The sequence below is a fragment of the Peromyscus leucopus genome, chromosome 1 (genome assembly GCF_004664715.2).
Source record: "Peromyscus leucopus breed LL Stock chromosome 1, UCI_PerLeu_2.1, whole genome shotgun sequence".
NCBI classification, from domain to species: domain Eukaryota; kingdom Metazoa; phylum Chordata; class Mammalia; order Rodentia; family Cricetidae; genus Peromyscus; species Peromyscus leucopus.
In genome coordinates this window covers 47,394,121-47,511,214 of record NC_051063.1, presented here as the reverse complement: position 1 = coordinate 47,511,214, position 117,094 = coordinate 47,394,121, and the positions used below count along the sequence as shown (strand labels likewise).

Below are 117,094 nucleotides of genomic sequence, written 5' to 3'. Positions count from 1 at the left end.
TGAGACCGCACCCCTTACTTTGAATATTTTGTTTAGAAAGAGGAAGGGTGATAAAGGGCTACTACAGAATGACCAGTGCACATTTCGGGATCCGGGCTTATCGCAGCGACTGGCATTTGCATACATCCTGGAAGAACCGCTGCGGACCTGTGTGTGACAGTGCTAATGTAGGGATTCAGGAACTGATAGCAAGAGAAGAGAAGCATCCAAATGAAAGTTGGCAGGGCCCAGCCTAGCCCAGTGCAGTTCAGGAAGAGTCTGCCAGCAGAGGAGAAGGGGACATCAGGCTTTAACATTTCCATGTCATTTATGGTATTTAAATAGTACCCAGGTCCGTCCATTTCCAGTTTATGACTACTAAGCAGGTTTATGGCGATAATTTGGCTTCCAAATGATTAAGAGTCCAGGCCTTTCTTAACCTTTTCAGAAAAGTGGGCCACACGCTCTGATCGTCTGTGTGATCCTGTAATAAGCAAGTTGTCCTATAGTCTCTACTTTGAAGACCTTGTTTACAGGGAGATATTTGTTCAGAAATCATGTATTATTTTCTAGACTTAGATGGCTCATTATAAGATGGCAGTATTCATTCTTGTTAATGCCTGTGTATGTCTCTGGTGGTCTTAGATTATACATTCCTAAGAGGCAAGTTTCAGTTTTACTGTTTCTTTATTCCTTTAGAGTGAGCTGGGCACAAAGCAGTTACTTATCTGAACTCGTTTTCTCACAGTTTACGTTCTACTGGAAAGAGAGGATCATAATAAATGAAAGATAAATCCATACCACATGGTAACAAGTGGTGTGAGGGAAACAAGGTAAGAGGGTGGAGAGGTGGACATTGATCTATGGCATGGGGAGCCATGCAAAGACCTGAGGGGAAGTAAGTGGCCGGTATCTGGCTGGTAGACGGGTGTGCCAGACAGAGGCGGACAGCAAAGGTGGACGGGCTCTCAGGAGAAAACACATCTGGAAGGAAAATGGAGGACGATTTATGTCTAGGGTAAAGATACTCCAAACCTAGCAAGTGACCAGCAAAGGTGGAAAAGTGAACTGGCAAGGTACCCACCCCACAGAGAATGGGAACTAGAGTTGGGTTGTGGCCTGAGGCGCAAGAGGTTTGGCAAGAGATGAGGATGAGACCAGGTTCTCTGCAAAGCTTTTTAACTTTGGGAACTTCGGGCAGTAGGAAGCCGCCATGCTCTGGCAGTATAGACACTAACGTCAGAACACACAGAGGAGATTATTCATGAAGCTTTCTATACTTGATGTGTGTTCATCAAATGCTGTATGCTGAGTACTAGGGGAGAGAGTCAGCAAAACAGTGCTTGCCCAGCATACCTGAGGCCTTGGGTGGCTTTGTGCAGTACCACACAAACAAACCATTGTAAACCAAATACATAAAATGCATTCAAATGTTAAAAAATAAATTTAATTGAAAAAAATTAAGTTGCTTTTAATTAAAATGAAACACTTTTAAGTAAATACATGCAAAAGACAAAACATTCAACCAATATAAAATAAACCATAATAACCAGCAGATTCCTTTCTCCACTGACCCCACTTCCTCCAGAGGCACCACGACTACTGTGTCTTTTGTTGTACCTTCCCAGAATCATACAGATCTTCATGTCAACACAAGAATGTAACCCCTTGTCTCATTTGGGTGTAAAATGGTACCTTATTCCATAGTATATTGTGCACCTTGTTGGTGTCCTACAGTCTACTATAGTGAACATTCAGGCTTCTTCTCGGGCTCCATCAAATTCTTGTGGATACAAAACACTAGGAGCCAGAAGCCCTGGGCCCTGTTCCTGATTTGTTTCCTTGGTACAGATTTACACCTGTGTGCTATTTAAGTCCCACCCAGTACCCACCTACAGTACTATCATCTCCCACTTAGATTTGGTAAGCTCATTTACTGGTCTTAATGTATTGACACCTGTCAATCTTCTCGAAAATATTTGACACTTGGCACTTGGAGAGGCTGAGGGAAGGTAGGTCACACCTGTAATTGAACTCGATATGGAAGATCCTAATGATGTTTCCAAGCCACTATGATACAGAATGTTAAGGACAGTCTTTATGCTAGTCTCAAAAATAGGGGCCAACATTTGCATGTAGTTAGAATATGTAATTTACCAGTGAGTACTCCAAAATTAAAAATTTACATACATTTTTACTTCTGGTTAAAATGGACATAGACTGTTATTATCTACCTGACTGGGCCACAGGATACCCACTGAGCAAGCATCCTGGATACACATGTGAAGGCAGTGGATTGGTGAATACATGACTTGGTAAGCTGAGTAAAGCAGATTGCTCTTCTGAATGTGGGTAGTCCTCATCCAGTCAGATGGAGGTTTGAGTAGACTTAAAAGACTGCCCTTCCTCAATCGAGTAAGTGGGATTTTCTCTTGCTTAATTTCTTTAAGCTGGGACATAGGTCTTTTCTGGCCTTTGACTCAAACTGAAACAGGCTTTTCTTACATCTGGAGCTTGCTGGCTTTCAGACTAGAACATGACCTCAGGGTTCCCTCCGAGGAATTCTTACCTGGAATTGTACTAGAAGGAGCATCAAATGTACCCATGTCTCATTAGTGCTGACAACATCCTGCAAGGCCAGGCTCTCACTCAACAGGGGATCACAGTTGCCTGGGAGCTTGTTGAAAACAAGGCTGCTCTCCTTCCAGGATAGCTCTGATGGAGGTGGCATGACCTCCATGATTGACCTTAGGGAGCAGGCCAGAATTGATTCTTTTCCAGGATGAGCTCTAATGTGGAATCAAAGCAGCCAGACTATCTGAGGGTCTCCCAGAAGAGGTGTGTTGGTAAGGAGATATCCAGACTCATCCTCAAAGCCTGAGAAAAGGGTGCTGATGTGGTCTCCATAGTTCCCAACTCTATTCAGGATTCCAAATTATGCCTAGCATTGGTGAACTCAAAAATAAGCAGTAAAAATCTCCAGGTGACAGGCAAGCATGGATCTAGGAGACCACAGTAATACTCTTTGCCTTTTCCCTTCTCCCCTTTCACTGATATCGGGCTAAGGAAGCCAAATAGACCCACACAGACAGTATGTTGTTTGGGTATGGATGAATGTATACAGCTAAAGCAAATTCCATCTGCGGAAATTCAGAAGAGTGAATTCCAGTCTGGTACACGGCATCAATGACTGATTGGACATCTGTGTAGGGCATCTGGATGGGAAATCCCGTGACCTGGATAAGGTTAGAACAACACAATGGCACATTACAGTCTAGAAGAAGTTTGGAATTACCATATGCAGAAAGATCACAGAAGTCTTCGTGATGTGGCAGTATTAACAATAACTGGCTATTGTGAGGGACTATGATATTCCAGATAGTATGACATAAGCCACCGAAAACCATATGAGGTAAGTTCTGTCATCACCCCCACTTTACAGACCGGCTAGAGAACAGCCAGGGCTGTTTGATGCAAAAATCTGTACAGTTGACAGATAACAAACTTGGACCCTTGCTGTGGGATGCCTTCCTATATGCTGTGAATATGTGTTGCTCTCACTGGTTGATAAATAAAGCTGTTTGGCCAATGGCGAGGCAGAATAAGGTTAGGAGGTACATTCAAATGAAAGATGGAGATGAAGAAGAGTTTAGTCAGGAGAGATACCAGCCAGCTGCCCAAGGAACAAGATGCCAGCAGACCGGTAACACCACGGCCACGTGGCAACATATCGATTAATAGAAATGGATTAATTTAAGATGAAAGAGCTAGTGGCAAGAAGCCTGAGCCATAGGCCATACAGTTTGTAATTAATATAAGCCTCTGTGTGTTTACTTGGGACCAAGTGGCTGTGAGACCAGGCAGGACTCAGGAAAACTGACTACAGACACTCTAGATAGCAAACTGCCAACAAGGAAATGTTGTGGGTTCCTACATAGGAGGACTGTAAATAGAATTTTTGAGGTGTTTATTCAGCAATAATTATGTTTATATTAAGTCAGTACTGTGTGATAGTATTGAAGGAATGTGGGTCTAAGAAGTGTTACATCATAGTACACAGACGACAACCATGAACCCTTTATATAGCCTTCTACTGCTTCCCTTGGGAAGATTTTTCTCATCCTTAAATCTGCTAACATGTTTTTTCTGTGTGCACTGCCCTCTCTCTAGCTCACCTAACAAGATTTCATCATTAGTGTTTTCTGAACTGCCTCTAGTCCGTGACCTCTGTGAATACACTCGATTGTGTCTCTGTTGTTTACTGCCATAATTCCAGTGTTTAGCCTAGGTCCTGGCACAGAACGGAAGCAATGTTTAGCATTTACTAAGCACGAGATGTTGAGTGTAGTACTAAGTATAAAACTCACTTAATTCCCACCACAATCACAAAACAGACAACTATTTTTACCCCCCGTTATCCAATGGGACAAAAGGTATAGATGGGTTAGATGACTTCACCTAGGCTGAAACCAGTGAATGGTCAAAATAGGAGCTGACTACAGGCTGCAGGGCTCAATCTTGACCCAGTTATTGTCTACTATGCATTATTAGTTTGATACTTTTACAGCTTTAAATCTTGGCTTGTATTTAACTATAGTTTGTGTATCTCTTTAATCCCAAATTCTATTAAAAAACAAAGAAAAATAAGAACGGCTTCCTTCTTATTCTTGAATGGATGGTACCTGCAGACCCCTCTCTGACTGCTGAGGTACTCAGCTCCTAGCAGACCTTTCTCTTAGGGAGTCCTCCTGGGAGACATCTAACTTCCTGGGTGGTAGAGGGGGGAGATTCTCATTCTTGGAAAACTGGGGTCTCTAAGAATCTGATGGACCAGTTACTAGAGAACAGGTGTGTGTGTGTGAAGGAATGCTGGTGTTAGACTGTAAGAAAAGAGAAGACGGACAGATGTCCACCTCATGTGTTTATGGACTTGAGGTGCCTTTTTACTACCCAGGGAGACGTCAATGCATTGATGATGGTGAAAGGTGAGGTTGGGTGTCAAGGTCCAGGCTGGACATGAAGTTGGCAGTAATTTGCATGCAGAGATAACTGAAGTTTCCTGGACTTCTCCTGCCCAGAAGCAATGATACAATCCAATAGGTTACTAGAAATCATTTCTCAATTTCCTAGTTTCAGAGTGGATGTCTCTTTTCAAAGTTCACCATTTATATGTCAGAAAACATACAGTTGGTTCTAAAAAAAAATGCCATGCATGTAATGTTGATTACATCACAACTTTTTCATGTATATGTAAATAGAATCCAGGCTGAAGGGCTCCATCTTGACTTAATTATTGTCTACTATGCATTACTAGTCTGATATTTTTACATAGAAACTCCAAGCTTTAAACCTTGGCTTATATTTAACTATATTTTATTTATCTCTTTAATCCCAAATTTTATTAAAACAAAGAAAAATAAGAAAAAACTTTCTCCTTATTCCTGAACAGATGGTACCTGCAGACCCCTCCCTGACTGCTGAGGTTCCCAGGTCCTAACAGATCTCTTTTTTTTGAGAGATCTCCTGCGAGACATCTAGCCCCCTGGATGGTGGAGCAAGAGATTCTCACTCTTGGGATTTCCAACTCATCTGTCTGGTGACCAAGAAAAGAGGCATTTCAGAGATAGTTCAGATTTGCTGTTATTTTAACAACAGGTTAAAACCAGATGTCATTTGTACATTAAGTCATATACAAACCCAGTAAAACTGTAGCAGCCTTTCTAACTCACTGTCTTCAAATGAAGCAAAACTTCCCGTGTAAAACTCCAGCTTAGGAAGGATTTGCCGCAGGACAGAAGTGCACTGTCGATTCCAGCGTGTTGGGTGCTTAGGTCGCCATTCCATCATCTTACATTTCAGTGTCCTCTCCAGCCTACCGTGAGGATGCAGAGAGACTCCGTGACAAATTGTGACTCACTTAGTGAATGTCACAAGGACTGTGTCACTAAGACTGTGTCAGGAATGAGAAAGAAACTTAGGAGATTTAGGAGGGAAGCAGGCATTGACAGTGAGGGCGGGTCTCACTGGGAGCTGACATCAAAATGCTCCACCTTCTGATAATGATGCAAGTGGAGTCTGGGCCCCTAGAGCCTGTCGTCTAAGTAGTTCTGGAAGCAATTCTAATGCAAACTAGTTGGGGACCCTTTCCCTACTGCATTTATTCCTTGTTAAGAACAGGGAAATGGGGGCTGGAGAGAGAAGGCTCAACAGTTAAGAGCACTGGCTGCTCTTCTAGAGGATCCAGGTTCAATTCCTAACTTCTGTGTGGTGGCTCACAACCATCTGTAACTGCAGTTTCAGGGGAGCTGAAGTCCTCTTTTGGCCTTTGTGGGCACCAGACATGCATGTGGTAAACACCCACACACATATATGCAGGTAAATACCCATCCATTCATATATATATATATTTAGTTATATATATTATATTTGTATATATATATATATATGACTTCTGCAGGAAGTCAGATTCAGAAGCTGCTGACACACGTGGAGTACAAGTGAAGCCTACTATATAGTCTATGGCCCATTTGGGGCTTGATTGAGGCTCTCCATAAGGCAGTGAATGTATGTTTGGGAGACATCCAGGATTGACAGTGAGGTTTGGATAGTTTGTACTATCCAACTGAGATGTTTTCACCACAACCAGGGTCATGGCCATTAACCTTCATATCCTTCTAGAAGGATTATTACCATAGGCTTACCAACTATCTACACTGAATGTTTCAACCATGGCCCATGATGTCCGGAGTTAACTTACACTATCCTTTCAAGGGATTCTTTAGTTGGTGGAGAGACCATTTATCAATGCTAACACCAAGAGAGTGTAGTTCAATAGGACTAGCCGTTGTAATCTCCCCTTTTATGCTTGTGTTGCTAAGTCTAAGGAGCACTTTGAGAGGCTGGGTAAAGACTAGAGGGTGGGACAAGAGCGGGGCGCGAGGACACAGTACCTGCTCTTCAGATCTTCTACCATGCTTTTGTTAGTATCGGAATAAACTATTTCTTCAGGCTGAAATGCAGACAGCTGAAAGTTAGGAACATTCTAGAGACCACCTTTAGATCTCAGTCACCCCTTAAATCCTGGGGCTGGGAAGGCTGGACCCAAAATAGTCTCTCATGGTAAAAGCAATCTCAAATTCAAACGAAGACCACACATTTACTTTGATTTCCACACTACTTAACTCAGCATGGGGGCAGGGTTATAACAGAGATACTTTTCATGGCTAAGACACATTTGCTATTCTCATTTCTTTTTTAGGCAAGTATCTGGCATGCTTATTGGTATCACCAAATGGTCTCACAACACTGGTCTCTTATACCTATGGTGACTTTGGCCAAGTTACATAAAATAATTTCTGATTCTCAGTTACTTTGGTCATAAGAACAGGAACAATAGGTGTGCCTTACTGCTTTGTAGTCTTAGAACTATTTTAAAATAAAGCAATACATGTAAAGCCTGGCACTTATGGAGTGCTCCATAAACATCAGATAATACTGTTACTCTTCTGACATGGTTTATAACCATCCTTTTCTGGGTCTATATTTCTTGTAGCTGGCAGGAACCAATTCCTTGTGTCTGTATGTACCTGCATATGTGTGTGTACTTAAATACACAGAGAATCCATTTCACACTCTCATCTCCAAACCTTTGCTCAACTTCACACCTCTAGCTAGCAGTGTTCTTCATATTGCTCACTTTCTGTCCTGGGTGGGGTTTACCTCTGAAGTTCCTGCCTAACCCAGCTCTCCCTTCCTTGTGAGAGTCACAAGGGCTGTTCTGAGGGGTTGGGTTCCAACAGATGCTACTTGGGGTATTCTGAACTGGGAAATAGAGGCAGCTGGAGGGGTAGGGACAAGTGATCTCCAGAGTGGAATGAGAGCTGTGCAAAAAGGAAACAATACTTGATAAGCCTTTAATTCCCGAACTGTGGCCCCAGAACCAACCCCGGACATACGAACTTGTGAAAAATGCCAATCCTCAGCTCTGCTTTCATGCCCACCAAATCAGAAACTAGTTTGCTTTAACAAGTCTCCAAGATGGTTCTGATCCCTGCTGTGGCTAGACAGCTACTATTGTAAAGAGCAGGCTCAGGCCCACTGAACACAGCAGGGCAAGTTCGAGTCTGAACTCCAGAGACACCCTGAGGGGCTGCAGCTACTCCAGACAGGGCACTGAGACTGATTCCCTGACCTGGCAGCCATTCTGTACCCATGAGGAAACTCCTGTGGATTAGTGAGCCCCTTCTGGCCTGAGTCTGTTGACTTGGCAAATCCTTTGAGAGGGGTTTTATGAGCCTTCCAGTTTTGCCGGTGGTACCTTTCTTTGCAAGAACTTGCAAAACTTCCTCGAAACTACAAAAAGGTTACCTGTCAATCTTGGCTCTGGGTGTCTGGATGTGCTTGTATTACACAATGAAAGGTGTGTTCTTGATCATGTAAAATAGTGGTCAGCGAGTGGCTTATTCTGGGATGGGTGTGGTAAGGCAGGAGACTGACTGGAGAGAGATCCAGCTCAATGGTTGCTTGCCTTGTGTGCACAAAGCCCTGGGTTCAGCTCCAGGTACCATAAAAAGTCAACAGATAGTCAAGGCCAACAGCACAGAAGCTTTTGAAAAATTACATTTGATTATGGCCTCCTGCAGTGACTGACGTTGGCTTCTGACTTCCCTGTCGACTAAAGCTTAAGTCTCTACCAGCATTTGCTCATCCCTCAACCCATCTCTGCTCATGCAGCAACCAAGATGTTCTGGAAGCTCCTGGAAAGACATTTCCTGGCCACTGCAGGTCCTGCTGCTGCTGCTAGCTGTCCCTTGGAGGTCATTCTTTTCCCTGAATTCCAAGGAGACAAGTTCCACTCACTTAGCTTGTCACTCACTTTCCTGAGGCCCCGGAACTCTCCTCCCTCCTCCTCCTAGAGCTCCCCCCAAACAACAAACAAGCAAACAAAACCACCCCACATATTCATGACTTCTGCAGCAGCACTCATCATCCCCCCCACCCCCACCCCCAGGGCTAGTGCTTGGGGTTCAGTTGTTTGTTTTTCCTCCTTGAAAACATACGTCAAAAATTAGGAATGTGTATTTTACCTTGTGGCAGCTATATCCAACTCAACACCACCTGACTAGACAAGAAATGACTAAACAGGCAAAACCCAAACAAACAAAACACAAACCTCAGAATAGATTATTCTCTCTAGGAGGCAGCCGTGCTGCGGCCCAGGCTAGAGAGTGGCAGAGGAAGCATGGACGCAGACTGTACTTGTGGTTTGCTCAAGAAAGATAAGCACATTTCCCCTTTTTAAAAATGGCACTTCAAACAGGAAATACAAAAATACATACATATGCTTGATCTGTGTGGAGAATGTTTAGAAGAATGCACAAGGAACTGGCGGACAGTAGTTATTTCTTAGGAGATGGGGAAAAAGACTTTGAAGGTGGGGAAAATTCTATATTCCTTGGTATTTTTAACTTTGCCCCCTGGGGTTATGTGTTCCTTTTAGTACTATGAGTTGTCTTGAATTCACAGACAATCATGGAGAAAGATTCACATAATGAATACATACCCAACATATGGCCACTTGGCTATATATAATCATTGCCTTATTCTATATTTGTTTAGATTTTTATTCATTAGTTTTTATTTTATCTATCTATTTATTTTTGCAGTACTGAGAATCGAACCAAGGGCCTCATGCATGATAGGAAAATGCTCTACCACTGAGCTACATCCCTGGTCCTTACTTTAGATTTTTTTAAAAAAGAACAAAAACAAGATAGTTCTTTATATATATGTAGTTCTCAGCTATTGCTCCAGTGTCTGCTTGAATGCTGTAATACTCCATCATGATGATAATGAACTAAACCTCTGAAACTGTAAGCAAGCCTCCAATTAAATGCATTATCGTATAATAGTTGCCTTGGTCATGGTGTCTCTTCAAAGCAATAGAACAGTGACTAAGACAGAAACTGGTACCAGGATAGTGCACTATTGCTGGGAAGAACTGTGAAAGGACTTTGGAACTTTGGGCTAGGAAAGCCACTGAGTGTTGAGAGCTCAGTGGGCTGTTCTGTAGGAGCTTAGAAGAGAAGAATGTTGAAAACAATGCAGATGATAAAGCCTTGGCTTGCGAAGCTTCAGAGGGAAGCAAAGACTGCCAGGCCATTTGTGGGAAGAAGCTATGGTGTCTGATCAGCTGGAGCTGAAGAATCAGCTGTGATTAACAAGAGACCAGAACCACTAAAGCAAAACCTTTGCTTTGCTGGGACAATGGACGCTGGTCAGCTGGGGCTGAAGAACCAGCTGTGATTAAGAAGAGGCCAGCATCATTGAGGTGAAATATTTGGGAAGTGTTTCCTCAGAGTCAGCACATACATATACTAAGCTCTCTCTATATCCTTCTGTGTATACTGTTCTCTGATACTGTTCTAAACCCCTCCAGTCAACAGGTAACCTCTGACCTGAAGTTGGTACTTAGCATTTCTATAAATGCCTTTCCAACTCTATTGTATATAAAAGTGTGTATATATGTGTATACACAATGTGTTTTCAAACTTAAATGGTTTTATGCTTTGTGTATTATTTACATTACACTTTTTATACCCATTCTTGTTAATATGCATAGCTCTAGGCCAGCACTTCTTAACCTTGGCTAGAAATTGAAATTGGAATTGGGGAGCTTGAAAAACTAGTGATAGGCAGATTCACCCATATATTCTATGATAATTCATGCACAGATTGAGAACTTCTGCAAACTGGTTCAAACATTTTCCAGGGCTGTGGAAGAATTCATTGTATGAGTATTTCACAGCTCACAAACCATTTTTCTACTTGTGAACTGTTTCTAATTCCTCGCTATTTCATTCTGTTCATCCATGCCATTTGGTTCTCTGCTGACCACTGTGGTCTTCTCCCGGTGCATGTTCTCTAGGGCACACAGCTAGAGGGTGTAATTGGTGGATCACAAGTTGAGCGTGTTCAGCTTTATCACATTATCAGGCAGTTTACACCTCCCCCATTTCTCTGCTTTTTGCTAACACTTGGTTGATCACACATCTTTTTCTTCAAGTTATATTTCCCCCATTATAAGTGAGGCTGTGCATCTGAATGTCTGCTTCTATGAATTGTCTTTTGCCTGTAGTCTATTCTTTTCCTCCTTGTTCCTCCTCACTGTCCCCCTCCCTTTCTCTTGGCCCACAGCTCCTCATTTGTGGACTTTGTGATTGTCTTCCCTCTGCCTCTCCAGCCCTCCATCCAGAAAGTACTACTGATCACAGCACAGATCTGCTGGCCACAACATTTAGATCCTGGGTCAGTTCTGGTTTCCTGCCTCCTGAACACCAGGGCTTTTTCTTCCCATCTTATTTCAAAATAGGAGGAGAGCTCCATCATAGTCCCTGGCTTCAGAAGGACTGCCTGCTCTACTCCCTCTCTTGCTGAAGTGATTATAGACCTTGTTGCCATCCTTGCTTCAGCCTCACTCACTGTACTATTTCTGTCCTGTTTTCATTCTGCAAGACAACTACTATGGTTTGTGATTCAGAGACCACTCTTATTTATCATTTTTTATACTTGATCATCACTGATGTAAAAACCTACTATGCCATGTTGAACATTACATGCTATATTTCTGATGGGGAAAAGGTTATAAAATCTAAATAACACTCAACATTATATTTTTTCCCTCAAATTCTTTTTTTCCCCGCAGATACAGGAATGGGGTCAAATTAGCCCAAATGTAATTTGGATGGCAGAGAAGATTCATTTTGGGTGAACAATGCCAAGCAATTCAACAACCAAGGGGCTGCCACAACTAACAAAGATTAGAAGCAACACTAACACTTACGCAGACACACTTGAAAGAGTATTTATTTACCTGTACACTTTGGGCTTTTGTCCCCTGAAAGTCTTTTGGCAGCAACTGTTTCCAGAAGCTTTCTTTTGAATAGTCAAAATGCACAGCCATTGGTGTATTATTTTGTTGAATATTAAACCAGACCTATAAAAACATTAACAAAAAGTCAGTGCAAGCCCATGGAAACACAAGACATGGTGGGTAAGAATGGTGCAAAATATTACAGCCTGGTACTCAACAAAGTGGCCAAAGCCAAGGGAGGCCTGAGGGAGGAGCCGATTCTAGGGTGCTGCAAGGGCAGCATTAGCTTGGTAGTGCCACTGTTGGAAGTTCTACCGACTGGCTTTAAGGGTAAAAGTTGGCCTGATCCCTGGCCCCACAGACTTCTGAGTACCACCACTTCAAATTTCCTGGGTGATTCTAATATGTGCTCAGGATGACGTGAAGAAATAACTAAAAGTAAACTAAAAGTATTTCCTTCATATACTTACATTTCTATCGTTGAACAAACAGTCCACACTTTGCAAGGGGCAAAATGGGTCAAACTGCTTATGACACTGCCCTGTTGATGGATTCCAAAGCAAAGACTCACCAGTTTCTTGGGTTAACACATAAGCCACGTGCCCCTGCATAGGGAATAGGATTCAGTCATATTTGCTGTATTTGTTGACTACCTTCTCTATAATTATTCTGAGCTTTGAAAGTTTTCTTTGGGGGTTTAAAAAATTTGGCTCCTTTTTTTAAAAAACAAAACAAAACAAAAACAACCTAGCAGCAAAACAAAACAAAACTCTGAAAAACAACAACAACAGCAAAAACCCCAAAATCTAGAAAGTTCCAGAAATCCTGAGACCCAGGTAGTATGAGGATTTAAAACAAGAGACCCTGTGACCCAGTGCCACCATTGGAGGTTCTGTAGGGTACATTAGTGGCAATAAAATATGTTACTCGACAAAATCAATATGCTCTGATGACTCTCTAACAGTTCTAAAGCATTTTGTGACAGGATCACTTTTGTCTAATTCACACAAAAGAACTGTGGGGACTCACTTGGTTAGAATATACTTGGAGACTGAACACCCAGCAGAGTAGGGGAGAGAGACTGGCCTAAGGCTAAGAGGGAATCATTAAAGTAGTTTAAAATCCACTAAATTAAAATCGAGAGCAGGACTTGGAATTAGAAGCTGAAGGATACAGGAAGGCAATCTGATGACTAGGAAGCCGGGACTGGGGAGCTGGCTCCGTGGGTAGACACTTGCCATGCAAGGCTAGCCACCTGATCCTGGGGACTCATGTAAAAGTGCAAGGACAGCCCCACAGAGTTCTCCTCTAACCTCCACATGTGCACCTTGGCATGCTGCCCCCCTGCCCACGCTAATAATAAATACTTATTTAGAAAAGATACTAAGAATTGGTTATGGGGCCAGTGAGGTGGCTGAGCAGGTAAAAGCCTGTTGGCCTGACCCCAGGACCCTGTGTGAAGGCGGGAGAGAAGGCACTCTAAAGTTTTCCTATGACCATCACAAGTGTGCTGTGGCATGTGCCTCCTCAATAATAAATACACTTGTAAAGTTTTTCAAAAATAATTATTTTACTCTACATGTTTCTTTTTAGTGGTGATACTTTCTTAGTGAAAAATAAATAGTTCAAGTAAAGATAAATTTAACATTTATTGTTTAGGCTAAGACTCACACTGATTTTTTAGTTCACTCTCAATTCTGTGAGTTGGGAACATTTATTTTGCCCCTCTTTCATGAGAAATCAGAATTTAAGGGACTAAAGTGATCATGAGAGGTAGGATTGTACTTCTGGGCAGAGGTTAGGATCTGAGAGGTAAACAAAGCTGAGCTCAGACCCAAATACAGCTGCTGGGTATTAACCCTTGTCCCCAACCCAGCCATTCTCAACCCTGCTCTGTGTACCCTGACATCCCTAGCCTCTAGCCCAGAGCTCTTACTCTTCACTATGCTTCTCCATAGTAAAGAAGGGGCTTCACCCCAACCACAGAATTGAGGTGAAACCGGCCTCCTATGGCATTCCTTCGTGGATTCAAATTAATGTATTTGAGACCTAGTTGTGTGTTTACTGCCACCTAGTGGCATTCACAACTACAGCAGAGGATCAAATGGGGCATTAACAAATTTGACAAGTATTAAGCAATGGCAAAGGATACTGGGAAATAAGACCTAGTAACAAAACAACAACAGAAGACCTAAGACTGGAAATGCTGACATGTGGACAGATATCCATGCAGGGCTAGAAACAGCTACAAAGAACAGCTTCGGGCAGGATATATTCACAAGTATATAAATCGAGCTGTAAAATGTTTCCTATTAGTAAGGATGTATTTCTCATCCATTCTTGTAAGGGTAAATCCTGGAAGACACCATTGTTGTGTTTGTTCAAGGACTTCCGATGTATCTGAAACCCAGAATGATGGTGGTGGATGAGGACAGCTCCATGCACTGATGCTGCTGCATAACCTCGATCCCATTCCTTGCACACGTGCCATGAACAGCTGCTGCTGAGTGATGTAATTTAATAGCCCCAGTGGCCTTTAAAGCAGCACTGTTTTACCAGGATTAAAAAAAGCTATTCTTCACACTGCAAAAATTTTGGTGGACTACCATTATCCTCAAGTCACAAATGTTTGCCCCTGAGACTCTCTAGGTCGCTGAAAGTCTATCAGATATACAGCTTAAATCTGGTTTAGTTTTGTTCACACTTTCCCAGCACTTACCTCTAGGACTGAGGTCCCCAGGAGCACCAATGCCTTCTTTCCGAAATACAGGAAGAAATTACAGAGAAGTATGGCGTGCTCTTCCTTATTTCCAATAGCCAAACTAATGCAGCACTGGGCAAAAGAGGAGCAACAAGAATACTACAATATAGTTAAAAGGTGGAGAAGAAGGAAGAAGAGGAGGAGAAAGGAAAGAGAAAGTCAAGTAGAGTAAGCAACACGTTTAGAGCCCTACACTTCCCTTCAGTCTTAGTGTCCTGACTTTACCAGCTGCTACTATGAAAACACAACCTAACACTCTGGCTTCAGTGAGGCAGAAGAAGAGGAGAACAATAACTTGGAGCACCAGGCCACTCTGACGATGGGACAGTTAATATGAATATTACGTAGAGTGGCCAGACAATTTATACCCAAAGCGAGGCACTTTTGTTCAGGACAAGTAGTATACTGCCCTGAGCTTCCAAGGAAGTGTATCTGATAAGGAATCACACAGATCTGGAGAAAAGCAATATTTGGGGCCCCAAAGCTACAGTCTGTCCTTTACCAATATAGTATTTGACTCAAAGAAAGAAAGAAATATGAGTTAGATGATGCCCAATCAGGAAGTGTAATAGAAACTTCTGTACCCTATAGAGCTGAACGCTGAGCTACAGGTAAGAGATCAAATACTGGTTGCCAAGTAAGACTGTAGAGCAAGAAGGAGCTGGGACAGCAGGGAAATCAGCCAGTGACCAAAGACTCATCATCATAAGGGGGTTTGGTCCCTACAGTTTGTTTTATTTTTTGAGACAGGGTTTCTCTGGGTAGCCCTGGCCATCCTGGAACTTGCTATGTGGACCAGGATGGCCTTGAACTCACAGAGATCTGCCTCTCTCTGCCTCCAGAGTGCTGGGATTAAACGCATTTGCCACCATGCCTGGGCTTAGTCCCTATAATGCTTTTAAAAGCAAAATTTTGTGTAAAACTTTGAATTTCTGGCTTTTGTTGAAAAAAATATAAAGATGTGGCTTAAATGTTCAAATGATAGCTAGCTGTTAGGTCTCTCAGGATGTCCAAATATCCAGAAATGAGTTCAAACTGGACTAGAGGAGGATTCTTGGTGCGTAGATGAAAGCCCACATTCTTTGGGCACTTGTGAAATCTGTTCCCACTTGCCAAAAAAGCCATTTCTCTAACCTCTGGCAAAAGGGACACATGGCTACCTGTGGCACCTACCACACGTCATCAGAGCACATGCTGGCCCCCAGGTTCCCTCAGTATCACAAGTACCTGTCACACATTACAAAGTCCACACTAACATCCTAGCCCTTCTCACCTCCTCCTCACCCTCAACTCCCTCCAGCTCTCAGGCTTCCCTGCCCTTGGCTATTCATCCTTCTTCTACCCTGCTATTCCCACTATTCTCTCTCTTATGTACCTATTCTCTCTCTATCTCTTGCTGTCTTCTTTCTCTCTCTTACTCTCACCAACTCTCTCTTATTTTCACTGTTCTCTCTCTTACTCTCTATGTCCTGCTATTCTCCCCTCTCTTGCAGACAGCCCTGACCATGTCCAGTCTGCTGGCAATGTTCAGTTTACTTCCTTTTCTCTTTGTCCTCACTGCTTCAGATGGCTTTGGCTGTTCTCTCTCTCATATCTACAATAAAAACCTGAACCATATCATGGGGTGGTCATGTAGGCAGTTTCTTTACTGTGCACCCTCAGACCCAGTAGCAGCAATCTTTTGTTGAGTAGCAGTGATAACATGCAGACGACACACATACTCTCCAGATCATTACAGCCCCAGAGAGGGCCAGGCAGATGGGGTGGGATGAGGATGCTGGCAGGCTTCTGGCATCAACTGTTTATTCAACAGCATGGAAACATCTTACAGAAGCATAACAAGAGATACAACCACACCAATGTGTACTGGCTGCATCTGACACTAGATGACAGGGTTAGGAGAGACAGTAAGGAGAAACATTAGCTAAGGGGAATCTCAAGCATGTAGTAACACCTTATATTCATGGGTGGGGCCAGGGAGGTGGTGCTCAGGGTATGACTGAACGCTTGTTTTCAGCTCAGCTTCTTTAATGCTCAACAGGACCATAATACCCTTGAACATGTTTTGATTAGATAGTCTCAAAAGAATCTAGACTAAATACCAGCATTCTGATTTCTGCCAGGTTCCAGTTGTTTGACTGGAACCTCCAGCTCACTTCTGCTTGACCTGGAAAGCCCCATTCCTCTCTCTCCAAGCCCCACCCTCTCAGAGGCTGAAAAGGCTCCAAAAGCCCAGTTCTGCCTTCTTGGTGGCCACCCATAACTCCTCCCTTGAAGTTGTCAGTGGCCCAAGACCCCACCTAAAAGCATACCATACTTGGGCACAAGCCCAGCTTACGGAGGATACATCATCACCCCTTGCCTACAGGGTATTTAAGCTCCCTCCTTTAGTTTGGGCATGTGATTTCTCCTGCCCCTTCTCCCACCTCGATCTCTGGGGGCTGGAGGACTCACCTAGGAGTTGCTTTGCTCAAAATAAACCTGTTCTTTTACTTTTTCAACTGAGTTTGATCAGGCTCACTGCATCAGTGGAGAAACCTGCCATTGAGGTACAGAAAACCTACTACCAATTGTTGGATCCTGGAGCAAAGCCATCTGCATATGTCCACTTTAGTCCCATTTAGTGGAAGGCAGAGAAGCCAAGTATTAAGTTAGTTCTGTACGTCCTAGTTTGTTTTAGCCCAAATCCAGCCCCTTCAAGAAATCTAGGTAAGTGCCAGTAGAACTGTCAGCTTCAGATCAAAGTGTCCCTCTCTCCCTTTTTAAAAAAAATTATTTATTATTATTATTATTATTATCATTATCTATCTATCTATCTATCTATCTATCTATCTATCTATCTATCTATCTATCTATCTATCTATCTATCTTGTTAGAGTCTTACTACATTTCCATGGCTGTCTTGGAACTCACTATGTAGACCAGGCTGGCCTCTGCCTCCTCAGTGCTGGGATTAAAGCAAATAACACCATACCCAGCTCTCTCTTATGATCTTTTTTACATTTGTATTATCCAATTGAAAATATGTGTTGGGCCGGGCGGTGGTGGCGCACGCCTTTAATCCCAGCACTTGGGAGGCAGAGCCAGGCGGATCTCTGTGAGTTCGAGGCCAGCCTGGACTACCAAGTGAGCTCCAGGAAAGGCGCAAAGCTACACAGAGAAACCCTGTCTTGAAAAACCAAAAAAAAAAAAAAAAAAAAAAAAAAAAGAAAAGAAAATATGTGTTGGATGTTTGCTAAATTTAAATATGAGAAGAAATAGAAACCAGGTGTCCCTCTGCTTCAAAGAGATCATCACTGAGGTAGATGTTTATACAGTTTGAGTGTGGGGTCAATTTAAAAGCAACTCAATAAAAGCTAAGGTAGGATGGAAGAAATACTAAAATTAGGGTTTGGAAAAAAATTATCGAATCCCAGTTAAATGTAAATTCCAGATAATATTAAGTACGTGACAAATACTGCATGGGTCCTGTACTCCACTTGGCAATCCGTCTGCAAAGAACCAGAAATGGATGCTAAAGAAGAGCACAGTTACAGGAGTTCTCCATCCAGAGAAGGGGACTGGGAACACTTTTGAGAAATGACATGCTTACTGTAGATATCAGTCTGGCCATTTCCACAGAGACAATCCACTGCTCTCTGGAGGATGTCATAATACTGCACTGCTAAAATTCCCATGGAATAAAAATATTCATGAGGAATTACTTTGAATTTTGAAAACAAATCATCTTAGTGAATTATTTTCATAAATTATTAGGGAGCTGGAAAGTATACACAAGTTATCAAATACTTTCACAGCTCACAAGACAGAACACTGGATAAGAAGTGCTACTTTAAGAGGAAAGACAAGTGAGAAATATTACACATTTAAAATGACTATAAAGTGTCATTTGTTACCTCTGATGTCATCCATATGTCAAAACCATCATTTTCATCCAATGTTTCTGTCGTAAAAGGAATCAAAGATACAAATCGAGCAATACGGTCCTGGAATAACAGTAACTGACAGTCACTGAGTATGTCCGTTGTCCAGCACAGTGCTTTACGAGCATTCTCTCAGAGCACACTACAGGCCTCTCAGGGGACCGAGGAACAAGCTCAGAGTGATGAAATAACTTGTTCAGGCTCACCAAGATATGCTACATGAGTCTCTGGTGATTGGGCCCAAATGGCCTGACCTAGAGAGCACTTGCTAGGTGCTATGTTTTATTGTAATAAATTATTAGAATTTAAAATACTAGAACACTGCATCAACAGGTCGACATTTTTAAAAAGGCATGAAGCAGTGGAGGCTTGAGTTGCTTTTGCTTCAAACTCTTTCCGAATTCCTTTTCTTATAAACTTGCATTAAGCTGCTGTGGCAGGAGACAGCTGTGACCTGCTTCCTCCACAACAGAAGTCACACTGGGGATCCCCCTCCCCACTAGAATGTGGCAGACTAAGACTCAAAGGCAAGAAAGGAGGAAGGATGACAACACAGACGGTTCTTTAACATTCAAAGTGATGTGTGACAGGTGCCATTTACGCCCGGTTGTGACTTGTTACACTGATGACTTCATGTGGTTAAGTTACGTGCCCCACAATGCTCCACAAGCACACAAGAATACTGCTCTCTCCAGGGCAGTGGTGTTACACCAAGCAGCATGAAGAAACAACAGAAAAGCAGAGTACAGCTGTAGGTGGACTTTTCTTTCCCACCTGCCAGTTCCCAAATAACCGACACAGAGACTTAATATTAGTTATAAATGCTCAGCCAATAGCTCAGGCTTGTTACTAGCTAACTCTTACATTCTCAATTAACTCATGTTTTAATTTGTGCTTTGCCACCTGGCTTGGTACCTTTTCTCAGTACGGCATGTCCATCTTGCTTCTCTCTGTGTCTGCTTGTGACTCGAGACTCCGCCCTCCTTCTTCCCAGCATCCTTAGTCGGGTTCTCCCTCCTAACCTTCTCCTGTCTAGCTGTCAGCCACTCAGCTTCTTTATTAAACCAATCACAGCGACATATATTCACACAGTGAAAAGGAATATTCTGCATACAGTAAAAAGCAACCTAAATCCAGACTTTGATTTTTAGCTCCTGTTAAGAGAGCTTTGTAACTCATAAATAACATAAACTGTCTGAAGAGAACAAATCACCTAGATTGATCCTCACATAAAAGATATACCTGATTCTTCACACATGCTCCATGATCTTGATGAAGCTGCTAAAAACAATAACTGAAAGAAAAAAAAATGTCACTCACAAGGGTTGCATTTGAGTCATGAAGAAATATATCCAGAAGTTGCTGTGGTGGATTCAATGCCTTGATGTATCTTGTAACAAAGACCTGCATCCCTTCACCATTAAAAACAGTGGTCACGACTCTTCGGTTGGGAAACATGGCCTTACAGTTCTTGGTAAAAGTCTGTGCTCTTTGCAAAATGTCTGTTTGATCTGAAAACTAGAATCAGATTTAAAATAGTTCAAACTGTGCTGCTCCCTTCCTCCTTAGGAGATAAGAGAAAAACCAGTGTTTTACTTCTGATAACTTTGAAATTACTACTGGTTTTTAAAAGACAGTTTATACTTTTTTGATGATTTGTCTCAGAATAATTCAGTGTGAAACCTACCTCATCTAGTTTCGGATTGAACGTGATATATGATAGCTGAGGTTCAATTGTAGCAAAAATATTCAGGAAGGTGCATTCTTTTGGGTTCTGCCCACTGCAGTCTTCTCTAGGAGGGACATAAGTGTTACTCCAGGTGTACCCAAGCAAAGTAGGTGGAATGTTCACTTGAAATGTCCCGCTAATCTGAAAGAACACGTGATTAGAATCAACATCAGCCAAACCTATATCCCAGATCAGTCTTCTCCCCAGGAGAGACTTGGCTTACAGCGACATGGGTTCCTGCTGGGGAATAATCAGGCTCTCTGGGGTGATCAATGGGCACTCTTGACACCTTGGATCCCTGACCAATATGTATTATGCAAAGAGAGAAAAAGTAAGAAAAGGATGAACCAAAGAAGCAGGTTACCACACCACAGTGATAAAAACTCTTAGAAAATCTAATTTAAGGGGCTGGAGGGATGGCTCAGCAGTTAAGAGCATATGCTGCTCTTCCAAAGGACTCTAGTGGGGTTCCCAGTGCCTATGTCAGGGGCTCACAACAGCCTGCAACTCCAGCTCCAGGGGGTTTTATGCCCTCATCTGGACTCACGAGCACATACCCACACACATATACAGAATCAAACCTTAAAACAAGAAAATCTAATTTAGGCTCAAAGAAGATGCTGAAAGATCATGCTACATTCTGCATTTGAGTCTGGAGTGGGAGTGTGTGTGTGTGTGTGTGTGTGTGTGTGTGTGTGTGTGTGTAGAGGGGGAGTAACTGCAGGAAGAACAGCCCCGAGGAAGGCTAATGGAAACAGGGATCAGGAATGTAAGTGAGGAGGTTGGAGGAGGGAGCCATGAATCATGGTGGCGATGGCAGCTGATGCTTACCGAGCCCTCACATGTGCAAGGCCCTGTACCACGTGCTGGTGAAGGCTGTTCTATTCAGTGAGGCAGCTCCCACCCCTACCTTGACTTGAAGTATTAAATTTGAGGTTTGGAGAGTTGTTGCAACTTGTGAAAGATCACAGAACTAACGAATAGTGGAGCCAGGATTATAATCCAAATGTGTTCATCTTTGAAACCCACACTTCTTAACTACCGGTCCATCACACAGCCTGGTCTGAGGCTGAGAGATATCTAAAGAAACTCACAGCTATAGGAAGTCCTGTGCCTCTGACCTCTGGGATCTCTATCAGTACTATGTTCCATCATGGCTTCGTGTGATTGCCCATAACATCTTTCTATCTTTCAGCTATTATCTGTGATCTCTTTCTTAAAAAAAAAAAAAAAAAAAAGTCAACAGTTTCTGTTGGTACCATAACAGAAGGGCTGTGGTCACATAAATAAAATGCAAGCACAAGTCTGGATGGCTGGGGACCTCCTTCCCTGACACCGGGAGTGCTGTCTCTTTCTCCCTGCCTCGGGTCCTAACACAGCTACGAAGCTGGAGTTGTAGCGAACAGTTTGCCACTCTGAGGATAAAGAACACCTAATGAGGTCAGTGGAGCAGAAGAATAAAGATAGCTTGGGTTCTTGACAATATCCCTGAGCAGCTGCCCCTGGCGTCTGGACTTCTTTACTGGGGAGGGGAGTAGACCCCTGACTTACATCAGCCATGGTTGGTTTTCTGTTGTACCTGGCCTAATCAAGTCCTAAGTAATGTACACGTGATTCATTTTCACTCAAATGCCCTAAAGTGCTTGTGAAATTCATTGAAATATTTACTTCAGCAAGTCAAACAAGAAAGAAAAAATGTAATCAGATCTTCCTTTGGGCCGCCAGCTCACAAATAATGACATAGAGACTTATTATTTTTTATGAAAGCTCGGCCTTAGCTTAGGCTTGTTCCATTAGCTCTTATAACAAATTAACCTGCTTTTATTAATCTACGTTTTACCATGTAGCTTTTCACCTTTCTTTCATCCTGTGTTTCCAACTCCCTCCATGACTCATGGGTTGTCTCCTCTGCACCTCGATTATCTCCTTCTACTTCCTCTCTCTGCCCAGAAGTCCTGCCTATACCTCCTGCCTAGCTAGTGGCCATTCAGCTTTTTATTAAACCAATCACAGCAATATATCTTCACACAGTGTACATATATCCCACAACAAAACCGAACAAATTACTGAAACATTCTTCTCCTCTGATCCTACACCTCCATTGCCCCAGCGGCCCAGGCAGAGGGAGGTCCTGTTATTCTACACTCACAAGACCCATCCCATATACCACTGAAGCACTACAGCATACAACTGCACCAAAATGTTGATCCTCCCTCCCACACCACCACAGAAACACTACAGCACACCACACTGCACCACATGTTAATCCCCTCCCACCCCAGACAATGAACTTAAGGCAGGAAATTCACTTCTGACTCTTCAAATCCTTGGTGTCCGGCATAGCTTCCGGGATATCAGTTACCAGGCTTAAGATCTTTCAGTAAGGAAGGAACTGAGCCTAAAGGGGAGCCTAGACTCGAGTTTCACACTAGCTGCTCATGCAGGCTCACTGCTGCTACTGAACCGAAACAGCGGAGGGAGCCTCCGAGGGTCTTGCAGAGGCCAGAGCTCATCATCATGGTATAACTGATAAACAAGACTGGGAGACAGAATTCTTGGCACCTGGGTCTGGCCTTAGAAAGGCCTTTATGCAAATACAAATTTTGCTTTATGTCATTGGACTAGCTTTTTTTTTTTTTTCTGTCTTAGTAAACACTTTAAAAAAGAAGTAAGTTTACAGGTGTCTCCTAGAGACAGTCACACTCTGTAAGTACTCTAAACCCCACAACTTGGTAATATAGGGTCATTTTAATAACCCTGTAACCTGTCAGTCACAGACTCTGACTAAAAAATGTCAGAAAGTGCTTTTACTAGGCAGAAACAAATCTTGGAATAATTAGCGAAGAACTTCTCTGTTACCTCGGACTGCTGCAGAAGCGCTGAGAAAGGGAAGCTGAGGGAGCCCAGCCAGTTCTTCTGTATGTAAGAGTGAGCACTGCAGCTCTTGAGACAATGGTCCTGTTAAAGCACATTTAAGGTAAACTCACAAAGACGGTTCCGATAAGATGGATATTCTTACAAACTCATAGGTAGCTTTAACAAACTATTCTCCCCCCACACCCCCGCCGCCCCTGTATATGTGCGCGCGCGCGCCGTGTGTGTGTGTGTGTGTGTGTGTGTGTGTGTGTGTGTGTATTTGGGTGCAGTTTGCATGCCATATTTCATTGGGTGTTCTTCTGTTTCATTTTGTCTTATTCCTTTGAGGCAAGATCTCTCCATGAACCCAGGTATGTAGTTGAGACTGACCTTGAACTTCACATCTTTCTTTACCTCCCATGTGCTGGGAGTACAGCCCTGAACCACCACACCCGGCTAAGATTTGATTTTAAGATGACTGTTTGGGAGTCTGTTGTGTCTGGTAGGGTGGGTAGAGAGCAGATTCTCTCTTCTCTCTGTCTCCTCTCTCCTCTCTCCCCCTCCCCTCCCCCCTCTCTCCTCCCTCTCTCTCTCTCTCCCTCTCCCTCCTCCTCTCTCTCCTCTCTCCTCTTCCCCTCTCCTCCCTCCCCCTCCCTCCTTTTCTCTCCCTCTCTCCTCTCTCTGGTTTCGAGACAGGTTTCTCTGTGTAGCTTTGTGCCTTTCCTGGAACTTGCTTTGGAGACCAGGCTGGCCTCAAACTCACAGAGATCCGCCTGCCTCTGCCTCCCGAGTGCTGGGATTAAAGGCATATGCCACCACCGCCCAGCAAGGAGGCAGATTCTCAAAGAGGCAGTTGAACACTTTGAAATGCTAACATTTCAGCACACAATCCTTGCAAATCAAAATAACCCTTTTCTTTTTGTTTTAGGATGTGGTTTCTTTGTATCCTAGCTTGCCCAGTGGGGCCTTCTCTTTTTATTAGGGTGTGTTAAAGGGCCACCATAGATCGAGACCAGTGGCTCCACAAAACTGGAAACAAGGAAATAAATGATATGATTGCTCACACAACTAAATGATGCAATTAAAATTTAAAACTGAAAGTTTACACTGAAACCTCTCAAACATTTGAAAATGTAAAAACATATACAAAAATTGCAGACTAAGGAAGAATACATAATAAAAAATATACAGAAAAGAATGCAAATTAAAAATAGTGGGTAAATCAGGGTAGAATTGCTAAAAAGCCTGATACAAAAAAAAAAAAAAAAAAAAAATAGTGGTAAATCAGGTAGAAAATATGCAGTCCAAGATAGTTTGAAAATGAGGGCATAGTTTTTGAATGGCTCTATTACTTAGGATTGAGTCAGAGATCAAACAAACAAATAAACAGATATTGAACACATTTGCCCAAATAAATCCAGAAGTCACGGTCACAAGGACATTAGAAGAATGTAATAAAATTTCAAGCAGAAATAAATGAAACAGAAAATACAGAATAAGTATAAAACTTCAAATAATTTTTTCAAAAAGATTGAGAAATCTGGTAGAAGTTCCATGAAGTTCTAAATTTTAGCCCAAGGGTCAGAGGAGGAGGGATGTTACAGAAGAAACAGAGTGGTGGCGCACGTATAGCATTAGCAGAGCGGATCTTGTGATCAGCTGCTACCAGTATAGAAAGCGAAAGACACAGAGTCTCAAAAAGAGACACTGAGTTATCACTACATCCCATCAATACCACATCCTGCTGACAAGTGCCACCCAAGCAGAAGCAAGTCTCTCTCATTAGGGACTATCCTCCGGTCTCGCTTTTCCCCACCCTTGTCTACAGCCAGTGTTAATTCACTGTGACTGACTTACACTCTCCTAGCCCACATTTTCATATAAAAATGTCCTGGCTTTTAGGTCCTTTTGACTTATTTGCAACTGCTGTCAGGCTTTGCTGCAGGACGTCGCCCAGGACCCCTTGTGACTAGAAGCTGCTATAGCCAAATAAGCCCCACCCTTTTATTTCATAGCTCCTTGATCTCAAAGAATTTGAGTGTGCTGGCGCATACCTGTTCTTCCTCCCTTTGGGGAACTAAGGCAGAAGAATCGTGAGTTTTAGGACAGTCTGAACAACATTTTAAGATCTTGTCTTAAAAAACAGATATAGGGGCGTGGTGGCACGCCTTAATCAGATCGGAGCAGAGCAGGGATCTCGTGAGTAAGCAGCTGGCTACAATGATCAAAAAGGCCAAAAGCTACACAAGAAACTGTCGAAAAAAAAAAAAAAAAAAAAAAAAAAAAAAAAAAAAAAAAAAAAAAAAAAAAAAAAAAAAAAAAAAAAAAAAAAAAACAGATATAAGGGCTAGTGAGATGAGAAGGATCAGTAGTCAAAAGTACTTCTAGGGGACCTGAGTTCAATTCCCAGCACCCACATCAGGCTGCTTACAACCACCAGTAACTAACTCCAGCTCCAGGGGATCTGACATCTCTCTGGCCTCTGCATACACATGCACATAAATGCACATGGACACATAAATAAATAGTAACATAAATCTTTTTTAAAAACAGATACAAAGGGCGTGTGGGACGTTTAATCAGACTCAGCAGAGCAGGCGATCTCTGTGAGTTCGAGCAGCTGGCTACAAGTGACTCAGGAAAGCAAAGCTAACAGAGAAAAAAAAAAAAAAAAAAATAAAAATAAAAATAAAAACAGATACAAACAATAAAATCAGAAGAAAAAATAGAAGCTCTTGGATAAAGTCAGGAATGATAAGTGGCTAACAGTATAATATTAAAGATGAGAAGACTACTGATAATCATATACTAATGATGTGAACTCTTACAAAAGAATCCTTTCTCCCCATCCTTCAATCCTTCTCCTCTCCCCTGTACTCTCTCCACACCCCACCCCACCCCAATTTCCTTTCCTAAGTATTTAAACCATCATCTGAACACTGGATTCATTGAAGTTCTCTCTGTGGCCATCCTGTTTATGTTACAGTTTTAGTTAAACCCAAGCTTCCAAATGCAGTTCACGACAGCTCTGCCATCTCTAGGGTTGAAAATCTGGAATGTGTCTGTGAGACGTATAACAAAAGGGAGAGCCATGGGGAGTAGGAAAGATTTGATAATAGGAAGAAAAAACATAGGAGAAAAGAGACGAGGCATTTGTGAACAGAATAGTGATCAATAATAAACCCAAACTGTCTTTCAAATAGATGCTTGTCGCTCATTCTAATCTTTCATGGGAAAATGGAATGTTTCCTCTACAGTTACCTACAATGCAGTCCATGAGGAAAGGCCAATATGGACACAGTTTCCTCTTCTAACTAGAGTGCCAACATTGTCCCAAGCACATCTTAACACACGACACATGTAGACTGAACCCATAACAAAGCAAAGCACTTACAAGAGTTCAATGCCAATCAACTCATTCCCATTTGTTAAACCAGTCCCTGAGATGGAATCAGAAAAGTACTCAGTGTAAATCCTTGGATGTAAGCCATCAACAAATGGCCATTTAAGACCTTACCCTCAGCCTTTATTAAGAAATCATTTAAAGTTGGTTTTGTTTTTTTGTTTTTGTTTTTTTTATTCGAGACAGGGTTTCTCTGTGTAGCTTTGTGCCTTTCCTGGATCTCGCTCTGTAGACCAGGCTGGCCTCGAAGATCCACCTGCCTCTGCCTCCCGAGTGCTGGGATTAAAGGCGTGCGCCACCACCACTCGGCTAAAGTTTTAATACGAATGTTTGTTCACTCTTGGAAAGCTGGCTTAAAGACATTGTTGCTAAGATTGTTTTCTGGTGATCCAATCCTGAGCTCTACACCGCAAGGTCTCATCCATCCTCTCTGACCTAGAGCTTCCTTCCCCCAGACAAAATCATCTGTCCTTTCAACAAACTGTGGTAACAGGGCCAGTTCTTCAGGGTGTTGTCCTCAGCAGAGTGCTTCTGTGTATCCTTTCCTTCCTGATAAAGCCCTCTGCATACCTGAGTGCCTCAAGAATGAACTCTGAGGTGAGGAAGGCTCTTGAGTGATCCTGATTCCTTTCTACCATCTCCCATCTACCGAATACTGACTCTCAGGCAGTGAGCAAGGTGGACCTTACCCCTAGTAACTGTTGCAATGATTTTTAAAGCCATTTATATGAAAGCACTTAACTTGCCTACCCAGAGACAGCAGCTAGGGTGGTCACACATCTTTATATTTTTCTTGCCAAGCTAACAGGAAGGAAACTAACACTTCCTACAGAGCTTGTTGTGGTGCTAGGCTTTGGGTTAAGACTTTTCACTAATGTACAGGGAAGGCAGTCATTAATTTAAAAAATTATAGCAAACATAACAAAATTCTGGTCCTAAAACAACTTGGTATCTTGTGTGGAGTGGTTTTCTTTGATCAGAAAATAAAAAATATCTGAGGTTTTCTGCCAGTCTTTCTGTATTTACTACTAAAAAGCTCATATTTGAGTGTGTAATGTTGAGTCATAAGCATCTGTTCTTTCAAGTCCTGGCCTGGTCACCATCCTTCGCCTTATAGGTTGCTATGATTTGTTATATTTAGAGTGGTTTGTCATTGTCTAACTTTATTGCACACTGACTCAAACCCTTTTAAGAAAATATTACATATATCACATTAAAAGCAAATTACACGTGCTGGCATATACTCATAATAGCACTGCTACAAGTTCAAGACCAGCCAGGGACACACAGTGACTTCAGGCCAGCCTAGGCTGCACAATGAGCCCCTGTCTCAGAAACAGACAACAAAATAAGTTCACAAACATGTTCCAAGATCTCATTCAGTTTGACCTCATAATTATTTCAACATTAACCCGACATTTTCTATATTACCTCATGTTTTTCAATTACCACTTCATCAAAAACATTGATATGAATATTATCTTTTATTTTTGATAAACTAGAGAAGCTGTAATCATGTCCTGGTGATCTGAAAACAAGAGAAGCACATTTGAATGTTTAAGGCTTTTTTTTTCAAAATCCACTTATTTTGTAAGCATGTAATTGATAAAGTATAATAAATTGACTATGATCTTTTCCTTTGTAAAGTTTAAACTTGGAAAAAGCTATATGCCTTCAAGTCTGGCTTCTACTATTCATTAGAACTAAAGTAAGTATCATAATCTACCTTACATTTCTCTTAAGATGAAAATAAAAATAGACAACAGAATGGGTCCAGCTGGAGATCATGTTAAGGGAAATGAGCCAAGCAGAGAAAGATAATGCTTTGCACTGTGAATCCTAAAGAGAAGACTCATTGAAATGACCAAAACTCCAGACAGTCCATCTTTGGAGTTAACAATTCCCAGATCAGCTAGTGATCACCACATTACACCAGAGTGTGTACCACCCTTCTTTAGTCTAGTTCTGTGCAACAACTAATACAAAACATGGGCATTGCTGTGGGATTTTAACTTGTAGAAAGGTAGTATGCCTTACTGAAGAAATTCAGGAATTAGTTCCAGGAGGTCCAGGTCAACTAAGATGTCTGGCAGCAGATGAAAAGGAAATGTTGATGATGGCTCTGCCCAGCATGTAGCCTTCCTGTTCCTGGTCTCACTCTACTCCTTTCCCCACCTTTAAGAGCCCTTTGTACCTCTGTCCCCAAGATAGAGCTTTGAGGATGACAGCTCCCCATCCCAGGATGCCCACAACCCTGAGCTTCCAACTATTGGTTTCTGAGTGGCAAGCAGTCCAGCCCTTGCCTGGTAATATTTTTACTTTTTAACCATACACTTGCCACTGCTACTGACATTGTTAAAGCTTTCTTTAAAAAAAAAAATGAAGGAAGTACTACTTCAACGAATCTCCAATAATACCCATACTTTTCTGATAATAGGTGCAGCAGTGACCACTGAAAAACATTGGCTGAGTTCCTTGACAATTTTAAATTGAATACTCCTTATATTTCCAAGAAATAAAATAAGCTAATTCTTCTACTTTGTTCCTCTAAGGTTTTGTTTCATGGTAAGAATGCCTAGGCCAAGGCAGGGGAGGCTATGTATCTTTACAGCACTCTACTAGCACAATTAAGGACAAGACTATCTTCAAAACACTTTTCAGTTTGTCCATTTGGTACACCTTAAATTACCAAGTCCTTTGTGCTACCTTACGTTACATAGTATATTCAAATTCACCTCAAATTTTGCTGCGATTCCTTCTCCAAAGTAGAGCTCACTAATTATTCTTTATGTGCTGGCACTGTATGTTACACTTGCATGTAGGTTTTTTTTCCTTTTCAAATACTAGGAATTGAACCCAGAGCCTTATGTAGACTGCAAATACTGAAGCACTCTACAGTCCTGCATATAGTTTTTAATCACTAGAATGTCACAGGGAACAAGTAGTTGGGACAGAATTTTCTATTACAGAAATATTACAAAATATTACAAAAAGTAATAGTTGGATCCTTAGCTGACTGTCTGGTTCCCACTGCATTTTTGGCTTATCTCACCATCAGAACCAGCATCTATGGTCTCCCCTTTAGTTTACTGACAAATGTATCTTTCTTACTGATCCTTTTATGTTCTCCTAATCAAATTACTTTAATGTAGTGTATCTGTCTAGGCATACTGGCACATGGCTATAATCCAAGCACTCGGAATGCTCAGGCAGAAGGAACAGGAGTTCAAGGCCAGCTTCATCTAAATAGTGAAATCTAGGCCATTCTGGGCTACATGTCAAGAAACTGTCTTAACAAACAAACAAACAAATTAATAATCCAAGTATTTTCAAGCACACATGATCATCTACCTTCCTTTAAAACTTTTCCAGCAAATACAATTTCTTTTCATTGTTTCCCACTCATCCTGCTCCTTCTCCCTCCTTCTCCCCCTTTCTCTCACACATCCTGGTCTTGTCTGGTAGCTTTCACTTTGAGAGAGGAATCTTGGGTAAGAAAGCCCACATAGCATGCACAATGTTACCATAGAGAGCATGTAGATGGTTACATCAGTTCTTCTGCGTTTCCTTAGCATTTGTTGGAAGAGGCTATATGTTAACATGGGAACCAGATAAAACATATAAATAATATCAAATCATATAAATAATCACATAAAATGATTGTCATATAGACTATGAAATTATATAAAAGATTCATAGAAAATGATCTTACATTTAGGAATAGAAATTCAATTTTCTAAAAATTGAATAAAATATTATTATTTGAAATAAAATCATGTTATTTGAAAAATGTTTTGGTGTTTAGCAGCTATGGACACTTGATCATGAAGTAAACAGTAAACATGTGCCCAGCAGTAAAACACAGAGATATCAGAGAAAGTAGACATGGAGTTTGACCTATTTTTATTGGGTCCTGTGTGGGCTGCTTCTAAAAACACTTAGTTATGAGATTATTTGAGCCCAAATTCATTTTTTCTTCTTTGAAGCAAGCAGAAACATGGGGACATATTTCTTCTGGGAGTTGAAATCTGATTTATTAAATTTCATTAAAATGCCTTTTACATGCATGAGTCTTTTGAGTAATGTGGTTTTACTCATTCTTGACAAAATGTAAGTAGTCTAAAACATTAATATAAATCACTACAAGTTTTAAAGGAAGGAAATCCACTACTGATTAAGCACGTACATGTGGTACAATCTTGATAGATGCCAGATTACTGGGCCCTGCCCTAAACCTACAAACTTAGAAACTGAGAAGGTGGGCCCAGACATCTATGTTTAAGAAGCTATCTAGGGGACTATAATGCACAAAAATTGAGAGTCACTAACTCAAAACCGTATGCTTCAGAAGACAAGTTCAGGAATGTACAGAACAGTGCTGTTTGCAAAGGCAAAAAAAAATAAGTGGTGGTGGTGGGGGGTAAAGACAAGAAAGGGTTAAGTAATCATAGTGTTTTCACTCAGCAGAAGATTATATAGAAGTTCAAATAAAGGGATGAAACTGTCAGTCTATTATGCAATTGTAGAACACCTGAGACAAGGTAACTTGTAAAGAACAGACTGTTCTCTCACAGTTATGGAAGCTGGGAATATAGAACCTATGCAGTATCTGGTGTGGGTCTTGATGTCTCTTCACGTAGCTCAAGAGAGAAACCCACTTCTACAAGCCCAGCCTGCTCCACCTTTCTATAACAGGATCAATTCACTGATAAGGGCTGGTGAGTACTAGGACAATGAGATACCCTGTGTTCTATAGTGATATCCTTGAAACTGAAACATTTCTATCCCAGAGAGAGGCTGCTTAAGACTCATGAAGTAAACAACTCACAAATTTCAGGAAGTCCCTGAAACATATTAGATTTACAAGTCCCATTTCTGAAGTTATATAAGCAGTAATGACTGCTGAGAAGAGCATACCCTGACCCATCAAGCTACCTTCAGGTTCGGCAGAGCTCTCTAGGACTGCTGTTTTCTTGATTTGGCATCCAGGCTGGGGGGTGTTTCCTAGTGATGCAGCTGCCTTTGAGTCATCCATGCTTCTGTAAATAAGCCCTCATCTGTACTCATGTTGGTAGCTACAGTACACTCATTGGTTTGCCAAGGTGGATTTTTGTAGAATTATTTCTTTGGTCCCTATCTGTCATTGGTTCCCTATCTGGGATGATCAGACATTTGTTTGTGCCTCCCTAAAAAAAGCCTCACACAACACCCCCTCCCAAGAATAAGGTGGATGGTACCTACCTCTACATATACACTCACTCAAGCATACATGAACATGCTTCCACACCACAGAATTACTCTGACTAGGAACTGCAGGAAAATGGATTCCAACTTACATAAAATCTACTTTGATTTCTTCATTCCAACATGGATGAAATCCACTCGCAGTATTGGTTTGATAAATGGTGTGTTGAAAAGAAACTTCTATGAAAGGGTGCACAGTATCCTGAAATGCAGAGTAAACGCTGACTGGATTTTTGTAATATCTTACATGATGGAGAAAAGCAAAAAGTTAAGAGATTATTTGGTAACTAGTTTCCTTGTTTAGTCATTAATTCAATGAACATCTATTGGTCTTATGTTAGGCACTCTTCAAAGATCCAAAGGCAAATAGAATTTTTCCTTAAAGATTTGAAGTTTGCCAGGGAAAAATAAACAGACAAGTAAGTACCATGAAATGTAAGCAATCCAGCAAGAGAACCAGCTTGCAGCTGTGGGGTTCAGGAAAGGGCATGGGTGTGTTTCTGGGGTGAGGACCAGATGAACATCACAAAGAAAATCCTGCTTGAGCTCAGGCTTTGAAACACTGCTATGCTTATCTGGCTGAGCCCACGGAGATGGGTGGAGGCCATTCTCAGCCAAGGGAACAACTACTGGAAGCCAAGACAACATGGCTGGCAGAAAAAGAGCTAGACTATCAAAGATTCTGTGTGTGAGTCAGGAGCTTATACCTTGTTCTGCAGGGCCTGAGAGCAGAGAACGAGATAATATGAATACCATTAATAAATAATACCTTTATTTAGTTAATGCAAAATAACTGAAATCTGAGTAATGTAGATATGAAGAGACTAGTTGAGACCCAGGTGCAACTGAGAGCAATCAGCCAATACTGAACTTTATAAGATGTTAAGTACCTCATTTAAGAAGTCATTCGAGGCTACGCACTTGATAGCTTCTTGATGTCTGCGGTAAGACATGGATGACCTCGAGTAAGTAGGCGTATCCAAAGTTCTTCAGGAAAAACAACATCGAGACACGGTTTTAACATTAGTGTTGGTAAAGCAGAGGCAGGCTGATCTCTGTGAGTTGGAGGTCAGCCTGGTCTACAGGGAGTTCCAGGTTAGCCAGGGCTACACAGAGAAACCCTGTCTCAAAAAAACAAAACAAAACAAAAAATATTAGTGTTGGTAGGCATGAGGATTACTCTGGATCTTAGAGAGGGGTGTGTGTGTGTGTGTGTGTGTGTGTGTGTGTGTGTGTGTGTTTTCTTTTCTTTTTGGTCTTATCACATTGGCGATCATCACTGCTCTGGTGGAGTAGATCCTAACCACTTAAGTACAAGCTTGATCTAGTCTGTGGTAACATGATCTCTGATTTTCAGCACCAAGGGAACAGTGAGCTAAGTGATATTTGGGGAATATAGTCTTCCTACTCTCTTTTGGTGTTAGAATATTTTCTTCTACAGGATGATGGCTCTAGAAAATGACAGAAATTTTATGTCCTTTCTTCACAAATAGACACTAAGATGTGCACTGGTTGTGAAAATAATTAGCTGTGTCAAGGAATAAGGTTGTAGTTTGTAAAACAAAGTAAAAGCCTCCAAGGTTTTAAATATAAATTAACAGCCAGTAAGAAAAATGTCTGTTTTTCACAGATAGAATTCATGAGTTATACTAAACTGGAAAAAAAAAAAAAGCAGAGAACATATATGGTAAACATGGAAGAGGAAATACCTGCCATTACTAGGACATTTGGGTAGTAATATATTTATCAATCATCCCTGACCCTAAATATCCAGGATACATGTAATGAAATTGGTACTCAATATTCACAAGGCCAACATTTGGCCAGCCTTTGGTAGGTAATGTCTATTTTGGTGCCCAAAAATATAAATAAAATGTACTTGGTGCATATAGGAAAGAGAGGTGAAATCCCACTTTGGTAGAGTTACCTACAGACTCTAAGCAGAATAGGCTGTGGCTGTACTGACTCTGACCACACGAACCTTTCCACGTTTGAAACAAAATGCGTGTCCCGTCTGCTTTTCCCATCTTTCTGATTCCGACACTGAGGGCACACTGCTGTGACAGTGAATGGAATGGCTGGCAGCAGAAACTTCTAAAACCCACAGTAGGGGACAGGGACGAGAAGAACTCCCTGTTGACACAGAAGATGCTCAGGTGGCAAGTGCCTCCAAGGCATGCACCGAGGCTACTCTCGGAGTCTCACACCCCTGAAATGTATTTGTTTGGTTTGGGCCAGGGCTTTGAGCATGTTATGCAAACACTCTACCTCTGAGCTATGACAGAAACTTTTACTACGTGACATCAAGAATAGGTTTGACTATCTAAATGAGGGGTTGAAAGCTTATTCATTTTATGCATGTGATTTGTATGTATGGGTGTGTGTGTGTGTGTGTGTGTGTGTGTGTGTGTGTGTGTGTGTGTGTGTGGTAGACATTACACCCACAGCATTGCATGTACCAGGCAGGTGCTCCATCACTGTGCTACACATCTCCAGGCATTATGCCCTGAAACATTAATGAAATACAAAGTTTCACAGATGAAGTAATGAGGATGTTTAGCATATGAAGAGAGATCTTTGGCAGCTGCAGACATTGGAGCCTGTCACTTTACCTATGAGATATTTTTTTTCTGGTAGGAATGTTGTAGGCCCTCAGGATCCTGACCAGAATCTTGATATCTCCATCTGAGACAGTCTGTGCTGTGACCTTTCTTCTTTCTTTCCGCTGAGGCTTTAACTTCCTTCGTGGTTCAATGAACTTACAAATCGCATCTGTCAACTGGCTAAAGAGTAAAAAGAGATCAGCTCCATATGCACAGAATAACACCATTTTAAATACACTAGTGTTTACAATAATTGCTAATAAGTCCACTATTCTGAACCACATTGTGTCCATTATGGAAGGGGACAGAGCTCTTTTCAACCCAAAGTAGAAATCATTTCCTGAGCTTAGAAAGGAAGTGGTGCTAGGTCCCGAGGCTGGGTGCGCATATAATTGCTCCATTTCTTTGGTTATACACGCCAAAGTTTTATAGCAGCAAGATGAAGCTATAAAACATCTTTCACCATGATTATTATTACTTTTAAAAGCAAGCACTTTCTCAAAAATGACTGAATACCCCATATTCTCCATTGCTCTCAATCAGTTATTTGCCCATGCTAACAACCTAAATCCACAGATTACAGGTTGATAGTCACAGCAGTTTCTGTTCAAGGTCTGAAAATACAAGACAGTGGATTTCAGTATCGCACAGCAGTCAGACCATTACTGGTGATGCTGAGAATTTGCATGTACCCTCTGGAGGGGATCAGACCCACTCCGACTCTTCCCTTGGCCTTCACAGTGGGTGCTGAAGAATGTGGATAACCCAGCAAAGGCTCTACCACTTGCCCCTGTGCAGCTCAGGGCCCTGGCACCACTGAGGTGTTGAGATATTTGATTGCACTGTGAAACCCTGAGAATGTGTTAATAAAATCAACCTTGGACCAAAGGGTGGAACCAGCAACTAGTTGACAGGAATTAGCCTTCCAGAGTACAGAAGAGCCAGGAAGATGGATAAAGAGACACACAGGAGGGAGTAGGTAGGAACTTGGAGTTTCTTGGTCTTTTTTGGTTTGGGACAGCTGGAGAGATCCTCTGTTGCTGGTTCTCCAGCCAAAAAGGAGGATGGTCTGGTTGCTTCTCAGCCTTTCTGAGCTAGCAGGTTTTAAAAATGGATTATGGATGTTTGTCTTTGTTTAGAATGTTGGTTACAAATTGTTATGGATAATGGTCAGAAAAAAAGCTAAACAAAGGAGATTAGATTCAGGGTTTTTGTTTTGAAAAGAAGAAAAGGGGAAATGCTGTGGAATAATGCTCTTGTACGCTGTAAAGATTTGTCATTCCTGTTGGTTTAATAAAATGCTGATTGGCCAGTAGCCAGGCAGGAAGTGCAGGCGGGGTGACCAGACTAGGAGAATTCTGGAAAGAGGAAAGGAGAGACAGGGTCGCCAGCCAGATGCATAAGAAGTGAGATGAGAATGCTGGACTGAGAAAAGGTACCAAGCCACATGGTACATAGACAAGAATTATGGGTTAATTTTAAGAGCTAGTTAGTTATAAGCCTGAGTGATAGGCCATAGCAGCTTCTTTATTAACCAATGGTAGCAACACATATTCACAGTGTACAGAAAGACGTCCACCCCACAGCCGCTTCCACCACAACACCTGACTCCCGAGTCCTTATTGGTCAACAGAATGATAGAGACTCGGTGGAAATATCACAATGCAGGGAGGTAGGACTCTGTATATGCCACAACGGATGACGTGAAAATGAAAAAATTAAACGAAGGGATAACTGACTTAGCTGGGATTGACATAATGTCAATTATAATTACTATCAGTTTGGTAATTCATGTTTTATCCTTTAAAAAGTGATTTGATAACTGTGCCAATATGAAAAATTGACTGATAAGATACAAGCCTTAGAAAGACCTACTAATGAAAATAAGAAAAAATATTCAGACACAGGCAGAGGAATTTAAATGAGGACCTACCATACCACTGCATAATGAAACTGAAGAGGAGCAACCCAAGGTTAGTAGAAATCCAACCTCAGTTTATCCAGTTACTATACAAGAATGACCAGGAGACAATAGATAACCCCAAGGTTGTGCAGAAGTTAAATGGAATCCTATAGAAATGTTGGATTTGAGGAGATTTAAGGAAGCAGTCATCATAGGGTATACATTCACCCTATGTGAAGCAGATGTTAAATTCATGAGCAACTCACAACAGAATTATCCCCCAAGACTGGAAAGATTTAGCTACAGCAGTATTGGAAGCTGGTCCTCAGTTACAATAGTGAAAATGGTGGAAAGAGGAAGCTAGGGCCATAGAGCAATGAAATAGGGTTAGAAGTATGGATATTCCCAAGATCAGTTTCTTGGTGAAGGCCAGTATGCTGATTTGCAAAAACAGTTTGGATTTGATAATCATGCCTTAGCCCTATGCCATTTAGCAGCTTTGAATGCTTAGGACAAGGCTGAAGAATCAAGAAAGAGGACTGAGTCATTTACTAAAATTATACAAGGCTGAAAAGAAACATTTACTGATTTTTTTTTTTAACAAAGATTGACTTGAGCTAGAAATAGAATAGTATCAGATCCAGAAGTTAGAAAAATATTAATTGAATCTTTGGCTTTTAAAAATGCTAATTCTTAATGCACAAGGGTGATGAGGCCTCTAAAGGTAAGATTAGCACCAATAGATGAAATACAGCTGATGGACTGGAGAGATGGCTCAGTGGTTAAGAGCACAGACTGTTCTTCCAAAGGTCCTGAGTTCAATTCCCAGCAACCACATGGTGGCTCACAACCACCTGTAATGATATCTGGTGCCCTCTTCTGGCCTGCAGGGACACATGCAGACAGAACATAAATAAATATTTTAAAAAAGAAAAAAAGAAATACAGCTGATGTTGGATTTCATACTTATGATGTTACTTTGATAGGAGACATGACTTCCCAGCTGGATCAAGAACAGAGAGGGAGAACAAGGAATAGGAGACCATGGTAAATGAAGACCACATGAGAATAGGAAGAAGCAAAATGCTAGAGAGGCCCACAGAAATCCACAAAGATACCCCCACAATAGACTGCTGGCAATGGTTGAGAGACAGCCCTAACTGACCTACTCTGGTGATGGGATGGCCAAACACCCTAATTGCTGTGCTAGAAACCTCATCCAATGACTGAGGGATCTGGATGCAGAGATCCACGGCTAGGCCCCAGGTGGAGCTCTGGGAGTCCAATTAGCGAGAAAGAGGAGGGTTTATATGAGTGGGAATTGTTGAGACCAAGGTTGGATAAAGCACAGGGACAAATAGCCAAACGAATGGAAACACATGAACTATGAACCAATGGATGAGGGGCCCCCAACTGGATCAGGTTCTCTGAATGGGTGAGACAGTTGACTGGCTTGATCTGTTTGGGAGGCCCCCAGGCAGAGGGACCGGGTCCTGTGCTCATTGCATGAGTTGGCTGTTTGAAACCTGGGGCTTATGCAGGGTCACTTGGCTCAGCCTGGGAGGAGGGGACTGGACCTGCCTGGACTGAGTCTACCAGGTTGATCTCAGTCCTCGGGGAGGCTTTGCCCTGGAGGAGGTGGGAATGGGGGGTAGGCTGGGGGAAGGGGAAGGGGGCGGGAAGGGGGAGAACAAGGTAATTCGTGACTGATATGTAGAACTGAATTGTATTGTAAAATTAAATTAAATTTAAAAAAATTTTCAAGAAAAATCAAAATGTCAGATGTTTTAATTGTAAACATGGTTATCTGAAAAAAAATTGTAGGCAGGCATTCATAGAAACAAAGTTTTGTGGGTTTTTGTTTTTGTTTTTGTTTTTTTTTTTTTTTTTTTTTTTTTTAGAGATAATCCAAATAGAAAGCCCTAGCCTTCTGGAGTGTGCAGAAGGTGTGGCAAAGGCCGGCATTAGACTAACGAATGATGATCAACAAGGGGCAAGAAGGTAACCCTTTGCCATTGGGAAATGCACTGAGGTGCCTCTTGTTGGCCCCAATATCAAATTTGGTTTAATTGTTCCCTGTCAGCATTGGAGAAACTCATCCACAGAGCAATTAGAAGACTTAATTCTTGTTGTTTCAAAACCATACTGCTCTGGATTACAGACAACTACATTAGATAAAACAAAAATTCAGGGGAGACCATAAAAGAAGTATTTTGTCAAACTTCTATAAATTATCAAAGACTGAGCTAAAAATACAAATAGACGCATTGTAATTGAAGGTTTGGTAAACACAAGTGCTGAGGTAACAGTAATTCCACCAAAATCTTGGCATCCTGATTGGCCTCTTCAGGAAGTAAATACTCAGCATCTAGGGATTGGAACTTCATCTCAGGTAAAATAAAGTACAAAGTGGGTGGAGTGTATAGGTCCAGAAAGACAAATAGGAAAATTAAAGCCATATGTGGCTAACATAGCAATGAATTTATGGGGATTTGATTTGTCACAGCAATGGAAAACACAGATTAACATTCTTCCAATCTCAGAAACAAACTATAAAATAAAGAATGATTCTGAGAGAAATATTAAAAGTTATTATCAAGAATAGTAACTGACAATTCAGGTTGTACATAAGCAGGGCACAACAGCTGTTGGTCTCTCAAAGATACCAACAGCTCTACCTTTAAAGGTTAACTGACAAACCTGTCTGGGTGGAACAATGGCTTTTGACATCAGAAATATTACAGGCACTAGAACATCTGGTCCAGGAGCAGCTAAATGGTCTAAATATTGAAGATTCTACCAGTCCTTTGAATTCTCCTATATTCGTCATTAAAAAGAATCTGGAAAATGAAGAATAATGGTAACAGATCTGAGAGCTATAAATAAGGCAATCTAGCCAATGGGCTCTTTACAGTTTGGAATTCCATTGCCTTCTTTATTACCTAAGGGATGGTCTATTATAGTGATTGATTTAAAAGACTGCTTTTTCTTTTTTAACTATACCTTTACAAGAACAGGATAGAGAAAAATTTGCCTTCATGGAGCCCACTTATAATAATGGTCAGTCTGTTAGAAGATACCAATGGAGGGTCTTGGCACTTTGTGTCAATGTCTTATACAACAGCTGTTAGAAATAATTCATAAAGTTTCCTCAAACTGTAATTAATCATTATATGGATGATATCTGAGACACGGATACCTTAGGAAAAATGTGTGATGAAGTAAAGAGAAGTTTGCCTTATTGGGGATTACAAATTGCTCCTGAAAAAATACAGAGATGATTCTATTAATTACCTAGGGTATAACATAGAAAACTCAGTGACAGAAAGTACAAATCAGTAGAGATCAATTACAAACTCTATGATTTTCAAAAATTGCTGGGAGATATTAACTGGCTATGGCCCACAATTAGATTAACAACTCAAGAACTAAGTCATTGATTTCAAAACTTACAATATGATAAGGACTTAAATAGTCCAAGAAAATTATCAACTGAGAGAGAATTGGCTCTAGTAGAAAAGAAATTACAGGATGCACGTGTGGATCACTTGGATCCAGAGCTTGATTGTAATCTGGTGATTTTACCTTCTACACATTCTCCCACAGGAATTCTTATGCAGAGAGAAGATAATATCTTATAATGTATATTCTTGCCACACAGAGTAAAAAATTAAAGACCTATATAGAAAAGATTTCTGAATTGATTCTGAAAGGAAAATTGAGACTTCATCAATTAGCAGGAACAGACCCAGCTGAAATTGTGGTACCTTTTAATAATGCTGAAATTTCCTCATTATGGGCATAAAATGAACATTGGCAAAGAACTTGTAGTAATTTTTTGGGAGACATTAATAACAAATATCCCCAAAAGTAAGAGACTTCAGTTTATAAAAAGAACTAATTGGATTCTCCCTCATATAATAAAGGGGGCACCAATTTCTGGAACCCCTACATTCTATATTGATGCAAATAAATTAGGAAAGGTGGGTTATAAGTCAGGAAAAATAAGTAAAATGGTTCAAAGCCCTTATGACTCAGTTCAGAAACCAGAATTATGTACTATTCTCATTGTATTACTATATTTTTCAGAACCTTTTAATATAGTTACTGACTCTCAATATGCAGAGAGTTGTTTTATGTATGGAAACCACTGAACTTATTCCAGATGATTCAGAAATAATTTTGTTATTTATTCAGTTACAACAAATAATCAGAAATAGGTCCGGCCCCAGCTCTCATCCTGCCCCTGACTTCCCTTCTGGACCAGAGGTGAGTATCCGGGCCCATCCCGGACCCCATCCCTGGGCTCCAGCCACTCCTGGGAACACCTGCCCAACTTGGCCCCAGGTTCGGGCCACCGGTCAGGTCCCCTTATTGGAGAAATTATTTTGGCCACTCCACGTAGTTAAAAGGATATTTATTTAATGGCGTAACTCACAAATTAAGTAATGGGTAGGTTGCAGGGTCTGGGGAAGGTGTAACGCAGTCCAGCGGTGTTCTCCGGAGCTCTGCACAGTCAACCTCCACCATTTAGCGTCCCAGCACCGAGAGAGTGCACAGAGAGAGCGCTGGCCCATCCAGCTCTCGGGTCCCCAGGCGCCTCCCCTCGCCCCGCCTCGTAGGCGTGACAGTTGCCAGAGTCTCAATGGGGGTTGGAACTTCCAGATCCAAGCTGGAATGGCTACCCACTACATCTCCCCTTTTGTCTAAATAAGAAGGTTCTAAACTAATACAAGACTATATACAAAGGAATGGTTATCAAATATTGTCCAGAAATAATGAGGGATAATGACCTAGATAAGATGTAACTACAACCAATGCAAACAATATCAAGCAAGAAACACATGCTAAAATCCAGAGGAGTATAGAGCATAGGTAAATGGCATGTTATAAAGATCATTCAAAGGTGTCCTGTCCTAAAGAACCTGAATCTAATACTTGATATGCTCTATCTAAGATATTATATATACTAAATTGTAACTATAACTGCTAGTCTTCAATCCCATCAAAGACCTGAGAAGGAACATAATGGTACCTGAGAAATGGTAGATGGATGCAAGCAACTTTCGGGAATCTTGCAAGAGTAGACCAAGACAGCTGCAGCCTGGACAGTCACCTAATGTTTCTCAGCATTGTTGGTGCATTCAAATTGGCTACAGGCCTAGAGTATCTGACAGACCATTTCAGAAGCAGGATTTCTGAAAGACCATCTTACCCTGTCTTGGCAGAGTACAGTGGTCGCTTTCCTTGTGTTCCACTTGTCCAGAAAGGACAGCATTGCATTTGTGCCAAAAAGACAAACTTTCAAATGGAAATGTCTTAGAAGCCCAACATTCTCTCGGGATCAATTGGTGCAGCCAGGAGCAATTGTGTCTCACGTCAACAGAATTCTAAGTTATTTAAATGCCATATTCTCTAGGTCTATGAAATGTTTGAAGATTACCTGCCCATCTGACCTATGTATCTGTAAATCTGGATAACCTAACTAACGTAACTATAGAGATGACAGGCATAGGGGACTATAAATCCATAAATCTTATCTACCAAAATAACCTAAGGACTAAGGCTTCACATAAATAAGGTAAACAGTCTATAAGCAAATGTATGGTGAAGAACGATGACTTCAAAATTGTGACAATACACAAGATATTTATAACAGAGGTAGGAATATATAGTGCGATATGCAATATGACAATAATCTTAAATATATATCAATATACCGAATATCCTAAACAGAAGTAGAACATATATAAAGTATGACAGATATAAATTTACATTTGTATCAATATAAAAATGTTTCAGCCGGGCGGTGGTGGCGCACGCCTTTAATCCCAGCACTCGGGAGGCAGAGCCAGGTGGATCTCTGTGAGTTCGAGGCCAGCCTGGGCTACCAAGTGAGTTCCAGGAAAGGCGCAAAGCTACGCAGAGAAAACCCTGTCTCGAAAAAGAAAAAAAAAAAAAAAAAAAAAAAAATAAAAAAATAAATAAAAATGTTTCAAATAAGAATAGAAATATATGTACATTATAACAAATATAGTTCTGTATTTGTATCAATATACAAATATACAAATTATCTTAAACAGGAGTATATAAATAGTTTACATTTGTATCAACATATAAGAATCTATAACAGTACAAATTACAATGGAAATTGTCTAAGGTTGCTACAATAACCCTGATTCCCAAACCAAACAAGAATACAACAAAGAAAGAGAACTACAGACCGATCTCCCTCATGAACATTGATGCAAAAATACTCAATAAAATACTGGCAAACAGACTCCAAGAACACATCAGAACAATTATCCACCATGATCAAGTAGGCTTCATCCCAGGGATGCAAGGGTGGTTCAACATATGAAAGTCCGTCAATGTAATACACCATATAAACAAACTCAAAGAAAAAAACCACATGATCATCTCACTAGATGCAGAAAAGGCATTTGACAAAATCCAACACCCCTTCATGATAAAAGTCTTGGAGCAATCAGGAATACAGGGAACATACCTAAACATAATAAAGGCAATTTAAAGCCGGGTGGTGGTGGCGCACACCTTTAATCCCAGCACTTGGGAGGCAGAACCAGGTGGATCTCTATGAGTTCGAGGCCAGCCTGGGCTACCAAGTGAGTCCCAGGAAAGGCACAAAGCTACACAGAGAAACCCTGTCTCGAAAAATCAAAAATAAATAAATAAATAAATAAATAAAGGCAATTTACAGCAAGCCAACAGCCAACATCAAATTAAGTGGAGAGAAACTCAAAGAAGTTCCACTAAAATCAGGAACGAGGCAAGGCTGTCCACTCTCCCCATACTTATTCAATATAGTACTTGAAGTTCTAGCCAGAGTAATAAGACAACATAAGGAGATTAAGGGGATACAAACTGGAAAGGAAGAAATCAAGCTTTCCCTATTTGTAGATGACATGATAGTATACTTGAGTGACCCCAAAGATTCCACCCAGGAACTGATAAAGCTTATAAACACCTTCAGCAACATAGCAGGATACAAGATCGACTAAAAAAAAAAAAAAATCAGTAGCCCTCCTATATACAATGGACAAAGAAGCTGAGAAGGAAATCAGAGATACATCACCCTTTACAATAGCCACAAATGACATAAAATACCTTGGGGTAACACTAACCAAGCAAGTGAAGGACCGTATGACAAGAACTTTAAGTCCTGAAAAAAGAAATTGAAGAAGATGTCAGAAAATGGAAAGATCTCCCATGCTCATGGATAGGCAGGACCAACATAGTAAAAATGGCAATTTTACCAAAAGCAATCTACAGATTCAATGCAATCCTCATCAAAATACCAACACAATTCTTCACAGACCTGGAAAGAATAATACTCAACTTCATATGGAAAAACAAAAAACCCAGGATAGCCAAAAGAATCCTGTACAATAAAACAACCTCTGGAGGCATCACAATCCCTGACTTCAAGCTCTACTCTAGAGCTACAGTAATAAAAACAGCTTGGTATTGGCATAAAAACCGACATGTGGACCAATGGAATCGAATTGAAGACCCTGACATTAACCCACACACCTATGAACATATAATTTTTGACAAAGAAGCCAAAAGTGTACAATGGAAAAAAGAATGCATCTTTAACAAATGGTGCTGGCATAACTGGATATCAACATGTAAAAGGCTGCAAACAGATCCATATCTGTCACCGTGCACAAAACTTAAGTCCAAGTGGATCAAGGACCTCAACATAAATCCAGCTACTCTGAACCTGCTAGAAGAGAAAGTAGGAAGTAGTCTTGAACGCACTGGCATAGGAGATCACTTCCTAAATATAACACCAGTAGCACAGGCACTGAGAGAAACAATCAATCAATGGGCCTCTTGAAACTGAGAAGCTTTTGTAGAGCAAAGGATACGGTCAACAAGGCAAAGCGACAGCCTACAGAATGGGAAAAGATCTTCACCAACCCCACATCTGACAGAGGACTGATATCCAGAATATATAAGGAACTCAAGAAATTAGACATCAAAACGACCAACAGTCCAATTAAGAAATGGGCTATAGAACTAAACAGAGAATTCTCAACAGAGGAAACTCAAATGGCTGAAAGACATTTAAGGAATTGCTCAACATCCCTAGTCATCAGGGAAATGCAAATCAAAACAACTCTGAGATACCACCTTATGCCTGTCAGAATGGCTAAGATCAAAAACACTGAAGACACCTTATGCTGGAGAGGATGTGGAACTCGGGGAACTCTCCTCCACTGCTGGTGGGAATGAATGCAAGCTTGTACAACCACTTTGGAAATCAATATGGTGCTTTCTTAGAAAATTGGGAATCAATCTCCCCCAAGATCCAGCTATACCACTCTTGGGCATATACCCAAGAAATGCTTAATCATACCACAAGAGCACTTGCTCAGCTATGTTTATATCAGCATTGTTTGTAATAGCCAAAACCTGGAAACAATCTAGATGCCCTTCAACTGAAGAATGGATAAATAAATTGTGGCACATATACACAATGGAATACTACTCAGCAGAGAAAAACAATGACATCATGAGGTTTGCAGGCAAATGGATGGATCTAGAAAAAAATCATCCTGAGTGAGGTAACCCAGACTCAGAAAGACATATATGGTATGTACTCACTCATAGGAGGATACTAGATGTGGAACAAGGATGACTGGACTGCTACTCACATCACCAGTGAGGCTACCTGGAAAACAGGACCCCAAGAAAGACACGGGATCACCCAATGACGGAGAAATGGATGAGATCTACATGAACAGCCTGGACATGAGTGGGAGCAATGAATGGTGAGGGTCGAGGGAAAGAGAGCAGGAGATCCCAGTTGGATCAAGAACAGAGAGGGAAAACAAGGAATAGGAGACCATGGTAAATGAAAACCACATGAGAAAAGGAAGAAACAAAGTGCTAAAGAGGCCCACAGAAATCCACAAAGATAGCCCCACAAAAGACTGCTGGCAATGGCCGAGAGACAGCCGGGACTGACCTACTCTGGTGATGGGATGGCCAAACACCCTAATAGTTGTGCCAGAAACCCCATCCAAGTACTGAGGAATCTGGATGCAGACATCCACGGAATAGTTGTGCCAGAAACCCCATCCAAGTACTGAGGAATCTGGATGCAGACATCCACGGCTAGGCCCCGGGTGGAGCGCTGGGAGCCTAATTAGTGAGAAAGAGGAGGGTTTATATGAGCGAGAATTGTTGAAACCGGGGTTGGATAAAGCACGGGGACAAATAGCCAAACGAATGGAAACACATGAACTATGAACCAAAGACTGAGGGGCCCCCAACTGGATCAGGCCCTCTGAATGGGTGAGACGGTTGATTGGCTTGATCTGTTTGGGAGGCATCTGGGCAGTAGTGCCAGGTCTTGGGCTCGCTGCATGAGATAGCTGTTTGAAACCTGGGACTTGTGCAGGGACACTTGGCTCAATCTGGGAGGAGGGGACTGGACCTGCCTGGACTGAGTCTATCAGGTCGATCTCAGTCCTTGGGGTGGCCTTGATCTGGAGGTAGTGGTAATGGGGGGGTGGGCTGGGGGGAAAGGGAGGGGGCAGGAAGGGGAAGAACAAGGGAATCTGTGGCTGTTATGTAGAACTGAATAGTATTGTAAAATAAAAAATAATAATAATAATAAAAAATAAAATAAAATACAAAAAAATCAGAAATAGAAATTGTTTTTTGTATATAACACATATCAGATCCCAATCGGGTCTACCAGGCCATTCAACACAAGGTAATAATGAAATTAATCAGTTAATGGTAGGAAATATGCTAGAAGCCCTAGAATTTCATAAGAAACACCATGTTAATAGTAACGGTTTGAAGAAAGATTCTCCTATCACTTGGCAACAAGCCAAAGAAATTATAAGAAAATATCCTACTTGTCTTTTGTATAACCAAACTCTAGTTAGCTGACCTTACTAAGATAGAATAAGGTGTTTAGATGGCATGGAAAATTTTGAATTCTCAGGTATAGGTTCAATTCCTATTATCCTAGAAATAAGAGGATTTAAACCTCCACTACCTACAGGAAGCAGCCCAAAGGATACTCAAAGAAATGACATTTGGCAAATGGATGTGTTTCATTTTGCAAACTTTGGAAAAATTAAAGTATGTGTACCATACCATACAATACATACATATTCAGGATTTTTTTTTTTTTTTGGTTTTTGAGACAGGGTTTCTCTGTGTAGCTTTGCGCCTTTCCTGGAACTCACTTGGTAGCCCAGGCTGGCCTCGAACTCAGAGATCCGCCTGGCTCTGCCTCCCGAGTGCTGGGATTAAAGGCATGCGCCACCACTGCCCGGCCATATTCAGGATTTTAATGGGCAACTGTTTTAAGTTCTGAAAAGGCTGATTCTATAACTATACATTTACTGGAATTTATGGCCATTGTGAGAATATCTGTACAAGAGTAACAATGCTCTAGCATGTCTCTAGAAAAATGAATTTTTTTGCATAGTACAACATAAATCATATTACAAGTATACCACACAATCCTACAGGAAATGCAGTTATAGAAAGATCTAGTCCCACCTTAAAAGATATGCTTAATAAACAGAAACAGACAATGAAGACCGCCCCCCAGGGATAGACACATTGTGCTTTAATAACTTTAATTTTTTAAACACTAATGAAAAAGGATCGACAGCTGCAGAGAGACACTGGATACTAGAAAAAACTACTGAATTAAATCAGTCTGTATATTTTAAAGATGTGTTGACCTCAGAACAGAAACCAAAATGTGTTACATTGGGAGAGAAATATTGCTTTTGTTTCCATAGGAAATGAAAAGCTATGGATTTTTTTCATAATTAATAAAGACCTTGAAAATCTTGGCTTCGAACATAAAGGAAGAAACCAAGAAAACCTACAAGACAGGTGATGTATATGCTGATCCATTGACATGGGAACAGCTCTGAGACTGAAAGAGGCATGATAAATATTGTTGGCTACAGAGTCCTCATGACTTATTATTACATGCCATCCTTTCATATGGCATGGATGGAGATTTATATCACAGTTTGTTTATGCAGTCCAAAGGGACTTATAAAGTTGACAGATGCTTTTTTAATCTCAAACATAGCCCAGGTGATCCAGCCTTTCAGAATGCCTCTGTTGCAGTTTCCTCAAAAATCTGCATCCAAGCCGGGCAGTGGTGGCACACACCTTTAATCCCAGCACTCGGGAGACAGAGCCAGGCAGATCTCTGCGAGTTCGAGGCCAGCCTGGTCTACAGAGTGAGCTCCAAGACAGGAACCAAAACTACACAAAAAAACAAAAAACCAAAAACCAAAAATCTGTATCCAAAACAACTTCAAAGTAGCTAGCTGAGATGGTTCAGCTCACAGACTACTCCAGCCAGGACTTTAGTAAGCCCTGCACTGACCCATCACACAGACTGGACAACAAATGATACAGCTAGCTCTCCCAGGACTTGACCATTATCCCAGTTTTCTCACAGTCTCCTAAAGATGCTGTCGCTCCCAGACAACAGGAAGTAATTTTAAGAACATGATACCCACATTCCCGAGAGGTAGGGTAGGTGGTTTTTGGTCATTTAGTGGGTTATGTATGTTTGACATTTTTAGGGGCGTCAGTTGCAAGTTGTTATTGGTTATGGTCATGGAGGAAACTAAACAAAAAAGGCTGGATTAAGGGATTTCTTTCTTCTTTTTCTTTTCTCTATCCTTCTTTCTCTCCTATCTAGTGGGGAAAAAGGGAGGATATAGGAATGATAGGATAAAAGGGTAATTTATTGAATCTACTAAAAAGAAACTACTAGTCACAAAGAAGTTGCATTGGTATGGATTTCTGTATACTGATACAAATTTAAGATTATTTTTGTTACAACATACTATATGTATGTTCCTACTCTTGTTTAAGGCATTGTATTTATGCAGCTCATTTAAAAATGTGATGTAAAGTTCTAGTCCTTGAAAGCTATTATTATAAACTGTTTAGGATAATTAAGAAATGCAGATTAATAGTTAATCATCTATAACAATCAAATTTGTAGTCATGTTAGACATGTTTTCAAGGTTAAACATATATTTTAGATAGATAGGTTGTCTTCAAACACTTCAGAGATCTTCAGAATATGGCATTTAAGATGTTTTAATAACATAAGACTTTTCATGACAGTGAGATATGTCTGCTCCTGGCAGCACTAAGGATAATGGACATCAAAGAACCTCCATATGGAGTTTGCTTTCATTGTGGCAAAGTTAGCCACTGGGCAAGAAATGCCCTTGCCTTAACTGTTGACAGTATTCTGCAATTCCAAATTGGACAAGCAGGATACAAAAGAAGGCAACTGATGAACTTTGCTGAGACAGGGTAGGACAGCCCTTCAAAATTCCTACTTCACAGAAAAGTCTGTCAGATATTCTAGGCCTGTAGACTGAAGATGGATGCCTGTCTGTGTCATTTCTATAGTTTTAGAAGTTGTTTGCTCTGCACTTCCTATTTATTTAGGTATATTTTATCATTCTCGGGTCTCTGATGGGGATTGAAGATGATAGCTACATTTTTCTCTGTTGCCAAATTCAGAAAAAAAAGTTACAAAAGAGATCTAAAGTTGATAAGTTTGAGAGACATACAAGCGTAAGTTGTTTAAGAAAATGTCTGAAGATCTAAAAGGATATTTTTGGCTGGTAATATAAGTTATGATAGAAAGTGATTTAGGTATAAAACTTTGGGTTCATCAAGACTAGATAATAAGTAATTTCTCCATATTTGCCAAATACAAATGGACTGGACATTGTGAATGTAATTCTTATTTGACAATTGTTCATATTGCATATAGCTTTACTATGTAGAGTTGAAGCCTTTCCTTTTTATTTAGATTAAAAGGGGAAAATGTTGTGGGATATTTGATTGCACTGTGATACCCTGAGACTGTGCTAATAAAGTTAACCTTGTGGGTGGAGCCAGTGACTAGCTGACTGGAATTAGCCATAGAGAAGCCAGGAATACAGATAGAGAAGATTCCAGGAAGGAGTAGGGCAAGACTTAGATATTTCACAGTCTCTTTGATCTGAGAAATGTGGAGAGAAGGTCAGCTGGTCATTCCTCCTCTGCTGCTTCTTTGATCCATCAGGTTTTCACCCCAATATTTGACTTCCAAGGCTTGATTGGCAATAGAACAACTTAAACACATCACTGCATTTTGACATGTGACATAATATTTATAAAATATAGAGAACCCAGAATGTGGTTATATATTGTACCCTATTAAAATTTGCCTGAAGATCACAGAGACAAAGGAACAAACCAATGCCACATCTTAACTCTAGGATTCCTCAGCCTAAAAAGCTTTAGTTTCTGTCTCCTCAACCTTATATGCCTTTCTCCATCCAGCCTTCTTAGTGCTGGGATTAAAGGCATGTGCTACCACTGCTCTGTTCCTCTCCTAGACTGAGTCAATCTCATGTAGTCCAGGGTGGCTTTGAACTCACAGAGATCCATCTGGATTAAAGTGTGTGCCATCACTGCTTGGCATCTATGTTTAATCTAGTGGCTTGTTCTGTTTTCTGATCTTCAGGCAAATTTTATTAGGGTACACAATATATCACCACACCAGAGGATCCTGAAGATAGTAGCTTAAGGCTTTAATTTCACATTTAATAATTTTAAAGTACCTTGTAGATACAATTTCTTCATAGTCAGCCACGATATCGGACAAAGTTAAATTTGCTGACTTTGATGATTCTTTTCATTATCAACCGTCTCACCTAAAGAAAAATCCAGAAGTTAAAAGAAATGGAGTGTTTCTGTTTTAAGGCTATGTATTTACAATTTGCACTGTGTATTTTGCCCCTCGATTTTTCAAACAGTGGGTAGGAAGGGAGTCAGGTAAGTGGAAATATGGCTATTTCTACTATTATTAAAACCATCCTCAAAACACAGGTGTTTTGTTCTCTATATTTTATGCCAAAGCAAATTCCTTCTATACCTCTCCCTTTCTTGTTCCTTTCATCTTATCCAAATCCCTTGCTCAGTTTTCCCACCCAACTCATGGTCTGTGGTGCCAGAATGAGTCTTTGCTAAGAAAAAAGACAGTCCTGGGTGCTCATCTCTACAACAGCCCTAGGGACCAACACAAATCACCCTGACCTGCAGACTGGGAGAACCCTGCCCCTGTGTTTCCCTCAAGCCCATTCCAGGCTAACTGTAAGTCCCTGTTCCCCAGCATGGCAAGAGTCAGTCAGAGCCAAAAGCTTCAATGATGCTGCTATAAACCTTGATTTTTTTCTTCTTTTTATAATTTGAGTCAGGGTCTCAGTATACAGCACAGGCTGGCATGATCTCAAGTGATCCAGGTTGTCCTTGAACTTGCAATCCTCACTCAGCCTCCGGAGTGCTAGGATTACAGTTATGTACCACTATACCTGGCCCAGGTCTCTGTTCTTCTAAAGACTACAGTAGCCTCAGGAAACTCTTTCCCCCTCCTTGAACTCTAGTCTTCATAATAGATTTAGGCTTTCAGACATGAAACCAGAAAGTAGGATTGGCAATGCTCAGCTTTCTGTCCTGCCGCACGTCATCCTGGAGACAGTGCAACCTGAAGCTTGGTTGGTTACCTGCTTGAATTGTTGAGGGAACAGAGTGGTGGCAGAGAATGGATAAAACAAACTGTTCCCTTGAAATTGAACCAGACCTCTCTTTTATCTCCCTTGGCACCCTGTGAGACTGGGCTCCTTGCTGCTTCTCCCATAAGACAGATGGGATTCACTTGAGTTTTCAAACACGTAGATTTCTGTTACCTGGAATGTTACCTGTCTCCCCCACCCAGTTCAGGTTTAAATGAACAAGTAGTGAGTTCCCGTGGGCTTCCTTTCTTGGCTACCTTATTTACATGTGCACCCCCAACACACACACACACACACACACACACACACACACACACACACACACACACGAGAGAAAGACAGAGAGAGAGAACCTCATATCCTCATTTTCTACTCTTTTCCCTAACATGTTTAATTCTTTCAAATATGATTTATTTTTATTATATGGCTTCTTCTAGAATATAAACTTCGGGAGGTCAAGACTCATAGCAGATACTCAGTGATAAACAAACTGAAGGACCACTCTGAAGAATGCACTAGCCTTTTAGATGCTATCATTTCAGCAAAACATGACCTAGTGATGCTTGAGCTAGCTGGGACTGTACTCCTTACAGCTGTAGCCCCAGCCTGGGGGGCTACACTGATGCCAATCCAATGGTAAAAATCTAGTGCACATAACTCATGTCCCATGGAACTCAGATAATCCTCGATAGCACACAGCAAACCCTGTCAGACACTCCGGTGAGGCTAAGGGTTAAGAATCTATAGACCTAATAGGTCTCCAGGGTAAACATTTTCCATTATCTGTAACTCTAGTACTGTGAACCTGCCAAACTTGTAGGTTTACACTAACCTCGGATGACAGTCTTGGCACAGGTTTACATCTAACTACACAGCCACACAGCTTTTTTAAGGCTCCTTCCTAGGATTGGCTTATGCTTTTCAGGCATCCTCAGAAATTACTCCCTTGGCCCTGGATAGAACCAGCTCACCTCCCTCTTGGATGTCCCAGAAGGAGTAGAATGATAAGAGTTCTCTTTCCTCGGGAGCAAGCACATTTCTCTATTTTCCAATATGGCAAACTCGCTATGAGGGCACATCCTAAGCCTTGTTTTTAAAGTGCAGAGTTAATTAGGATGCGGGAGGAGGATGACGCTGTAACTTTCTTGCTTAAACAGGAGCTGGGTCTGCGCTCTCACAGTTTGTTCTTGGTGATGAAGTAAACTGAAAAGGAGATCTGAAGAGAGCTGTCCCTCCAGCTCTCTGCGAACAGTATCTGTCGCGTGCCCAGCAGATGGGTTCTTACACAAGTAAATCACATTGATAATATCCAGCTGTCATTACCTTTCTCAGAAAACTGACAGAATTAATCCTTTGTGCAGTGATCGAGTTCACATCTGAAATGGATGTATCCTTCTGTGCCTGACTTTCATACTCCTAAACAGAGAACTAGGTTAGTTTCGCCTGAGTGTAATATGGGGATCAAATCTGATGTGCTCCAACAAAATCACAGTCGTTTGTTTCTGTCCACGCACAAGGATGGTGGCAAACACTCCTCAGAAGGAACCACCCTCTTCTGATTCTCTCACTGAGAAATGGCTCAAACCAGTTTATGACTGTATCCATTTTCTTCCGCATAAAGTCCATCGGTTTTTACTTGTATTAATTTGTGTAGTTTATGCACCTGCAGGTGGAGGGCAATTTGCAGGAGTGGGTTCTCTCCCCCTACTATGTAGGTCTCGGGGATCAAACTCAGATTGTCAGGCTTGGTAGCAGGTACCTTTATCCTCTGAATCATTTGAAAGGCCCACTTGTGGTGGTATTGTGTTCCCCAAAATATTGTGTACCCTAATAAACTTATCTGGGGTCAGAGACAGAACAGCCACTAGATACAGAGGCTAGAAAATGGTGGCACACATGCCTTTAATCCTAGCACTCCAGAGGCAGAAATCCCTCTGGATCTCTGTGAGTTCAAGGCCACTTTGGAAACAGCCAGGCATGGAGACACATGCCTTTAATCCCAGGGAGTGATGGTAGAAGGCAGAAAGATATATAAGGCATGAAAACCAGGAACTAGCAGCATTTGGCTGGTTAAGCTTTTCAGTCTTTAAAGCAGCACACTTCAGCTGAGAGCCATTCGGATATGAGGACACAGAGGCTTCCAGTCTGAGGAAACAAAATCAGCTGAGAAGTTGGCCAGGTGAGGTTAGCTGTGGCTTGTTCTGTCTCTCTGATCTTCCAGTGTTTACCCCAATACCTGGCTTCAAGTTTGTTCTTTATTAATAAGAACTTTTAAGATTCATGCTACACCTACTGATTTTTTTTTTTTTTTTGGTTTTTCGGGACAAGGTTTCTCTGTGTAGCTTTGAGCCTTTCCTGGAACTCACTTGGTAGTCCAAGCTGGCCTCGAACTCACAGAGATCCGCCTGCCTCTGCCTCCCGAGTGCTGGGATTAAAGGCGTGTGCCACCACCGCCCGGCTCTGATCTTTTAACTTACAGTGATGGCCAAGAAAAATTGTCATTTTGAAAATGGGGAGAAAAGTCATCGCTTTGCATTTCTTCTTTCCCCTCTGAGCCACGCCTAAGGAACTTCCAGGACACTCCTGACTGGGTTGTGAGCATGTTCCCACTACAACTTGAGTTCTAAATATGATGAGATGAGTCCTGTGTAATTTTGTTTGTGTAGCTTTTAAATGACTGAGAGGACATCAGAATATGGCTTTTTTGTAGTTGTTGTTGTTTTTCTGTTTGGTTTTTTGAGACAGGGTTTCTCTGTGTAGCTTTGTGTCTTTCCTGGAACCCACTCTGTAGACCAGGCTGGCCTCAAACTCACAGAGATCTGCCTCTGCCTCCTGAGTGCTGAGATTTAAAGGTGTGCGCCACCACCAATTCTGGCATTTTTATCCAAGCTGGCTGTCATCACCCTACAGCAGTAATTCCACTGGACAGGGATTTTCCTCAGAGATCGGAAACAGTCGTTTTTAAACTATCTCTTAAAGCTCCAGTGTAGGGTTCTGACAGTTGGCTGCTTTCATGGCCCTCCTCTCTTACAGTCCCTTACCACAAAACTGGTGAGGTGCTGGTAAAGTGTTTAAAAGCGGGTCCTTTTGAAGTAGGGAGAGAAGAAGCTCCTAGCTGGAACATTTACTATTTCATGGCACATATACTCCCCCAGCTGGTGTGGCTTGGAAGGGACATGTGTAACAGACTGTCACTGGTTGAACTGAGCTGGCTGCAGCATATAACCCAACAGGACCAGCACTCCTCTTGTCCCTTTTCCAGATTCTAAAGATCTGAATTGAGATATGTTACAGCTAATATCTACATTCACCATGGTAGTGTTCCTTTCCTGACTCCTCCCTGGAACCAATGTTAAAATTGGTGACATATTTTATGAAAACAAAAATATGCCATTTACATCAATCTGGAATACACCTAAAGGATTTAGGCTATTAAGTAGATGGGATAATACTACATTGTAAAGTCATGCTAAGGACATGATGGGACTTAGGTGATCTGTACATTTACTATCTAAAGAGAAAGGAAGGATCTGTGCGTTCTTAGTTACCAAAATTAATACAGACATATAATGAAGACAGATTTAAAGCAGCTGGATATTAACTCTATCGTACAATGAGCTATGTCTGAATAAGAGCCGAGTACCTGGAAGACTACATCTGGAATCTCTTTGTCATAGAGCGGCATCTGCTGCAGAAGGAAGAAATCCAGCTGGCCCGCGTTTCTCAGCTGCAACAGCTGGAAGCGTTTGCTCCTTTTTATTTCTTCCTCAGACACAAAGTTAAATTCATCTTGCAAGTGCTCTAGACGGAAATATTTTGGGATTTCCTGCCCTTTGTGTCTCAAATACTGTAAAACACCAACATGCAAAGTCTTTACTTAGGAGATTATTTTTAATTCACAAATTATTTCAGAACACTATTTTTGCTCCATCAACAGTGAGGTCTATTGCAGTCTGAGTAGGATGGAGCAATTGGACCTGGAGAGGCATGCAACCTGTGGACATACAGACTCCAGCTGACGTGCTTTCTAACCTGTCTGCTCAGTACTTACACAGAAAGAGAAAATGTCAATGTTGTATATGAACAAAAGGCGGGAATGGGCATACGGATGGACTGTGGACACCAGACCCGGAGGGTGGGTATGACAGCCACTGTCAGTGTGATGCTGACAAAGGGAGGTCAAAATAAAGCCTGCTGGGAACACAGAGCAGTTCAGTTGGCTGTAGGGACGAGTACGAGTGACCAGATAATGGTGTTGAGTGCAAGAGTGCATTTTTAAGTCCTCTTGATATATCACCTTCAGTACCTAGTAATATGGTTGGCGTGTACCAGATGTTAGCCTAAAGGTCAGCCTACCAACCATCAGGTCAGGTCTAAAGTAGTCATTTCAGCAGATGCATTGCTAATGCCTTTCCAATGCTCTAAACTGACTGAAAATCATACGTGCCCTCAATTCCACTTTTACATGCACCCTAAGCGTCTAGAAAAATGCACAGCAAATAATGGAGGAGTATATGAGATACATGAGTAAATAAAATACATTTGATGGCTTCTAAAACTTACCATAATAAGTTCTGTTATATCAGAATACTCTGGATTGTTTGGATCAATCCTGATGTCATCTGCCCAGTCACAAAGCTTTTGTGAGTTCACGGGCCATGGGAGTCCAGGAACACCTCTGGCATCAACATTCCTTAGCACACTAATGTGGAGAAAATATTTTGTGACTCTACATACAATATGCAGGTTACACATTACACAGGCTAAAGCCCACCCATGGTAGGAACCCAGTATTTAAGGATGAAACAGAACTTTTCTTTATGATCCCCTGGTGCTCCTCACGGTCTAGTTTCACTCTAGCTTTCTGATAAGTGTCTACTTAAAAGACAATAAGCCTGCTAAGGATAAAACTCTATAGATACTCATATGTGCTGTCTCCATTTGCAGAGGAGCTGGATGCTTAAGTGAATAGTATTCTTTGGTTGTAGTCTATAAATTGCAAACATAATATTGGGTTAAATATTTTATGTGGTGCACAATACTAAAATTTAATCCAAATATTTGTTTGTAAAAAAACAAGAAAGCATACAATGTAAAAATTGAGCCTAAGGGGCTGGCAGGTGGCTCAGTGGGTCAAGGTGCCTGCTACCAACCCTGGCAACCTGAGTTCTATCCCTGGAACCCACATAGCGGAAGGAGAAAACTGTTCTAAGTTGTCCTCTGACCTCCACGGGCACTGCAGCACGTATATGTAAAAAAAAAAAAAAAAAAAAGTGAAAATAAAATACATACACAAAACAAATAAGTGTGAAAAATGTTTTCAAAACATTTTAGGTTGTATTATAGTCATTGAAATCTAACAAAAAAGCAATGTGATTTAGTAGACAGTATAGGCCAGGAGAGTGTCTTTAGTCATGAACAACCATCTTCAAACACTGGGGCTATAAAAATAAGCTAGATTCACAATATACCCTTAGTGTCTCAGCAATAGACTAAGAGCAGAAACCCTAGAGTATGTACCTGGAGTTGTCAAGTAACTTGGTGTCTTCATAGACAAGTTAATTAGAAGAATCTGGATAGGTTTCTAAGATCTTTTTGTTGGGTTTCAAACCTGGACAGACGGCTGAGGTACCTATTTAACATATCAAAGCAGACCTGGCCACCAGGTTCTCCCAGAATCCCTCAGTCCACCATCCGTCCGTCTGTCCCTATCTGTTACAGGGTATGGTTGGCAAATGCTGTCCCCCGACAGCTCTCCATCCCAGGACCTGGGCTGCCCTTCTCTATATAATCCAGCCATTTTGGTTACCTGGCCCTTTGTCTACCCTTTATCCTCCTGGTCTCTTGGTCTCCTACCGGTCCCCTTTCCTCTCCCTGTCTCTCCTCACATGGCTCAGGGGCATGCCCACTCCAGAATCTCCCAGATGTCTCTGCCTCTGGCTATGCTCTCCCTCACATCTACAATAAACCTTCTCCTCCACCATACCTAAGAGCAGTCATGGCTTCCTTTTTTATTTTTCTCTTTCCTTTTCATCCACTTTTCTTGCAGGCACCTAAGAACAGATCCCGCCTGTCAACTGAGGTCCCAGAATTGCAGTTTGGACACAGCTTCTGTAATGTTTGAGCCCCAGCGTGATGTCCACTTGGTATAGTCTCCTTTTACCTGTGACTCCTCTCATGTCCCTGACAGCTGTTAGCAAGCTGTGGTTGACCCACCCCAGGACATGGTGGCTGCGAACGAAGTCACAGACGTGCCAGGCAGAGTCTGGGCCAGTCTTCCTTTTATTTTCTATTTCTGAACTCGAAGTTGAACTATTTTTCTATCTTTGTTACGAAAGATCTCTAAGACCTGACACCCTTGACATCTTGCAATGAATTTTCCTTCCTCTTGGGACAGTGTTAGCCCACATGCCCCAGAACACAAAGCTTGAGACGAAACTTGAATGTTCACAAGTAGACTGGAGAGAGAAATTTACACAAGTTACCTTCTTAGGAAGGAAGCTGTCACTGGATTCCAGAGTCCCATGACATCTGCCTCATCAAATATCACAAACCTCAGAACCACGTTGCAGTGACTTCCCTAGATACTCTGCTGGCATTCAACTGAGGCAAAGTCCCCACCAGCCGCGAAACATTTCCACCAACAAACACCACATCAGCCGCACTGTCTCTTGGCTCAAGGCCAGCTGGAGAGCTGAAGTTCGCACTCTGCAGACGGAGCACTGGAAGGACATTCTAGAATTCTAGGACTTTCCTTCCACCAAGCCATCTGGAATGACTGGGAAAATTTAAGTCCTCAGAAACGAACTCTTGGGGAGTCTGAACCTTTGTCTGTAAGTTAAGGAAATGCCTCTCCAGTTGTCCACGTGACTGGAAACCTAAGCAGTGAAGAAACACATCACCCTGCACAGAAAACCCTGCCGCAGTGTGAAGAGTCAAACGGAAAGTCTGCAGCTGACCACTGTCTGCACCCCCTTTACATGCACATCTTATGGGGTGTCTTGTGAGATGTAAAACTGTTTCAAACAGGAAACGTTTATTACCTGCAGTATGCCGATCGCAAGGACTGCGACACAGGCGTTAGAGGAATTCCGTTCTCATCCAAAGCCCACGAGAGGGAATAGCTAAGTTTCCCTGAGGTTAAAAGACAAAGCTCTTCATTCTCACTCCCCTCGAGATTAAAAGGCACATCTGTTTACAAAAGACATTTAAAGCATATCACTACTTTAGAAACTCACAAGTTGAGGGGCCGGAAAGATGACTCATGTGTAAAATGCCTCTTATGAGCCGGGCGGGCACTTGGGAGGCAGAGGCAGGCAGATCTCCGTGAGTTTGAGGCCAGCTTGGGCTACAGAGCAAGTTCCCAAAACAAACAAACAAACAAACAAACAAACAAACAGAAATGCCTCTTGTGCAAGCATGGAAATGAGTTTGGATCCCCAGAACCCATATGAAAGCTATCTGTAATCCCAGAGCTGGGGAGGCAGAGTCAGGTGGTTCCTGGAGCTCAACTATCCAGCCAGGCTTACCAAACTGATGGTCATCAGGTTCAGGGAGAGACTCAGTTTCAAAAACAATAGGGTGGATGGAGCACAATGGTAGAAGTTACTCAATGGCAGCCTCTGGCCTCCATCTTGGTACTCTTCACCTCCCAAGATACCACAGGAGGACTGCCTCAGACTGCAAATGAGTGGAAAACATTGAGCCAAACAGAGATGAGCATCTCTCCATTTCTTATGCCTGGGATTTTGTAACCATTCTTCCCAGGGCTTCTTCTAGTAAGAAAGGATCATTGGCAGAAAAAAAAATAGAGGCAGACGGGGTGGTTCAGTGGTTAAGAGCACTTGCCATTCAATCATGAGGACCAGAGTTAGGATCCCAGAACTCACACTGGGCCTCTCACAAATGCCTGTAACTCTAGCTCCAAAGGATACACCACCTCTTTCTAGCTTCCATGAGTGATCATGAGGGAACACGCGCGCGCGCGCACACACACACACACACACACACACACACACACACACACACACACCTTACACACACTAACTCTTTTTAAAAAGGAACCAGACTTTCTCTCTTTACATTCCTGCATCTTCTCTCCCCCACCTCAGCATTTACCACCATACGTGAAACTACAGCGATGCTCCCATATGTTTTGGGTCCTTAGTCATAGCTCCAAGGTTTCTGTAGGAGAAAAGAATTTTCTGGTCTCTATGGACCCAAGAAGACTGCTCTTCAGCCTGTCCTTCCTAGTTATTTGCTTTGTTTTTGACTCACATTTTCTTGGCTTTCTCCTGGTTCATTTGTTCACACCTCCTTCCTTTACATCTGATAGGCTCAAATAGAGGCAAAGCCCCTGAGAAGATGAAAGACAGGAATCTGGGGGGCAGGGCTTGTTCTGGGTTCTCAGAGATGTGATAACTAGTCTACCTGAACAAGAAGAGTGAAGTAATCGAATAACAAAGGGATAGAAAATGCCCTTCTTTCCTTCATCTCTCTTCTGAGTCCCTTTTTTTCTCCTTTTCTCTTTACTTTTTATACTGATTCAAGAATAGCAGGCACATCCTGTAGCATCCCTACAGTCATTAAAAGAGAGGAAGTCAGAAGCAAAGCCCTGGACTGGGAGATAGCTCAGAACAGGACCTGAGTTCAGTTCTCCAGCACCCAAGTAAAAAGCTGGGCAGGTGGCACACCTCTGCAACCCCAGACTAGGAGGCATGTGACATACACCTCTGCAATCCCAGATTGGGGAGTCAGGGGCATATCTCTCCAATCCTAGACTGGGAAGCATGTGACACATATCTCTGCAATCCCAGACTGGAAGGCAGGGACACACCTCTCCAATCCCAGACTGGGGAGTCAGGGGCACACCTCTCCAATCCTAGACTGAGAGTTAGGGGCAAGCAGATCCTTGGAGCTTGTTGGCCAGCCTGCCTAGGTTTAGTAAAAGACTCTGTCTCAAAATAAGGTAAAGAATGACTGATGAAAGATAACCCAGCATCTACCTCTGGCCTGCACACACAAAGACATACCACACGAATAAACAACACACATACCTACATAGACACACTTCACACAAATAAATATACACCACACAATTACACACACACACATACACACACACACTTATACCCCCTACATACCACACAAATACACAAATACACATATACCACACAAACTTACACCCACACAGACACACACACACAACACAAATACATGCCCCCACAGCCCAGAGCTCACATTCCAGAACCCACAATGCTCCTTAGGACTAGGAGAAGCACAGACAGGTGTTCATGGCAATATTTAAATTTCCCAAAGACCTAATTCAAGACAAAGTTTTAAAGAATCTAGTTTTTGACACCTGGAGTAATTTTTTTTTTTTTTGTAACCAAATACTATAAATGGGATTTATTTGTTTGTTTGTTTGTTTTGAGACTTGCTATGGAGCCCAGGCTGGTCTAGAACTCTTCATCCTTCAGGGCCTTCAGAGAGCTGGGATTACAGGCAGGTGCTATCATAGCCAGGGTCGTGTAAATTACCTCCAGAGTGAAACATTCTACCCTGCAGGGAAACAACTCACACAGCTTCAGGAAGTCCCTCAAACTGCCAGATTCACTAGACCCCTTCCTTGCCAGAATGAGCAATAAAAGTTGGGAATCCCTCTGAGAGGAAGGGAAGTTGGGCTTCAAAGAAGACTCTGAGATCAGACCAGCTGCCTGGGAGAAGCAGAGACCAGTCAGGCTGCCTGGAAATGGTTTAGACCAACTGAGGCACCTGGAAAGGATGCCTTCCAACCTGCTGAGCTGAGTGCAGGCTGTTCAGGTGTGCTCCAAGTCCCCAGCTTTGTGAGCTGTCACTCATGCTAGGGTGGGCTTTGGGGATGCAGCCGTCTTCTCTGCCCCTGTAAGTAACTACAATAAAACTCATTGTTTCACAAAGTTGGACTTTGGTGGTCTCCATTCTTTGCTCTGTCGTGGGATCCCTATTTGGGGTGAGTAGACATGTGTGTTGTGTCTTCCCAGGAAGGGTTTTGTCACAGAAGACACAGCTAAGATTCTTTACTCAGGAGTACGACCCAGGTTCATTTAGGATTTGGTACACATGAAGAAAGCGAGGGGAGAGATTGGAATCACTCACTGCTTCCTACGCCTCCATCCACAGGTATGACCAGTTTATCAGAACTAAATTCTGTATATTCCAGGACAGTCTTGTCTTTCAGCTCTGTCTTGTTGGGTAAAGGCAGATAGAGTTTAACCAGTAAACTTGTCCTTTTACTTATTTCATAAACCTAAACATAAAATAAATGGTTGAGAACTCACCAAAATGCAAAACAGGAACCACAGAAAAACAGAAGAACAATCAATAACACATTTGTATCATTTTTGAAAACTGCTATATGAAAATGGCATTGTTCTGTTACGTCTTATTCAGAGTTAAGGTGGGAACAGGAAGCTGGCAGGTCACACTGCGACCTCACTCACCAAGCAGCAAGAACGGGAAGTGGGGACCAGCTAGAACACCTCAGTCCTGTTTTTTGCGGTGACTCACTTCCTCCAGCCAGGCTCCACCCCCTGCAGGTTCCACAGCCTTCCCAGATAGTGCCACCAACTGAGGATTATGTATTTAAACAGGTGAGCCTCGGAGATCAGGGGTTTGTACTTAAGACATGAAAGACCATAGCAGAGGTAGATTATGCATTTACTAATTGTAAATCCATGGGTAGTTGTAGAAATAAGGCATTCCTTCATATAAAGAAATAAACTACCATATATAACAGGCATTAACAAGAAAAATGACACACTGGGCATAAAATAAGACAGAAACATAAATGAATACGGCATACCTCCAAGCAGATTGTTTCAGGCCAATATAAGAGTTGAATGTTAAAAATCTGTTGAAACATGACTTTAAAATCAAACTGTAGGGGAGATATGGAAGTGCAGGAAACCTGTTTATCATTATAAAATATTTTGATAAAATATTTAAGCTTCTGAATTTTGGCTCTCCTCTTTTGCTCATATCTAAAAAAAAAAGTCAAACAAACCATTAGATGACCCACAAAATCAGAGACAATGTAAAATGTTATTTTTTCCCCAAAAATTACCTTAGGATGTTAAAAAAATGATTATTTCAGAAGATAAATTCTGTCTTTAAGTCAAATAGCACCTGCCTGTGTGTGGTAAAAATATCCTTTTTACAGTCAATCATTTTTGAAGAAATATGCACATTCAAAAATAGAAAGGAACTAAAATCAAGGTTTGGCTGTTAATTCTGCCAAGTCCTATCTTAAAGAGACTATAACACCCACCAGATGTCTTATAAGAGAGGGAAAGGGGAGACTTTGGCATGGGAGTGGAGGGTTTACATAAACAACGACAACACACACACACACACACACACACACACACACACACACACACAGTCACTGTTCTTTTCTGTTAAAAGAATTGTAAATCCCTTAGGCTTCAGGCTGTGTTTGCCCCTAGGTGAGACAATATGCTACTTTCCTGGGGTCTCTATAGAAACATTTGCTGGCCATAAAATCACTCGGTTAGTGACAGGAAATCCCCAGTCTTCCCTGTGCCTGTTCACTCACCTAGCCAGTTTCTGTCTTCTCAGCCACAGAACAACTGGCCCAGTGAGGATTAAGGCTTGATCTTAGAACTGTTCTTAGGAGGTAACCCCTAGACACAGGCCTGAACCCCACTTCTCCCCTCTGCCACAATCAATTTATGAGCCTGAGTCCCTTCCCATTCTTTATCTACGCCTCTTGTAACACTCACAGAAGGTCAGGGGGCAGACAATGCTTATTCTACCTCCCCTTTGTCTCTTTCACCTTCCCAATTACCCCAGAGAAAGCTGCCCTGTGGGTTATCCTCTGAAAGTAGTTATAACAACCTACTCCCAAATAGATTATGTGTTAGGAACGTAAGTATATAACCAAGTCACATTTTATGTGACTTAAAATACGATGCAAAGATTGCCACCAGAAATGTAGGCCTCATAAGCAAGACCCTGGAAGGCCACCCCATAGCTCAGATATAGCCTACCCCAGGACAACCCTTGATATGCTAATGAACTGACCCCAAGGTGGCGTTCAGTGTGCTGGGGAACCAGCCCCCAGAGGAGAGCCCTGATAACCGCACAATGGCATGATACAATTGGAACTTGGGGAATGGTCTCTAGGATCACACTGCTGTGCTCCCAAGACAGGGCTTTTCCAGCCTCTCTGTTGATACCCATCAGTGAGAAGTCTTTGAGACTCTTTGTGGCTCTGGCCTCAGGAGCTGCTGGACTTCTGGCACTGTCACTCGGCTCGCACAGGCTGCTGGCCAGCATTCTTGAGTACTTCCTGGACCTCCTTCAATGCCATCCTTCCACTTGCCACAGCTGAGGGACTTCAGGGCAGAGGTGGGTGAAGCCTACAAGGCTCAGAAGTGTTCTCACCAGAGGTTTCCCCAGGGAAAGCCTGCAGCAGCATTCCTGCTTGGTGAGGTATCTGTTTCAACTTTTTATATTATCATGACATCAGAAGGAATGTTTGTTCGAATAAACTGAGCACATTTGAAAGTCAAATCTTGTGTGGACATCCTAATTGCTGAGGGCCTTATAGACCATAGACCGTGCTCTCTATGTTATGAAAATTTATCAATTCAAAATTATATTATTATCTTCAGGAAACAGCACCCCCTTTCTTCCACCGTAAACCATCTTTAACCCTTCCCTTGCTTCTGTATTCTTTTCATTTCTGGCCTTAGTATATTTTACTCCTTTCTAAAGAATCGATTTTGTTCATCTGTAAATCAGCAGCCAGCCACACTATCTGACAGCCATGGCTTTGGAAGCTGTATTTCCTTTTGCTTTAACCACACTAAGCCTTTTCTAGGTTTTCTGACATGGAGGATCCTCTTTCCTCTCTCCTCTTTCCTTCTCTCAGGCCTCAGGCTCTCCATATGTCTAGAAATGAGCCCAAGCTGGACTACAGAAGGATGTCTGGCCATTAGACAGAAGCCAGCAGTCCTCAGGAACTTGGGGTTTTCCATCGCCCAAAGGAGTCCTTCCTCCCAGCTAGCCTCCTTATACACTAATCTAATCCTCCTCCCTATAATCCGCACCATTTGTGTGTCCACCCCTGCTCTCTTGTGCATCTCACTGCTCTATCTACTGCTCTCTGATGCTCTTCCCCTCTCATAGACAGCCCTGGCCATGCCCAGTCTATTCCTCCTTCTCTCTGCTATGGACTCTTCCAGATGCCTTTGGATATTTTCTCTCTCTTATTCACGATAAAGACCTTCCCCCAAATGGATCGGTCATGCTGGCCATTTCTTCACTGTGGCCCAGATGCCCTCCAATTTCTTTTCTTGGTTCATTTCCCTTCCTTCTTTTTGATGGGTATTTTGTACACGTTTTACCTAATAAATTATCTTAGGCCCCCATTAAAGGACAAATAAAAGGCTGCTTTTCTGCTGCACCTTTGCTCAGAAAGAGGGTGGTGCTAATTGTGCCCTTCTGTTTGCTATTCTTTGTGGGTTGTTTTTTTTTTTTTTTTCAATATAACGATCTATCCATTTGCTTGTAAGTATTTACTGGGGTATCGTCCACGTCCCAACTTGGTGCTAAATGATGCATTCACAATACTCAACGTGAATTTGTTCTGCCTCCTCTGGGATTACGAAGTAGAAAACCAGATGCAGTTCAGTGCCCTAAGCTGCAATATCCTGTTTACGGGAGATGGGATCTGTAAGCCTAGTGGATGACAGAAATGGGTATATTTGTGTGTGCATAACGTCATAGGCAAGGACAAGGAAGAAATCTGGGAAGGAATGAAATTTGCACTGTCAAAGAAAGGAACTGTCCAAGGGGCCCTCTTGATATGAACAGTTTTCATAAACGTTAGGTGTTCCATCATGAGCATGGTGACAATACAATAACAGTGGCTTTACATCCACCATCTCTACCTGAATAAAAATTTCTACCATGACAAAGTGTAAAGCTCACTAATATATCAGGCTTGCTGGTAAAGACAGTATAGGTTGTACTCAAGTTCAACTGGTTTGTGTCCTTCCTCAGGAATGTACTTGATTTGTGATCTGGAGCAACTTTACCTTCCATTAGAATAAACTCCCCCACTTCCAAGATGAGGACAGCATCCCACTCCATAGAGCAGGGGGGACAATGGAATGTGAAAACAAATATATGCAAATGCAGCAGTGTCCAGTGCGCGGGACTCAGGACACCTGACACTGTTATTAGAACAGTCCAGCAGGTGACTGGTGAGGAAGAAACAGCTCTCTGAGGTGCTTACAGTGAACACTTGGATAGGTTGGTTAATTCTGCTGTGAAAGAAAGCTGTGGCACCAGCGTGACTGGCTTTATCTTTTCCACTTCCGTTCCTTCCGGGTCTGGAGCTGGATAGGGGAGTCTCTGGAAACCAAAAACAGAAGGGCGTATAACTTACCATGTAAACTGTTTTTGCTTGCATTTGTCTGGTATCTGCTGCACGTACCAAGAAGCACATACCAAGCAATGAAAGCCTCCAACGAGTTAAGACAGCCGTGGGTCATGGCGCACACTACATACCTCCTGTGTGTCTTCATTCTGAAATGGCGTTTCTTTACTTTCTTCCCCAGATACTCCTGACGTTTCCACTTGGTACTGCTCATCCCATGTGTTCATTTTTATCCTAATTAACAATAAATAAAATTGTTTAGAGCAGAAGTAATGTAGGTATTTGGGAGTTGTCAGAGATAAATTAAAAAAAAAAAAAAAGCCAAAAAACCAACTTGCTAAGCTTTTCTGCCATCTCACCGGTTTCTTCCTCATGGGTAAATCTGCCACCAGCATTTGCAGCCTTTTTGGAGGCCACCTCTCTCTCCTCAGGTGAGAAAAGCAGCCAGGAGAATGGGGATAATGTAAACTGAAGGCCATGCATCTGGAATCTCATTTTTGTCTCTCGTGGTTTAAGCTATGCAAACAAGACCTGGTGTAGAGGTCGGGGACCGGAGGGACAGCGGGTACACACTCCAGCTGGTCTCTGGGGCTGATGCGCTAACAGCCAGGAGCTCACAGTGCCACGACTGTTTCTGCTCCCGTTGGCATTCGTTAACTCCCAGTACTTACTGAGCATGTGTGCCCTAAGTACTTGATACACATCGACTCAGTCCTCACAGCCTTGTGCAGCGGGCACTACTACAATTCAATAAAGTTCCACTTATCTGGAACATTTTCAGAAAGTAACTGTCCTGGGAGCTGAATTTTCTTAACTGGGGGATTTGTGCTTTTCAGTTCAAAGTTTCAGTTTTTATTTTTAAGCTTTAGGAAGGGAGTTGTTTGAGACAATGTATGCTCTGTTCAGAGTGTAAAAGGGTATAGCTACTCTGGAAAGCAGTCTGGAGGTTCTTCAGAATGCTAACCAGGTTATTACCATGTGACCCAGCAATTCCTCAGTAAGATGCAGTCACAGAAGAAATGAAACCTATCCACACATGTGAGGAATGATCACAAACAGGACGGTGGCTTCTTTTTGGGTGATGTAAGTGCTCTAAGACTCTGGAAGAGATTTAAAAATTGACAAACTGTGAAGTATATCCTAGTAGAGCTGTTTAAAATATTATATGCTTTGTCCGTCTGAAACAGAACACAGGGATGCCACCGCGTATAATACCAGTCCAGGCTTGAGACCAGGGTACATGTATTGAAAACCCAGCCTCATTAGTGGCACTACAAAATTCAGACAAACGACTGGAGTGCTCTAGGCCTGCTCTCATCTGAGAGTCAGGTGGATGTGAAGGCCGAATGCAGGTGGCATTTTACGTAAAGTGCACGGCCAAACGTTCACAGTAAGACAAAGGATAGCCATTATTACTTTTCTCTGACCTACAGCCATCAGTATGGAATCAGCTGACTTATTTACTTTAATGCAATGGCTCAAACTTTATAACATATTAAATTACTCAGGGAAATTCAATTTTAAGACTCCTGGGCTCAGACCATGCACCATACCAATTAAATAGAGACAGTGGTTTGTTACAAGTCCCGGGTGATTCTAATAGACAGTAATTTGGAGAACCAGTGCTATTAGTAAGTTAGAGACGGGTGTCATCAGTCATGTGTCCTCAGGCTATTCAGTCTAGAATCCCTTTGGGACAGTTATTGAGGTAGAGTGATCTTGGGTTTGTGGACTCCTTTTTATTCTGTACCGTTTGGAAAATGACAAGATTCTGGTTGGTCTATAAGTGTAGGGTGGTCTCCCCTGTGTGGCTTGCATTCACCTTCTCACACCTTCTGATCTTAGACATTTCTTAGTGATTTGAATCACCCCAGGTAGTAGTAACCAACAGAGAACATAAGTGAAGACATACCTACATGAACCTGAGTTCCCTGTATTTACCAGTGTTGTGGTTTAGATACAGTAGCTGGTAGCAAGCAGCTCAGACAGTTTCTCTCTGCCTTTTAAAAAGTTGTGTGTGTGTGTGTGTGTCTATATATGAAATATATATATATTTTTTCATGTATTTATTAATTTAGGTGGGGTGAGTGGCTCATACACATTGAGGAACCAAGGCCCTTGCCCAGACCCCTGCCTTGGCCATTCTGCAGCCATGACAGGCTACAGAAAAGACCCAATAGGATGTACGCCCCTGGCACAGCACAATGTGCCCTTGAGCCCCTGACCTTGGGCCTAGAACTAGTTACAAAAAAACTCTACCAGATGTCCCTGTAGTTGGAAGTTTTCTTGTGTCCCTCCTGGTCCACAGCCACTCAGACCCAAATAAACACAGAGAGGCTTATATTAATTACCAACTGTATGGCTATTAGCTCAGGGTTATTACTGATGAGCTCTTACACTTAAATTAACCCATAATTCTTAGCTATGTTTAGCCACATGGCTTGGTACCTTTTCTCAGTTCTGCCCCGGCATCTTGCTTCCTCTGTGTGTGGCTGGTGACTCCTGGCTCAGCCCTTCTCTTCCCAGAATTATCCTTGTCTGCTTGCTCCTCCTACACTTCCTGTCTGGCTACTGGCCAATCAGCATTTTATTATTTATCAACCAATCAGAGCAACACATATCCACAGCATACAGAACATACCACAGCATGTCCCCATATGGTAAAAATTAAAAATTAAAAGTTACAACTAACCAGTTCATAATAAAGAAAAAATGTAGTGACCACAGCAACCGCTGTTAGAGATAAGAGTTTTCCTGCAGCTGCAAGCTGACTAATTAAGCCAAGGACAGCACCTCTGAATGGGAGGTACACTAATTCCGAGTCTGTTATTATGCAGTCTTTAGACCCTAAAATCTCCCTTGCTTAATACCCTATAAAAACCCTGCCCCATTGCTACGGGTCTCTCCTGCTCTGCTGCTGTGTCAGAAAGATGAAGAGGCCTGAGTTAACTCACATTAAAAAGACTCTTTGCTTTTGCATGGATTTGATCTCTTAGTGGTCTTTGGGGACTCTGGATATAACATGCAGGAACACCATGGCACAGGAGTAAGTTCTCCTTACTAGGGACTGAACTCAGATTGTCACACTTGGCAGCACCTTCTGTCACTCATTGAGCCATCTCACCAGCCCAGGTCTCTCTAAGTTGAATGAAGTGATGCTCACACTTGACAAGGTGAGTTTCTAGCCTGAATGAGACGATCAGCTTTCTCTTCAACTTCCTGCTAGTTCCTGTCAGTCACTGCTACTTCATAAAACATGCTTTAGCTGAGACTGTCATCTCCTCCATGTCAGAAAGCCAATCAGTATCTCAGAAGAATTCATCGTGGCCAGACCTTCTTTCCTAATGTACATACATAAAGTGCTTACTGATGTTCCTCTGCCTTGTGTTTGATCTCTCCTCCTCTAAGCCACTTAAAGCTGTTTCTCAAGTATCTGTTCTTGAGCCTCTCCTAATCTCACTGTCTCCCCTTTCCTTAAGGAGCATCACAGACACTGGTGGCATTAGTAGTTAAAACTAAGCTACCGGCTTCCACATTTTTATTTCTAACATACATCCAGCTGTTCACTCAACTACCTCACTTAGGAATATTATTAGGGAACATCAGATTCTGTGCCCCAAGCAAAACTCAAGAAGGAGACAGCATATTGGTGCCAAGCTTCCTTGTTACAAGTTGTCTTTTCTGGAAAAGTGGCTACTGTAGATGTAACCAACCATCTTATTAAATAAGAAACACAGAACCAATGCAAAGAAGCCAAGAGATCAGAGCTAAGAGCCTTACCATCTGCTGCAGCTAGCCTCTTCAGCCAAGAGACCTACTTCCTGTGTTTTTGTCTTTATATAGACTTTCTGTTCTGCCTTCTCATTGGTTGTAAACCCAACCACATAACTGCCTTGTCACTGACTGTCTGTACAGACCTCCAGGTCTTCTATGGTTGGTATTGAGATTAAAGGTGTGTGTCTCCAATGCTGGCTGTATCCTTGAACACACAGAGATCTACCTAGCTCTGCCTACCAAGTGCTGGCATTAAAGGCGTGCACCATCACTGCCCAGCTTTTCCTATGGCTCTAACAGCTCTGACCCCTGGGCAACTTTATTTATTAACATACAAATCACATTTTAGTACAAATAAAATATCACCATAGGCTACAATCTTGTTTAGTTAGGATCTACCAGGACTAGGTTGGGTGGTAGTACAAGCAGGGTGAAATTGTCCAGGAAAAAGAATTCTCAGGAGCACCGAACATGCTGCTTTTCTAGTTGATCTGAACGATACTTTAGGATCACTGGAGCTACGCCCTGCTAGGACCAACCTAGTTACTGACACTCCGGGATTTAGTTCAGGAGTTTCAAAGCAAGAGCACTGTGGTAAATTCCAGCCCAAATCTGTTGAATGCTAGGAAGAGCCCACACTGAGGGCCTCTGGTAGGACTGGAGTTCAAAGCAGTGGAAACAAGATTTGGGGAACACATATTATGTGCTCAAGGCCACAATTCTGAATAGCCTTGTGGTATCTGTAGCTATCCTTTGGAGTTCATGGTATGTAGATGTAACTAACCGTCTTATTAAATAAGAAACACAGAAACAATGTAAAGGAGAAAGCCGAGAGGTCAGAGCTCAGAGCTAAAATCTCACCCTTCCTCCTGCTGTCCCAGCTTCGCGAAAAGAGACCTACTTCCTGTCTGTTCTTTTTTTTATAGTATGTTGTTCTGCCTTCTCATTGGTTGTAAACCCAAACACATGACTGCCTCGTCACTGTCTGAATGTACAGCCCCCTAGGTCTTAAAGGCATATCTCTGACCCCCGGACAACTTTATTTATTAACATACAATCAAAATCACATTTCAGTACAATTAGATTACCACCACAATGGTACATGGGTATGTCGAGTGGGTTAAAAGACTAAAAGCAAGTTCAAGCTCAAATTGATTTGGGAGGTTAAGATAAAATTCCATGCTGGGTTTGGGTTTAGAAACTGTCAGAAGTGCTTTTGTTAAAAGCTACTACATAGCAGGGCAATGAACGTGCCTTCCCTAGTTGCCTGAAACAACTCACCCTTACCAGTTTGAAAAAGATGGACTCAGGACAAAGAGTTGCTAAGAGGGACCTAGTTACTTCTCTGGAGTTCATAAACAGCTTACATGATTTCCAATTAGAATACCCATATAGTAGATGCACTTTTATGACTCAATCTAATTATTTAAAGTATGTTTCACCATATTTTATATATGGGGTATGACTGGGGTCCACATTCAACTTTGTGAAGAAGTGCCAGACCACCTCTGTGTCCCTCAGCAACAAGTGGAGATTTTTGCTCCCCAGCATCCTTGGCAGCATCTGTTAATGACTTTTTGTGCTTAGCCATTTGGACAGGTATATTAATGTTTCTCTGTGGCTTTAACTTACATTTCGCTCTGGCATGTTACTAAGCATATTTTTATGTGTTCATCTCCCATCCACTTACCTCCTGGGGTACATCTGTCCAAACCCTTTGGCCACTTTTAATTCAAGCTACCTTCTAGCTGATTTGTAAGATTTGTTTATTTATTCAAGACACAGGCCTTTACCGAGTACATGAAATAACTATGTTTCTTCTACATCTTTTCCCAGAAAGTGTGAATTCTCCGTATTCAGAGACCAATGGACACACATAGAGTGACCACTTACTTATAAAACTGCAGCTTTACTGGGGTGCTTGTAAATCCTTGCTTTTGCCGGAGAGATTTCATCTGTTTCCAAGTCTGTAAAACACTGTGCAGTAGGCAGTGGTCCTTTTCCCTTTCTGCCTCATACAGCCGCTTTGTGTCACTGTGAAAATAATTGCAGACCAAGAATGGGCTGCTAGGTTAGAACTGTAAGTTGTAGAAGTAACCATCTTATTCAATAAGAAACACAGAACCAATGCAAAGAAGAAAGCCAAGAGGTCAGCGCTATTAGCAAGCCATAGCGAAAGCTGGGCAGTGGTGGTGCACGCCTTTAATCCCAGCACTTGGTAGGCAGAGCTAGGTAGATCTCTGTGTGTTCAAGGATACAGCCAGGATTGAAGACACATGCCTTTAATATCAATACCAACCATAGAAGACCTAGAGGTCCATACAGACAGGCAGTGATGAGGCAGCATGTGGTTGGGTTTACAACCACTGAGAAGGCAGAACAGAAAGTCTATATAAAGACAGACACACAGGAAGTAGGTCTCTTTCGGAGAGGTAGGACCACCATGAGAGGAAGGTAAGGTTTTTAGCTCTTAGTTCTGACCTCTTGGCTTTCTTCTTTGCATTGGTTCTGTGTTTCTTATTGAATAAGGTGGTTACTTCTACAGTAAGTCACCTGGAACACTGCAGAAGAACACACTGGACTGAACTGATCTGCTCCTCCTACTTGACCCACATCTGGACCCTCTATCTTAGGATGCATTTCTTTTATCCAGTAGAAATGGACTCTGCAAAGGTTTTTATCACTATTCAAAAGCACTCTGCTAAAATGGGCTTTCTGGAAAAAGGGAAATCTCGAGCTGAGGAGTCAGAGAGATCCAAAAGGAACTGACAAAAGATGCTGGAAGAAAGGAGTAAAGAAAGGGGCTGGGAGCCCTGGCATCTTAGTGATGTTTCTGCTATCTATGTGACACTTCGATCATTTCCGGTTGGTACTCTACTATGTATGATCAAACAATGTAAACCAGTGAGTGTTTTTATTCGCTCTGATACAATGGTGTCCTCCCATAAGTTTTAAGTTCTATTTGAGCAGCCCTGCAGCCACGAATTGAGGAACAATTTAGACATTTTCAGGTCTCAGAATCTCCAGAGATTTTGATGAGAAGTAGTGATGAGGATAATCCAGAGTATCAGTTACTTCTAGGAAGGTGCTGGGGAAAGACTTATTATTTAAAATACTTGAGGGTAGAGAAATACCATTCAGTATTCAACCTGTATCATCTCCATGGTGGAGAAAGTTCACTCTCAAAAGTCCTTTTATTAAGACATTAAAACCCACCACCCATGACCATGGACCTAATCAACTTTAAAGGCCCCATCTCCAAATACTGTTATCAACAACCCATTGGATACTCCAAGGATGTGACATGTTAAGTGACTAGATCATCAGGAGTCTAACTTAACTAAAGGATGGATACATAATCTGTTTGTACCACTGGCAGGTGGTGGGGCCTCGCTGGAGGAAGTAGGTCACTTGAGCATGACTTTAATGGCTCCATCTTGCACCCAGACCTTCCCCTTTCCTTTCCTCTCTTTCTGCTTCCTGTCTGCATGCTCTTAGGCAGTATCCTCCTCTGACACATTCTCCTGCACCGTGGCTTCAAGCTTCTGCAGGTCTGTCACAACCTTTTGGAGCTCCTATGATAAGTGTCAGTCTAAGTAAGGGCTCTCGGGTCGCCCAGTCTGTGATTTTCTGTTTCACAGTCTCAGCATGTCCAAGCTCTTATCTCTAAGTTCACTGACTTTTCTGCTCAAACCTACTTTTAAACTGAGTCCTCTTTCCTTTTCAGTTACTCTACTTTCCAGCTCCAGACTTTCTCTTCGGAAAGTTTGCCAAGTTTTTCATCAAGAAACTTTTCATCAGTACATATTTAAACCTACTAGTGTTTTCTCATGGTAGTTCTATGAAATGTTTTCTACACAAACATGAGTCTTCAGGAAAGACTGGCAATATTTCTGTAATCTCCTAAAGGGTAGGAAGTTCTATTTTTCAAATTGTATATATCCCAAAGGAAGCACAGCATGTCATCTAATCTGCTTAATAAATGTGTGATGTATGCAGGATTCATTCAAAACCTACCTTATCTGCCAATAATAATCTTGTAACGATTTTCTGGTGAGCTGGTTAGTTTCTGGGTTTTTGCTGGCTAGTTTGGTAGTATCCGTCAGTGCTTTCAGCTGCAATCAAGAAAAGAGTTTTTTGCTGTATTTCAGACACAGGTGACTGCCACTTTAACTCATCTGCAGAGACCTAAGTCCAGATGTGTGCATCTGAATCACACGAGTGTAGTTTGTCCTACCTTTCACAATTTAGTAAGTGTTTAGTAATGAAAACAAGGTAAGACTAGACCAACATGTGAGTGGAAGAGATGGTCCTTATGCACATAACAGTGCATAAATATATGCAGCAGACTACAGTAAAGACAGTTTTTCAAGTCAGCACAGAAATGGCGGTGGTAGCCACCGGGACCACCTTTGGAGACAAAGCATCAAGTTGGAGCTGAATTTTACTCAAGATATAGCCATAAGTTACACATAGAATAAAAGGCTAGAAGTTACACACACATATCATAATAATATATGGAAAAGTATCTAAAATTTGGTCTGTCAAATGCCAGACACTATCAGTTTCCATTAAATGATCTTTTTTTTTTTCTTTTTTGTTTTACGAGACAGGATTTCTCTGTGTAGCTTTGTGCCTTTCCTGGATCTCACTCTGTAGACCAGACTGGCCTTGAACTCACAAAGATCTGCCTGCCTCTGTCTCCCGAGTGCCGGGACTAAAGGATGATCATTTTTCTTGGTTAATAGAATAAGGATTGATCTGTAAGACTATAATGTGGAAATATGTGACAAACAATTATTTCAAACAGCTTATTTTATGTACAGGGTCATGAGTATGAACAATAAAGATAAAGCTGCCCTTTAAATGTATTAGTAGGCAGTACTCTATGGAGATAAAAATTATTGTTGCTACATAAGGTTTTAAAGATGAGATAATTTCAAAGGCTTTCTAGCCCCAGCCTGCGAGAGGAATCCAGCAATATCTCCACATTAAATAGGAACCAGGCATCATCTTTGTATGAGGAGGAGGCATGGTCCTGCCCAGCACCATGGCAGACTAAGCAGGCCAAGAAATCCCACATGCAGGCCTGGGGCAGTCCACCTCAGGCTCTGAGGAGAAAGCACGAGCCCTCTCAGCACCTTACGGCGCCAGGCAGCCGGACACTACTATGATGGTGTGTATGTATGGTGTGGTATGGTTGCCTGAAGATCAGAGGACAGAACAAGCCACTAGAGGCCAGGCAGTGGTGGCACTCACACCTTTAATCCTAGCACTCAGGAGGCAGAGATCCATCCGGATCTCTGTGAGTTCAAAGCCGCCCTGGACTATATGAGATTGACTCAGTCTAGGAGAGAAACAGAGCCAGGCAGTGGTGGCACATACCTTTAATCACAATACTTGGGAGCCATATACCTTTAATCCTAGCACTTGAGATCTCACACCTTTAATCCCAGTATTTGGGAAGCACACACGCCATTAATCCCAGCACTAGGAAGGCTGAGAGGAGAAAGGTTTATAAGGCATGAGAAGACAGGAACTAAAGGTCTTTCAGCTAGAGGTTTTCCGGCTGAGGAACCCTAGAGGTAAGATGTGGCAGTGGCTTGTTCCTTTGTCTCTCTGATCTTCAGGCAAAGTTTATTAGGATACATAATATATGACCACAGTATGGGAGACAGAGTGGTTCATGCCCTGTGGACAGGGGCAGATCTGAAGAGGTGAAATAGGTGAGGAGCAGGCTGAGGTGGGTGGCTTGATTGTCACCCAGGGCCATGGTGATGTCTGGGCCTGGGCTGCTGCCAGGGCCCATGTCTGGGTTCATGGCTCTGATGCAGTGGCCTTTCTGTTGATGTCCGTGGCTCGTGACACCATTGAGGGCTGAGAGGGTAGGGCTGTACAGAGTTGGCCCCACCCCTCACTGGCTGAAGCACTAAGGAGAGAGGGTCCTACACCTCACCTGGACAGCACAATAGAGCAGACCCTGAGGACATGTAAGCAGGAAAACTGGCCCCACCCCTTGCTCATTGATTCAAGCGGTGAACTGGCAAGGGCAAAGCTGGAGACCTCACCCTGGTGGTGAGTGAGGATGGGGGAGAGCTGGCGGGCTGGCCAACTCTGCAACTACCGGCCCAGAACCAGAGTGATGAGCTGGCCCACCCTAACTTCCACCTCATCCATGATCTGCTGGAGCACATGTAGGGGCTAGTCCTGCAGACCCAAAGCTGCAGGATCTCCAGGACACAGGGCAACAAAAGGATATCCAAGAGGAGCTCCAGTGAGGGCCTAGCATTGATTGTGTAGCAGAAGCAGAGGCCTCAAAACAGACCAATGACTCTTTGCAATGAACACTTGCAAGTAAAGATATATGGAAAAAGGGTTTACTGCCTGGCTCAGACTATATATATATGTATATATATGTATATATGTCACACTATAGCTTCCATGATGAGATTTTTTCTTTTAAATTTTATTTTATTCTGGGGGGTGGATTACAAAGACAGAGGGCAGATATGAAGGAATGAGGAAATGAATGGGATTGAGATGCATGAGGTGAAAGACACAGAGAATATATAAAAAGAAAGTTTAAAAAAATAGATGAGATTAACATTTTGTTAGATACATCATATAGAGCAGAAACCCGTAAATAAAATTACTCTCAGGGGCCTGTATCAACTTCAGAATCAGCTCCTCTGTGCATGAACATCATGATCACACTGCACTGAAACTTAGAATTCTTGGTATTCATGGGGACTATTCTCATGTTACTAATCTATTTACCCCTTCTATTAAATTCTCTCACACAATTTATAACATTCAATTCAAACAGATGAACCAAGTTCTAGGATTTCTGCACTAGTATTTTTTTAGAGAGGGGTTTACTATCAATCCCAGACTGATCTCAAACTGAAAGTAATTTCCTCCCTCAGCCTCCCTGAGCTGGAATTAGAGGTGTGTACCACCACGGCAGGCTACACTTGTATCTAACAAGCAGACATTCATTAAAGTACACTTCATATACAACTTTTTGAGATGCCTGCTGGCTCTATCAACATTTCATGGTTAGTGAAATACTGCACTATTTCATTTCAAGCATATTCAGTTGAATGAGACCTACAATTTTTTTTCTCTAAGAGAACATTAGTTAACAACATTCTTGGGTACCAGGGACCCAAAGAAGGCTTAGGTGAGAGATGGTACCATAATCTGTGGATATATCTCTGATGCTTCTTCAGAATTTATGACTCTCTTCATGATGTCCATAGATAACTACTTAGATTAGTCATCCTCAGAAGAAAACTGTTCAGTTTTACAGGAGGTTCAAGAATGCTATTTATTTTAATACAAAATGCTAAATTACAAGATTTAAAAGTATTGCCTCTTAAAGCCATTTGTGGTGATTTGAAAGCCATTTGTGGTCCCCAAAGTGGGTGGCACTATTAGGAAGTGTGGCCTTGTTGGAGTAGGTGTGGTCTTGTTGGAGGAAGTGTGTCACTGTGAAGGAGGGCTTTGAGGTTTCAGATATGCTCAAGCCACACCCAGTGTTTTAGACCACTTCCTGTTGCCTGTGAGTCAAGATGTAAGAACTCTCAGCTCCTTCTCTAGCACCATGTCTGCCTGCATGCTGCTTGCTTCCCGTCATGTTGATAATGGATTAAACCTCTGAACTGTAAGCCACCATAATTAAATGTTTTCATTTATAAGACTTGCCATGGCCATGGTGTCTCTTCACAGCAATAGAAACCCTAACTAAGACACCATGATAATTTCAAATGCTCTTCTTGTATCATAGGGCCAAAAGTAGCACTGACTAGTGGATGCTTTACTATTGTACAAATCCTAAATGGTCTTATAATAAAAACCCAGAGCCAGATGTTGGGATAAATGCTAAAAAGATCAGAGAAACAAAGGAACAAGTCACTAGAGAAACTTCTCACCATTACTGAATCCTCAGGCCAAATGGAAAGCAAGATCCTATCTCCATGAATCCTCTAAAAGCCTCTGAGTCCTCAGCCTAAAAGGGGCTCTAGTAATTCCTGTCTCCTCACGCCTTATATGCCTTTCTCTGCCCACCCATATTACTTCCTTCCTAGTGCTGGATTAATGGCATGTGTGCTTCCCAAATACTGGTAGCAACGGCATGAGATCTCAAGCACTGGGATTCCCAAGTTCTGGGATTAAAGGTGTGTGCCACCACTGCCTGGCCCTGTTTCTCTCCTAGACTGAGTCAATCTCATGTAGTCCAGGATGGCTTTGAACTCACAGAGATCCAGATGGATCTCTGCCTCCTGAGTGCTAGGATTAAAGGTGTGTGCCATCACTGCCTGGTCTCTGTGTTTAATCTAGTGACTGGCTCTGTCCTTTGATCCTCAGGCAAGCTTTGTTTGATACACAATATATCATCACACCTTACCTGTGGCAAATGTCCTGTGGGGCAGGCTTGAGGCTGTCTCCTCAGCAAGCCAAACCTTCCAATTTGTTCTCAGACCACTGTTCTAACAGGTTAAACCTTTAAGCACTAAGGGAGAATGTTTTCTGCTAGCTGTTCTATTCCAAGAGTGTCCTCTTCCAGTATTAAGCATGGGGCCCCCTCACCTTCTCATAGAGCAGCTGAGATAAACTCTGCTTCTGCCTGTCCTGGAAAGACTCACAGAGCTGGAGCAGCCTGGCACACAGGACTTGTTCTTGATTGAAGAGTGGGTGGTGGTTGAACTGCAGGCCCACAATGTTAAGATCCAGCTGGTACATTTCCCTTTGACCATCCATCCTGTTCCTAAAACAGCACCCCAGGTCAGGCTTCACTGCCTTTTAGAGAAAAATATGTCCAAGTTCATTTCATTCTGTTGCCTTTGAGACCACAAAAAAAAACCTTCCCTTATAAAATAACATACCAGGTGCATTTAAATTCCAGAGCTTCAGAACTATAAGGGCAGCAAGTGGTTATTCATCTTTGAAATTTTATATTGCACTTTCCTTTTTATTACAACACCTTATTTTAACACAGAATCTTAATCATCATGCTGTAAATTATAGTCATCTATGTCATTGCTGTTTATGTGGATGTTGGACTTTCAATTTACAAGACACAAAATAATGTTTTATAGGGACACCACGGCAAACTGTGTTACAACTTTTGTATTAAGAGTTTTGTCTTGTGAGTCAGAGTTCAATGGAATTATCTATTAAAAATTATTTATAAGTGAACATACTGGTACTCATCTGAAGAGTCCCTTGAAGGAACCCAGACTCTAGTAGGCTAAGGACACTGTCCCTTGTCCCTCTCTCTACAAAAGACTGTCCTCATTTGGATACTAGATTACATCTCCATTAAAACTGCTTCAGTCTGGAGGTCTTAGATTATATGTAAAATGGTTCATCTATGCCTTCATCCGCTGTCTTCAATTTAAGCATGTGTGTCTAAACATGTGTGTGGCTGATTTTTAGTGATGCTATTTGAGAGAGATGGTGAGTTCCTTAGCATGTACAGTCTAATCTAATTCCCAGGGCTGAATCCACCTCAGAAGGGCAGCACTGAGCCCTCTCTCCGGATCAATCTGGTATAAAAGGTCTACTGTTGGGGCTTGAATGGGGCTTTACCCCTCTGAAGACGCTGAAATCTGATTGCTCAGAGTAGGGCCAACTGGGACTTTTAGGAGGTTATCAGTCCTCTTTGCTCATGAACAGATCGATCACATGATTAGTAGCAATTAATGGTGCCTTAGTGTGCTTTCTTTTGCTGTAATAAAGACCCTGACCAGGAGCAACCTGGAGAGGAAAGGGCTTATTTGGCCCACATGCTCCACAGCCTTGCCTACAGGCAGAGACATTGTCTCAGTTGGAGTTCCTTATCCCAGAGAACTGGAGTTTGCGCCAAGCTGACAAAAACCCTACCCAGGACAAATGGATTAACTGGTTCCCTCAAGAGTGGGGCATCGGCTCTAAAAGTCTGTCTTGCTGAGTCTCTCATGCGCCCTGCCTCTTGCCAGGACACTGCACTGTCTTGGGACTCTGCCAGCAAGGTCATTATGAGATGTGGTCCCTCTATGTCGGAGAGGAATCAGGGCCTCGGTGAACAGCTTTGAAGCTTACACAGTCGGTGATAGTGCTATTGAAACAGAAAATTAGGAAGACAATGCCTTCCAGTCTGTGTCACTGATGTCACCCCCGCTGCTATGCTGGGACAAACGATGTCCCACCCCAAACCTGGAATGGCAGACTGGATGAACTAGAGGCCACCAGCACTGTTCCTAAACCTCTGCCTCCCTGCTCTTTCCTGAGTTAGTAATTCAGCCTTGGTAGTGTCAAGGAGGAAGGAGAAAAGCCATAAAAGCTTGTTTTTTACTAACCACATCTGTTAAGTCCCTGTCCTCTATATAATGGCCAACTTGAGCCCCCCTAAGGAACTGATCAGTTAGTAGTATACTGGTAAGCTGGCCACTGCCCAGGAAACCACCAGGAAGACAACAGTTTCAGTTTAAAACCGTTAGATGGCAAACTTGGAGATCCAAGTTCGAGAAGGAAGCTTGTCTCGTTAGCAAATGCCGCACTAGCTAGCTGCGACACACCCTAGATTGTGTTTGTTCAGTGGGGAGGCATTAGCCTTTGCCTGGTCTTTTCTCACTCAGTACTTATTGGCTGTGGTCCTCAGAAGCTAAAACAGGGAAGTTAGAACTTCCACTCCCAAGAATTCTCCATCTTGGCATATAGGACCAAAGTCCACCATTCAATTTATAAGCCAAGGAATTACCCTTTCTCTTATTAACCACTCTCTTTCATTACTGTTCTTTTGTGTGAAGAGACATCATGACTATGGCAACTCTTTGTTGTTGTTGTTGTTTTGATTTTTTGTTTTGTTTTGTTTTTGTTTTTGGAGACAGGGTTTCTCTGTGTAGCTTTGCGCCTTTCCTGGAACTCACTCTGTAGCCCAGGCTGGCCTCAAAAACTCGAAGAGATCCACCTGGCTCTGCCTCCCAAGTGCTGGGATTAAAGGCGTGCGCCACCACCGCCCAGTGGCCACTCTCAAAGAAGAAAATATTTAATTGGGGCTTGCTTACAGTTTCATTATGATGGGGAGTATGGTGGCACTCATGGTACTGGAGCAATGGCTGAGAGCTACATCCTGATCTGAAGGCAAGAGAGAGAGAGATGGAGGAGGAGGGAGACAGAGATGGAAAGAGAGGGAAAGAAGCAGAGAGTGTGGAGAGGGAGGGAGAAAGAGAGAAAGGCTAGACTTGGCCAGCTTGGGCTTTTGAAACCTCAAAGCCCACCCCCAGTGACACACCACGCCTCCTATCTTTCTCAAATAGAGCCACTCCCTGATGTGGTGGTATTGTGTTCCCCGAAATATTGTGCACCCTAATAAACTTATCTGGGGTCAGAGACAGAACAGGCACAATATTAAACATAGAGGATAGGCAGTGGTAGCACACAACTTTAATCCCAGCACTAGGGAGACAGAGCTAGGCAGAAATCCATGTGTTCAAGGATACAGCCAAGCATGGTGACTCACGCCTTTAATCCCAGAAAGCGAGCCTTTAATCCCAGGGAGTGATGGTAGAAGGCAGAAAGATATATAAGGTGTGAGGACCAGGAACTAGAAGCATTTGGCCTGGTTAAGCATTTGGCCTGATTAAACATTCAGGCTTTTGAGTAGCAGTTCAGCTGAGACCCATTCTGGATGAGGACTCAGAGGCCTCCAGTCTGAGGAAACAAGACCAGCTGAGGATCCGGCGAGGTGAGAAAGCTGTGGCTTGTTCTGGTTCTCTGATCTTCCAGTTCACCCCAATAACTGGCCTCAGGTTTGATTTTATTAATAAGAACTTTTAAGATTCATACTACACCCTGATGACTACACATCCAAATATATGAGCCCACAGGGGCCACTCCTATTCAAACCACCACAGAGGCATTTTGGCATTATATAGCAAAGCTGAATGCATACAAACCGAAAACCAGCGTTTATATTCTGTAATATTTACCCAGCAGAAAATACATATACACGTATAGTCAGAACACATGTGCAGACATTTCTCAACGGTGTTGTTACAATGGCCAACAACCAGATACACATGATATCCATCAATAGAAGAACAGAAATAAAATGGGGTTTTCATACCATCAATTTCTATACAGAAGAAAAATAAACTATTGCTGCGTACAAATAGTAATTTTCTAAGATTTCATTCATGTAAAAGAGACAAATCTAACAGGGAAGAGCAATCCACAGGGCTAGGAGTTACAGTGGTGGTCCCTTGAGTACCATTCATTTGGTGCTGCCTTTTACAAAGTGAGGATCATACAAATGTTGTATTGTGGTTTTCGATTCACATTTTATTTGAGTATTTCCCATCATTAAATTGACCTCAATAATCTTAAAGATGGCTCTATATTTTATCCAAGGTTAGCTATTCTGTGACTAGGCTCAGTGTCCTTAGACATAAAATAAAACCATAAAAACATGTTATAATTGACATTACAACTGTATCAATTATAATCATCTAAGCATGAATACAAACAGATCGCTGTTGATTACCTTTCTGTGTATAGTCTTTAGTGCTGGATTCAAAGGTTCCTTGCTCGTGCTGATCCTGAAATTCCAAGATTGTCTAATAGGTGAAGGTAGTGACATTATTTCTCCACTTTCTTCAAACCAGTGTTTTCCCTATCAGAAATATGTACAGAATATAGTAATCGACTATTTCACTAAAAACAAATGTCATATGTTAGCTGCCACTGGTTTAACTCATTAGCTGGTACACTTGCCTCCTGCAGGCTGAGCAGGCGATGTTCCATTTTGTTGCAGATCTTTTTATATGTCTCTGGCTTTTTCTTAATGTACAATCCTTCGTCTTCTAAAATGCGAGGCATCATGCCTTTTGGCAGTTTACACCGGTTGGCCACTTAATGATAAAACTCAGATAATCACTTGAAAGTCCACAGTGGGATAACAAATACACATAAGGTCAATATTTTTTACTGCTCCAACATGTACGTAAGTTACTTCGTATTTCAGGGGAGTGTGTTACCTGGAGAACTACTGGGCACAAAAATATTTGCCTCCTGCTTTTCCGTCTGTTCTTGATTGTCCTCATATTCTGCAGCTTTCACTTCAAATAAATCCATTAAAATTACTTCTTCCACAAAATCCTCATCTTGGCCCTCAGCAACATGTTGTAAACTACCACCAAATGCAGAGTGTTTGATGTAACTATCACTTACTGATTTCTGTTGAATATCAAAAATAAAAATCAGTCTGCATGTTTTTCCCCATAACCAGTATGCAGGTAAATGACACATTCTGGAGCCTTACTGTGGCCTTCCGATTCATCTAGCCCAGGTCCAGAGCTAGCTGAAACTATAATATCTATTGTTGATAAAAATAAGTTTTGCTGACTATAGAGGAACTCATTTAAGGTTAATGTTATATATTTTTATAGCTCACTGTTCAATTCTCCAGTGACTGTTGCTGAAACAGAATAGTAACTAGAATAGTAACTTGGGCCTGTTCTGTCTAGGGAAAAGATTCGACACAGGATTGATATGGACTTACAGGGATACAAGACCTATGTGGTCTTCAGACCTCCTCTGTTTCAGGATATTTGATCACACTGTGATACCCTGAGACTGTATTAATAAAGTTAACCTTGAATCAGGGGGCAGAGCCAGTGATCAGCTGACCAGAATGAGCCACAAAGAAGCCAGGAATATGGATAGAGAAGACACACAGGAAAAAGTAGGGCGGGACTTAGTGATTTCTCATGAGATCTGGGAAGTGTGGAGAGAAGGTCAGCTGGTTGCTCCTCCTCCACCACTTCTTTGATCTATCAGGTTTTCACCCCAATATCTGACTCCTGAGTCCTTATTGGTAATAGAACAACTTAGATAAACATATTTTGGCATCCAATGCATGGCATGAGATCACACTGTGGCTTCTGAAGCTGCCACTTCTCTCTGCCACTGCCACTGCTCAGGTGGCTTCTCCTGCCACCCCCACGCCCTTCCTTGCTGTGGTCACTCTGTGTCAGCCCCCCAGGCCAACACACACCCACTGCTTCTGCTGCCACTAATTCGTCTACACAGGCACACAGGACACTCCATTCCCACAGGCTTCTGCAGACACAGACCTAACCTCACTTTAAAAGATATGCTTAATAAAGCTTACATGCTAATGAGAAAGGAACAACAGCTGTGGAGAGACATTGGATAATAGAAAAAATTATGGAATTAAATCAGCTTGTGCATTTTAAAGATGTGTTGACCTCAGAATGGAAAACAGGATATGTGTTACTTTGTGAAAAAAGTTTAGCTTATGTTTCCACAGAAGAAGAAAAGCTATGGATACCATCAAGACTGATAAAGATTAGAGTTGAACAGGAGAGGCCTCTTGATTAGGAGAGACGATAGTTCATCAAACAGCTTGGTCATTCAATCTAAACTAATGTATAAAACTAGCAAATGCCTTTCATTTGATCAGGTATGAAAAAAAGAAAAAGAAAAAATTTATTAATAAAAGATAGTACTTTTTCTGTTGCCAAAAATAATTTTGCATTAACAAAAATATAACCAGCCAAAGAGGGAACTTCCCAAAAGTAGGGTTGGGGCAGGGTTTTGTTTCTGTCTTCCCAGGAGAATAAAAGCATCCAACTAAGGAATCTAAAGACCACTGGACAGATGAGAAAGTGTAAGAAGAAGGACGAGTCAAGAGAAAACGCCCTAAGAAAGAGAGTAAATTGGCCTAATGGTACAACACGCCGCCAACAGGGTAGAATTTCACAACTCTTCCGGAAGGCTTGTTTTTGATGCTCTATACAAACATAAAAGGCAAATGGTCTTTTGTAGTCCCAATTCAATTAAAAATTAAAGCTGGCTTTGGAGTTGGATCATGGCGTTCTCCTCTAAACCCAAGCATGCTTGTTGAAGAAAAATCTAAAATCTCTGTCTCATGTCAGAAGAGTCACATGGAATGGGACAGAAGAAAAATCAAACTTAAGGGACGAGTCTACTGCCACTAATCTTATCATCTTTGAGTTTCCATTTGATTCTTTAAAACTTTTCTTAAGGTATAAATATTATCTCAAAATTTATAGGATTATATATAATATATATATATATAAAGTATATATAAATAATATATATAAAATCTGTTGTGATATTGGTGGTCATATAGAATACTAATTAATTCTAGAAATAAGCTTCATCTTACTTCTTGTACATGTTTTCGGGCTTGAGAATGAAGCAGGTAACTAGAAATTAAGTTTGTATACCCCAGAAGTATTTAATAGATTGTGGGCCTTTAACCTCTCAGAGATCTGCTGCATATGACACTTAAAATGTTTAAGTTTTCTGCAGTGAACCGTGACCATTCCTGGCAGTGACCTTTGAAGTCTTGAAGAAGATGATGGGGCCCTACAATGACAAATCCATCCAGACTCTGTTAACACCATTAAGCAAACAAACACCACCCAAATATCAGCTTTAAACTACAAACTGCTCAGGACAATTTCAAAGTGGTTAGCTAAGACGGTCCAGCCTCATAGACGACTCCAGCCAGAGCTTCAGATAAGTTCTGCACTTTCCCATCACATTGAAACTGGACAACAGCTCTACCAGGACTTGAACATTATCTCAATTTTCTCAGGATCCCCTAAAGATGCCATCACACTCATACAGCAGGAAGTAATTTTAAGAACATGATTCCACATTCCCAAGAAGTGGGGGTGGATGGTTTTTGGACATTCAGTGGGCCCTGGATGTTTATCATCATTTGGAGGGTTTGATTGCATGTTACTGGTCATGGTCAGGGGGAAAAAAACTAAGCAAAGGAAGTTAGATTCAGAATCTCTTTCTGAAAAAAGTGGGGGGAGGGAGGGGCTAGATACAGGAATGACAGGATAAAAGGGTGGATTATTGAATCTACTTTTAAACTACAAAACAACTATTAATCTCAAATATTTTACATTGGTATGGATTTTTGTATACTCATACAAAATTTAAGATTAGTTTTGTTATAACATACTGTATATATGTTTCTACTCTTGTTTAAGGTATTGTACTTATGCAGCTCATTTAAAATTACAAAGTTCTAGTCCTTGAAAGCTACTATTACAGACTGTTTAGAATAATTAAGATAACAATCAAACTTGTAGTAAGGGTTTAGATGTAGACAGAAATAAGCTTCATTTAGCTTCACATATTTTAGATGGATATGTGGTCTTCAAACACTTCAGAGATCTGGTGCTGTGGGATATTCTGTATGCTGTCAATGTGTTGCTCTGATTGGCTGATAAATAAAACACTGACTGGCCAGTAGCCAGGCAGGAAGTATAGGTGGGATAAACAGACAAGGAGAATTCTGGGAAGTGGAAGGCTGAGTCAGGAGATGCCAGCCTGCCGTCCAGGGAGCAGCATGTAATGGCACACATGTAAAGCCACAGAACATGTGTTAACATATAGAGTAATGAAAACTGACTGAGTTTAAGTGTAAGAGCTAGTCAGTAGTTAGCCTGAGCTAATGGCCAAGTAGTTTTAATTAATATAAGCCTCTGTGTGTTTACTTGGGTCTGAGAGGCTGTGGACCGGGTGGAACACCAGAAAATTTCAACTACAAATTCCAATTACAATCTACAGAATATGGCATTTAAAATGTTAATAACCTAAGGCTTTTCGTGACAGTGAGATACGCTTGCTCCTGGCAGCACCAATCTACTTCAGAGATGATGGGCATCGAAGGACCTCCATATTGAGTTTGCTTTCATTGTGACAAAACCACTCAGCAAGAAATTTCTCTTGCCTCAACTGTGACAGTATTCTGTCCAATTTGGACAAAAAGAACACAAAAGAAGGTGACTGATGAACTTTGCTAAGACAAGGTAGGACAGTTGTTCAAAATTCCTGCTTCACAGAAAAGTCTGTAGATATTCTGGGTCTGTAAGCCAAAGATGGATGCCCCAATATAGCAAGGAAACTTAGGTGACTGTCCAGGCAGCCAGTTGTCTCTTGTCATTTTTATAGTTTTGGAAGTTGTTTGCTATGTACTCCTGTTTACTCAGGTAATAATTAATCCTTCTCGGGTCTCTGATGGGGGTTGAAGACTAGATAGTTATACTGTCTTCTTTGTTACCGAATTCAGAAAAGAAACTTACAAAAAAAGATGTGAAGTTTATAAAGGTTGAGTCAGGGTCTAAAAAGATATTTTTAGGTTGGTAATACCAGTTATGATAAAAAAGTGTTTTAGGTATAAAACTCTGGATTCACCAAGATATGATAGATAATAGAGTAATTTCTCTGAATTTGCCAAATACAAATGGACTGGACATTGTGAGTGTAATTCTTACTTGATAATTGTTCGTATTGTATATAGTTTTACTGTATTAGAGTTAAAAACCTCTCCTTTTTACTTAGACAAAAAGGGGGAAATGTTGAGGGATATTTAGCTACACTGTGACACCCCAAGACTGTGTTAGTAAAGTTAACCTTGAATCAGGGCGTGAAGCCAGTGACTAGCTGACTATCATTAGCCATAGAGAAGCCAGGAATACAGATAGAGAGGACACACAGGAAGGAGCAGGGTGCTCTCTGCTATTTGGAAGGTGTGGAGAGGTCAGCTGGTGGCTCCTCTGCCACATTTTTGATCTATCAGGTTTTCACCCCAATATCTCACTCTCGAATCTTTATTGGTAAGAGAACAACTTAGATAAACAACACTCCTCCCTTTTTGTTTCCATCACTCCCAAAGCAGCGCTACCTAAAAAGATGTGGCATAGACAAACTAGTTTCTATAAAGTATTCAAGAGAAAATAGTAAAGAGGAAAGAAAGAAGTCTATGGCAAAGTGGTTACAGTGAAATTCTGAAATAGAATTATTTATAAAAGTTGTTCAAAAATCTGAGTATAGGAATAAAAAGGTATATTATTATTGATAAGTATCTTTCTATCATGGTCATAAGTATGGGTCTACTCATAAAAATTAAATAATTAGCTTGTTTCAGATACTATGTAATTTAATTTTTTTCACATATTGAAGAAAATATCATCAAATAAAAAAAACAAAGCCTCTCAATTCTGAAAATGTACACTTAGGGTAAGTAATAAAATAGAATCACAGAATCATTTTTATTTTTGTTGGGTTTTTGAGATAGAGAGTCAGTATGTTGCTCTGACCAGTCCAGAACTCCTGTGTAGCCTCCACTGGCCTAAAATAAAACTCAAGACCCCTGCTTTGGTCTCCCAACAGCTTCTTGGAGCTGCATACCCACATCAAGTCTGTGCCAGCACCCTTGGCTCACAGAAATCTTGTGACTACAGACCCTTACCTGCTCTTTGATCAATCCTACTGAATGTTTTCCATGTATTTTGGAGGCGGGGGCTCAACAACTTCTCTTTTTATTAATGATGAACTGGGTTTTGTGATGACATTTTTCAATCACAATTTTTGATGCTTTCCTCTCAGCCTTCTTCCTCACTCCCCTGCCCCTGTGCCCTCCCAGCATTAAAATGAAGCTCCGTCAGGCATCTCTCAGGCTTGTGTCATGTCATTCTACTGTCATTCCTTTTTATGAATCACAGAAATAGTTTATATCCGGATATCTTTGAAGTTCCTTTTTAGGATTCAAACAAGGTATGATACCAACAAGAAAAGCAAGATTTTGGAGCGGGGATCTCCTCACAGGGGAGCTCCTTAAATATTCTTACCGCCAACTAAGAAGGGTTCTTTGCCCCGGGTGGCGCTTCCATGCCAATGTTCCTCTACACCACCACCACACGTACAGGCCAATCAATCCTGATGGCTGAGGATAGTGGGCTCTCCAATGTGGCCTCTGATGAAGGCCCCTGACCTACGGCATTTCTGTGAGCTTTATTTAACATGTTGTTTTTTTCTGTTTGGGTCAAGCTCTGATCTTGACTCAATAAGCCCTATCTGCCCAACTTTTCTCACTTAGTCTAATCCAGCTGCTATCCCAAATCATCACCTTCCTGGTCTTCTGTGTGCAGCTCACAGCAGAACATTCCTCATGCTGCTGGGTGACAGGGAGTTGAAGCTCAGATGATGCAAATGTCGATGGACATAAGAGAGGACTGTGTGACAAGAGGAGGTGCTGTCCCTGACTATCTCAAAGGAACACCCCTCCCTGACTGTGGAATGATGAGCAGAACCCTCTGAGAGCATCCTCGGACTTCAGTCTGGGCGCATGGATTAGGTTGGACCACCCACCTTTCTCTCAGTAGGAAGGGGCCACACTTAAATTCGGCCTCCTGTAAAATAGATTTCTTCTCTGTCTGACAGGGATAGTGACTTCCCATGGCCTTCCATCAGGAAGATAGCTTTCCCAGATAGCTCCAAGTAGCGTTCATCTAACCTGGACTCCAGGATGCCCAACCAGGCCCATGGCCACCTTTTGCTTGACTTCTTTCATACTTGCTCTATGAAAAGGAAAGTGCACCTAGCTCCTGAACTCTACTGGATGGGATGAACATGGACAGAAGTTTCTCCTTTCCCAGAAAAATCCTACCCCTTAACCTGTATCTTAAGATGCTGGAAGGTCAGCTGGCTTAGTATTTAAGGTCTCGGGAAGGACTGAAAAATATCTATTTTGATATTCAAATATTCACTGAGTACCTAGTATGCTCCAGGAAGAAAGTAAGTAGACAAAAATATCTGTATTGGGCAGTACCAAGACTTACGAAGAAAAATAAAACAGGATAAGGGCACAGATAATTTTGAGCTGGGTGGACTGGGGCTATTACTTTATGTAGAACTTTCAGGCACAGTATCTTGAATCATTTGTCATTCAAACAGACATCCAGAGGTAGTGAGAGATACAACATGATGTGAGACAGGAGCTTTCAAGGCAGGTAAGTGAATGTAAAGTCCCTAAGGCAAGAGGGGGTTCTAAGGGAGGAACAGGTAGAGAGCCCTGTGGCTGGGGCTAGGTGATGGAGGAGGAAAGCAGAAGAAATGAGACAAAGACAGCTGCTAAGTGGTCAGGCCATGCAGGCCATGGAGAATGTGGAAAGGACTTGGCTTTCGCTCTAAGTATAATGAAAAACTCTTAGAAAGGAGTAAGCCAAAGAATGGTTGTGGGCTGTGAGAGCGTGGTGCTCCAGGTGCAACAGTGAAGGCCGAGAGAGGCTGGGCAGTGGTCCAGGTCAGGGTTTGTGATGGTTTACACCAGGTGGCACCTGTGAGGGTAGAGGAGCATGGGTCTGATGATGGGACAGTCTGAAGGTAAAACTGACGGGTTTGTAATGAACTAGGTGTGAGGCCTAAGAACAACATAGGATCTGAGTATGGCTGTAAGGGGTAGCTGTTCCAGCTTTGACCTGGAAGTACTACCCCCAGTGAGGCTTCTGGTAACTGTCATACCTACCTATGACTGGCCCCTGAGGTGGGGCCAAGACGGAGCCCTTAAGACCCAAGATCCAAATGTTCTGGCTCTCTTGGTTCCTGGTAATCCTGGAGGTTGGATGGTAGACCAAGCAGAGTTCTCCAGAGAACACCGCTGGACTGCACTTCACCTCTCCCGGACCCTGTAACCTATCCCTTTACCTGTTGTAAGTAAACACCCCCCCCCAATAAACCTCCCTTTTAACTACACGGAGCTGCCTTAATACTTCTACCAATATACAGCACCAACAAGGTCTGGCTAAAGAAGCAGAAAAATGGAACCGGCACTTACTAGTTCTTTCTATGAATGAGTGCTCTGTTTATATAAAGCTGGGGGTGGTACATGAGCACAGAGAACATTGTGAGAAATGGTAACAGAAATTTTCTCAGGACTGAAAATCTCAAACAGTGTTTATCTTTCCCTTGTAGTTTTTGAATTAAGTTTTCGAGTAGTGTTTGTGTTTTATTTGTTCAAACATTTTTTTAGATAAAGTTTGTATTATTGTTTTGTGGGTTTTGTTGGTTTTGTTTTTGGGAAAAGGTTCTCACTATGCAGCTCAGGCTAGCCTCATCTCTCTAATGGTGGGATTATAGGCATGCCCCATTATGAACAGTTGAAGGTAAACATTCTTTTATCCTGGAGAAAAAAAAAACCCACAACACTAACAAAAGCAGCAAAAAGACCATAGCAGAACACACAGAAATAGATGGAAAGAACTGGAAGTGAGCAGGAGGACCAAGAGGGTCTTGAAAGAAGGACCCAGGGATGTGGCCATAAAGAGAAATACTGGCTGGGAGAGTTGGGGACAGGTTCTGGGTAGCAGGGCCTTGAGAAAACTTAAAGGTGCAGAGGAACTTGAGGTCACAGGAACAGGGCAAACAGTAAAGGGAGAGATGGAGGAAGGGTGGGGAAGAGCAGTGAGAACGGGAACCGGGATGGAGCGTGCAGCAAGCGCACACAGGCAACAAGAGCTGAGGAGTTCCTGAAAGAACAGGAGGATGTGAGAGAACAGAGGGGTCTGTAGTTGGCTGTGGAGGAACCAAAACTGGAGAGACGTGGCAAGTAACGGAGACCACAATGTGAGGAGACACTTCTTAGATGAGAAAAACGAAAGAACACAGGCTGTAGATCTGATACCCCACACTTCCCTGCTGTGTGGATGCCTAAATCTCTCGCCTTTGTTTCCTATAAACAATAAAGCTTGTCGTGTGTGTGTGTGTGTGTGTGTGTGTGTGTGTGTGTGTGTGTACACACACGAGCGTCCAAACAGAGAATAGCATCGGATATTGTCCTCAGGTACGCTCCATCTTTGTTCTGAGACAGAGTCTCTAACTGGCCTGGAATTTGCCAAGTAGGCTAGACTGGCTCTCCAGGGTCCCGCCTGTCTCTGTCTCTCCAGGGTCCCGCCTGTCTCTGTCTCTCCAGGCTGCCAGTATTACAAACGCACGCCACCACACTTGGCTTTTTCACCTGGTTTCTGAGGACCAAACGCAGGCCCTCGCATGGGCATGGCAACCCCTTCACCCACTGAGCCAGCCCCCCAGCCCTCACCTGTGAATACCGAATAACACGATCCATCTTGATAATAGAGTGTGTCACTGAGCATCTAGCAAGCACTCGGTAAAAGTTGGGTATTATAATGAGCAGTTCAACTCCAAGAGAAGAGGAAGGCATAATAATAAAATTTTCATCTTCCAAGCCTGATATGAGGCTGCATGCCTGCAATCTTAACACTCGGGAGGTTGACTAGGAGGGTCCAGAGCTCTGGGCCAACCTGGGTTACAGGAAAGACCCTGACTCAAAATGAAACAGAATGCAAACACACACACACACACACACACACACACACACACACACACGCACACGCACACACACACGCACACAGAGGAATGTTGCCAGATATTTGAGTACACTATGTAAAGATATGTCACTGTGATTGGTTTAATAAAAAACTAACTAGCCAGTAGCTAGGCAGGAGGTACAGGTGGGACTTCCAGACAGAGAGCTCTACGAAGAAGAAAGAGGGAGTCGTCAGCCAGACACAGAGGAAACAGGACATATAGAAGGAGAGCTACAAGCCACGTGGCAGCACATAGATGAAAATAAATGGGTTAGTTTAAATTCTAAGAGCTAGTTAGAAATAAGCCTAAGCTAAAGCCGAGCTTTCATAATTAACAAGAAATCTCTGTGTCATTATCTGGGAGCTGTCTGGCAGGACAGAGAAGGACTCATTACCCATGGATCCATCTCCTGTCCAGCTCTTTCATCCTATGCCTTTAATAAATGGCTGGTTTGGGCGAGAGTAAGGATGTAAAATGGAGAAACAAATCCAACCTGCTGTGCAGACCGGCTCAGGGCTGAGTCTTCTTCCCCACTCAGGAGGAAAAATGAAAGACCTTCATCCAGCAAGACTTCATTCTGGGGGTTAAACAGTAGCAGACAAGTGTTTAATGGATACACGCACTGTCTACAAGCAAGGCAAGAAACACTTCCACACAGGGCAGATGGCAGCTTAATAGCAAACATGGAACAACACAGCAACTGTTTTATCAGTTTGTATCACTTAGCTTTGATTCATAAATTACTTTTTTTAAAAGTGTCTTAGTAACTATAGTGAGAACCAAAACTGAGCAAAGCCAAAATCTCCTTCTCTACCCTGTCATGCTAACCAGATGTTAGAGGATTATCTCACAATTGAATCAAAATGCTGCCCCGGGTCAATGTTCCCATTTTCAAGGGTTCTCATGAACATGCGCACGCGCACACACACACACACACACACACACACACACACACACACACACACACACGCCATGCCATCTGATTCTCACAATACTGGGTGGCATATTCTTAGTTACAGACTCATTCATAAATAAGTACTCTTTTTTTCATGCTTCCAATTCTGACTCTTTGAAATACAAATCATACCACTTCATCCTCATGCATATATATTGCCTTAAGAGAAGGTTAGAAGGGATTCAATTCCGTGACAAAAAGTCACACTTGAAATTGAAGAATTTCAAAACACACAAAGTGTGGAAATTTGCCTCATATTTTGTTTATATGTAGTTTAGCTGCCTGTACATACAAACTGTCCCATTGTCTCTGCTTATCATCAGCTCCCTGCACACATAAGCTTGTATTTAGTAAGGCAATTCTTCATTTATTTTATTAATTTATTTTATATTTATGTATGCATCTGTGTGTGCTTATGTGACTCTGTGTGCACCACATGTGTAAAGGATCCTTGTATTTTAAGATCTGAAGCACTACCTATCTCACATGCTTGAGGCTAAATTACCAGCTCCCCACACTGTCCTCCCAGCTCTGATCACAGAACTTACTCCTGACTGGATACTTAGCTACTTCTTCCATATTCTTTTACTGAAATGATTCGGACAATTTGCATGTTTGTCCTGTGAAAGAGCAACTGCAGTTCCTTTCTTTCTTCTTCTTCATCTTTGTCTAAGTGGAAACACAGAACTGTGTGCCGTGGACTCAGATGAAAAGCACGTCGCAGGTGTTACGACATTCATCAGTCTGAGTAACTAACAGGTGAACTAGAGGGGAGCAAGACTTCTCTCTCTCTCTCTCTCTCTCTCTCTCTCTCTCTCTCTCTCTCTGGTTTTTTGAGATAGGGTAAGACTTCTCTTTTAATGCAGACATTTTTTACTTTTAATTGTGTCATTAATTTTTTATGGTTTTTGTTACAGCAATTTAGCCTGTACTCTAACACAGCTACTACCCCAAGTTCGAGTCATTTCAAATATGCAATGGCACACAGACTCTAGCACCAAATCTCTAAGTTTGGGAGCATCTCTAATGCTCTTAGAGTAATTAACTGAGAGGTGATTCCAAAGTCCATAGTTCCTATGTAAGAATTCAATGTAGTGAGACCTACGCCAGGAACATGAAGCTTAGTTTTCAATCACGAACTGCCAGCTGACTCCTGATGAGGGACATTATTACAGTTACTTCCCTGTAGTAGAATATTGTAGCAGGAATCTTAAAGAGTCTGGTCAACTTCTCAGCTGGTCCTGTTTCCTCAGACTAGAAGCTTCTGTGTCCTCATCCCAATGGCTCTCAGCTGAACTGTGCCTGAAAGCTTAACCAGCCAAATGCTGAAAGCTTAACCAGCCAAATGCTTCTAGTTTCTGGTCCTCATGCCTTATATACCTTTCTGCTTTCTGCCATCACTCTCTGGGATTAAAGGAGTGAGTCACCATGCTTGGCTGTATCCTTGAACACATGGATTTCTGCCTCTGGAATGCTAGGATGAAAGGCGTGTGCTACCACTGCCTATCCTAAGTATCTAGTGGCTTTTCTGTTCTCTGACCGCAGATAAGTTTATTAGGGTGCACAATATTTTGGGGAACATAATACCACCACAGAATATTATTTTAAGGTGTGTTACTTTTGCTTATATTGCATTTGTTTGATTCTGTGAAGCTGTGTTACTGTGCCTGTCTCAAACACCTGATGGTCTAATAAAGATCTGAATATCCAACAGCAAGGCAGGAGAAAGGATAGGTGGGGCTGGGAGGCAGAGAGAAGATATAGAGGGAGAAATCTGGGAGGAGATCTAGCAACCAGAGAAGGAGGGGGACTCCAGGGACCAGTCACCCAGCTACATAGCAAGCCACAGAGTAAGAGTAAGATTTACAGAAGTAAGAGAAGGGGAAAAGCCCAGAGGCAAAAGGTAGATGGGATAATTAAAGTTAAGGAAAGCTGGCTAGAAACTAAGCCAAGCTAAGGCCAGGCATTCATAAATAAGGATAAACCTCCATGTGTGATTTATTTGGGAGCTGGGTGGTGGGCCCCCAAAAGAGCAAAAACAGCCAACAGTACTGCCCCACTTTGCCAAATCAGATGTTCTCACTTCTTCAGGCTTTCCATGACCCCTTTCCCTTCACGCCCCCGCCCATGGACCCCTAACCACTTGCCATCTGGAGCTGCCCAATTCATGAGTTGCTATCTGCTCAAGAAAACTCTGTAAAATTTTAATGTGCTGAAGTTTATCTTTTAATGGCATCTTACTATAATTTATTAGGATAAGAAGTAATGCTAAGTGGGAGAAGTGATTGCAGATGGGCATGAGAATGGGTTCTTCTATGGGGCGATACAGATGGCCTAAAGCTGGATTGTAGTGTCCATCACACAATTCTACAGTTTAACTAAAAACCATGTGCTAAAAGTGGACAAATGTTTGCTGTGTAAGATATACCACCATAAAGACGTCTTTTAAAAAGTTATTCACCTTAGACCACTGATGAATCTTTGTATCGGTGAGCAGCTGAGCTGAGGACTTTTCACCTTGACTGATCTGAAACACAAATTACAGAAAATGAGCATTGGAGAACAAGCAAGTCTTCTGCCCAAAATGAATAAAAATCACTCAATGTTTTTCTATTTTAAAATGTGTTTATGTATTCATACAAACATTTATCTTTACCTGAATTGTCATATATAATTACTATGACCAGACTGATTTTTCTTTGATTAGGTTTAAAACCACAGGGGGTGGTTGCTGGCTAGCCTTACACTAACTTGACACAAGCTAGAAGTATTTGAAAGGAGGGAAACTCAATTGAGAAAATGTCTCCATAAGATCCAACTGTAAGGCATTTTCTTAATTAGTGATTGAGGATGGAGGAGGAGAATAGAGAAGGGCGCAGCCCATTGTGGTAGTGCCATCCCTGGGCTGGTTATGGATTCTATAAAAAGAAGGCTGAGCAAGTCACGGAGAGCAAGCCAGTAAGCAGTATCCCTCCATGGCCTCTGTATCACCAGCTCCTGCCTCCAGGATCCTGCCCTGCTTGAGTTATGGTCCTGACTTCCTTCGATGATGAACAGTGATGTAGATGTGTAGCCAAATTAACCCTTTCCTCCCTAACTCGCTTCTTGCTCATGGTGTTTTGTCACAGCAACAGAAACCCTGACTAAGATTAAAAGAAAGAGAAGAAAAGAAAGGAAAGAAGGAAAAAACAAAGCAGGCTGGAAACTGAAACCTTTTTAGATTTGAGCTATAGTAAAACAATGTCTGCTCTTTCTTGACATTAAAAATAAGTTTATTATGATCCATGTTCCACTTATAACATCATTCTGAAAACAGGACAAAGCAATTAAAAGCATTACCTTAGCATTTTTTAGCTTTTCTCTTACTTTGCCTCTCAGTGTCTTTGTTATGTTTCGATTTTCTTCTGCATCTAAATCAAGACACAAATGTTACAGAGTTCACACGATCTTATTAATTAATCAGCAGGACAGCAGAAGCATCATGTGTGTCTTAGCTGCACCTGTGCCTAACCATCATGATGAGCAGGAAGGAAAGGCCAGTGTCCCATGAGCACTCGGAACCCTGCAGCTCTCTCCCTTCCTCAGGAGGAACAGTTTTATCTGTGTTAAACTGCGTTTCTTTTGTAACTTTTTCTCAATCCTTCCTCATCTCTCTTGCTTCTTCCTCAGAGAGCAGCCAGAGTCTTTGCTGTATACAAGCAAGACATAAAACAACTCAAAGAACCTTTGTTGTTGTTTTCTTATTAGAAAAAAAAAAATCCCTTGAGAACATTTCTATTTTATATAGAATGCCCTAAGGCATGAACTAATGTCGAAGACACATTATGTTGTTGTTGTTATTATTAACTGAAAGAATGGACTCTCAAAGGAAGTGTGTGTACTCCAAGCCATTTGTTAGTTTCTGCCACTAATAGGATGCACTGAGCAAGACAGCTGTTGCACAATTCTGAATACAATTTTAAAAAGGGAAGATGAACTGATCATGTTCCCTTGCAGTTTGCTTTTCCCTCCCCCTCCCCTCCCCTTGAGTAGTTGTAAGTTGTGCAAGTAGGGATAAGGAATGGAGTTAAGTCACAAGAGGTCCTCTGAAGCAGATTCTGCATCCACACATATTTAAGGTCTAACCCAGTCTCAGGCACCAGTGACTCCTCCACGTGTACAGTCAATGATGGAAAAAATGGAACATCATGAGTTCAGTTTCTATGTATTTCCTTGGGCCCATCCTGTCTTATCTAGGAAGCCTAGTTTATGTTTACACTCTGGAATGCTGCAGCTCTAGGACGGGAGGAATCATTTACATCTTTAAACTAAAACCAAAGGATGTTAGAGCTGTGGCACACTGATGGAGAACCTTTTGAGAGATGCCTGTCCGTTATTTCTTCTGTACCGCCGATTGCTGCTTCTGACATCTGTGGGGGAAAGCAGGGAGGTTAGATGGCATTTGGCAGTTACTGACAGGCACTTCTTATGTCAATCAACCTTCCAAACATCGTCTCCTGTAAGGTATCAATTCATATTCTTTGTCTGTCTACTCAAACTTGGTAGGAGGAACTGAATGCCATCATTAAGAGTTCAGTATGTTAAGATGAGCATTCACAGTTTCTCAAAGCTCAGCCTATAAAGTAACTGTTCTCCCACTCTAGTGGTATGGAGTGTGAGTTGGTTTTAAACTTTGAGATATATTATTACATATCTTGAAATTTACTATATACTCTTGAAAAACCAGTTGCACCTGCTAACCAAAACAGCTGGAGTGGAAAAAGTAAAAAGATACACGTTAGCTTCACAATTACATTAAGAAGATGGATTCCGGGGCTGGTGAGATGGCTCAGTGGGAGGAGGTACTGGTCACCAATGCCAGCTACCTGAATTCCATTCCTGGGACCAATGCCAGCTACCTGAATTCCATTCCTGGGACCAATGCCAGCTACCTGAATTCTACTCCTGGGACCAATGCCAGCCACCTGAATTCCATTCCTGGGACCAATGCCAGCTACCTGAATTCCATTCCTGGGACCCACATGGTAGAATGAAAGACCCACAAGTTGTCCTCCAACCTCCATGGACATTCTATGACATGTATATGTATGCAGGAAAACATCCCCACACACAAATAAATAAAGTGAAAAAAATTTAAGAATGGACTTTTGTTGAAAATCAAAGCAGGTTATCAACATGATCGTGGGTTAAAAAAAAAAACTAATATAACAAGAATCTAGTCAATAGACTTTACCAAGGAATTTCAAAATCTACCATTGATTCCTATATCAGTTAAAACTTCTGAATAATGTCACCATGAGCCAATATACGTATCCCCTTCTCACTAACCACCAATGCTATCCTCAAGACAACTGAAGACACCAAGGATAGCACCCTGATGTGACAGTAGACGACCAACCTTGGGAAGAGGTTGGTAAAGGGAGATCTAGCTTTAATTTCCAACAATTCTGTCAAACATCCCTCGGCTGGGAAGGCATCCTGACCTAACTTGTTTGAATTAAGGAGACTGGCACCCCTCCTCCCATCTACAAAGCAGTTACTAATAACAGCCGGCTGACGGCTGACAGAAGGAGCAACACCGTCCCAACTAGGAGGAAAGGCTGCTAAGAACATTCGCTGCTTCATTTCACAGCTTGTTTTTCATCTTATATTGGGATTTTTAATTCCTGCTTTTGATTTTCAGCCACTTAGTCATTTTCAGCTCGTTAAAGCCTCAGCAGATACAAGAGGATCACCGTGGTTTCTTATGTCAGGTCACAGAATGAGGCCTGCAATTGACGGCAGCTGAAACCCTAGAAATTACAAACACTTAGGGACTGAAATGTACTCTCTCAAAGAAACAGTGCATCCTTGAAGAAATGTAAAAGTTCCTAGAGTCAATGAAAATGAAAGTACAACTTACCCAAACCTCTAGGCAGTGGCTCCCAACCTTCCTAATGCTGTGACCCTTAATACAGTTCCTCATGTGGTGGTGACCCCCCAACCATAAAATTATCTTTGCTGCTATTTCATAACTGTGATTTTGCTACTATTGTGAATTGCAATGTAAATATCTGTGGTTTTGGATGGTGGTAGGTGACCCCTGTGAGTGGGCCATTGGACTCCTAAAAGGGGCTGCAACCCACAGGCTGAGAACGGCTGCTCTAGGCTATGACTAAGGAAGATTTACAGGTATAAAGGCTTTTAAATATGAGAATTCCCAAATAAATAACATGATGATTTACTTCAAGGTCTTAGGAAAACAAGCCAAATGTAAAGATAGATACCAGACATAGACGAGATCAGGGCAGAAATTAATAGAAATGAAGACTAAAAGAACAACATAAAGAATCTATCATATAAGGAGTTGATTCTTTGGAGAAAAAAATAAATAAATCAGACTGATAAGCCCTTAATGGTTAACCTTGGCTGTCAACTTGAAGGAATCTGAGATTAACTAAGAGACATACCTGCTGGGCAGGTCTTTGAGGGAGTTAGTTTCTCAGGATTAACTGAGGGGAAGACCCTTCTCAAAAGAGTGGCACCTCCCAGCAGCAGCCCGGATATAATACAAAGTGGTCCAAAGTCACAGCTTTTGCTTCTTTCTCTCCTTGCAGGTGAGCACATCTGCCCTGATGCTGTCACAGCCACCACTACCCTTGACTGACGTCAGAACACAGTCTCCTTAGTCTCCCAGTGTGGACTCAGGACCCAGCTATAAACCCGTACAGCTGGAGCTGGCCAAGTTTTGAAAAAGGTGTCAAAACATACATTGCAATAAAGACAACATCAACAAATGATGCTGGGAAAACTGTACGTTCACGTATAGGACGATCCACGTCTCTTCTCTTATACAAAAATCAACTCCAAGTGGATCAAAGACTTCAGTGTAACTTTTAAACTACTAGATAAACTGTTTGAGTTTTCTAGAAAATATGGACAAGAACATTTCAAGTGAACATAGGCAAAGACTCTGAAAAGGACTCCATCAGAAGAGGAAATGATCACAAGATCATAAACCCATCTGAAAAATCCCAAATGAAAAAGCTGCTATACTGCAAAAAAAGACAACCAGCACGGGAAAGAGATGGCTTAGAGGCTTTAAAGAACTGCAAAAACAAAACACAAACCCTAGTCATCCCACCAGAAGAGGCTCTGTGCATGTGGAGGTTTGAAAGAAAATGGCTCCCAAAGGGTGAGGCACTATTAGGAGGTGTGGCCTTGTTGGAGGAAGTGTGTCGCTGTGGGGGCGGGCTTTGAGGTCTCTTTTACTCAATATTCCCTCAGTGATAGTCAACTTCCTGTTGCTTCTGAGTCAAGATGTAGGACTCTCAGCTCCAGCACCACATCTGCCTGCACACTGCCATGCTCCCCGACCTGATGATAACGGACTGAACCTCTGAACTATGGCAGCCACCCCAATTCAGTGTTTTCTTTATAAGAGCTGCTGTAGTCATGGTGTCTCTTCACAGCAATAAAAACCCTAACTAAGACAGTGCACTAAATAGCTCTCAAAAGAAGCAATGTGAGTAGCCAATCAATGGCTCAAAACTCTCAGCCATCAGGGAAATGTAAATTAAAACTGGTGTAAGATTCTGTCTCATTCCTGTCAGAATCGTCATCATCAAGAGAACAAACAATGAATTCAGGCTGTGGGTATGTGAAGAAAGAGGAACCTGTATGCACTGGTGGGAATCTAAACCAGGGCAGCCACTAGAAAATCAGTATGCAGCGTCTTCAAAAAAAACTGAAAATGCAAGGATAATACAATCCAGCTATACTATTCCTGGAGATAGACTCAACTCAAGTCAATATATCAAAGGCATTTGTAGTCAGGCATGGTGGCACATGCCTATAATACTAACACTCAGGAGGCAGAGGCAGGTGGATCTCTGTGAATTCAAGGTCAGCCTGGTCTACAAAAAGAGTTCCAGAACATCAGGGTGACAAAGAAAGACCCTGTCTCAAAAAACAAAACAAAATTCAAAGACATTTGCACATTCATGTCTATCATTGTACTATATTCATTGTGGGGTTCTGCCGCACCGGGAACTTATGTCTTCCGAGAAGGAACAACCTGGAACCGAGGAAAGGTAAGTGCACCGCTCACTGGCCTGTTCCCCAGCCTCCCTTTTTCCCAGAAGACAATCAGATGCAACCAAGTCAGGCAATGACTCATTTATTTAAAAACAGCAAGTTCTTTTAAAGCATAAAGAAAGCCAGGCAGTGGTGGCCCATGCCTTTAATTCCAGCACTCAGGAAGCAGAGGTAGGCGGATCTTTGTGAGTTCGAGGCCAGCCTGGTCTACAGAGTGAGTTCCAGGAAAGGCACCAAAGCTCCATAGAGAAACCCTGTCTCGAAAAACAACAAAAAAGCATAAAGGAAACAAGGTTTGGGGCGCTGGGGGGAGGGGGACGGGGAATGTCCCATTGGGCCAATCAGCTTGAAGGTTACCCAGTCATGTGCCTAGTCTACAGTATTTAGTGTTGCCCACGAGGCAATCATGTACTGACATCATGTTTCCTGACCTGAAGCTCCAATCATACCTTTTTGTGAAACAACTTGGGTTCCACCCTCTACACTTTACCTTGGGGCCATCTTTACTAGCACCTGGCTCCATAGCCACCACCCCGCCCCCCAACAATTCATAATAGATAAGAAATGGCCTCCAGTACATGAACTTATAAGATGAATGCCCATTGCCTGGGAGGAGGCAGGGGATGCTTTTGATGACCTTTATAAGCCCCTTTCTCTCCAATATTCTTACATCCAAGTTGTTTACAAACTGTTTAAGGATCATAATGTATGACAAGAGACCACTAAAGCAACTGGATGCAAATGAACACTGTTTTCAAGAAATTGTATGTCTTAGTAAAATGCTATAAAAACTTGTTTTTTTTAAAGCCCCCCAAAATTCCATTAATACTTCACCTTTTTAAAAATCTCTTCTCTTCTCTTTGAGAACTTTTTCATGATGACTCTTTTATTTTCACTTTCTAAATAAGTAAGAATGAGAAACCACGTTATTAAAACAAGATTATTATGATAGGATTGAAAACCAAGGTAGGGGCTAGAGTGATGGTTCAGTGTTTAAGAGCACTGGCTGCTCCTCCAGAGGACCTACGTTTGATTTCCCAGCATCCACATGGTGGCTCATAACTTCCTATAACTCTCGTCCCAGGGCCCCCTTCTGGCCTCCCCAGAAGTACATGCACATGGTCCACAAGACACACATGCAAGCAACATACACACATACACATTAAAAACAAGAAGTATGGCATTAGAAAGTTCAAAAAGATACAAAAAGCAAGATGAAAAATATCGTCATTTTGCTCTACCTAAGACCAGCCACTAGATTGATAAAAAATACAAAACAAATAATTATTAACTTCAATATGTAATACTTAATATTTTCTCACAGCTTAGTCTTTAATAGAAAATGTCCGATGTGTAGCAATTTCCTCTGAGATAAACACCTTACATCTTAAAGAGTAGCTTCTTAAAGCACAGAATGTTTTAAAGGGAAGTGAAATATTCCATCTCGCATGGAAGCTCATTAAAACTCTGGAAGTAGGCAACTGGAAAGCTTCAGGAAGTCCCTGAAACGGACCAGAAGCACTAGGCCCCTCCCCCTTTCTAAGCTTATATAAGTACAGAGAGATGCTCTCCAACTTGTCTAACAAGTTGTACAATATACTTCAGTTTCCAGCTTTCATGAGATGTCACCATTCTGGGGGAGCTTTTGATAATGCAGCTGTATTTGAGTCATTTCTGATACTGTAAGTAACCCCAACAAACTCATTGGCTCACTAAATTAGATGTTGCTGGTATCTTCCTTTGGTCTGTCACCAATTCCCCATCTGAGATGAATTCACATCTCACCAGGAAGAGTGTCACACAACAATGTTGCTCTTGGGTTGTGCCCAAAGGAATATAAGCTGGCATATTCACAGAGACACTTGCACAGCCATGTTTATTGTAGCTCTGTTCACAATACCCAACATAGGGAACTTAGATGCCCATCAACAAATGGGTGAACAAAGAATGTGACATATCTCTATATCTATCTATCCATCCACCATCCAATAGAATTTTATGTAGTCATAAAGAAAAATAAACGTGTCATTCTCAGGGGAAACAAATACTAGAACTGAAGATCATGATACAAAACAAAATAACCCAGACTCTGAATGACAAGCATGTTTTCTCTCATATGCAGAATCAGTCTATCTATTTATGACATAAAATGAAAAGGGTGACTGAGAGAAAAGAAAGATATCAAATGGAAAGGGGCAGACTCAAGAGACTAATGAAGGAATAAAGAAAGACAAAAGACACATTCTTACATGAAGTTTGCAAAAACACACATGCACATACATGTACACACAAATGCACACACACACACACACACACACACAGGAATGGCATGAAAGTATCAAGGGTAGGGCATGGTGGTGTAGGTCTTTAACATCAGCACTCAGAAGACAGAGGACCGTGAATCTCCATGCATTTAAGGGCAACCCTGTCTACATGGTGAATTCCAGCCAGCCAGGGCTACACAATGAGACTCTGCCTCAAAAATCTAAGAAATTTTTTAAAAAGTAAAAAGGAGAAGGAAAGAGACTCCTTGGTGGTGGTGGGGCAGACACATGGACGTTAGTAGTACAATAGGTATGAGCAAATACAAGGACGTGTATATGAAAATGTCTTAAGGAAACCCATTAATTTACTTAATAACTAAAACAACTTCTGGTGTATAAAAAAAAAAAGAAAAGAAATGCTGCTCAATGTCATAAGACACACAAGAGTTACAATTCCTGGGAAGATAGGATTATCATTTTTATAAATGATAGATATGTACACATTGAAAACCCAAGGAATACAATGGAACAATTTCAGGAATAAATTAGAAAGCTTTTCAACAGGAGAATATACAAGATACATATAAAAATTACTTATACAATAAAGTTTTTTGTTTGGTTAGTTTTATTTTTTGTTTTGTTTTGTTTTGAGACAGCCCTGGTTATCCTAGAGAACTCAATATGTAGACCAGACTGGCTTCAAAATTATAGAGATCCACTTGTCTCTGCTTCCTGAGTTCTGGGACTAAATATGTTATAAATATATCCTAGTATGATAGAAAAATTATCATATCAACTTGTTTTTGTTTTTGAGACAGGGTTTCTCTGTGTAGCCTGGAACTCACTCTGTAGACCAGGCTGACCTCGAACTCACAGAGATCCGCCTACCTCTGCCTCCAGAGTGCTGGGATTAAAGGCGTGCGCCACCACCGCCCGGCCATAATAAATAAATCTCAACTTTTAAAATTTCAAAATACCTAGGAATGTAGTTCCATGACAACAGTAGGAATGGGAATTTTTGATTAAATAAAGATGTATTTCAGAGGCAGAACACTTTTAGTATCCTAATAAGAAATATTAGAGGGGCTAGAGAGATGGCTCAAAGGTTAGAAGTCCTGGCTACTTTTGCAGAGGACCCAGGTTCAATTCTCAGTACCCAGATGGCAGCTCACAACCCTCTAACTCCAGTTCCCCTGGGGATCTGCTGGTCTCCACAGGCATTGCATGCAAGTGGTACACATGCATAAACAAGGCAAAACACCTATATATGTAAAAAAATTTAATTAATTTAAAAAATGATAAATGGTGGCTGTCACTTAAAAAAAGAAATCTATACTAGAGGACTGAATTTAGAAATGGATGTGGGAATGGAGAGCAGAGACAGATGTGCAGGAGGCTGTGGGAGTATACAGCAGGTGACAACCAGTATTTATCAGGTTAACAGGTCGACCCATCAGATAAATAGCACTCTGTTGAGGAGCCCCACTAGGCAAAGTCCGTGGGGTCACTGGCTGTGGAAACTGGTTGTTTTCTGTCTGTAACTTTCTCATGTGCTACCACTTACCTCCCTAAAAAGAACAGCTACGGGGTTCTTTCCACAGCCCATTGATAGTGTGTTTTATGTCTTTGGGCACATTTATGACTGTGGATGGTCAGGAAGACGATTTCTGTTTAAGCTTTATAATTCTAATAATACTAGAATATTTTCATAACTGATACAGGAAAGTAAGAGTATTCTCAGTCACAAAGACAGCTAATTTTGGACTTCAGAATAAGTTCAAAACAGACTGGTTTCCCCTGCAGAGAATAAAGATAAGTCCCAGGTGTTTGATGCTGAATCAAGGTCAGAACTGAAGTAGGTAGACGCAACCCCCTGAAGTAACTGACTTTTTACTAATAGTCCCAGCCTCAGTTTATGTTATAAGCTCAAGGTTCAGCCAACCGTTCACTTTCTGTCTAGGAACCCTCACCAACTTAAAGCTAAGTGCATGGCCAAGCATTACTCACTGGCCAGTCAGCTTGATCTTCCTAGCCTGAGAAAAAATGTGTGACTTATCATTTGTTATGAGAATGGTTTGGACCCTGAAAATGTAACATATAACTATCCAGAGTTTGGCTGTGAGAGAGGAGTGAGTGTGTGAGTGTGTGTTGGTGTGTGTGCTTGCTGTGGATATTGCTCTATATAAATAAAGCACTGATTGGCCAGTGACCAGGCAGGAAGTATAGGCGGGACAAGGAGAGAAGAGAATTGAGGAAGGAGGAAGGAAAGAGAGACCGCCTGGAACCTCCGCCAGGACAAGGAAGATGTAAAGTACCGGTAAGCCACGAGCCACGAGGCAAAGTAAAGATTAATAGAAATGGGCCGAATACAAGAGTGACAGCTAGACAATGGTAGGCCTGAGCTAATGGCCAAGCAGTTTAAATAATGTAAGAGTCTGTGTGTTTATTTTATAAGTGGGCTCCGGGACTGGCGGGACTTGGCGGCATGAGCTGGAGAAGAAATTCTCCAGCAACATGTGCTAAGTGAGGGATGTAGCTGAGTGGGCAGAGATAATGTAACATATAATTGTCTAAAGTTGGGCAGAGAAGAGATGTGAGAGTATGATGAGCGAATGAGTAAGGAGTGAATGAATGATGCAGTAGTGTGTGAAGGAATGTAACTGTGGTGGTATTGTGTACTCTAATAAATTTATCTGGGGTCAGAGAACAGACAGCCACTAGATACAAAGGCTAGAAAATGGTGGCACTCACACCTTTAATCCTAGCATTCCAGAGATAGAATCCCTCTGGATCTTGTGAGTTCAAGGCCACATTGGAAATAGCAAGCATGGTGACACACACTTTAATCCAGAAAGCAGTCTTTAATCCAGGGAGTGTGGTAGAAAGAAGAAAGATATATAAGGCGTGAGGACCAGAAACTAGAGGCATTTGGCTGGTTAAGCTTTGGCTGGTTAAGTTTTGGCTGGTTAAGCATTCAGGCTTTGGAGCAGCAGTTCAGCTGAGAGCTATTGGGATGAGGACACAGCAGCTTCCAGTCTGAGGAAACAGGACCAGCTGAGAAGTTGACCAGGTGAGGTTAGCTGTGGCTCGTTCTGTCTCTCTGATCTACCAGCATGGACCCCAATAACTCGTCTCAGGTTTGATTTTATTAATAAGAACTTTTAAGATTCCTGCTACATGTAACAGAGTAGAGAAATATAGAACTGTATGTAAAGAGATGTGAGGGGGCTGTACAGAGCTATGTAGGGGAGCTGTGTGAAAGAGCTAGAGGTCAGTGTGGGGGGGATACACGTGCACACCCGCACAGAGGCAACTGAGGAAAGAGAATGAATAGCTAGGCAGGAGAGAGAGCAAGAGAGATGTGCATGAAGAGATTCTGAGATGTATGTATGTAAAGAGAGATATATAGCTGTATGTAAAGAGATGTAGCTGTGTGGAATAAGAGAGATTTTCAAAGAGGATTTTTTAAGGTGAAATGAAAGTGGTGTGTTTCCTTATTTGCCTGTCAGGTAGACACAAACTTACTTCTAAATACTCTGAGATAAAAAAAAAAAAAAAGTTTCCTAAAGCCCTCGCTACTCTGAGGTTTTCTATTCACAACCCTGGAGTGGTTCTCGGGAGCTGGCCTCCCCCGGACTGTGTTACAGATGTATATGAGATACTCAGGGCAGAGACTTGGAAGGGATGGAAAAATACTGAATAGATTTAGAATAGAAAATAGTCAAGTCTAAGTTACTTATGTTTTTTTTTTTTTTAATGTGCATTTGTGGTTTTGCCATTGTGTCAGGGTCCCCTGAAATTGGTGTTACAGACAGGTGTGAACTGCCATCTGGTTGCTAGGAATTGAACTCGATCCTCAGGAAGAGCAGTCAGTGCTCTTAACTCCTGAGCTGTCTCTCCAGCCCCCCTTTTCATTATTTATTTATTTGCTTAATTAGTAGATAGGACAGTTCAATGATTGGTTTAAAGACATTTGGGATTCTCACTGCTGGTGTGCCAAGGTTAGATACAACAGAAATCAATTTCTAATTTACCAATTCTTCCCATTCTTCAAGACCTTCTATAGTGAACTGTAGAAGTAACTGTCTTATTCAATAAGAAACACAGAACCAATGTAAAGATGAAAGCCCAAGAGGTCAGAGCTAAGAGCCTTACCCTTCACTCTGCAGCTATCCTCTTCAGCCAAGAGGGCTACTTCCTGTGTGTTTGTCTTTATAAAGACTTTCTGTTCTGCCTTCTCATTGGTTGTAAACCCAACCACATGACTTCCTCGTCAATGCCTGTCTGTACAGACCTCCAGGTCTTCTACGGTTGGTATTGAGATTAAAGGTGTGTGTCTCCATGCTGGCTGTATCCTTGAACACAGAGATCCGCCTAGCTCTGCCTCCCAAGAGCTGGGATTAAAGGCGTGCACCACCACCGCCCAGCTTCTGCGATGGCTTGCTATTAGCTCTGACCTCCAGGCAACTTTATTTATTAACATACAAATAAAATCACATTTCAGTACAAATAAAATATCACCATAATGAACCCCAAGCCCAGCATGATGGTGCACACCCATAACCCTAACATTCAAGGAGGCTGAAGAAGAAGATCCTAAATTGGCCCTCATGGGCTATATAGGGAGACCTTGTCTCAAAACACCAAAAACACAATAAAATGAACTTCAAACACATACTTGGTTTTCTGATGCCTCTGCAAATTTTGCCCATAAATTACAGAAAACATTAGCAGTCACACATCCTCTACACAACAAAACATTAATGATTTATTAAATAAAACAGAGAAGACAAAAATGTTAAACCAGTTCTTTTTGCAAATCTGAAGATGTTTTTAGCATGTTTGTATTCCATAAAGGATATAAAATAAACAAACAGTTATCAACAAGACACTGGATAAAACTGTACAGCTGGATGAAAATCGCATTTGCTGTATTAAAATCTCCCTCCAACAGCACTTGGCATTCTCTCTTTAAAAGCTGGCTGCAAGTGAAGGCCGACCCCTTTTTCAGACATTGCCATTTGTTTTTGCAGTTAAAGCTTTTCCTAAAGGTTGAGGAAACTGAGGATTAACAATTTCTGTATCAGATGCCCTACACATCCATTGTCAAAGTACTAGAATTAAAGTCAGCAGTTCTTGTCGCTGATTATGACCCACAGCAAGTAGATGGCAATTTTATTAGTAAAAGGTTTGGCTCCTTGCTGCCATTTAGAAACCCGTGGATGCTGGGAGAGAAGGCTCAGTGGTTAAGAGTGCTTCCAGCAATGTGTTTCTCCTCGGGCTCTTACCGGGCCTCTTTTTAAATATCTTAATGTCTCTTCTTTCCCACTTAGGACAGACTCCAGTCCAGTGTGGTTTTCTCTTTACCTCAGTAAATCTACTGTCATATGGCACAAAGGTTTTTAAAAGTTGTGTTTCTTAAATCATGTTCTTCCAGACTCTTTGAGTTGTGTTAGGATGCTGTGCCAAAAAGATTCCAATGGAAATTGAAATAGTGGGCAGCATTTTGTCCAAATAAAAATCCAATAAGCATATAGCAGCAGCTACCCTATAGCAGTAGGGTACAGAAAAAGCAAAATTTAACAAAAGCATCCCACCAGCCATATTCTATAAAAAGCATCATAATCCTCGGGTATTCTACCTGACACATTCAAAAATTCTCATCTTTTCATTAACTGTGATTTGCTTCCCAAAATCAATGAAGTAGGAATGGTGGCCCAGGCTCAGCCTAAATCCTAGCACAGGAGAGGCTGAGACAGGAGGATCAAAGGAATACATGAGCTGAAAAGAAACCTTCTTAACTGTAAATTGTTTTTGGAGCCCAAGTGAAGAATCACAGCCTCCTCCTGTGTGACAAAGACTTCACTTCCATCTTTTCCTCCCCTCTCTCTGCTGCAGGCTTTGAAGAAAGTGTGGTGAATAAAAACTGAAATAAATATGGAAGCAGGTAACATACACTGTCATACAGATTGAAGGTCTGTACCTAATATTTACAAGGCAATGTAACTACGATACCTGGAAACTGATCAGTAGCATTACTAATTTACATCTCAAACTCAGTCACCAGGTCCAGTAAGAGGCTGAGAGTCCTGTGCTGTTTATAATAGTCTAGCCTCAAGAGCCATCTCTGGGTCTGCACTTAATCTCAATTGGAGAAAGCAATCCAGAGGTCCTTCTCAGTGACAAAGCCCTCAGGCCACACTTAGCACATAATCGCTAAGGCTAGAATATTTTTCCCTGTCCCTCTTTTCCTTTGAGTTTTGCAACTTTTCTCAATGGACTGCATGCCATGTTTCAAGCCTAATTTTCATTCTACAGTCTTCTGGGGACTTTTTCCTGGCTCTCATACACACCTTTTGTTGGTCCTTACTTTCTACCCTGGAAGCTCATATTTCCGCTGATTCTAAGATGTTATCCTAATGCTCACCCCAGTTCAACTCCAGCTGACCACCCTCCTCCACTCAGGAAATAGTTTTCTGACCCGAACTTAATCCAAATCGCGCACTAACCTCGAAGCTGTGAAATGCACAAGCTTTCTGCCCCATTCCTAATGGGATGGCTGGCAGGTGGCGCAGTTCTGTGTTATCCCAGCCCCAGGATTCCACACAGACCAAGGCTCCATCCCCAGTGTGTTCAGGGACCATCGTGGGGACCTTAAGGGACAGCAAGACATTCACCTGACGGACAATGCTCTTTCGATGTGCTTGGGAAGTAAAGGCAGATCCTGAGCAGCCGCCAACGCCCACAGACCCAGAGCATGCGCAATGCGGGTTCCTGATCTTAGTGTTCCGTCCTTGGCCCTTCCGCTCTCCAGCTACTGGGTCTCAACTCCGCCTCCCTGCACGAGATCTCCCCCGTGAGCCTGGGCTGCTTTCCCCGCCCCGTGTCGTCATCCTCTGGTGCTCCTCCTCGTGCGGGAGTTGGGGGGGGGGGCGACTTGAGAGCACACCTGCCACGGAGGATAGAAGAGCTGGCGCTGGGTGTGGGTGCTTTCATGGTCACAGCTCTCAATTCAAGCGATTTGTTTTTATTTTCAGAGCTTGCGATTCATGTCACAACTTCAATATTTTTTACGTCTTGGGCAGGGTGCTGGAGAGATAGCTTAGTGGTTAGGAGCACTTACTGCTCTTGCAAAGGCCCGAGTTCACAGCACCCAGTTGGTGTGGCCCACAATCACCTGTAACTCTGGCTCCAGGGTGTCTGGTGCCCTCTTCTGGCCTCAGCAGCACCTGAACTGACACGTACACATATCCTTAACACCCGTACACACATAATTAAAAATAAAATAAATCTAAGAAAAAGATATATAAGACGTCTTGGGCTGGGGAGATGGCTCAGCACATAAAACACAGTGTGAGTTCAGTAAAGTTCGGATTCCCGGAACCCATGTAAAGCCGGGCAAGTGTGGAGGCAGAGGTGGGGTGGGGCTGGAAGTGGAGGAGGGTGTCCCTGGGGCAAGCTCTGGGTTCCAGGAGAGACCAAAGCCTCAGTAAATAAAGAGGAGAGTGATGGAGGAAGGCAGCTAACACAAAACTGTGGCCTCCGAGAGAGCACTACATTGTAAGTACTCAGGCAATAAATAAACAAAACACCCACTCCCATGCCCGCCTCTTTTCTCCTTCTTAAAATAATGACCCATAAGCCTTATAACATTGGGAGCTTGCTACCGGGGCTCAACACAGTGGTGTGTGTCCCTTCATTCCAACGTGACATTTTTATGAACTGTTTTCTGTGCCTCTCCTATTGAATGCTTGACCTGTGATTCTGGAGACTTTCACTTCCGAAAAGAAAGGTACAGAAATAAAGCTGTTGCAAAGGTAACAGGCCAGGTTAGGTAGGGTCCCGGGGGCACAAAGAGATGAACTCAGAAGTTCCACTTGCCTCATTATCTGGAAAACAAACACAACAAAACAAACAAACAAACAAACAACAACAAAAAAGCCCTGCCCACTGTTAAATGTGTCTACTGCTCAAAATGATTTGGCCAAATTCTCATTCCAAATAAAGTCCTTGTGATTCTCCCATCTTTGTTGTCTAGGGCTCACCTGGTAGAGCCATTTAGGAGCAATGACAGTCAGTTCTTGTCGTTTTGGTTGTGAGCCGAGTCATGTCTACAGCCCAACAGCAGAGTCTTAAAGCAGTCCAGAATGTTTCCCTTAAATACTGAGGTCTTGGACTAAATGGAGTATGTCCACATGTTGCAAGTATTACAGAATATGATGTACTTTAAGAACACTTAACTTCTAGGATTACTATCCAGTGTCATGTATTTTTAAAAAGTACACATGCCCATATATGTGTATGTGTGTATGCATACTATGATGTATTATTATTATACATAAATATTAAGTACATTGTCCAAATAACTAAGTTGAGATAGAGTAGGCTTGAGATCTCCTACTAGAGAGTTTATAGTACAGAAGTTGAGGAGTCCTAGATACTTTCAAGAGCATTTTCTATCAGAGGGGAGGAAATGGAGGAAAGTTATTAGCATTCCAGTAGATACTTCAAACTAGCAGTCTACTCTCACACAAAGAACTGTTGATTCAATCCATTGTTGTTGTTTTTAAACTGCTCCAGCTAAAGATCAGATTTCATATACAAATTTGAATTTCTTGATAAAGATTTAATGAAACAGTATCTGTGCAGGCTGGCAGGCAGGTGACCACCAAGCAGCAGAAGTCAATGGTAAGCGGTCTGCAGCTGTTTTCTGTGCACAGAGAAGGCCTATCCAGTTCTCCATAGGCAAACCTGCTCCAAGGCATTTCATGGTGGCTTTCTTAGCTCTCCAGCACTGAGTCTCAGCATTAATCTCCTTTTTACAATTGTTGCTTTGGTCACCTTTTACCAAAGTAAAAGTCAATATAGTGTCAACCTGCCTGGGCACTTGAGTCTAAAACACTATCTGTAAAGGTTAAGTGAAGGTCAGGTATGGTGACTCACTCCTGCAATCTTAGCACTAAGAAGGCTAAAGCAGGGACATCTTGAGTTTCCCAGTCAGCCTGGGTTAGCTACACAGAGTGACCTTTTCTTGCTCCCAATTAAAACAACAACAGCAACATTAACCTTAATTTATGATATTACCTATTTCACAAGTGCAAATTATCTGCTACAAGCAAATCATGTTTTGGTCCAAAAGCGAATCCTCCATCACTTCAGCTTTAGAAGATGTATCTACCTGGGACCTCCCTGGGATCCCTATTTGGTCAGGTCCAATGTTATCATCTGAACAGTGGGGAAGGGCTGGATAATCATGCTGTTTTCTGTCTTCTTTCTTTCTGGATGATGGCAGAATCTGACAGTGATGTGTGGAAGTGCATTGTAAGCTATAGAGGAGTAATAAGTCTGTGACAGCAGTTTATTGTTCCTCCAAAGGACCTCTCTCCAAAGTTAAAAAGAAAAAGAATTATCACACCATCACAGACAAGAGATACCTCAACTGGGGAAGAATCAGAAATCCATCCCCGTCTACCATGCTGCTTGGATCTGTTTATCCAGGGTGAAGCTCTTCGCCGACCTAAAATCCCCTTGCCTTTGGTTTCTCCCACCTTTGTGGCTTTAGTCCAGTCATTTGCTTTTCATCTCACCGAAAAAGGACCTAAGTTTAAAATGTTTCATTTTATTTTATTTTTTTATGTGTATGTATGTATATGTGTCTGGTGCCCTGGAGCTGGAGTTCCAGGCAATTGTGAACTGCTTGATGTGGTTGCTGGGAACCAAACCCCAGTGCTCTGTAAAAGCAGCAGGTGCCCTTAACTGCTGGACCATCTATCCAGGCCCATAAAAAAGTCACTAAATTGTATTAGTTAAGATAATAATAATAATAATAATAATAATAATAATAATAATAAATCACATGAGCAGATGGTTACCAAGAGCACATAGTACGGTCTGTGGTGCAATCCTGCCACCATGTCCTTTCCTGCCCACCCCACTGTCAACCTTGAGTTTTCAGCAGCTGGCTTTGCTTTTCAGAAGCAATAGAGATTCCGAAATGAACACTAACCACCGGGCCAACTTACCATGAGCAGACAGCTGTCTCTCCTGCCCCAAGAGAACCGGTATGCTGGGCCCATCACAGCCGCTCTGTCCTGGGTCCCATCCAGACTATCCCTTCGGGGTCCTTGTGTCATGACCAAAGTCTCAATCATCAGTTCACCCCCTCCCCACCTCACTGCACCAGTTCCGTCCCCCTCACCCAACAACGAAAGGAAAATAATTCTCAGATTTCTTTCTTATCCTTTACATCCAAACTTGTAGAAAAAGCCATCTCTTTCCTTTCCTCAAGTGTTATTGTCTTACCTGGTGTCTGGCCTCTACCACCACCATTCCATCAAGGACTTTCTTTTTATTAAATTTATTTATGTATTTATATATGTGTTTATTTATTGATTGTGCAGATGTGCATGTGCCATGGCATGCATGTGGAGGTCAGAGGACAACTTGTGGGGATCAGGTGATTTGTATAGACATTAAATGTTGATAAGCATGGCCTTTTAAGGTTCATTTTCATCCTTACAATTCCATTTTAATATCTACAGTCAAGTGCTGGATAGTAAACTACTCAGAAACTAAATGCATATTCCCAGTAGGAAAATTTCTATGAGTCTAGAATAATTAAAGACGGTTTCACTGCCCAGTCAGCTGAGCAGCGGAGAAGTGTAGTCGTATCAAAGGAAAACTCTAGGAACAGAGGTTTCCACCCGGCCTGGAAGTTGGAAGGGAGGTTGGCTAGAACCGCTCCCATAGGCTCCACTAAAATATCTCTGAGCTCTGCTTTTCAGAAAGAAACAGGTCACATACTTTGTCCCAAGGAGCATATTCTGGACAGAATGGTCTGAGTCTTCTAATGAAACTCTAAAGAACTGTGGTAGCACAGGAAGTGGTCTGGCCTGGAGATCAGGAGACAGTTTTGCAACAGGAAGGACATCTGGGCTGAGATAGAGTGGAGCAAAGATAGCTGAATCGGAATCAGTCTACCTGTACAGAACACAAGGAACACCAGCAGGTGAAATGGGTGTGAGCCTGGAGAGAGCTCAGAGCCAGGGACTATCGGAGCCTCGGCTGTTGCTAGGGAATCTTACTTGTAGGCAACAGGAAGCCACCTATGATTTCAGTCGGGGATAATATGATTAAACCTGAAGCTTTTATTTTTAAACTGAAACTTTTTATTTTTTTTAAGAATTCCATACATGAATACTATAAGCATTACAGCTCAGATTGAAAATTGTCCTGGCAGCTGGAAGCCAAGGAATACCACAAGTCACACCACAAAACAAACCTCATGCAAGAGATTTATTGGGAGGGAAAAAACCAGGAGGGTGGCTGCCTCTGTTCAAGCAAGAAACAGCAGCAAACTGAACAGGATACAAGGCTTATATAGAGCTTTTTGGAAAGGGAGTGGAACTTTTCAAGGTGGAGCTTTCCAGGGTGGAGACTGATGGGATTTCATGTTCAGAGATTGGGCTTTTTGCTCTGCAGGGTGGGGCCAGGGTCTAGCAGTTAGGGCAGTTAGAGTATTCTGTGGGTGGAACCTGGCAGTTAGAGGTCCTCAGGGGAGGGGCCTGGCCACTCGAGGGGCTCAAGGGGCTTCCATGCATGGTATTTATATCATTTCTACTTTGTTTTTGTTTTGTTTTGAGACAGGGTCTCTCTACATAGCCCTGGCTGTCCTGGCACTCACTATGTAGCCCAGGCTGGCCTCAGACTCATAGGGATGCACCTGGCTCTGCTTCTCTAGTGCTGGGATCAAAGGTGTGCACCACCATACACAGACTTTTCTACTTTAAAAAAAAATATCCAATGGTGGGGAGGTGGGTTAGCGGTTACCAGCACTGGTTGTTCTTCTAGGGGACCCAGGTTAGACTCCTAGCACCATGTCATTGGGCATGACATGCATGTGGGGCACAGATATAATATGCAAGCAAAATACCCATACACATAAGACTTTTTTTTAAGTTTTAAAGATGATCTTTGATTTTTATTTTGACATTCAAATTTACATTTTGAGAAAGGCAAACATGAAGAATTACCTTTGAACCAGGTGGAATTTTGTCAAGCTCATATCACATGTCTTGGCCCAGTTGTCACACAAAGGCAGCAAAGCCATGGGAACACAACAGAATGCTCAGCTGGGATCTAAACAGCTTGTGTAGGAATAGCATTCCCATCGATGTGTGACGAGCAGACAGCGAGATGTGGCCGTCTACCTAACCTACTTGTGTAACACTCCCAAGGAAAGTCAGTGAGGGATGACCTCTTCCCTACCCTTGTAAACGCCACAAGTATTTTCCAAGTGTGCCAATATGCTAACATGTAGCTAAGGATGGGCACCTAAAAGGTGGGTAGTCTTCGGTATGATGTGAATGTCATACACACATCAGATTTTGGAAGCTTGGGATTTTGAAACTATATATGAATAATTTTTACATTGATTAATTATTGAAATGAGAATATTTAGAGTTTAGTCTCTTTCTTAAACATGACTTGTTTCCCACTTTGGAATAGGATCTTGGCTAACAAAACACTAAAATGAAATGTGTTTTTGAAACTTTTGTTTGTATCACGTTATATTTCTTATTTGGATGAACTGAAAACTTTCTCTCCCATATACATCCATGTGCACACACATACAAAGCCTAGTTCTATAGTTTCATGTTTGTATACGCAGGTGAGCCCATTTCTGCTGACTGGTTGCCGTTGTAGGTTCATAGAAGAAAAATCACCAACTTGCAAAGGAACAGGGTTAGCAGTCTAGAGATGAATAGTAATTAACTAAAACCAATGGACAATCCAATATTAAAAGTGACTGATAGTGATGTGATTCTTTTTTTTTTTTTTTTTTTTTTTTTTGGCCTGCTCCATCCAGAAGGACTCAAAGAAGATTAACCTGAATTAACTTTCCCTTCAATGGAACTGAGATTAGGTTGTACCTCATTGTCTCCATTATTATTTTTTTAACCTGGGAAACATGACAAAAATGTAATTAAACATAAGAGATTTTTGTTCTCTGACAGAAACTTGTCATTTTGAATTCCAACATATTATCAGTGGTGGTGGAGTGTTTAACAAGGGGCGGGGGAGGAGAATGACCAGGCTTATAGCCCATGCCTTTAATTCCAGGGAGGCAGGGGCAGGTGGATCTCTGTGTTTGAGGCCAGCCTGGTCTTCAGAGTGAGTTCCAGGACAGCCAAAGCTACACAGAGGAACTCCGTCCTGAAAAAAAAAAAAAAAAAAAAATTGAAGCCAGGCAGTGGTGGCACACACCTTTAATCCCAGCACTCAGGAGGCAGATCCAGGTGGATCTCTGTGAGTTCAAGGCCAGCCTGGGCTACAGAGTGAGTTCCAAGAAAGGCGCAAAGCTACACAGAGAAACCCTGTCTCGAAAAAAAAAAAAAAAAAAAAAAAAAAAAAAAAAAAAAATCGAAAACAAAAGAAAAAGATAGATTCGAGACAGATGTGAGTTTGAGCACAGCTCAACCATGAGTATTGGAAGTGGTAAGAACCACCTTCTTCAGACTGTTGTGAGAACAGAATGGGGAAGATGGACACAATGCACCTAAAGCACAGACCATAACCACAGACGCTCAGTCAATGGCAGCTCCAGCAATCTAGTCAGCACATTCCACTGTGAGTAACAGAAGAGACTCACAAAAAGAAGAAATGACTTGACTACCCAAGAGATATGGGGCACTTGGCTTCTAGTTTATGGGAAACTTTCCTTCCTGAGTAGTCAGTCCCCAGATCAGAGACGGACAGACAGCTTGGTGTAGGGTGAGGATACATCACTGCTCAGTTCTGCTCAACAGTTAATTCTTGCAGCAATGCTCATAGGAAGGGTACAAGATCTCTTCAGTTTTCCATAATAAAAGTCCATAACCACTTATCCATGACCCCCACGAAACACTTCAGGAAATAAGGAAATAAGGCATGCGTTGCATAACAGAGGGGATGCAACACTTGATGTGTAAATACCACAACAGGGCAAAAACCTGCCACCCCTCACTAAATTAAATCTCGGGACAATAAGATGTGGTATGGCTTTCAAACCCAGTGAGCCCTCTCTGTGGAGCAGGTCTACTTAGTGATCAATGGAACGGTTTGTGGTTTGAGAAAACCCATGTATGATGGTCTTGTCCCCAGCCCACTTCTTGGTCAGAGAATGCTATAAAATAGTGGCGTAGCTGGAGAGGTGGCCCAGAGGTTGAGCACATATTGCTCTTGCAGAGGACCTCAGTGTCATTTCCAGCACCCACACTGGACAGCTCACAACTGGTTGCTTCTAACTCCAGCTCCAAGGGATTGTCACCCTCCTCTGGCCACTGTGCTCACTGTCCTCGTGTGCACAGACCCACACATACACATCATTAGAAAGAAAACCTTCAAAAGAGTGATAATTGTAAAACATTGTAAATGTACTAAATGCTACTCAGTTGCATTGAGCTGAATGTAAATATGGTGAAATTCATGT

At 42.0% G+C, this 117,094-nt stretch overlaps 1 protein-coding gene across 1 annotated transcript; it reads right to left on the bottom strand.

Moving 5' to 3' along the window:
• Positions 1-3,002: 3,002 nt before the first annotated feature.
• On the bottom strand, positions 3,003-109,447 carry Cc2d2b (coiled-coil and C2 domain containing 2B). Its single transcript, XM_028889402.2, is given in 36 exon segments — positions 3,003-3,215; positions 5,677-5,851; positions 6,930-6,988; positions 11,852-11,974; positions 12,322-12,456; positions 14,571-14,684; positions 18,509-18,598; positions 19,856-20,053; positions 20,223-20,405; positions 23,124-23,222; positions 27,955-28,051; positions 31,860-31,969; positions 32,658-32,754; positions 34,380-34,550; positions 49,935-49,978; positions 49,980-50,027; positions 52,209-52,301; positions 54,529-54,732; positions 55,449-55,587; positions 57,929-58,076; positions 61,023-61,173; positions 61,729-61,906; positions 65,191-65,309; positions 65,466-65,568; positions 71,002-71,142; positions 73,126-73,223; positions 77,701-77,910; positions 81,638-81,766; positions 81,868-82,004; positions 82,131-82,329; positions 91,823-91,906; positions 94,746-94,811; positions 95,624-95,694; positions 96,636-96,693; positions 101,195-101,259; positions 109,302-109,447. Coding segments are annotated over 36 exon segments (4,407 nt in total). The 5' UTR covers positions 109,384-109,447; the 3' UTR covers positions 3,003-3,026.
• Between the last annotated feature and the right edge of the window lie 7,647 nt (positions 109,448-117,094).